Below are 127500 nucleotides of genomic sequence, written 5' to 3'. Positions count from 1 at the left end.
AGTACTCTAACCCCTGACCTTTAACCCTTGACCTCTAATCCTAATACCCTTCTTTAGGGACTACATCATGTGTGGAGGTTAGTACTCTAACCCCTGACCTTTAACCCTTGACCTCTAATCCTAATACCCTTCTTTAGGGACTACATCATGTGTGGAGGTTAGTACTCTAACCCCTGACCTTTAACACTAAACCCTGACCAAAGATTTTTATAACTAAACCAAGATAGACCACAGCTTGTCGTTTCCAATGGGAACAAATTAGTCATAGTGGGCAGAACAAGCAAGGAGGTGGGCAGAGCCAAGCACGCGCCAGCGAGATCCTATTGGCGCGTTCTAGTATACATTCTAGCATATTTCCGTTAGGGAACGCCTACTCTGTGAAGTGCGTGTGTGTAATAACTCAATTCACCTCTGCACTCCTTCTAAACAGCACCATTAAAACCCAATTCACCTCTGCACTCCTTCTAAACAGCACCATTAAAACCCAATTCACCTCTGCACTCCTTCTAAACAGCACCATTTAAAACCCAATTCACCTCTGCACTCCTTCTAAACAGCACCATTTAAAACCCAATTCACCCCTGCACTCCTTCTAAACAGCACCATTTAAAAAAACTTTTGCAATGGGTAAAGTCTACAAACTTAATCCACTCTGTTCATAACATATTCTAGTTTTGGGAACAGAAAACTGTATTGAGATCAAATGTTTAATTGATGAGAGAATGTGCAGAATGTCGGCCAAAGGTGGAGGTGAGGCTGAGTCTCTGTACACTGTCTGGGTGGATAGTGTGTGTGTGAGAGAGTGTGTGTGTGAGTGTGTGTGTGTGTGTGTGTGTGTGTGTGTGAGAGAGTGGGTGTGTGTGTGTACATACTGTATTTGCTGTCACAGGGTTTTCCTGTTGTGAAAGGTTATGTTGCAATATCTGACAACACTGAGTAGGTAGGGTTAGGGTTAGGTAGGGGTAGGGTTAGGTAGGGGTAGGGGTAGGGTTAGGGTTAGGGTTAGGTAGGGGTAGGGTTAGGTAGGGGTAGGGTTAGGGTTAGGGTTAGGGTTAGGGTTAGGGTTAGGTAGTTAGTGTCTGGGCTCGCGTGTACTAATGAGTCCTTCAGTGTCAACAGATCCTGAGTGTCTCTCTCTCTCTACAGGGTCACCTTCAGAACATCCTGAATACATGTCTCTCTCTCTCTGTGTCTACAGGGTCACCTTCAGAACATCCTGAATACATGTCTCTCTCTCTGTGTCTACAGGGTCACCTTCAGAACATCCTGAATACATGTCTCTCTCTCTGTGTCTACAGGGTCACCTTCAGAACATCCTGAATACATGTCTCTCTCTCTCTACAGGGTCACCTTCAGAACATCCTGAATACATGTCTCTCTCTCTACAGGGTCACCTTCAGAACATCCTGAATACATGTCTCTCTCTCTGTGTCTACAGGGTCACCTTCAGAACATCCTGAATACATGTCTCTCTCTGTGTCTACAGGGTCACCTTCAGAACATCCTGAATACATGTCTCTCTCTGTGTGTCTACAGGGTCACCTTCAGAACATCCTGAATACATGTCTCTCTCTCTACAGGGTCACCTTCAGAACATCCTGAATACATGTCTCTCTCTCTGTCTCTACAGGGTCACCTTCAGAACATCCTGAATACATGTCTCTCTCTCTACAGGGTCACCTTCAGAACATCCTGAATACATGTCTCTCTCTCTCTACAGGGTCACCTTCAGAACATCCTGAATACATGTCTCTCTCTCTCTCTACAGGGTCACCTTCAGAACATCCTGAATACATGTCTCTCTCTCTCACAGGGTCACCTTCAGAACATCCTGAATACATGTCTCTCTCTCTCTCTACAGGGTCACCTTCAGAACATCCTGAATACATGTCTCTCTCTCTCTACAGGGTCACCTTCAGAACATCCTGAATACATGTCTCTCTCTCTCTACAGGGTCACCTTCAGAACATCCTGAATACATGTCTCTCTCTCTCTACAGGGTCACCTTCAGAGCATCCTGAATACATGTCTCTCTCTCTCTACAGGGTCACCTTCAGAACATCCTGAATACATGTCTCTCTCTCTGTGTCTACAGGGTCACCTTCAGAACATCCTGAATACATGTCTCTCTCTGTGTCTACAGGGTCACCTTCAGAACATCCTGAATACATGTCTCTCTCTCTGTGTCTACAGGGTCACCTTCAGAACATCCTGAATACATGTCTCTCTCTGTGTCTACATGGTCACCTTCAGAACATCCTGAATACATGTCTCTCTCTCTCTGTGTCTACAGGGTCACCTTCAGAACATCCTGAATACATGTCTCTCTCTCTCTGTCTCTACAGGGTCACCTTTCAGAACATCCTGAATACATGTCTCTCTCTGTGTCTACAGGGTCACCTTCAGAACATCCTGAATACATGTCTCTCTCTCTGTGTCTACAGGGTCACCTTCAGAACATCCTGAATACATGTCTCTCTCTGTGTCTACAGGGTCACCTTCAGAACATCCTGAATACATGTCTCTCTCTCTGTGTCTACAGGGTCACCTTCAGAACATCCTGAATACATGTCTCTCTCTGTGTCTACATGGTCACCTTCAGAACATCCTGAATACATGTCTCTCTCTCTGTGTCTACATGGTCACCTTCAGAACATCCTGAATACATGTCTCTCTCTCTGTGTCTACAGGGTCACCTTCAGAACATCCTGAATACATGTCTCTCTCTGTGTCTACAGGGTCTCCTTCAGAACATCCTGAATACATGTCTCTCTCTGTGTCTACAGGGTCACCTTCAGAACATCCTGAATACATGTCTATCTCTCTCTCTGTGTCTACAGGGTCACCTTCAGAACATCCTGAATACATGTCTCTCTCTCTCTCTCTACAGGGTCACCTTCAGAACATCCTGAATACATGTCTCTCTCTCTCTGTGTCTACAGGGTCACCTTCAGAACATCCTGAATACATGTCTCTCTCTCTCTGTGTCTACAGGGTCACCTTCAGAACATCCTGAATACATGTCTCTCTCTCTCTCTACAGGGTCACCTTCAGAACATCCTGAATACATGTCTCTCTCTCTGTGTCTACATGGTCACCTTCAGAACATCCTGAATACATGTCTCTCTCTCTGTCTCTACAGGGTCACCTTCAGAACATCCTGAATACATGTCTCTCTCTCTCTCTCTACAGGGTCACCTTCAGAACATCCTGAATACATGTCTCTCTCTCTCTGTGTCTACAGGGTCACCTTCAGAACATCCTGAATACATGTCTCTCTCTCTCTCTCTACAGGGTCTCCTTCAGAACATCCTGAATACATGTCTCTCTCTGTGTCTACAGGGTCACCTGCAGAACATCCTGAATACATGTCTCTCTCTCTGTGTCTACAGGGTCACCTTCAGAACATCCTGAATACATGTCTATCTCTCTCTCTGTGTCTACAGGGTCACCTTCAGAACATCCTGAATACATGTCTCTCTCTCTCTCTCTACAGGGTCACCTTCAGAACATCCTGAATACATGTCTCTCTCTCTCTGTGTCTACAGGGTCACCTTCAGAACATCCTGAATACATGTCTCTCTCTCTCTGTGTCTACAGGGTCACCTTCAGAACATCCTGAATACATGTCTCTCTCTCTCTCTCTACAGGGTCACCTTCAGAACATCCTGAATACATGTCTCTCTCTCTGTGTCTACATGGTCACCTTCAGAACATCCTGAATACATGTCTCTCTCTCTGTCTCTACAGGGTCACCTTCAGAACATCCTGAATACATGTCTCTCTCTCTCTCTACAGGGTCACCTTCAGAACATCCTGAATACATGTCTCTCTCTCTCTGTGTCTACAGGGTCACCTTCAGAACATCCTGAATACATGTCTCTCTCTCTCTCTCTACAGGGTCTCCTTCAGAACATCCTGAATACATGTCTCTCTCTGTGTCTACAGGGTCACCTGCAGAACATCCTGAATACATGTCTCTCTCTCTGTGTCTACAGGGTCACCTTCAGAACATCCTGAATACATGTCTCTCTCTCTGTCTACAGGGTCACCTTCAGAACATCCTGAATACATGTCTCTCTCTCTACAGGGTCACCTTCAGAACATCCTGAATACATGTCTCTCTCTGTGTCTACAGGGTCACCTTCAGAACATCCTGAATACATGTCTCTCTCTGTGTCTACAGGGTCACCTTCAGAACATCCTGAATACATGTCTCTCTCTCTCTGTGTCTACAGGGTCACCTTCAGAACATCCTGAATACATGTCTCTCTCTCTGTCTCTACAGGGTCACCTTCAGAACATCCTGAATACATGTCTCTCTCTCTGTGTCTACAGGGTCACCTTCAGAACATCCTGAATACATGTCTCTCTCTGTGTCTACAGGGTCACCTTCAGAACATCCTGAATACATGTCTCTCTCTCTACAGGGTCACCTTCAGAACATCCTGAATACATGTCTCTCTCTGTGTCTACAGGGTCACCTTCAGAACATCCTGAATACATGTCTCTCTCTCTCTGTGTCTACAGGGTCACCTTCAGAACATCCTGAATACATGTCTCTCTCTCTCTGTGTCTACAGGGTCACCTTCAGAACATCCTGAATACATGTCTCTCTCTCTGTCTCTACAGGGTCACCTTCAGAACATCCTGAATACATGTCTCTCTCTCTGTGTCTACAGGGTCACCTTCAGAACATCCTGAATACATGTCTCTCTCTGTGTCTAGAGGGTCACCTTCAGAACATCCTGAATACATGTCTCTCTCTCTGTGTCTACAGGGTCACCTTCAGAACATCCTGAATACATGTCTCTCTCTCTGTGTCTACAGGGTCACCTTCAGAACATCCTGAATACATGTCTCTCTCTCTGTCTCTACAGGGTCACCTTCAGAACATCCTGAATACATGTCTCTCTCTCTGTGTCTACAGGGTCACCTTCAGAACATCCTGAATACATGTCTCTCTCTGTGTCTAGAGGGTCACCTTCAGAACATCCTGAATACATGTCTCTCTCTCTGTGTCTACAGGGTCACCTTCAGAACATCCTGAATACATGTCTCTCTCTCTGTGTCTACAGGGTCACCTTCAGAACATCCTGAATACATGTCTCTCTCTCTGTGTCTACAGGGTCACCTTCAGAACATCCTGAATACATGTCTCTCTCTCTGTGTCTACAGGGTCACCTTCAGAACATCCTGAATACATGTCTCTCTCTGTGTCTACAGGGTCACCTTCAGAACATCCTGAATACATGTCTCTCTCTCTGTGTCTACAGGGTCACCTTCAGAACATCCTGAATACATGTCTCTCTCTGTGTCTACAGGGTCACCTTCAGAACATCCTGAATACATTAGCATATTTTAAATGTACTGATCTTTAGAAACCTTTAGAAATCAACATACATCATTACACAAACCACGTAATGTGTCTGGTGTAATGTGTGTGTGTTGTGTGTAATTAGGGTTAGTATGTGTGTGTGTAATTGGGGTTAGGGTGTGTAATGTGTGTGTAATTGGGGTTAGGGTGTGTAATGTGTGTGTAATTGGGGTTAGGGTGTGTAATGTGTGTGTAATTGGGGTTAGGGTGTGTAATGTGTATAATGTGTTTATGCCAGGTCTGGTATCCAGTGAGAAAGCCAGTCTGTCCTTCCTGGTCTCCTAGAGGGGGTTAGGGTTAGGGTGTGTAATGTGTGTGTAATTGGGGTTAGGGTGTGTAATGTGTGTGTAATTGGGGTTAGGGTGTAGTGTGTGTAATTGGGTTAGTGTAATGTGTGTGTAATTGGGGTTAGGGTGTGTAATGTGTATAATGTGTTTATGCCAGGTCTGGTATCCAGTGAGAAAGCCAGTCTGTCCTTCCTGGTCTCCTAGAGGGGGTTAGGGTTAGGGTGTGTAATGTGTGTGTAATTGGGGTTAGGGTGTGTAATGTGTGTGTAATTGGGGTTAGGGTGTGTAATGTGTGTGTAATTGGGGTTAGGGTGTGTAATGTGTGTGTAATTGGGGTTAGGGTGTGTAATGTGTTTATGCCAGGTCTGGTATCCAGTGAGAAAGCCAGTCTGTCCTTCCTGGTCTCCTAGAGGGGGTTAGGGTTAGGGTGTGTAATGTGTGTGTAATTGGGGTTAGGGTGTGTAATGTGTGTGTAATTGGGGTTAGGGTGTGTAATGTGTGTGTAATTGGGGTTAGGGTGTGTAATGTGTGTGTAATTGGGGTTAGGGTGTGTAATGTGTGTGTAATTGGGGTTAGGGTGTGTAATGTGTGTGTAATTGGGGTTAGGGGTGTGTAATGTGTGTGTAATTGGGGTTAGGGTGTGTAATGTGTGTGTAATTGGGGTTAGGGTGTGTAATGTGTGTGTAATTGGGGTTAGGGTGTGTAATGTGTGTGTAATTGGGTTAGGTGTAATGTGTAATTGGGGTTAGGGTGTGTAATGTGTGTGTAATTGGGGTTAGGGTGTGTAATGTGTGTGTAATTGGGGTTAGGGTGTGTAATGTGTGTGTAATTGGGGTTAGGGTGTGTAATGTGTATAATGTGTTTATGCCAGGTCTGGTATCCAGTGAGAAAGCCAGTCTGTCCTTCCTGGTCTCCTAGAGGGGGTTAGGGTTAGGGTGTGTAATGTGTGTGTAATTGGGGTTAGGGTGTGTAATGTGTGTGTAATTGGGGTTAGGGTGTGTAATGTGTGTGTAATTGGGGTTAGGGTGTGTAATGTGTATAATGTGTTTATGCCAGGTCTGGTATCCAGTGAGAAAGCCAGTCTGTCCTTCCTGGTCTCCGCTCCTAGAGGAGGTAATGTGGCGGTGGTGGCTGTAGGGGGCGCTCCAGAGTCTCTAGACGCCCGGCCAGGAGCTCTCACCCTTCAGGTTCTACACCGCAAGGGATTCATCAAACTGGCACTCAAACACGGGTAGGTCTGAAATACGGGCAGGTTTGAAACACGGGTAGGTGTGAAACACGGGTAGGTTTGAAACACGGGTAGGTGTGAAACACGTCTGAAACACTGGTAAGTATGAAACACAGGTAGGTATGAAACACGGGTAGGTGTGAAACACGGGTAGGTATGAAACACGGGTAGGTGTGAAACACGGGTAGGTGTGAAAACACGTCTGAAACACGGGTAGGTATGAAACACGGGTAGGTGTGAAACACGGGTAGGTGTGAAACACGGGTAGGTGTGAAACACGGGTAGGTGTGAAACACGGGTAGGTATGAAACACGTCTGAAACACAGGTAGGTATGAAACATGGGTAGGTATGAAACACGGGTAGGTATGAAACACGGGTAGGTATGAAACACGGGTAGGTGTGAAACACGGGTAGGTGTGAAACACGGGTAGGTGTGAAACACGGGTAGGTGTGAAACACGGGTAGGTGTGAAACACGGGTAGGTTGAAACACGGGTAGGTGTGAAACACGGGTAGGTGTGAAAACACGTCTGAAACACGGGTAGGTATGAAACACGGGTAGGTATGAAACACGGGTAGGTGTGAAACATGGGTAGGTATGAAACATGGGTAGGTGTGAAACACGGGTAGGTGTGAAACATGGGTAGGTATGAAACACGGGTAGGTGTGAAACACGGGTAGGTATGAAACACGTCTGAAACACAGGTAGGTATGAAACATGGGTAGGTATGAAACACGTCTGAAACACAGGTAGGTATGAAACATGGGTAGGTATGAAACACGGGTAGGTATGAAACACGGGTAGGTGTGAAACACGGGTAGGTGTGAAACACGTCTGAAACACAGTAGTGAATCTAGTAATTCAATAATTATGTGTGGAATGTTAATGTACTGTAGGTGTGTGGTGTTCCTTAGTGTTTATGTAAACTAATGAAATGTTAATGCCCAGCTGGTCCCAATGTAATGTTAATGCCCAGCTGGCCCCAGTGTTTATGGAAACTAATGAAATGTTAATGCCCAACTGGTCCCAAGGTAATGTTAATGCCCAGCTGGTCCCAATGTAATGTTAATGACCAGCTGGTCCCAAGGTAATGTTAATGCCCAGCTGGTCCCAATGTAATGTTAATGCCCAGCTGGTCCCAATGTAATGTTAATGACCAGCTGGCCCCAGTGTTTATGGAAACTAATGTAATGTTAATGCCCAGCTGGTCCCAATGTAATGTTAATGACCAGCTGGCCCCAGTGTTTATGGAAACTAATGTAATGTTAATGCCCAGCTGGTCCCAAGGTAATGTTAATGCCCAGCTGGTCCCAATGTAATGTTAATGACCAGCTGGCCCCAGTGTTTATGGAAACTAATGTAATGTTAATGCCCAGCTGGTCCCAAGGTAATGTTAATGACCAGCTGGTCCCAGTGTTTATGGAAACTAATGTAATGTTAATGCCCAGCTGGTCCCAGGGTAATGTTAATGCCCAGCTGGTCCCAGGGTAATGTTAATGCCCAGCTGGTCCCAATGTAATGTTAATGCCCAGCTGGTCCCAATGTAATGTTAATGCCCAGCTGGTCCCAATGTAATGTTAATGCCCAGCTGGTCCCAATGTAATGTTAATGACCAGCTGGCCCCAGTGTTTATGGAAACTAATGTAATGTTAATGCCCAGCTGGTCCCAAGGTAATGTTAATGACCAGCTGGCCCCAGTGTTTATGGAAACTAATGTAATGTTAATGCCCAGCTGGTCCCAATGTAATGTTAATGACCAGCTGGCCCCAGTGTTTATGGAAACTAATGTAATGTTAATGCCCAGCTGGTCCCAAGGTAATGTTAATGCCCAGCTGGTCCCAATGTAATGTTAATGACCAGCTGGCCCCAGTGTTTATGGAAACTAATGTAATGTTAATGCCCAGCTGGTCCCAGGGTAATGTTAATGCCCAGCTGGTCCCAAGGTAATGTTAATGCCCAGCTGGTCCCAGTGTAATGTTAATGACCAGCTGGTCCCAAGGTAATGTTAATGCCCAGCTGGTCCCAATGTAATGTTAATGCCCAGCTGGTCCCAATGTAATGTTAATGCCCAGCTGGTCCCAATGTAATGTTAATGACCAGCTGGCCCCAGTGTTTATGGAAACTAATGTAATGTTAATGCCCAGCTGGTCCCAAGGTAATGTTAATGACCAGCTGGCCCCAGTGTTTATGGAAACTAATGTAATGTTAATGCCCAGCTGGTCCCAGGGTAATGCTAATGCCCAGCTGGTCCCAAGGTAATGTTAATGCCCAGCTGGTCCCAGTGTAATGTTAATGACCAGCTGGTCCCAAGGTAATGTTAATGCCCAGCTGGTCCCAAGGTAATGTTAATGCCCAGCTGGTCCCAATGTAATGTTAATGACCAGCTGGCCCCAGTGTTTATGGAAACTAATGTAATGTTAATGCCCAGCTGGTCCCAGTGTAATGTTAATGCCCAGCTGGCCCCAGTGTTTATGTAAACCTGTGTAATGTTAATAACCAGCTGGTCCCAGTGTAATGTTAATGCCCAGCTGGTCCCAGTGTAATGTTAATGACCAGCTGGTCCCAAGGTAATGTTAATGCCCAGCTGGTCCCAAGGTAATGTTAATGCCCAGCTGGTCCCAAGGTAATGTTAATGACCAGCTGGCCCCAGTGTTTATGGAAACTAATGTAATGTTAATGCCCAGCTGGTCCCAGTGTAATGTTAATGCCCAGCTGGCCCCAGTGTTTATGTAAACCTGTGTAATGTTAATAACCAGCTGGTCCCAGTGTAATGTTAATGCCCAGCTTGTCCCAAGGTAATGTTAATGCCCAGCTGGTCCCAGTGTAATGTTAATGCCCAGCTGGTCCCAGGGTGATGTTAATGCCCAGCTGGTCCCAAGGTAATGTTAATGCCCAGCTGGTCCCAAGGTAATGTTAATGCCCAGCTGGTCCCAAGGTAATGTTAATGCCCAGCTGGTCCCAAGGTAATGTTAATGCCCAGCTGGTCCCAGTGTAATGTTAATGACCAGCTGGTCCCAAGGTAATGTTAATGCCCAGCTGGTCCCAAGGTAATGTTAATGCCCAGCTGGTCCCAGTGTAATGTTAATGCCCAGCTGGTCCCAGGGTGATGTTAATGCCCAGCTGGTCCCAAGGTAATGTTAATGCCCAGCTGGTCCCAAGGTAATGTTAATGCCCAGCTGGTCCCAAGGTAATGTTAATGCCCAGCTGGTCCCAAGGTAATGTTAATGCCCAGCTGGTCCCAAGGTAATGTTAATGCCCAGCTGGTCCCAAGGTAATGTTAATGCCCAGCTGGCCCCAGTGTTTATGTAAACCTGTGTAATGTTAATAACCAGCTGGTCCCAGTGTTTATGTAAACCAGTTGAACCACTTTAATATGTTATTCTATATCTGTGTGGAATGTTTATGTATGCATGATCAGTGTATATAAAGCCAGGTATATAATGAGTCAGATAAAGCCAGGTATATAATGAGTCAGATAAAGCCAGGTATATAATGAGTCATATAAAGCCAGGTATATAATGAGTCTGATAAAGCCAGGTATATAATGAGTCTGATAAAGCCAGGTATATAATGAGTCTGATAAAGCCAGGTATATAATGAGTCTGATAAAGCCAGGTATATAATGAGTCTGATAAAGCCAGGTATATAATGAGTCTGATAAAGCCAGGTATATAATGAGTCTGATAAAGCCAGGTATATAATGAGTCTGATAAAGCCAGGTATATAATGAGTCTGATAAAGCCAGGTATATAATGAGTCTGATAAAGCCAGGTATATAATGAGTCTGATAAAGCCAGGTATATAATGAGTCTGATAAAGCCTGGTATATAATGAGTCTGATAAAGCCTGGTATATAATGAGTCTGATAAAGCCAGGTATATAATGAGTCAGATGAAGCCAGGTATATAATGAGTCAGATAAAGCCAGGTATATAATGAGTCTGATAAAGCCAGGTATATAATGAGTCTGATAAAGCCAGGTATATCATGAGTCTGATAAAGCCAGGTATATAATGAGTCTGATAAAGCCAGGTATATCATGAGTCTGATAAAGCCAGGTATATCATGAGTCTGATAAAGCCAGGTATATCATGAGTCAGATAAAGGCAGGTATATAATGAGTCTGATAAAGCCAGGTATATAATGAGTCTGATAAAGCCTGGTATATAATGAGTCTGATAAAGCCTGGTATATAATGAGTCTGATAAAGCCTGGTATATAATGAGTCTGATAAAGCCTGGTATATAATGAGTCTGATAAAGCCAGGTATATCATGAGTCAGATAAAGGCAGGTATACAGTGCCTTGAACAAGTATTTGCCCCCTTTCTGATTTTCTCTATTTTTGCATATTTTTGATGCTGAATGTTATCAGATCTTCAACCAAAACCTAATATTAGATAAAGGTTTACAAATACTTAAAAAAAGTATACTTATTTTATTTATTTAATTAATAAAGTTATGCAACACCCAATTCCCCTGTGTGAAAAAGTAATTGCCCCCTTACACTCAGTAACTGGTTGTGCCACCTTTAGCTGCAATGACTGCAACCAAATGCTTGATGGTTTGGATTTGGCCGGCAGGGTAGGGGAGGATTTGGCCGTCCAGGGTAGGGAAGGATTTGGCCGGCAGGGTAGGGGAGGATTTGGCCGGCAGGGTAGGGGAGGATTTGGCCGGCAGGGTAGGGGAGGATTTGGCCGGCAGGGTAGGGGAGGATTTGGCCGGCAGGGTAGGGGAGGATTTGGCCGTCCGGGGTAGGGGAGGGTTTGGCCGTCCGGGGTAGGGGAGGGTTTGGCCGTCCGGGGTAGGGGAGTGTTTGGCCGTCCGGGGTAGGGGAGGATCTTGTCCCATAGCGCACTAGCGACTCCTGTGGTGGGCCGGGCGCAGTGCACGCTGACTCGGTCTCCAGGTGTACAGTGTTTCCTCTGGCACATTGGTGCGGCTGGCTTCCGGGTTAAGCGGGCACTGTGTCAAGAAGCAGTGCGGATCAGCTGGGTTGTGTTTCGGAGGACGCACGGCCCACGACCTCTCCCGAGTCCGTACAGGAGTTGCAGCGACGGGACAAGACTGTAACTACTATCAATTTGATACCATGAAAAAAGGGCAAAAAAATACATTTATGTTTTTACAAAAACAAATACAAAGAAAATACAAAGAAAACAAAATAATAAAGTTAAAGTTGAGAAAATTTGAAAGGGGGCAAATACTTTTTCACGGCACTGTATATAATGTCCTATAGGGCCCAGTTAGTCCCTGTGTTCTCCTTGTTTGATCAGATGACCAACCCTGCCCGTTAGAGTAATATACAGTATAATGTATATAATTAATGTCCTATAGGGCCCAGTTAGTCCCTGTGTTCTCCTTCGGGGAAAACGAGCTGTTTGATCAGATGACCAACCCTGCCCGTTAGAGTAATATACAGTATAATGTATATAATTAATGTCCTATAGGGCCCAGTTAGTCCCTGTGTTCTCCTTCGGGGAAAACGAGCTGTTTGATCAGATGACCAACCCTGCCGGCTCGCCGCTCCGCTGGCTCCAGGACCACTTGCAAAGGCTCATGGGAGTGGCGCTGCCGATGTTCACCGGACGAGGAGTGTTCCAATACAGCTTCGGTCTACTGCCCTACAGACAGCCCATACACACTGTTGGTACGACACACAACCTGCTGCCTTACAGACAGCCCATACACACTGTTGGTACGACACACAACCTGCTGCCCTACAGACAGCCCATACACACTGTTGGTACGACACACAACCTGCTGCCCTACAGACAGCCCATACACACTGTTGGTACGACACACAACCTGCTGCCCTACAGACAGCCCATACACACTGTTGGTACGACACGCAACCTGCTGCCCTACAGACAGCCCATACACACTGTTGGTACGACACGCAACCTGCTGCCCTACAGACAGCCCATACACACTGTTGGTACGACACGCAACCTGCTGCCCTACAGACAGCCCATACACACTGTTGGTACGACACGCAACCTGCTGCCCTACAGACAGCCCATACACACTGTTGGTACGACACACAACCTGCTGCCCTACAGACAGCCCATATACACTGTTGGTACGACACGCAACCTGCTGCCCTACAGACAGCCCATACACACTGTTGGTACGACACACAACCTGCTGCCCTACAGACAGCCCATACACACTGTTGGTACGACACACAACCTGCTGCCCTACAGACAGCCCATACACACTGTTGGTACGACACACAACCTGCTGCCCTACAGACAGCCCATACACACTGTTGGTACGACACACAACCTGCTGCCCTACAGACAGCCCATACACACTGTTGGTACGACACACACTCTCACCTCTCATCTCTCGTTCATCTCTTTCTCACATCTCTCTCTCATCTCTCTCTCTCCAGTGGGTAGGCCTATTCCAGTGGTCCAGACCCCCTCTCCCACTAAGGATGATATAGACTGTCTCCATTCTCTAACCTTCTCCTCTCTGTCTCTCCAGTGGGTAGGCCTATTCCAGTGGTCCAGACCCCCTCTCCCACTAAGGATGATATAGACCGGCTCCATTCTCTCTACCTGGAGGGACTCACTGCTGTGTTTGAAGACAACAAGGACAACTACGGCATTGCACCAGACAAACACCTCCACTTCATCTAGACACTTGTGTGTGCGTGGAGAGTTGTCCACACCTATAATCAGTAGGAAAATAAGCTTTACAGATGAACCCAAAGATGACCTTCTAGGTCAGAGTTCTAGCTGAAGGTTAGGATTCTGTAGGATCCTGTGGGGTTCTATAGAGTTATGTATGGTTCTAGAGGGTCGTGTAGTGTTATGTAGGCTTCTATAGTTATGTATGATTCTAGAGGGTTATGTCGGGTTCTAGAGGGTTCTGTGGGGTTCTGTCGGGTCTTGTAGAGTTCTGTAGAGTCCTGTAGAATTATTTAAGATTCTGTGGAATTCTGTAGATTTTTGTATGGTTCTATAAAGTCCGGGTGAGTCCTGTAGAGTTCTGTAGGATTCTAAGTATGTATGTTAGCTGTGGTCTGGTGGTCCTGTAGAGTTCTAGAGGGTTCTGCTGTGGTCCTGTATGTTAGCTGTAGCTGGGTTCTGGTGGTCCACCATAGTAGCAACATTCTACTTAAAGCAGTTTAGGGTTAGGGTCATTATTAACACAATACTCATTATTAAAACAAAAGAGATCAGACTAATAAAGGAAATAGAGGAAATAACAGAGCAGGTAGATCGTCATGGAAACTGGACTATAGAGGCACATAATAGGTTAGAGGAAAAACAAAAGGAATTGGAGGAACTTATTCAAGAAGTCTAATTTATTACCAAAATAAAGCGAATTGGATGGAAAATTGTGAAAGATAAATGCAGTGTTTCTTGAGTCTTCAACATAGAAATGCTACCAAAAACAATTTACAGAAACTCGTTATAAATGACGGAGTCATCCATGATTCAACAAATTATATTTTGAAAGGGGAAGCAAAATATTTTAAGCATGTTTTCTTTTCAGTCTCCTCCATCTCCACTGAATGATGTTAACTGTAAGGATTTATTTCCTAATAATAATAATAATGTACATTTTAACAAATGTACAGAAAAACCTGTGTGAAGGCCAACTTACAGAGGAGGAACTTCTTGAACCAATTAAATGCTTTGTCTGGAAAAACACCAGGGCTTGATGGTAAACCAGTAGAGGTATATCATATTATGTTATTATATCAGACCTGTTTTGAGCCATTATTAGCTTGTTTTAATTACTCCTATGAAATGGTAGACTTTCAGATACTCAACAAGAATGCCTGATTTATTTACTACTGAAACAGGACCCAGGTGGTAAATATAAAGATCCATTAAAAAAACTGAAGGCCTCTTACACTTCAATGCTGTGATGCGAAAATCCTGGCGAAATGCTAAGCACATACAGTTGAAGTCGGAAGTTTACATATACTTAGGTTGGAGTCATTAAAACTCGTTTTTCAACCACTATTAGCAAACTATAGTTTTGGCAAGTCGTTTAGGACATCTACTTTGTGAATGACACAAGTAATTTTTCCAACAATTGTTTACAGACAGATTATTTCACTGTATCACAATTCCAGTGGGTCAGAAGTTTACATACACTAAGTTGACTGTGCCTTTAAACAGCTTGGAAAATTCCAGAAAATGATGTCATGGCTTTAGAAGCTTCTGATAGGCTAATTGACATAATTTGAGTCAATTGGAGGTGTACCTGTGGATGTATTTCAAGGCCTACCTTCAAACTCAGTGCCTCTTTGCTTGACATCATGGGAAAATCAAAAGAAATCAGCCAAGACCTCAGAAAACAAATTGTAGACCTCCACAAGTCTGGTTCATCATTGGGAGCAAATCAAATCAATCCCAGAACAACAGCAAAGGACCTTGTGAAGATGCTGGAGGAAACAGGTACAGAAATATCTATATCCACAGTAAAACAAGTCCTATATCGACATAACCTGAAAGGCCGCTCAGCAAGGAAGAAGCCACTGCTCCAAAACCACCATAAAAAAGCCAGACTACGGTTTACAACTGCACATGGGGACAAAGATCGTACTTTTTGGAGAAATGTCCTCTGGTCTGATGAAACAAAAATAGAACTGTTTGGCCATAATGACCATCGTTATGTTTGGAGGAAAAAGGGGGGCTTGCAAGCCGAAGAACACCATCCCAACCGTGAAGCACAGGGGTGGCAGCATCATGCTGTGGGGGTGCTTTGGTGCACTTCACAAAATAGATGGCATCATGAGGAAGGAAAATTATGTGGCTATATTGAAGCAACATCTCAAGACATCAGTCAGGAAGTTAAAGCTTGGTCGCAAATGGGTCTTCCAAATGGACAATGACCCCAAGCATACTTCCAAAGTTGTGGCAAAATGGCTTAAGGACAACAAAGTCAAGGTATTGGAGTGGCCATCACAAAGCCCTGACCTCAATCCTATAGAATATTAGTGGGCAGAACTGAAAAAGTGTGTGCGAGCAAGGAGGCCTACAAACCTGACTCAGTTCCACCAGCTCTGTCAGGAGGAATGGGCCAAAATTCACCCAACTTATTGTTGGAGCTTGTGGAAGGCTACCTGAAACGTTTGACCCAAGATAAACAATTTAAAGGCAATGCTACTAAATACTAATTGAGTGTATGTAAACTTCTGACCCACTGGGAATGTGATGAAAGAAATAAAAGCTGAAATAAATCATTCTCTCTACTATTATTCTGACATTTCACATTCTTAAAATAAAGTGGTGATCCTAACTGACCTAAGACAGGGAATTTTTACTAGGATTAAATGTCAGGAATTGTGAAAAACTGAGTAAATGTATTTGGCTAAGGTGTATGTAAACTTCCGACTTCAACTGTATTAAAGCATTAAACACTAAAAGCTTCACTCATACATAAATTATACTTAAACCCAAAATGGTTCTCCAGTAGATTATTAAGAAAGGTTCATCCTTTGATCAAAAATTGCCTTTTTGCCTTCATACAGAACAACTTCTCATTTCCGACTAATTGAAAATGAAACTTTGTTTAAAGTATCACCCTTTCTTAAACAAGCCATGCAAAGCTGGTTACAATTTCAATTTTATCCTCCAGAAAAGATACAACAAATATTATAGTTAAACTCAAATATACTTATTGATAAAGAAACGTTCTCTATGGAAAAAATGTTTAGATAAAAAAAAAATTATATATATATATATTATGAATAGAAATGGTGGAGTTGTCACATATGCAGCTATCGAAAATATATGGGAACATCTGCTCAATCCAAAGTTGCAACCAACTGATCGCAAAAATTATTATACAAACTTCTTGCCAGCAACAGAATGCTATATATATGGGGCAACAATCTCAGCTCTGTAGATTTTGCTGTGAAGAGACAGAATCACTAGATAATTTATTCTGTTATTGCCCCTATGTAGCTTGTTTCTGTTCACAGGTTCAGGAACGGTTAAAAAAATCACAACATTCACTTAAAATGAACCTTACAAATACTGTGATAGTGCCCTACACAGACCACAATGGCGGACGGAAGACAGGGTGGTGTGGCAGGTGGCGGACGGAAGACAGGATGGTGCGGCAGGTGGCGGACGGAAGACAGGGTGGTGTGGCAGGTGGCGGCCGGAAGACAGGGTGGTGCGGCAGGTGGCGGACGGAAGACAGGGTGGTGCGGCAGGTGGCGGACGGAAGACAGGGTGGTGTGGCAGGTGGCGGCCGGAAGACAGGGTGGTGTGGCAGGTGGCGGCCGGAAGACAGGGTGGTGCGGCAGGTGGCGGACGGAAGACAGGATGGTGTGGCAGGTGGCGGACGGAAGACAGGGTGGTGCGGCAGGTGGCGGCCGGAAGACAGGGTGGTGCGGCAGGTGGCGGACGGAAGACAGGGTGGTGCGGCAGGTGGCGGCCGGAAGACAGGGTGGTGCGGCAGGTGGCGGCCGGAAGACAGGGTGGTGCGGCAGGTGGCGGCCGGAAGACAGGGTGGTGTGGCAGGTGGCGGACGGAAGACAGGGTGGTGTGGCAGGTGGCGGCCGGAAGACAGGGTGGTGCGGCAGGTGCCGGACGGAAGACAGGGTGGTGCGGCAGGGCGGACGGAAGACAGGATGGTGTGGCAGGGCGGACGGAAGACAGGGTGGTGTGGCAGGTGGCGGACGGAAGACAGGGTGGTGCGGCAGGTGGCGGACGGAAGACAGGGTGGTGTGGCAGGTGGCGGACGGAAGACAGGGTGGTGCGGCAGGTGGCGGCCGGAAGACAGGGTGGTGCGGCAGGTGGCGGCCGGAAGACAGGGTGGTGCGGCAGGTGGCGGACGGAAGACAGGGTGGTGCGGCAGGTGGCGGACGGAAGACAGGGTGGTGCGGCAGGTGCCGCTTCTCATTCGAATGCTGTAATTTTATCTAAACCATCAGGTGTACGCCGACCCCAGCTAAGTAACTCATGCAAAGAGTTAAAGCGCAATTATGTGTTTTATCTCCAGTACTCTGCCATGATTGTCAGTTATGTAGCTGCTCTACTGATAATCTCAGTGCGTCCTTGCTGGGATGACACAATCAGTCTACTACCGGAGAATATTAACACCAAACACAAACACATTGGTTCACCGTTCCACGGGAGCGGACAGTACACAGCATACCATAATGTTCTGAATAATGGCCAAGTCTATCTCGCTCCTTATTCTACTGAACCGCTTAGGCGCAACAAACACAAGTCCAACATTTATCGGAAACTGTTAAACTACCTGTTCACTACCCTCCTGCTCTCCGGGGATGTGCAACTCAATCCTGGGCCCAACATCACCGAGCCAGCGATACGCACCGGAGTGGAGGGCGGTGGATGGCCTCGTCCAGTGATCGTCGCCGCTGTGGAGGTGGGTGAGTGCTATGGTCCTGTGGTTTCTCTCGACTCACCCGGCTCCAGGATGGATTTTGACTCTTCAAACATACCAAAGTCGCTATATGCGATCCCTGACTCTGCTTCTGGTATGCAAGCTGTTTTAATTAGTTCCCCGCATCCAGTGCAGGCGGGAGGGATTGTTAATTGCGCTACCGAACTGCCCCTAATCAAAACGAAACAAAACGGCCTAAACCCAGCCGTCAGAAAACACAGAAAATTTAAAAAATGTCAATGTGTCAATCACTCTCGAGTCATCTGGGACCCACGAGCTAAGCCCAAGGGACTACTAGGGGGGCACTTGAACATTCGTAGTGTCATTCCAAAAAGTGATCAAATTCAACATCTACTCACAGACTCCAACCTTGACTTTCTCTGCCTCTCAGAGACATGGCTCCATAGAAACTCTCCATCTGCTGCTTTGATTGTGCCTGGCTACAATGTTTTCAGGAGAGACAGGACTGAAGGAAGAGGAGGGGGTGTGATGATTTATATTAAAGAACAAATCCGATGTAAACAAATTGAGTGGTCATGTGATAATGAACTAGAATGTATTGGCCTGAACATTACACTGTCTCCCCAAATGTCTTTTACCCTCATTGGAATGTATAGGCCACCTTCCACCAAAAGTGTGTTTTTTGATCAGTTTAATAGCATGCTTAGGGAATGTGATTTTGGGAAAGAGGTTAGGAAATATATATGGCACATGGAAACCATGGAAACCAAACGAGGGTGGTGTATGGTGATAGGTGGGATGGGCTGAGGGGTGGTGTATGGTGATAGGTGGGATGGGCTGAGAGTGGCTGAGGGGTGGTGTATGGTGATAGGTGGGATGGGCTGAGAGTGGCTGAGGGGTGGTGTATGGTGATAGATGGGATGGGCTGAGAGTGGCTGAGGGGTGGTGTATGGTGATAGGTGGGATGGGCTGAGAGTGGCTGAGGGGTGGTGTATGGTGATAGGTGGGATGGGCTGAGAGTGGCTGAGGGGTGGTGTGTGGTGATAGATGGGATGGGCTGAGAGTGGCTGAGGGGTGGTGTATGGTGATAGATGGGATGGGCTGAGAGTGGCTGAGGGTGGTGTGTGGTGATAGATGGGATGGGCTGAGAGGGCTGAGGGGTGGTGTGTGGTGATAGGTGGGATGGGCTGAGAGTGGCTGAGGGGTGGTGTATGGTGATAGGTGGGATGGGCTGAGAGTGGCTGAGGGGTGGTGTATGGTTAGTTCTGATTGGATAGGTGGGATGGGCTGAGGTGAGGGTGGTGTATGGTGATAGATGGGATGGGCTGAGAGTGGCTGAGGGGTGGTGTATGGTGATAGGTGGGAAGGGCTGAGGGGTGGTGTATGGTGATAGATGGGATGGGCTGAGAGTGGCTGAGGGGTGGTGTATGGTGATAGGTGGGAAGGGCTGAGGGGTGGTGTATGGTGATAGATGGGATGGGCTGAGAGTGGCTGAGGGGTGGTGTATGGTGATAGGTGGGAAGGGCTGAGGGGTGGTGTATGGTGATAGATGGGATGGGCTGAGAGTGGCTGAGGGGTGGGATTAAAGAGCTTATGTTTGGTAATGTATTATTGTTATGTGATTGCTGTATATAAAAGTACCATGTATGTCAAATGTGATATGTCAAATGTATGTATTTGCAGCAAAAAAGCTGTAAAAAGAAAATATATTTGTTCTCTTAATAAATAAAAAATATATATATTTTAAAAAGTTGTCTGGATGTCCTTTGGGTGGTGGACCATTCTTGATACACACAGGAAATTGTTGAGCATGAAAAACCCAGCAGCGTTGCAGTTCTTGTCACCTACTACCATACCCCATTCAAAGGCACTTAAATCTTTTGTCTTGCCCATTCACCCTCTGAATGGCACATGTACACCATCCGTTCTCAAGCCTTAAAAATCCTTCTTTAACCCGTCTCCTCCCCTTCACCTACACTGATTGAAGTGGATTTAACAAGTGACATCAACAAGGGATGATAGGATTCACCTGGTCAGTCTCATGGAAAGAGCAGGTGTTCATAATGTTTTGTACACTGGGTATATCAGTCATGCTATCAGTTAAATAGAATATTAATGTTAATTACTAACAGTCAATTAGCTGCGTTGGAATAAAGGCCTTATATTGTGTTAATTAGTGCTGCGTTGGAATAAAGGCCTTCTATTATGTTAATTAGTGCTGCGTTGGAATAAAGGCCTTCTATTATGTTAATTAGTGCTGCGTTGGAATAAAGGCCTTCTATTATGTTAATTAGTGCTGCGTTGGAATAAAGGCCTTCTATTATGTTAATTAGTGCTGCGTTGGAATAAAGGCCTTCTATTATGTTAATTAGTGCTGCGTTGGAATAAAGGCCTTCTATTATGTTAATTAGTGCTGCGTTGGAATAAAGGCCTTCTATTATGTTAATTAGTGCTGCGTTGGAATAAAGGCCTTCTATTATGTTAATTAGGGCTGCGTTGGAATAAAGGCCTTCTATTATGTTAATTAATGCTGCGTTGGAAATAAAGGCCTTCTATTATGTTAATTAGTGCTGCGTTGGAATAAAGGCCTTCTATTATGTTAATTAGTGCTGCGTTGGAATAAAGGCCTTCTATTATGTTAATTAGTGCTGCGTTGGAATAAAGGCCTTCTATTATGTTAATTAGTGCTGCGTTGGAATAAAGGCCTTCTATTATGTTAATTAGTGCTGCGTTGGAATAAAGGCCTTCTATTATGTTAATTAGTGCTGCGTTGGAATAAAGGCCTTCTAAATAAATAAATAATAAATAAATAATTGGTCATTTAGCAGACGCTCTTATCCAGAGCGACTTACAGGAGCAATTAGGGTTAAGTGCCTTGCTCAAGGGCACATCGACATATTTTTCACCTAGTCGGCTCGGGGATTAGAACCAGCGACCTTTCGGTTACTGGCACAACGCTCTTAACCACTAAGCTACCTGCCTTCTATTATGTTAATTAGTGCTGCGTTGGAATAAAGGCCTTCTATTATGTTAATTAGTGCTGCGTTGGAATAGAGGCCTTCTATTATGTTAATTAGTGCTGCGTTGGAATAAAGGCCTTCTATTATGTTAATTAGTGCTGCGTTGGAATAAAGGCCTTCTATTATGTTAATTAGTGCTGCGTTGGAATAAAGGCCTTCTATTATGTTAATTAGTGCTGCGTTGGAATAAAGGCCTTCTATTATGCGTTGGAATAAAGGCCTTCTATTATGTTAATTAGTGCTGCGTTGGAATAAAGGCATTCTATTATGTTAATTAGTGCTGCGTTGGAATAAAGGCCTTCTATTATGTTAATTAGTGCTGCGTTGGAATAAAGGCCTTATATTATGTTAATTAGTGCTGCGTTGGAATAAAGGCATTCTATTATGTTAATTAGTGCTGCGTTGGAATAAAGGCATTCTATTATGTTAATTAGTGCTGCGTTGGAATAAAGGCCTTCTATTATGTTAATTAGTGCTGCGTTGGAATAAAGGCCTTCTATTATGTTAATTAGTGCTGCGTTGGAATAAAGGCCTTCTATTATGTTAATTAGTGCTGCGTTGGAATAAAGGCCTTCTATTATGTTAATTAGTGCTGCGTTGGAATAGAGGCCTTCTATTATGTTAATTAGTGCTGCGTTGGAATAGAGGCCTTCTATTATGTTAATTAGTGCTGCGTTGGAATAGAGGCCTTCTATTATGTTAATTAGTGCTGCGTTGGAATAAAGGCCTTATATTATGTTAATTAGCGCTGCGTTGGAATAAAGGCCTTCTATTATGTTAATTAGCGCTGCGTTGGAATAGAGGCCTTCTATTATGTTAATTAGTGCTGCGTTTGAATAAAGGCCTTATATTATGTTAATTAGTGCTGCGTTGGAATAAAGGCCTTCTATTATGTTAATTAGTGCTGCGTTGGAATAAAGGCATTCTATTATGTTAATTAGTGCTGCGTTGGAATAAAGGCCTTCTATTATGTTAATTAGTGATGCGTTGGAATAAAGGCATTCTATTATGTTAATTAGTGCTGTGTTGGAATAAAGGCCTTCTATTATGTTAATTAGTGCTGCGTTGGAATAAAGGCCTTATATTATGTTAATTAGTGCTGCGTTGGAATAGAGGCCTTCTATTATGTTAATTAGTGCTGCGTTGGAATAAAGGCCTTCTATTATGTTAATTAGTGCTGCGTTGGAATAAAGGCCTTCTATTATGTTAATTAGTGCTGCGTAAGAATACAGGCCTTCTATTATGTTAATTAGTGCTGCGTTGGAATAAAGGCCTTCTATTATGTTAATTTGTGCTGCGTTGGAATAAAGGCCTTCTATTATGTTAATTAGTGCTGCGTTGGAATAAAGGCCTTCTATTATGTTAATTAGTGCTGCGTTGGAATAAAGGCCTTCTATTATGTTAATTAGTGCTGCGTTGGAATAAAGGCCTTCTATTATGTTAATTTGTGCTGCGTTGGAATAAAGGCCTTATATTATGTTAATTAGTGCTGCGTTGGAATAAAGGCCTTCTATTATGTTAATTAGTGCTGCGTTGGAATAAAGGCCTTCTATTATGTTAATTAGTGCTGTGTTGGAATAAAGGCCTTCTATTATGTTAATTAGTGCTGCATTGGAATAAAGGCCTTATATTATGTTAATTAGTGCTGCGTTGGAATAAAGGCCTTCTATTATGTTAATTAGTGCTGCGTTGGAATAAAGGCCTTATATTATGTTAATTAGTGCTGCGTTGGAATAAAGGCCTTATATTATGTTAATTAGTGCTGCGTTGGAATAAAGGCCTTCTATTATGTTAATTAGTGCTGCGTTGGAATAAAGGCCTTCTATTATGTTAATTAGTGCTGTGTTGGAATAAAGGCCTTCTATTATGTTAATTAGTGCTGCATTGGAATAAAGGCCTTATATTATGTTAATTAGTGCTGCGTTGGAATAAAGGCCTTATATTATGTTAATTAGTGCTGCGTTGGAATAAAGGCCTTCTATTATGTTAATTAGTGCTGCATTGGAATAAAGGCCTTCTATTATGTTAATTAGTGCTGCGTTGGAATAAATGCCTTCTATTATGTTAATTAGTGCTGCGTTGGAATAAAGGCCTTCTATTATGTTAATTAGTGCTGCGTTGGAATAAAGGCCTTCTATTATGTTAATTAGTGCTGCGTTGGAATAAAGGCCTTCTATTATGTTAATTAGTGCTGCGTTGGAATAAAGGCCTTCTATTATGTTAATTAGTGCTGCGTTGGAATAAAGGCCTTCTATTATGTTAATTAGTGCTGTGTTGGAATAAAGGCCTTCTATTATGTTAATTAGTGCTGCGTTGGAATAAAGGCCTTATATTATGTTAATTAGTGCTGCGTTGGAATAGAGGCCTTCTATTATGTTAATTAGTGCTGCGTTGGAATAAAGGCCTTCTATTATGTTAATTAGTGCTGCGTTGGAATAAAGGCCTTCTATTATGTTAATTAGTGCTGCGTTGGAATAAAGGCCTTCTATTATGTTAATTAGTGCTGCGTTGGAATAAAGGCCTTCTATTATGTTAATTAGTGCTGCGTTGGAATAAAGGCCTTCTATTATGTTAATTAGTGCTGCGTTGGAATAAAGGCCTTCTATTATGTTAATTTGTGCTGCGTTGGAATAAAGGCCTTCTATTATGTTAATTAGTGCTGCATTGGAATAAAGGCCTTCTATTATGTTAATTAGTGCTGCGTTGGAATAAAGGACTTCTATTATGTTAATTAGTGCTGCGTTGGAATAAAGGCCTACCTTCCTTCCAGGGACAATATAAACTACAATAACCAGTACACAGACTGTCTTCATCTATAATAACATGAATGGATGGAAGTAATGAAAACATACTGTAGAAGCTGATGAGAGACTTTTAACGGCTACCAATCAAAAGTGGACGTCAGGGACTTGCACTCTTTTAAAAAAGGGTTCCAAAAGGTGTATATATAAAGAGATCATGTGATAGATCATGTGACACTTAGATTGCACACAGGTGGACTTTATTTAACTAATTATGTGACTTCTGAAGGTAATTGGTTGTACCAGATCTTATTTAGGGGCTTCATAGCAAAGGGGGTGAATACATATGCACACACCACTTATCCGTTATTTTTTTTTTTGAATTTCTTGATAAAAGTAATTTTTTAAATTTCACTTCAACAATTTGGACTATTTTGTGTATGTCCATTACATGAAATCCAAATAAAAATCCATTTAAATTGCAGGTTGTAAAGCAACAAAATAGGAAAAACGTCAAGGGGGATGAATCCTTTAGCAAGGTACTGTATGTGCATGTGGGTAGAGTTAAAGTGACTAAGCTAAATAATTAACAGAGTAGCAGCAGCGTAAAAAGGATGGGGTGGGGGGGGCAGTGCAAATAGTCCGGGTAGCCATGATTAGCTGTTCAGGAGTCTTATGGCTTGGGGGTAGAAGCTGTTAAGAAGCCTTTTGGACCTAGACTTGGCACTCCGGTACCGCTTGCCGTGCGGTAGCAGAGAGAACAGTCTATGACTAGGGTGGCTGGAGTCTTTTACAATTTTGAGGGCCTTCCTCTGACACCGCCTGGTATAGAGGTCCTGGACGGCAGGAAGCTTGGCCCCAGTGATGTACTGGGCCGTACGCACTACCCTCTGTAGTGCCTTGCGGTCGGAGGCCAAGCAGTTGCCATACCAGGCGGTGATGCAACCAGTCAGGATGCTATCGATGGTGCAGCTGTAGAACATTTTGAGGATCTGAGGACCCATGCCAAATCTTTTCAGTCTCCTGAGGGGGAATAGGCTTTGTCGTGCCCTCTTCACGACTGTCTTGGTGTGTTTGGACCATGATAGTTTGTTGGTGATGTGGACACCATGGAACTTGAAGCTCTCAACCTGTTCCACTACAGCCCCGTCGATGAGAATGGGGGCGTGCTCAGTCCTCTTTTTTTCCCCCTGTAGTCCACAATCATCTCCTTTGTCTTGATCACGTTGAGGGAGAGGTTGTTATCCTGGCACCACACAGCCAGGTCTCTGACCTCCTCCCTATAGGCTGTCTCATCGTTGTCGGTGATCAGGCCTACCACTGTTGTGTCGTTGGCAAACTTAATGATGGTGTTGGAGTCGTGCCTGGCCATGCAGTCATGGGTGAACAGGGAGTACAGGAGGGGTCCCCGTGTTGAGGATCAGCGTGGCAGATGTGTTGTTACCTACCCTTACCACCTGGGGGCGGCCAGTCAGGAAGTCCAGGATCCAGTTGCAGAGGGAGGTGTTTAGTCCCAGGGTCCTTAGCTTAGTGATGAGCTTTGAGGGCACTATGGTGTTGAACGCTGAGCTGTAGTCAATGAATAGCATTCTCACGTAGGTGTTCCTCTTGTCCAGGTGGGAAAGGGCAGTGTGGAGTGCAATAGAGATTACATCATCTGTGGATCTGTTGGGGCGGTATGCAAATTGGAGTGGGTCTAGGGTTTCTGGGATAATGGTGTTGATGTTAGCCATGACCAGCCTTTCAAAGCACTTCATGGCTACAGACATGAGTGCCACGGGTCGGTAGTCATTTAGTCAGGTTATCTTAATGTCCTTGGGCACAGGGACTATGGTGGTCTGCTTGAAACATGTTGGTATTACAGACTCAGTCAGGGACATGTTGAAAATGTCAGTGAAGACACTTGCCAGTTGGTCATCGCATGCTCGGAGTACACGTCCTGGTAATCCGTCTGGCCCTGCGGCCTTGTGAATGTTGACCTGGTTAAAAGTTTTACTTACATCGGCTACGGAGAGCGTGATCTCATAGTCATCCAGAACACATGCATGCTTCAGTGTTGCTTGCTTCGAAGCGAGCATAGAAGTGATTTAGCTCGTCTGGTAGGCTTGTGTCACTGGGCAGCTCGCTGCTGTGCTTCCCTTTGTAGTCTGTAATAGTTTTCAAGCCCTGCCACATCCGACGAGCGTCAGAGCCGGTGTAGTACGATTCAATCTTAGTCCTGTATTGACTCTTTGCCTGTTTGATGGTTCGTTGGAGGGCATAGCGGGATTTCTTATAAGCGTCCGGGTTAGAGTCCTGCTCCTTGAAAGCGGCAGCTCTACCCTTTAGCTCAGTGTGGCTGTTGCCTGTAATCCATGGCTTCTGGTTGGGGTATGTACGTACGTTCACTGTAGGGACGACGTCATCGCTGCACTTATTGATGAAGCCAGTGACTGATGTGGTGTACTCCTCAATGCTATCGGAAGAATCCCGGAACATATTCCAGTCTGTGTTAGCAAAACAGTCCTGTAGCTTAGCATCTGCGTCATCTGACCACTTTTTTATTAACCGAGTCACTGGTGCTTCCTGCTTTAGTTTTTACTTATAAGCAGGAATCAGGAGGATAGAGTTATGGTCAGATTTGCCAAATGGAGGGTGAGGGAGAGCTTTGTATGCGTCTCTGTGTGTGGAGTAAAGGTGGTCTAGAGTTATTTTTCCTCTGGTTGCACATTTAACATGCTGGTAGAAATGAGGTAAAACGGATTTAAGTTTCCCTGCATTAAAGTCCCCGGCCACTGGGAGCGCTGCCTTAACAAACAGTGAACCATCGTACATTTTAGTCATTTAGCAGACACTCTTATCCAGAGTGTCTTACAGGAGCAATTGGGGTTAAGTGCCTTGCTCAAGGGTACATCAACAGATTTTTCAGCTAGTCAACTTGGGGATTCAACGCTCTTAACCACTAGGCTACCTGCCACCCCATACTCATGCATAAAAAACTAATAATGAAAGAAAAGCATTGTAAGTTTGAATTTGGTACAGTTAGTGTAGGAGAGGTGGAATAATTATTGTTATTGATCAATATTGACAAACCTCCTGGCATTGATGGAAAGCTACTAAGGATGGTAGCTGACTCTATAGCCACTCCTATCTGTCATATATTTAATCTGAGCCTAGAGGAAAGTATTTGTCCTCAGGCCTGGAGGGAAGCCAAAGTCATTCCACCACCCAAGAGTGGTAAAGCAGCCTTTACTGGTTCTAACAGCAGACCTATCAGCTTGCTGCCAGCTCTTAGAAAACTGTTGGGGAAAATTGTGTTTGACCAAATACAATGGTATTTCTCTGTAAACAAATTGACAACATACTTTCAACATGCTTATAGAGAAGGGCACTCAACATGTACTGCACTGACATAAATGACTGATGATTGGTTGAAGGCAATTGATAATAAGAAGATTGTTGGAGTTGTACTGTTAGATTTCAGTGCAGCCTTTGATATTATTGACCATAACCTGTTGTTGAGAACTTATATGTTATGGCTTTTCAACATCTGCCATATCGTGGATTCAGAGCTACAGTATCTATCTAATAGAACTTAGAGGGTTTTCTTTAATGGAAGCTTCTCTAATGTCAAACATGTAGACATTGAGGACACCTGGAGGTAACCCTAACCCTAACCCATTGAGGACACCTGGAGGTGGCAGATCCTGGTGCCTAACACTGCCACCAAAGACTAGTGGGAGAGATACCACACCTCAATTGGACACTTGAGTGCAGCATTCTACTGTCCCCGGCCAAACCGAAGCAGCATTCTACTGTCCCCGGCCGAACCGAAGCAGCTTTCTACTGTCCCCGGCCGAACCGAAGCAGCATTCTACTGTCCCCGGCCAAACCGAAGCAGCTTTCTACTGTCCCCGGCCGAACCGAAGCAGCATTCTACTGTCCCCGGCCAAACCGAAGCAGCATTCTACTGTCCCCGGCCAAACCGAAGCAGCTTTCTACTGTCCCCGGCCGAACCGAAGCAGCATTCTACTGTCCCCGGCCAAACCGAAGCAGCATTCTACTGTCCCCGGCCAAACCGAAGCAGCATTCTACTGTCCCCGGCTAGGAGATGAGGCGGGGATTCTACTGTCCCCGGCTAGGAGATGACGTCACGTGAGACATTAGATCAGTATGTGCAGAGGAAACCGGGACCAGAGGTAAGGGCCTCTGTAGCTCAGCTGGTAGAGCATGGCGCTTGTAACGCCAAGGTAGTGGGTTCGATCCCCGGGACCACCCACACACAAAAATGTATGCACGCATGACTGTAAGTCGCTTTGGATAAAAGCGTCTGCTAAATGGCATATTACATATTATTATATTATATTATACCAGTTACCCATTGGAGATTTTGGGGGGTGTCACAAGATGGATTGGACAAGGGGCTGATCAGGCGAACCTGCATGCAGCGTTGCAAAATAAATGTACATATACATGTTATTCAATCATTATATTATTATTGCACCCACACTGCTCGCGCGCGTCAACGAGCGTCTGCGTAGCCAGGTACTAAAATAGAACTTGGTTCTATTTGTGATGCTTGACGCGCTGCAAGTCCCGCCTCTCCCATCTCCTCATTGGTTTTTAGGAGCATATACCCACGTGGGTGATTGAAAGATGAACTGAGGTCCACACTCCTGTCCAGTTGGTGGTGGTAATGCACCTTAAAGTTGGTTGCCAACCGAAATATAAAGTCCAAAGAAGAAGAAGAAGCCTGAAGGAGGAGAGATTACCTGAAACTAACTCTGTTTACCATTTTATCTGTGGCTTAATTGTCGGAGTAGAGGACCTTGTGCATTTCAGGTAAAATAACAACCCAATGTTTATATCCCTGGACAAATTAGCTAGCAACAGCAAGCTAGCTAGCTAAATTGCCATGAATGTTTAATGCTTTTCTAATGCTTTTCGACCTGTCCCTAAATTAATATAGTTGGTTCAGAATTCATTTTGATATTTCAAACCGCGTGTCCTGATCGCGTCTGGACAAAATCAACATGTGCTCCTTTAGAGGGTTTGTCAGAGTACAGCAGGGCCAAGGGTGGGTCCCATATTGTGTGCAGCACCAGAGTGAGATTGTAGTGCCTTCCCTTAGAATAACCACACTACATGACCCAAAGTATGTGGACACCTGCTCGTCGAACATCTCATTCCAAAATCATGGGCATTAATATGGAGTTGGTTCCCCCTTTGCTGCTATAACAGCCTCCACTCTTCTGGGAAGGCTTTCCACTAGATGTTGGAACATTGCTGCAGGGACTTGGTTCCATTCAGCCACAAGAGCATTAGTGAGGTTGGGCACTGATGTTGGGCGATTATGCCTGGCTCGCAGTCAGCATTCCATATAATTCCAAAGGTGTTCAATGGGGTTGAGGTCAGGGCTCTGTGCAGGCCAGTCAAGTTCTTCCACACCGATCTCGACAAACCATTTCTGTATGGACTTCACTTTGTGCACAGGGGCATTGTCATGCTGAAACAGGAAAGGGCCTTCCCCAAACTGTTGCCACAAAGTTGGACGCACAGAATCGTCTAGAATGTCATTGTATGCTGTAGCATTAAGATTTCCCTTCACTGGAACTAAGGAGCCTAGCCCAAACCATGAAAAACAACCCCAGACCATTATTCATCCACCAAACTTTACAGTTGGCACTATGCATTGGGGCAGGTAGTGTTCTCTTGGCATCCGCCAAACCCAGATTCGTCCGTCGGACTGCCAGATGGTGAAGCTTGATTCATCACTCCAGAGAACGCATTTCCACTGCTCCAGAGTCCAATGGCGGCGAGCTTTACACCACTCCAGCCGACGCTTGGCATTGCGCGTGGTGATCTTAGGCTTGTGTGCGGCTGCTCGGCCATGGAAACCCATTTTATGAAGCTCCCTACGAACCGTTATTGTGCTGACTTGCTTCCAGAGGCAGTTTGGAACTCGGTAGTGAGTGTTGCAACCGAGGATAGCCGATTTTTACGCGCTTCAGCACTCGGCAGTCCCGTTCTGTGAGCTTGTGTGGCCTACCACTTCGCGGCTGAGCCGTTGTTGCTCCTAGACGTTTCCACTTCACAATAACAGCACTTACAGTTGACCCGGGGCAGCTCTAGCAGGGCAGAAATTTTAGGAACTGACTTGTTGGAAAGGTGGCATCCTATGACGGTGTCATGTTGAAAGTCACTGAGCTCTTCAGTAAGGCCATTCTACTGCCAATGTTTGTCTATAGAGATTGCATGGCTGTGCGCTCGGTTTTATACACCGGTCAGCAACGGGTGTGGCTGAAATAGCCGAATCCACTCATTTGAAGGGGTGTCCACATACTTTTGTGTATATATAGTGTATATTGTTGCAGTGCCATATCAGAATAATTCAGTGTGCAGTGGAGTGAGATTTGTAGTGCCATTCACCATATTGTTGCAGTGCCATATCAGAATAATTCACGGTGTGCATTGTGTTGCAGTGTCACTTTTGCCCAATACTTACCTGAGGGAGTAAAGGGGAGGGTAACCTACCTGAGGGAGTAAAGGGGAGGGTAACCTACCTGAGGGAGTAAAGGGGAGGGTAACCTACCTGAGGGGGTAAAGGGGAGGGTAACCTACCTGAGGGGGTAAAGGGGAGGGTAACCTACCTGAGGGAGTAAAGGGGAGGGTAACCTACCTGAGGGAGTAAAGGAGAGGGTAACCTACCTGAGGGAGTAAAGGGGAGGGTAACCTACCTGAGGGAGTAAAGGGGAGGGTAACCTACCTGAGGGAGTAAAGGGGAGGGTAACCTACCTGAGGGAGTAAAGGAGGGTAACCTACCTGAGGGAGTAAAGGGGAGGGTAACCTACCTGAGGGGTAAAGGGGAGGGTAACCTACCTGAGGGAGTAAAGGGGAGGGTAACCTACCTGAGGGGGTAAAGGGGAGGGTAACCTACCTGAGGGAGTAAAGGGAGGGTAACCTACCTGAGGGAGTAAAGGGGAGGGTAACCCACCTGAGGGAGTAAAGGGAGGGTAACCTACCTGAGGGAGTAAAGGGGAGGGTAACCTACCTGAGGGAGTAAAGGGGAGGGTAACCTACCTGAGGGAGTAAAGGGAGGGTAACCTACCTGAGGGAGTAAAGGGGAGGGTAACCTACCTGAGGGAGTAAAGGGGAGGGTAACCTACCTGAGGGAGTAAAGGAGGGTAACCTACCTGAGGGGGAGTAAAGGAGGGTAACCTACCTGAGGGAGTAAAGGGAGGGGTAACCTACCTGAGGGAGTAAAGGGGAGGGTAACCCACCTGAGGGAGTAAAGGGGAGGGTAACCTACCTGAGGGGAGTAAAGGGAGGGTAACCTACCTGAGGGAGTAAAGGGGAGGGTAACCTACCTGAGGGAGTAAAGGGGAGGGTAACCTACCTGAGGGAGTAAAGGGGGAGGTAACCTACCTGAGGGAGTAAAGGGGAGGGTAACCTACCTGAGGGAGTAAAGGGAGGGTAACCTACCTGAGGGAGTAAAGGGGAGGGTAACCTACCTGAGGAGTAAAGGGGAGGGTAACCTACCTGAGGAGTAAAGGGAGGGTAACCTACCTGAGGGAGTAAAGGGAGGGTAACCTACCTGAGGGAGTAAAGGGGAGGGTAACCTACCTGAGGGGGTAAAGGGAGGGTAACCTACCTGAGGGGGTAAAGGAGGGTAACCTACCTGAGGGGAGTAAAGGGAGGGTAACCTACCTGAGGGAGTAAAGGGGAGGGTAACCTACCTGAGGGAGTAAAGGGGAGGGTAACCTACCTGAGGGAGTAAAGGGGAGGGTAACCTACCTGAGGGAGTAAAGGGAGGGTAACCTACCTGAGGGAGTAAAGGGAGGGTAACCTACCTGAGGGAGTAAAGGGAGGGTAACCTACCTGAGGGAGTAAAGGGGAGGGTAACCTACCTGAGGGAGTAAAGGGGAGGGTAACCTACCTGAGGGAGTAAAGGGGAGGGTAACCTACCTGAGGGAGTAAAGGGGAGGGTAACCTACCTGAGGGAGTAAAGGGGAGGGTAACCTACCTGAGGGAGTAAAGGGAGTGGTAACCTACCTGAGGGAGTAAAGGGGAGGGTAACCTACCTGAGGGGGAGTAAAGGAGGGTAACCTACCTGAGGGAGTAAAGGGGAGGGTAACCTACCTGAGGGAGTAAAGGGAGGGTAACCTACCTGAGGGAGTAAAGGGGAGGGTAACCTACCTGAGGGAGTAAAGGGGAGGGTAACCTACCTGAGGGAGTAAAGGGGGAGGGTAACCTACCTGAGGGAGTAAAGGGGAGGGTAACCTACCTGAGGGAGTAAAGGAGGGTAACCTACCTGAGGGGAAGTAACCTACCTGAGGGAGCTAGAGGAGGAAGGGTAACCTACCTGAGGGAGTAAAGGGGGGTAACCTACCTGAGGGAGTAAGGGGGTAACCTACCTGAGGGAGTAAAGGGTAACCTACCTGAGGGAGTAAAGGGGAGGGTAACCTACCTGAGGGGTAAAGGGTAACCTACCTGAGGAGTAAAGGGGAGGGTAACCTACCTGAGGGAGTAAAGGGGAGGTCAACCTACCTGAGGGAGTAAAGGGGAGGGTAACCTACCTGAGGGAGTAAAGGGAGGGTAACCTACCTGAGGGAGTAAAGGGAGGGTAACCTACCTGAGGGAGTAAAGGGGAGGGTAACCTACCTGAGGGAGTAAAGGGGAGGGTAACCTACCTGAGGGAGTAAAGGGGAGGGTAACCTACCTGAGGGGGTAAAGGGGAGGGTAACCTACCTGAGGGAGTAAAGGGAGGGTAACCTACCTGAGGGAGTAAAGGGAGGGTAACCTACCTGAGGGAGTAAAGGGAGGGTAACCTACCTGAGGGAGTAAAGGGGGAGGGTAACCTACCTGAGGGAGTAAATGGGAGGGTAACCTACCTGAGGGAGTAAATGGGAGGGTAACCTACCTGAGGGAGTAAATGGGAGGGTAACCTACCTGAGGGAGTAAAGGGGAGGGTAACCTACCTGAGGGGAGTAAATGGGAGGGTAACCTACCTGAGGGAGTAAAGGGGAGGGTAACCTACCTGAGGGAGTAAAGGGGAGGGTAACCTACCTGAGGGAGTAAAGGGGAGGGTAACCTACCTGAGGGAGTAAAGGGAGGGTAACCTACCTGAGGGAGTAAAGGGGAGGGTAACCTACCTGAGGGAGTAAAGGGAGGGTAACCTACCTGAAGGAGTAAAGGGGAGGGTAACCTACCTGAGGGAGTAAAGGGGAGGGTAACCTACCTGAGGGAGTAAAGGGGAGGGTAACCTACCTGAGGGAGTAAGGGGGAGGGTAACCTACCTGAGGGAGTGAAGGGAGGGTAACCTACCTGAGGGAGTAAAGGGAGGGTAACCCACCTGAGGGAGTAAAGGGGAGGGTAACCTACCTGAGGGGGTATCTACCCTAACCCTAACCCTAACCCTAACCCTAACCCTGAGGGGGTATCTACCCTAACCCTAACCCTAACCCTACCTGAGGGAGTAAAGGGGAGGGTAACCTACCTGAGGGAGTAAAGGGGAGGTAACCTACCTGAGGAGTAAAGGGGAGGGTAACCTACCTGAGGGAGTAAAGGGGAGGGTAACCTACCTGAGGGAGTAAAGGGGAGGGTAACCTACCTGAGGGAGTAAAGGGGAGGGTAACCTACCTGAGGGAGTAAAGGGGAGGGTAACCTACCTGAGGGGGTGTTACGGATACAGGTATCCTGTGTTCTTGTGTGTTTCTCTCCTTCTGCCCTAATCACAGGTGTCCTGTATGTTCCTGATTGGTGGTCGTGGAGGTGTCTGCTGATTGGACCAATCAGTGAACATTCCTGTGCATTGCACCACCTGTTACTCGTTTGTTAAATCACACATTCCATTATATAAAAACCAGTCTTGTGTTTGTTGAGAGAGAGAGATTTTTGCCATATGTGAGTATGGACACGGTGGTGTCCTGTGTGATGTGTACTCACTAAGTTGTTGGTTACCCTATTGGTAACTTTGTTAGAATACATTTCTTTATGTGAGTGTGGATACTGTTGTGTCCTGTGTATTGTGTACCTACTTTGTTGCTGATTACCCTGTTTAGTAGCTTTGTGTGTTTCTGGGAAAAGGGAGTTTAAGCTAGATGCCCTTGGCGTACATTACCCGTAGGAAGAAATCTGTCTATAAACACCAGTTAGACCTGAGCGGACCACCCACTGTATTTTTTGTATGACTAGCAGTAGCCTAGCGGTTCTTCAGGCAGGCTAGATCAGTTTAGGGGTTTTACACTATTGTTTCATTTCTTGGGTCCTGCTCAGCCCCTTTTTCCCAAACCCTTACCGTGTGTTCTGAAATAAACCATGTGTGTTTGACGGTAGTTCATGGTAGTTGTGTCCTATTTGTTCTCACTGTTCCATACTACACTTATAATTTGCATGAATTTATGTTACGGGTCTCATGTCCGTCACCCTAGACGTTTAAAAGCCACGGGGTTCGTAACATAAAGTGGGGGTTCGTCCGGGATCTATCCCATGCTACTCATGTAAATTAGTAAGTGTCTGGTTCAGTGTTGAGCTTGGCACTGTACTACCTGTTTTTTTTGTGTGTTCAGTAGTTGATTGGCTCGTGTTGCTAGTAGGATGGCTACTTTTGAGTTAGGGGGCATTTTGGGAAAACCCTACGTGGGGGTTAATGAGAATTGCCGTAGAGTGGATCTACAGGCTTTGGCTGACCACTTTTCTTTACCCATACCGAGGGGTTTTAGTGAAAGCAGAAGTTAGGGAAGTAGTGTTAGAAATATTATTGAGCGAGCGAGTGCTTGTGTTACCGCCGCCTGGAGTCTGCTTCTCATGTAGGGGATGTGGTTGCTGTTTCTGTAAGCCCATCAGTGTCTGAGAGAACGAGGCTAAGGCTCCAGCCACATTGCCCCGTTATGACCCACTCTCCCCACTGACTGACAGTGATGCCAGGATCGATGTCCGCTCGACGCGGCTCCAAATGGAGGCGGAAGAGCGGGCACAAATCAGGCAAGACAAGCTGGAGATGCGTAAGCTAGAGGCAGAACAGGAGACGCAGTAAGCTAGAGGCAGAACAGGAGACGCGTAAGATGGAACTGGAGATGCGTAGGCTTGATCAAGAACTGGAGATGCGTAGAATGGAACTAGAGGCAGAAACACGAGGTTAGTCTCTGCTAATACTATGCCTGCTAGTGAGCCATCCTCACCAGTTGTGTCATCTGCTACGTTTGATATTAGTAGACAGATCACCTTGGTACCTGTGTTCAGGGAGTCAGAGGTTGATTCCTATTTCAGTGTGTTTGAACGTATAGCGGTAGCATTGAAATGGCCCGAAGAGGTATGGTGCCTATTACTTCAGTGTAAACTGACAGGTAAAGCCCAAGAGGTTCTGGCAGCGCTACCTCTTGAAGACAGTTTGAATTATGAAGTGGTCAAAGCTACTGTTCTTCGTGCCTATGAGCTTGTTCCTGAGGCATATCGACAGAGATTTAGGTCTCATAAAAAGTCTCCTACTCAGACTTACAGTGGGGAAAAAAGGTATTTAGTCAGCCACCAATTGTGCAAGTTCTCCCACTTAAAAAGATGAGAGAGGCCTGTAATTTTCATCATAGGTACACGTCAGCTATGACAGACAAAATGAGAAAAAAAAATCCAGAAAATCACATTGAAGGATTTTTAATGAATTTATTTGCAAATTATGGTGGAAAATAAGTATTTGGTCAATAACAAAAGTTTCTCAATACTTTGTTATATACCCTTTGTTGGCAATGACACAGGTCAAACGTTTTCTGTAAGTCTTCACAAGGTTTTCAACACACTGTTGCTGGTATTTTGGCCCATTCCTCCATGCAGATCTCCTCTAGAGCAGTGATGTTTTGGGGCTGTCGCTGGGCAACACAGACTTTCAACTCCCTCCAAAGATTTTCTATGGGGTTGAGATCTGGAGACTGGCTAGGCCACTCCAGGACCTTGAAATGCTTCTTACGAAGCCACTCCTTCGTTGCCGGGCGGTGTGTTTGGGATCATTGTCATGCTGAAAGACCCAGCCACGTTTCATCTTCAATGCCCTTGCTGATGGAAGGAGGGTTTCACTCAAAAATCTCACGATACATGGCCCCATTCATTCTTTCCTTTACACGGATCAGTCGTCCTGGTCCCTTTGCAGAAAAAACAGCCCCAAAGCATGATGTTTCCAACCCTATGCTTCACAGTAGGTATGGTGTTATTTGGATGCAACTCAGCATTCTTTGTCCTCCAAACATGACGAGTTGAGTTTTTACCAAAAAGTTATATTTTGGTTTCATCTGACCATATGACATTCTCCCAATCCTCTTCTGGATCATCCAAATGCACTTCAGACGGGCCTGGACATGTACTGGCTTAAGCAGGGGGACACGTCTCGCACTGCAGGATTTGAGTCCCTGGCGGCGTAGTGTGTTACTGATGGTTGGCTTTGTTACTTTGGTCCCAGCTCTCTGCAGGTCATTCACTAGGTCCCCCCGTGTGGTTCTGGGATTTTTTGCTCACCCGTTCTTGTGATCATTTTGACCCCACGGGGTGAGATCTTGCGTGGAGCCCCAGATCGAGGGAGATTATCAGTGGTCTTGTATGTCTTCCATTTCCTAATAATTGCTCCCACAATTGATTTCTTCAAACCAAGCTGCTTACCTATTGCAGATTCAGTCTTCCCAGCCTGGTGCAGGTCTACAATTTTGTTTTTGGTGTCCTTTGACAGCTCTTTGATCTTGGCCATTGTGAAGTTTGGAGTGTGACTGTTTGAGGTTGTGGACAGGTGTCTTTTATACTGATAACAAGTTCAAACAGGTGCCATTAATACAGGTAACGAGTGGAGGACAGAGGAGCCTCTTAAAGAAGAAGTTACAGGTCTGTGAGAGCCAGAAATCTTGCTTGTTTGTAGGTGACCAAATACTTATTTTCCACCATAATTTGCAAATAAATTCATTAAAAACCCCTACAATGGGATTTTCTGGATTTTTTTCTCAATTTGTCTGTCATAGTTGACGTTTACCTATGATGAAAATTACAGGCCTCTCTCATCTTTTTAAGTGGGAGAACTTGCACAATTGGTGGCTGACTAAATACTTTTTTTCCCCACTGTATGTGGAGTTTGCTAGAGACAAAGGAAATCTGTTTGACAAATGGCACAGTGCAAGTAAGGTAACTGATTTTAACTCTCTACGGGAGTTAATCTTGTTAGAGGAGTTTAAAAATTGCTTACCGGAACGCATTGTAGTTTATCTGAACGAACAGAAAGTATCCTCACTGTCGGAAGCGTCTGTATTGGCAGACGAGTTTGTGTTGACGATAAGAGCGTGTTTTCGGCTCTGCGGAGAGCAGGGCTGCGGAGTTGCTAACTCTAGTCCTAGTCGACCAGCAGTACATCCAGCACGCCCAAAAGATGTGCGTCACTGTTTCTATTGTCATAAGGTGGGACATTTGGTTAGTGATTGCTTTTTGCTTAAACGCAAGCCGGGGATGACTCAGCACGCCAGGCCGCCAACGGGTGTTGGGCTGATTGATCGGTTGTAAGGCCGAATCAAGACAGAAGCCTCATAGTGAATGTGGTTTGAAAGTCCCTGTCCTAGATCACAGTTATGAACCGTTTATTTTTGAGGGGTTTGTTTCTATATCGGATGACGAGCGTCTCAGCGTCCAGTTAGAATCCTCAGAGATACTGGTGCGGCGCAGTCGTTCATACTAGCTGATGTGTTGCCCTTGTCTAATAATACATATTGTGGTTCCAGTGTGTTAGTACAAGGAATTGAAATGGGTTTCGTCCCAGTGCCATTGCACTTTGTGAACGTACACTCTGAGTTAGTCAGTGGATTGTTCAGAGTTGGCGTACGTCCTATGTTGCCAGTAAAAGGGGTGACATTTATAATGGGCAACGATATTGCCGGAGGAAAGGTAATACCCATATTGGAGGTATTGGATAAAAGTGACCAGTCTCTCTCTGAGGAGCTGGCACAGGGTTATCCAGATGTGTTCCCGCTTGTGCTGTCACACGTGCTCAAGCACCGACAAGTGGGTGAAGTGATAGATTTGTCAGACACGATTCTATTCAGAGAGTGTGACCCAGAGGATAGTTCGGGTGCTACCTCTGGTAAGCTGGTGCAGTCTGACCAACAGCCCAGAGAGAAGGAAGAAGGATGTGGAACTTGTTGCGGAGGCAATACAGTTACCAGTTACTCGTGAGCAGCTGATCGCTAACCAACAGGTTGACATTAGCCTGGCTAAATGTTTTTCTGGTGTTGTCTCAGAGGAGGAGCTAAAGAAGAAAAACATGGCATACTTCATTGATGGTAATCTCTCATGCGTAAATGGACATCCCATGTTGACGCTTTGGCGGAGATTGGAATGCTGTTTACCAAATAGTGATTCCTACAGCCTTTCGACAAAATGTTTTATCCCTCGCTCATGATCACCAGTGGTCCGGACATCTGGGAGTCACCAAGACTTATGATCGTGTTTTGCGACATTTCTTTTGGCCTGGCTTAAAACAAGATGTGGCTCAGTTCTGTCGGACTTGCCACACCTGTCAAGTAGTTGGGAAACCGAGACCAGGTTATTTCCCCGCGCCTCTTTGTCCCATACCGGCCATAGGTGAACCCTTCGAACATGTGATGGTTGATTGTGTTGGACCATTACCAAAAACAAAATCTGGTAACCAGTTTATGTTGACAATTATGTGTGTGGCCGCCAGGTACCCAGAGGCCATTCCTCTGCGAAGAGGGGTTGGATAATGTGTTGGCAGATGCTTTGTCTCGTGTTTGATGATCTAGGTTTTTTTTTGTTATCCCGATAGGATGATTTGTGAATTTGGGTGTTGTGATAGTACGTGTGTCGCAAACCATGGTGGTTTGCTCTTTTAAGGGTGGGAGTGTTACGGATACAGGTATCCTGTGTTCTTGTGTGTTTCTCTCCTTCTGCCCTAATCACAGGTGTCCTGTATGTTCCTGATTGGTGGTCGTGGAGGTGTCTGCTGATTGGACCAATCAGTGAACATTCCTGTGCATTGCACCACCTGTTACTCGTTTGTTAAATCACACATTCCATTATATAAAAACCAGTCTTGTGTTTGTTGAGAGAGAGAGATTTTTGCCATATGTGAGTATGGACACGGTGGTGTCCTGTGTGATGTGTACTCACTAAGTTGTTGGTTACCCTATTGGTAACTTTGTTAGAATACATTTCTTTATGTGAGTGTGGATACTGTTGTGTCCTGTGTATTGTGTACCTACTTTATTGCTGATTACCCTGTTTAGTAGCTTTGTGTGTTTCTGGGAAAAGGGGAGTTTAAGCTAGATGCCCTTGGGCGTACATTACCCGTAGGAAGAAATCTGTCTATAAACACCAGTTAGACCTGAGCGGACCACCCACTGTATTTTTGTATGACTAGCAGTAGCCTAGCGGTTCTTTAGGCAGGCTAGATCAGTTTAGGGGGTTTTACACTATTGTTTCATTTCTTGGGTCCTGCTCAGCCCTTTTTCCCAAACCCTTACCGTGTGTTCTGAAATAAACCATGTGTGTTTGACGGTAGTTCATGGTAGTTGTGTCCTATTTGTTCTCACTGTTCCATACTACACTTATAATTTGCATGAATTTATGTTACGGGTCTCATGTCCGTCACCCTAGACGTTTAAAAGCCACGGGGTTCGTAACAGGGGGTAAAGGGGAGGGTAACCTACCTGAGGGAGTAAAGGGGAGGGTAACCTACCTGAGGGAGTAAAGGGGAGGGTAACCTACCTGAGGGAGTAAAGGGGAGGGTAACCTACCTGAGGGAGTAAAGGGGAGGGTAACCTACCTGAGGAGTAAAGGGAGGGTAACCTACCTGAGGGAGTAAAGGGGAGGGTAACCTACCTGAGGGAGTAAAGGGGAGGGTAACCTACCTGAGGGAGTAAAGGGGAGGGTAACCTACCTGAGGGGGTATCTACCCTAACCCTAACCCTAACCCTAACCCTGAGGGGGTATCTACCCTAACCCTAACCCTAACCCTACCTGAGGGAGTAAAGGGGAGGGTAACCTACCTGAGGGAGTAAAGGGGAGGGTAACCTACCTGAGGGAGTAAAGGGGAGGGTAACCTACCTGAGGGAGTAAAGGGGAGGGTAACCTACCTGAGGGAGTAAAGGGGAGGGTAACCTACCTGAGGGAGTAAAGGGGAGGGTAACCTACCTGAGGGGGTAAAGGGGAGGGTAACCTACCTGAGGGAGTAAAGGGGAGGGTAACCTACCTGAGGGGGTAAAGGGAGGTAACCTACCTGAGGGAGTAAAGGGGAGGGTAACCTACCTGAGGGGGTAAAGGGGAGGGTAACCTACCTGAGGGAGTAAAGGGAGAGTAACCTACCTGAGGGAGTAAAGGGGAGGGTAACCTACCTGAGGGAGTAAAGGGGAGGGTAACCTACCTGAGGGAGTAAAGGGGAGGGTAACCTACCTGAGGGAGTAAAGGGGAGGGTAACCTACCTGAGGGAGTAAAGGGGAGGGTAACCTACCTGAGGGGGTAAAGGGGAGGGTAACCTACCTGAGGGGAGTAAAGGGGAGGGTAACCTACCTGAGGGGGTATCTACCCTAACCCTAACCCTAACCCTAACCCTACCTGAGGGGGTATCTACCCTAACCCTAACCCTAACCCTACCTGAGGGAGTAAAGGGGAGGGTAACCTACCTGAGGGAGTAAAGGGGAGGGTAACCTACCTGAGGGAGTAAAGGGGAGGGTAACCTACCTGAGGGAGTAAAGGGGAGGGTAACCTACCTGAGGGGGTATCTACCCTAACCCTAACCCTAACCCTAACCCTAACCCTGAGGGGGTATCTACCCTAACCCTAACCCTAACCCTACCTGAGGGAGTAAAGGGGAGGGTAACCTACCTGAGGGGAAAGAGGGAGGGTAACCTACCTGAGGGAGTAAAGGGGAGGGTAACCTACCTGAGGGAGTAAAGGGGAGGGTAACCTACCTGAGGGAGTAAAGGGGAGGGTAACCCTACCTGAGGGAGTAAAGGGGAGGGTAACCTACCTGAGGGAGTAAAGGGGAGGGTAACCTACCTGAGGGAGTAAAGGGGAGGGTAACCAACCCTGAGGAGTAAAGGGGAGGGTAACCTACCTGAGGGAGTAAAGGGGAGGGTAACCTACCTGAGGGAGTAAAGGGGAGGGTAACCTACCTGAGGGAGTAAAGGGGAGGGTAACCTACCTGAGGGAGTAAAGGGGAGGGTAACCTACCTGAGGGAGTAAAGGGGAGGGTAACCTACCTGAGGGAGTAAAGGGGAGGGTAACCTACCTGAGGGAGTAAAGGGGAGGGTAACCTACCTGAGGGAGTAAAGGGGAGGGTAACCTACCTGAGGGAGTAAAGGGGAGGGTAACCTACCTGAGGGAGTAAAGGGGAGGGTAACCTACCTGAGGGAGTAAAGGGGAGGGTAACCTACCTGAGGGAGTAAAGGGGAGGGTAACCTACCTGAGGGAGTAAAGGGGAGGGTAACCTACCTGAGGGAGTAAAGGGGAGGGTAACCTACCTGAGGGAGTAAAGGGGAGGGTAACCTACCTGAGGGAGTAAAGGGGAGGGTAACCTACCTGAGGGAGTAAAGGGGAGGGTAACCTACCTGAGGGAGTAAAGGGGAGGGTAACCTACCTGAGGGAGTAAAGGGTAACCTACCTGAGGGAGTAAAGGGGAGGGTAACCTACCTGAGGGAGTAAAGGGGAGGGTAACCTACCTGAGGGAGTAAAGGGGAGGGTAACCTACCTGAGGAGTAAAGGGGAGGGTAACCTACCTGAGGGAGTAAAGGGGGGGGTAACCTACCTGAGGGAGTAAAGGGGAGGGTAACCTACCTGAGGGAGTAAAGGGGAGGGTAACCTACCTGAGGGGTAAAGAGGGTAACCTACCTGAGGGAGTAAAGGGGAGGGTAACCTACCTGAGGGAGTAAAGGGGAGGGTAACCTACCTGAGGGAGTAAAGGGGAGGGTAACCTACCTGAGGGGGTATCTACCCTAACCCTAACCCTAACCCTATCCCTACCTGAGGGGGTATCTACCCTAACCCTAACCCTAACCCTACCTGAGGGAGTAAAGGGGAGGGTAACCTACCTGAGGGAGTAAAGGGGAGGGTAACCTACCTGAGGGGGTATCTACCCTAACCCTAACCCTAACCCTAACCGTACCTGAGGGGGTATCTACCCTAACCCTAACCCTAACCCTACCTGAGGGAGTAAAGGGGAGGGTAACCTACCTGAGGGAGTAAAGGGGAGGGTAACCTACCTGAGGGAGTAAAGGGGAGGGTAACCTACCTGAGGGAGTAAAGGGGAGGGTAACCTACCTGAGGGGGTATCTACCCTAACCCTAACCCTAACCCTAACCCTAACCCTGAGGGGGGTATCTACCCTAACCCACCTAACCCTAACCTACCTGAGGGAGTAAAGGGGAGGGTAACCTACCTGAGGGAGTAAAGGGGAGGGTAACCTACCTGAGGGAGTAAAGGGGAGGGTAACCTACCTGAGGGAGTAAAGGGGAGGGTAACCTACCTGAGGGAGTAAAGGGGAGGGTAACCTACCTGAGGGAGTAAAGGGGAGGGTAACCTACCTGAGGGAGTAAAGGGAGGGTAACCTACCTGAGGGAGTAAAGGGAGGGTAACCTACCTGAGGGAGTAAAGGGGAGGGTAACCTACCTGAGGGGGTAAAGGGGAGGGTAACCTACCTGAGGGAGTAAAGGGGAGGGTAACCTACCTGAGGGAGTAAAGGGGAGGGTAACCTACCTGAGGGAGTAAAGGGGAGGGTAACCTACCTGAGGGGGTAAAGGGGAGGGTAACCTACCTGAGGGAGTAAAGGGGAGGGTAACCTACCTGAGGGAGTAAAGGGGAGGGTAACCTACCTGAGGGAGTAAAGGGAGGGTAACCTACCTGAGGGAGTAAAGGGAGGGTAACCTACCTGAGGGAGTAAAGGGGAGGGTAACCTACCTGAGGGAGTAAAGGGGAGGGTAACCTACCTGAGGGGAGTAAAGGGAGGGTAACCTACCTGAGGGGAGTAAAGGGAGGGTAACCTACCTGAGGGAGTAAAGGGAGGGTAACCTACCTGAGGGAGTAAAGGGGAGGGTAACCTACCTGAGGGAGTAAAGGGGAGGGTAACCTACCTGAGGGGAGTAAAGGGAGGGTAACCTACCTGAGGGAGTAACTACCTGACCTAACCCACCCTAACCCTACCTGAGGGTATCTACCCTAACCACTACCTGAGGGAGTAAAGGGGAGGGTAACCTACCTGAGGGAGTAAAGGGAGGGTAACCTACCTGAGGGAGTAAAGGGGAGGGTAACCTACCTGAGGGAGTAAAGGGGAGGGTAACCTACCTGAGGGGGTATCTACCCTAACCCTAACCCTAACCCTAACCCTAACCCTGAGGGGGTATCTACCCTAACCCTAACCCTAACCCTACCTGAGGGAGTAAAGGGGAGGGTAACCTACCTGAGGGAGTAAAGGGGAGGGTAACCTACCTGAGGGAGTAAAGGGGAGGGTAACCTACCTGAGGGAGTAAAGGGAGGGTAACCTACCTGAGGGAGTAAAGGGGAGGGTAACCTACCTGAGGGAGTAAAGGGGAGGGTAACCTACCTGAGGGAGTAAAGGGGAGGGTAACCTACCTGAGGGAGTAAAGGGGAGGGTAACCTACCTGAGGGAGTAAAGGGGAGGGTAACCTACCTGAGGGAGTAAAGGGGAGGGTAACCTACCTGAGGGGAGTAAAGGGGAGGGTAACCTACCTGAGGGAGTAAAGGGGAGGGTAACCTACCTGAGGGAGTAAAGGGGAGGGTAACCTACCTGAGGGGGTAAAGGGGAGGGTAACCTACCTGAGGGAGTAAAGGGGAGGGTAACCTACCTGAGGGAGTAAAGGGAGGGTAACCTACCTGAGGGAGTAAAGGGGAGGGTAACCTACCTGAGGGGGTAAAGGGGAGGGTAACCTACCTGAGGGGAGTAAAGGGGAGGGTAACCTACCTGAGGGGAGTAAAGGGGAGGGTAACCTACCTGAGGGAGTAAAGGGGAGGGTAACCTACCTGAGGGAGTAAAGGGGAGGGTAACCTACCTGAGGGGGTAAAGGGGAGGGTAACCTACCTGAGGGGGTAAAGGGGAGGGTAACCTACCTGAGGGAGTAAAGGGGAGGGTAACCTACCTGAGGGAGTAAAGGGGAGGGTAACCTACCTGAGGGGGTATCTACCCTAACCCTAACCCTAACCCTAACCCTACCTGAGGGGTATCTACCCTAACCCTAACCTACCTGAGGGAGTAAAGGGGAGGAACCTACCTGAGGGAGTAAAGGGGAGGGTAACCTACCTGAGGGAGTAAAGGGAGGGTAACCTACCTGAGGGAGTAAAGGGGAGGGTAACCTACCTGAGGGAGTAAAGGGGAGGGTAACCTACCTGAGGGAGTAAAGGGAGGGTAACCTACCTGAGGGAGTAAAGGGGAGGGTAACCTACCTGAGGGAGTAAAGGGGAGGGTAACCTACCTGAGGGGTAAAGGGGAGGGTAACCTACCTGAGGGAGTAAAGGGAGGGTAACCTACCTGAGGGAGTAAAGGGGAGGGTAACCTACCTGAGGGAGTAAAGGGGAGGGTAACCTACCTGAGGGAGTAAAGGGAGGGTAACCTACCTGAGGAGTAAAGGGGAGTGGTAACCTACCTGAGGGAGTAAAGGGAGGGTAACCTACCTGAGGGAGTAAAGGGGAGGGTAACCTACCTGAGGGAGTAAAGGGAGGGTAACCTACCTGAGGGAGTAAAGGGGAGGGTAACCTACCTGAGGGAGTAAAGGGAGGGTAACCTACCTGAGGGAGTAAAGGGGAGGGTAACCTACCTGAGGGGAGTAAAGGGGAGGTAACCTACCTGAGGGAGTAAAGGGAGGGTAACCTACCTGAGGGGGTAAAGGGGAGGGTAACCTACCTGAGGGGGGAGGTAACCTACCTGAGGGGGTAAAGGGAGGGTAACCTACCTGAGGGAGTAAAGGGGAGGGTAACCTACCTGAGGGGTATCTACCCTAACCCTAACCCTAACCCTAACCCACTACCTGAGGGGGTATCTACCCTAACCCCTAACCCTAACCCTACCTGAGGGAGTAAAGGGGAGGGTAACCTACCTGAGGGAGTAAAGGGAGGGTAACCTACCTGAGGGAGTAAAGGGGAGGGTAACCTACCTGAGGGAGTAAAGGGGAGGGTAACCTACCTGAGGGGTATCTACCCTAACCTAACTAACCTAACCCTAACCCTGAGGGGGTATCTACCCTAACCCTAACCTAACCCTACCTGAGGGAGTAAAGGGGAGGGTAACCTACCTGAGGGAGTAAAGGGAGGGTAACCTACCTGAGGGAGTAAAGGGAGGGTAACCCTACCTGAGGGAGTAAAGGGGAGGGTAACCTACCTGAGGGAGTAAAGGGAGGGTAACCTACCTGAGGGAGTAAAGGGGGAGTAACCCTACCTGAGGGAGTAAAGGGGAGGGTAACCAACCTGAGGGAGTAAAGGGGAGGGTAACCTACCTGAGGGAGTAAAGGGGAGGGTAACCTACCTGAGGGGGTAAAGGGGAGGGTAACCTACCTGAGGGAGTAAAGGGGAGGGTAACCTACCTGAGGGAGTAAAGGGGAGGGTAACCTACCTGAGGGAGTAAAGGGTAACCTACCTGAGGGAGTAAAGGGGAGGGTAACCTACCTGAGGGGGTAAAGGGGAGGGTAACCTACCTGAGGGAGTAAAGGGAGGGTAACCTACCTGAGGGAGTAAAGGGGAGGGTAACCTACCTGAGGATAAAGGGGAGGGTAACCTACCTGAGGGAGTAAAGGGGAGGGTAACCTACCTGAGGGAGTAAAGGGGAGGGTAACCTACCTGAGGGAGTAAAGGGGAGGGTAACCTACCTGAGGGGGTAAAGGGGAGGGTAACCTACCTGAGGGGAGTAAAGGAGGGTAACCTACCTGAGGGAGTAAAGGGGAGGGTAACCTACCTGAGGGAGTAAAAGGGGAGGGTAACCTACCTGAGGGAGTAAAGGGGAGGGTAACCTACCTGAGGGGGTAAAGGGGAGGTAACCTACCTGAGGGGTAAAGGGGAGGGTAACCTACCTGAGGGAGTAAAGGGGAGGGTAACCTACCTGAGGGAGTAAAGGGGAGGGTAACCTACCTGAGGGAGTAAAGGGTAACCTACCTGAGGGAGTAAAGGGGAGGGTAACCTACCTGAGGGAGTAAAGGGGAGGGTAACCTACCTGAGGGAGTAAAGGGGAGGGTAACCTACCTGAGGGAGTAAAGGGGAGGGTAACCTACCTGAGGGAGTAAAGGGGAGGGTAACCTACCTGAGGGGGTATCTACCCCTAACCCTAACCTAACCCTAACCCCTACCTGAGGGGTTTAACCCTACCTGAGGGAGTAAAGGGGAGGGTAACCTACCTGAGGGAGTAAAGGGGAGGGTAACCTACCTGAGGGTATCTCACCCAACCGAGTAACCTAACCCTACCTGAGGGAGTAAAGGGGAGGGTAACCTACCTGAGGAGTAAAGGGGAGGGTAACCTACCTGAGGGAGTAAAGGGGAGGGTAACCTACCTGAGCGGGTATCTACCCTAACCCTAACCCTAACCCTAACCCTAACCCTGAGGGGGTATCTACCCTAACCCTAACCCTAACCCTACCTGAGGGAGTAAAGGGGAGGGTAACCTACCTGAGGGGAGTAAAGGGGAGGGTAACCTACCTGAGGAGTAAAGGGAGGGTAACCTACCTGAGGGAGTAAAGGGGAGGTAACCTACCTGAGGGAGTAAAGGGGAGGGTAACCTAACCTGAGGAGTAAAGGGGAGGGTAACCTACCTGAGGGAGTAAAGGGAGGGTAACCTACCTGAGGGAGTAAAGGGGAGGGTAACCTACCTGAGGGGGTAAAGGGAGGGTAACCTACCTGAGGGGTAAAGGGGAGGGTAACCTACCTGAGGGAGTAAAGGGGAGGGTAACCTACCTGAGGGAGTAAAGGGAGGGTAACCTACCTGAGAGAGTAAAGGGGAGGGTAACCTACCTGAGGGAGTAAAGGGAGGGTAACCTACCTGAGGGGTAAAGGGGAGGGTAACCTACCTGAGGGAGTAAAGGGGAGGGTAACCTACCTGAGGGAGTAAAGGGGAGGGTAACCTACCTGAGGGAGTAAAGGGAGGGTAACCTACCTGAGGGAGTAAAGGGGAGGGTAACCCACCTGAGGGGAGTAAAGGGGAGGGTAACCTACCTGAGGGGAGTAAAGGGGAGGGTAACCTACCTGAGGGAGTAAAGGGGAGGGTAACCTACCTGAGGGAGTAAAGGGAGGGTAACCTACCTGAGGGGTAAAGGGAGGGTAACCTACCTGAGGGGGTAAAGGGGAGGGTAACCTACCTGAGGGAGTAAAGGGAGGGTAACCTACCTGAGGGAGTAAAGGGAGGGTAACCTACCTGAGGGAGTAAAGGGGAGGGTAACCTACCTGAGGGAGTAAAGGGGAGGGTAACCTACCTGAGGGAGTAAAGGGAGGGTAACCTACCTGAGGGAGTAAAGGGGAGGGGTAACCTACCTGAGGGAGTAAAGGGGAGGGTAACCTACCTGAGGGAGTAAAGGGGAGGGTAACCTACCTGAGGGGAGTAAAGGGGAGGGTAACCTACCTGAGGGAGTAAAGGGGAGGGTAACCTACCTGAGGGGGTATCTACCCTAACCCTAACCCTAACCCTAACCCTGAGGGGAGTATCTACCCTAACCTAACCTAACCCTACCTGAGGGAGTAAAGGGGAGGGTAACCTACCTGAGGGAGTAAAGGGAGGGTAACCTACCTGAGGGAGTAAAGGGGAGGGTAACCTACCTGAGGGAGTAAAGGGGAGGGTAACCTACCTGAGGGAGTAAAGGGAGGGTAACCTACCTGAGGGAGTAAAGGGAGGGTAACCTACCTGAGGGAGTAAAGGGGAGGTAACCTACGAGGGAGTAAAGGGGAGGGTAACCTACCTGAGGGGGTAAAGGGAGGGTAACCTACCTGAGGGAGTAAAGGGTAACCTACCTGAGGGAGTAAAGGGGAGGGTAACCTACCTGAGGGAGTAAAGGGGAGGGTAACCTACCTGAGGGGGTAAAGGGGAGGGTAACCTACCTGAGGGAGTAAAGGGGAGGGTAACCTACCTGAGGGAGTAAAGGGGAGGGTAACCTACCTGAGGGAGTAAAGGGGAGGGTAACCTACCTGAGGGAGTAAAGGGGAGGGTAACCTACCTGAGGGGGTAAAGGGGAGGGTAACCTACCTGAGGGAGTAAAGGGGAGGGTAACCTACCTGAGGGAGTAAAGGGGAGGGTAACCTACCTGAGGGAGGAGAGGGTAACCTACCTGAGGGAGTAAAGGGGAGGGTAACCTACCTGAGGGAGTAAAGGGAGGGTAACCTACCTGAGGGAGTAAAGGGGGGGTAACCTACCTGAGGGAGTAAAGGGAGGGTAACCTACCTGAGGGAGTAAAGGGGAGGGTAACCTACCTGAGGGAGTAAAGGGGAGGGTAACCTACCTGAGGGAGTAAAGGGTGGGAGTAAGGTAACCTACCTGAGGGAGTAAAGGGGAGGGTAACCTACCTGAGGGAGTAAAGGGGAGGGTAACCTACCTGAGGGAGTAAAGGGTAACCTACCTGAGGGAGTAAAGGGGAGGGTAACCTACCTGAGGGAGTAAAGGGGAGGGTAACCTACCTGAGGGAGTAAAGGGGAGGGTAACCTACCTGAGGGAGTAAAGGGGAGGGTAACCTACCTGAGGGAGTAAAGGGAGGGTAACCTACCTGAGGGAGTAAAGGGGAGGGTAACCTACCTGAGGGAGTAAAGGGGAGGAACCTACCTGAGGGAGTAAAGGGGAGGGTAACCTACCTGAGGGAGTAAAGGGGAGGGTAACCTACCTGAGGGAGTAAAGGGGAGGGTAACCTACCTGAGGGAGTAAAGGGGAGGGTAACCTACCTGAGGGAGTAAAGGGGAGGGTAACCTACCTGAGGGAGTAAAGGGGAGGGTAACCTACCTGAGGGGAGTAAAGGGAGGGTAACCTACCTGAGGGAGTAAAGGGGAGGGTAACCTACCTGAGGGAGTAAAGGGGAGGGTAACCTACCTGAGGGAGTAAAGGGGAGGGGGTAACCTACCTGAGGGAGTAAAGGGGAGGGTAACCTACCTGAGGGAGTAAAGGGGAGGGTAACCTACCTGAGGGAGTAAAGGGGAGGGTAACCTACCTGAGGGAGTAAAGGGAGGGTAACCTACCTGAGGGAGTAAAGGGGAGGGTAACCTACCTGAGGGAGTAAAGGGGAGGGTAACCTACCTGAGGGAGTAAAGGGTAACCTACCTGAGGGGGTAAAGGGGAGGGTAACCTACCTGAGGGAGTAAAGGGGAGGGTAACCTACCTGAGGGAGTAAAGGGGAGGGTAACCTACCTGAAGGAGTAAAGGGGAGGGTAACCTACCTGAGGGAGTAAAGGGGAGGGTAACCTACCTGAGGGAGTAAAGGGGAGGGTAACCTACCTGAGGGAGTAAAGGGGAGGGTAACCTACCTGAGGGAGTAAAGGGGAGGGTAACCTACCTGAGGGAGTAAAGGGGAGGGTAACCTACCTGAGGGAGTAAAGGGGAGGGTAACCTACCTGAGAGAGTAAAGGGGAGGGTAACCTACCTGAGGGAGTAAAGGGGAGGGTAACCTACCTGAGGGAGTAAAGGGGAGGGTAACCTACCTGAGGGAGTAAAGGGGAGGGTAACCTACCTGAGGGGGTATCTACCCTAACCCTAACCCTAACCCTACCTGAGGGGAGGCTCTATTGACACAGTCCGGGAAAATGTACAGTCTGCTGTTGGGAAATGGGGTCCAATCCATGTTAACCCATGAATTTAAAATAAAACTTACCTTGAGCATACTTACCTGTCCTGGTCTACTGTGTTGGGGTTGTGTGCTGGAGAACATTCCATCCTGTGTTGGGTTAGGGTTAGTTAAAAGGGGTTTTCACTAAAGTGTGACCCATACCCATAACATGATGCAGCCACCACCATGCTTGAAAATATGAAGAGTGGTACTCCGTGATGTGTTGTGTTGAAATTTCTGCAAACATAACGCTTTGTATTCAGCACATAACGTTCATTTATTTGCCACATTTTTTGCAGTTTTACTTTAGTGCCTTATAGAGCCCCACAGAGGAGGTGTCAAAATACCCATAAAACCTAGCAGTCAAACAAGGAAATGGTTCCAATCGTTTTTCCACCATTCATTTGTCCCATATGGAATTTTAGAATCACTTAAAATAAGGGCTGTGTTTCGTGTAGGCTTACCCTGGCGTGACGTTTTGATAACCATGTACATCTCTCTCAGACAAGGTGACTTTTAACAATATATTATGCTCTATTTACTCTCAGATTCTAAAATGCTAATTAGCATCAAAGTCAACATCATGCAAGACTACAAATCCCTGCAAGCCCCTGCATCTCTAGCTGAAACCTTTACTAAACAGGTATTGTGTCAATTTAAATTGCACAAGACAGTAGACAGAATTGTAAATGTAAAGACATTTAGCAAATGTATTAATTACTAACATTAGATAGTTAATCCAGAGAGTCTTACCTTTGGCTTGATTAGGCAGTCTCGTCCAGATCACAATGGTATTTGTAGTTCTTTATGATAACCAGGCGAATATGTTGATAAAAGTCACCTTGTCCTGTTATCAAAACGTCATGCCAAGGTAAACCTACACAAAACACAGCCCTTATTTTAAGCGTTTCTAAAATCCCCTTATGGGAAACACTATTGGAACCATTTCCCTGTTCGACCGCTAGGTTTTATGGGTATTATGACTCATACTGTGGTACTCTCTTGCAAACCGGATGCATGTTTTGGAATATTTTTATTCTGTACAGGCTCCCTTCTTTTCACGCTGTCATTTAGGTTAGTATTGTGGAGTAACTACAATGTTGTTGATCCATCCTTAGTTTTCTCCTATCACAGTTATTAAACTCTGTAACTGTTTTAAAGTCACCATTGGCCTCATGGTGAAATATCTGAGCGGTTTCCTTCCTCTCCGGCAACTGAGTTAGGAAGGACGCCTGTATCTTTGTAGTGACTGGGTCTATTGATACACCATCAAGTGTAATTAATAACCTCACCATGCACAAAGGGATATTCAACGTCTGCTTTTCTTTTTTCTACCAATGGGTGCCCTTCTTTGTGATTCATTGGAAAACCTCCCTGGTCTTTGTGGTTGAATCTGTGTTTGAAATTCACTGTTCGACTGAGGGACCTTACAGATAATTGTACAGTATGTGTGGGGGTACAGAGATGAGGTAGTCATTCAAAAATCATGTTAAACACTATTGCACACAGTGAGTCCATGTATATTATTATGTAACTTGTTAAGCACATTTTTACTCCTGAACTTATTTAGGCTTGCCATAACAAAGGGGTTGAATACTTATTGACTCAAGGCTTTTCATTTTTAATTAATTTGTAAAACATTCTTAAAACATAATTCCACTTATGGGGTATTGTGTGTAGACCAGTGACACAACATCTACATTTAATCCATTTTAAGTTCAGGCTGTAGCACAACAAAATGTGGAAAAAGTCAAGGGGTGTGAATACTGTCTGAAGGCACTGTAGGTATAAATCTTTTACTATGAAAGAACATACCCTTGTACTTGTCTCAGGTGTTCCCTGCAAAACGAAGGAGAGGTGACGCGACACATTGCTGGTTCTTTTGGGGTTTGGGATACAGTGATTGCCTATCCAATTCTGTAAAGGAAACAGAAAACAAAAACATATTAGGTAGGCTAGGTATCAGCAGCATAATTTTACAACATCAGTAACTTCAAGTAGGGTTACCTCATCTCATCCACTGTCAGGGATGTGGCCTCAGCTGCCATCTTGTAACCTCATCTCATCCACTGTCAGGGATGTGGCCTCAGCTGCCATCTTGTAACCTCATATCATCCACTGTCAGGGATGTGGCCTCAGCTGCCATCTTGTAACCTCATCTCATCCACTGTCAGGGATGTGGCCTCAGCTGCCATCTTGTAACCTCATCTCATCCACTGTCAGGGATGTGGCCTCAGCTGCCATCTTGTAACCTCATATCATCCACTGTCAGGGATGTGGCCTCAGCTGCCATCTTGTAACCTCATCTCATCCACTGTCAGGGATGTGGCCTCAGCTGCCATCTTGTAACCTCATCACATCCACTGTCAGGGATGTGGCCTCAGCTGCCATCTTGTAACCTCATCACATCCACTGTCAGGGATGTGGCCTCAGCTGCTAGAGGCACCATCTCAGACCCCTTTTCTCCATTCCCTGGTCAGAAGACTCCCCCAGCTGTACCATCTCAGACCCCTTTTCTCCATTCCCTGGTCAGAAGACTCCCCCAGCTGTACCATCTCAGACCCCTTTTCTCCATTCCCTGGTCAGAAGACTCCCCCAGCTGTACCATCTCAGACCCCTTTTCTCCATTCCCTGGTCTAAAGACTCCCCCAGCTGTACCATCTCAGACCCCTTTTCCCCATTCCCTGGTCAGAAGACTCCCCCAGCTGTACCATCTCAGACCCCTTTTCCCCATTCCCTGGTCAAAAGACTCCCCCAGCTTGCTTCTTTGGCGTTGTCTCGATTGTCTTGCCATTTCTAGGACAAAAATAGAGAATGCAATAAAATATGAGAATTCCATTATGAATTGGATTGACAAGCAATAAAGCACAAGAGCCTTTGATATGGTCTATCATGAATAACACACGGCTATGGGGTATTCTTAGGGTTAGGGTTAGGGTTAGGGGTAGGGGTAGGGTTAGTGGTATGGTTAGGGTTAGGGTTAGGGTTAGGGTTAGGGTTAGGGGTATGGTTAGGGTTAGGGTTAGGGTTAGGGTTAGGGGTAGGGTTAGGGGTATGGTTAGGGTTAGGGTTAGGGTTAGGGGTATTCTTAGCCACAACGTGAAAAAGAAAACCTTTTTTATCTGCAGTTTCTCTGCTTGATGTTGTAGCTATATGAGCCAGGTTACAATTCCCAACAAGTGGGTTAAACCTATTGGCGCTATGTATAGGCTGTTTGCCTTTCACGTCTGTGACCCGGATTCACTGCCCTACCCATGGTTCGCTACATTGGTGTCAGAAGTGGGCCCCGTGTAGCTCAGTTGGTAGAGCATGGCGCTTGCAACGCCAGGGTTGTGGGTTCATTTCCCACGGGGGGCCAGTATAATAAAATGTATGCACTCACTAACTGTATGTCGCTAAATGACTAAAATGTAAATGTAAAGTGGGATGGTGGCTGTGAGGCCATCTGAACGCACAGCCAAAAGTGTGAGGGGGCTGAGTAGGATGTGCATTATAGGGATCCTTACAGAAAAACATGATTTCACATGTGGAGAATCACACAACTTGGCCAACACCCCAACCGTTACACCAAGAGGTCCGAACCTCTTGACGAGGTCGCTAGGTGTTGGGTTAAAGTCGCTACATTACCCCCCCCCCCCTCGTATGGGAGAGCGTGTCCCAACGCCCTTCTACACCAAGTCCCCCACGTGTACATGCCTCTTCGATGGCCTCACAGGCCCCATCCCACTTCTGACACCAATTTAGCGAATGGCGAGGCAGGGAAGCAAACCCGTGAAAGGGAAACACCCTATGCATTGCGCCAATAGGGTTAACCCACTTGGTGGAAATTGTAATTGACACAATATCATGAATAAATCACTAGTTAAACTAAAAGACGATTGATTGATGACACTTTATTTGAAGCCAACAACAGGTATATGTATGAAGGAATGCACCAATACAATAATAATACTGCTACTCCTGTTACTAGGAAGATACATTTCGACACATTGACCTTCATTAAAAAACTCCTTACTTGGTGGGCGAAACAACGAAAAAAGGCCACCTGCTGGAGGGCGACAGTAGTACTTTGATCTGGCCAGCAGGGATCGCCAGGGAGCCATAAACACCAGGCTCCAAGGAGGCGGAACTTCCGGGTTTATGCAAGTTGTCAACAGTTTGCTAAAGATAAATAAACATGTAGCAAGATATTGTGAGAGCAGAACGCTACCCCTCTTTTTCCTGCAGAGAGAGAGACGGGGAGGGAGAGTGAAGACCGAAAGACTGACAGAGGCCGCCGCGGAAAGCAGAAGTAGCTAGTTAGTTAACTAGCTAGGTAGCTAGCTAGAATGTTTAGCTACTGTAGCTAGCTAGTGTTGTGAGAAGTGTCAGTCCCAGGCCAGCTAACAACGGGCTGATGTGTGTGATAACTCCAGCCTGCTCTCCCTCTACTGATGCCTGTCTCTGTCTTGGCTGGGGCTCCATGGAAGAGCTGCTAGTACAGGGCGGAACAGGAACGTGACTGCAGCCGACTCTCCTCACCCCTGCCAAGCCCTCTGCCCTGAGCCAGGTACGGTCGCTGCTCATCTCTCCGGTCCAACGGGATATTGTAACTGTGGGGTGAGCCTGGGAACGGGAGCTACGGCCGACAGAGCAAGCGGCGATGGGGCGAGGAGTACTTTTCCAACTCTTTCTACAACTTTTATAAGTCTGATTTATAAAGTTGACATTTATTTTTCCCTACATCCAATAGTGTCTGTTCGGCTGTAACTCAGAGGCTACCATCTCTAGATGTTCCACAGACACGGTTGGAACCCTGCATACTGCTAGAGGTTCCAGAACCCTGCTAGAGGTTCCAGAACCCTGCATACTGCTGCTGCTAGAGGTTCCAGAACCCTACTAGAGGTTCCAGAACCCTGCATACTGCTGCTGCTAGAGGTTCCAGAACCCTACTAGAGGTTCCAGAACCCTGCATACTGCTGCTGCTCGAGGTTCCAGAACCCTGCATACTGCTGCTGCTCGAGGTTCCAGAACCCTGTTAGAGTTTCCAGAACAAGGTACGTCATCTTTCGCCTGAAACAAACTTCATCGAGAAGAAAAAATACTTCTAAGAAAGTTGTGCATCTGAAGAGCTCTGAGAAGGGATTGAAATTAACGGAACGTGTTGATGGGTCCGGCTCGTGCTGCATAGAGGCTTCGTTGTGCGTTATGACTGATGACGTCACTGAGCGGAATTATTTTCAAGCACGTAGCTGAGTGATTGTTGAACCGATAAGTGTCAAACCCTAACCCTTTAGGGTTAGCAGTAGGTTAGTACAACACTACACTGGTCTAACAGGAATACTCAGGGTTATATCTGTCCTATGAAGACCTTAACAACTGTTCGTATGATACACAGACAGTACATTTTAGTCATTTAGCATCATACTGGCCCCCGTGGGAAACGAACCCACAACCCTGGCGTTGCAAGCGCCATGCTCTACCAACTGAGCTACAGGGGACTACAGTAACAACTGTTCTAGTTATAATACAGACTGTAGAGTTACCAACTGTTCTAGTTATAATACAGACTGTAGAGTTACCAACTGTTCTAGTTATAATACAGACTGTAGAGTTACCAACTGTTCTAGTTATAATACACAGACTGTAGAGTTACCAACTGTTCTAGTTATAATACACAGACTGTAGAGTTAACAACTGTTCTAGTTATAATACAGACTGTAGAGTTACCAACTGTTCTAGTTATAATACAGACTGTAGAGTTACCAACTGTTCTAGTTATAATACACAGACTGTAGAGTTACCAACTGTTCTAGTTATAATACACAGACTGTAGAGTTACCAACTGTTCTAGTTATAATACACAGACTGTAGAGTTACCAACTGTTCTAGTTATAATACACAGACTGTAGAGTTAACAACTGTTCTAGTTATAATACACAGACTGTAGAGTTACCAACTGTTCTAGTTATAATACAGACTGTAGAGTTAAGAACTGTTCTAGTTATAATACACAGACTGTAGAGTTAACAACTGTTCTAGTTATAATACACAGACTGTAGAGTTACCAACTGTTCTAGTTATAATACACAGACTGTAGAGTTACCAACTGTTCTAGTTATAATACACAGACTGTAGAGTTAACAACTGTTCTAGTTATAATACAGACTGTAGAGTTACCAACTGTTCTAGTTATAATACAGACTGTAGAGTTACCAACTGTTCTAGTTATAATACAGACTGTAGAGTTACCAACTGTTCTAGTTATAATACAGACTGTAGAGTTAACAACTGTTCTAGTTATAATACAGACTGTAGAGTTACCAACTGTTCTAGTTATAATACAGACTGTAGAGTTACCAACTGTTCTAGTTATAATACAGACTGTAGAGTTACCAACTGTTCTAGTTATAATACACAGACTGTAGAGTTAACAACTGTTCTAGTTATAATACAGACTGTAGAGTTACCAACTGTTCTAGTTATAATACACAGACTGTAGAGTTACCAACTGTTCTAGTTATAATACAGACTGTAGAGTTACCAACTGTTCTAGTTATAATACAGACTGTAGAGTTACCAACTGTTCTAGTTATAATACACAGACTGTAGAGTTAACAACTGTTCTAGTTATAATACAGACTGTAGAGTTACCAACTGTTCTAGTTATAATACAGACTGTAGAGTTACCAACTGTTCTAGTTATAATACAGACTGTAGAGTTAACAACTGTTCTAGTTATAATACAGACTGTAGAGTTACCAACTGTTCTAGTTATAATACAGACTGTAGAGTTACCAACTGTTCTAGTTATAATACACAGACTGTAGAGTTAACAACTGTTCTAGTTATAATACACAGACTGTAGAGTTAACAACTGTTCTAGTTATAATACAGACTGTAGAGTTACCAACTGTTCTAGTTATAATACACAGACTGTAGAGTTACCAACTGTTCTAGTTATAATACACAGACTGTAGAGTTAACAACTGTTCTAGTTATAATACACAGACTGTAGAGTTACCAACTGTTCTAGTTATAATACACAGACTGTAGAGTTACCAACTGTTCTAGTTATAATACACAGACTGTAGAGTTACCAACTGTTCTAGTTATAATACAGACTGTAGAGTTAACAACTGTTCTAGTTATAATACAGACTGTAGAGTTACCAACTGTTCTAGTTATAATACACAGACTGTAGAGTTAACAACTGTTCTAGTTATAATACACAGACTGTAGAGTTACCAACTGTTCTAGTTATAATACACAGACTGTAGAGTTACCAACTGTTCTAGTTATAATACACAGACTGTAGAGTTAACAACTGTTCTAGTTATAATACACAGACTGTAGAGTTACCAACTGTTCTAGTTATAATACACAGACTGTAGAGTTAACAACTGTTCTAGTTATAATACACAGACTGTAGAGTTACCAACTGTTCTAGTTATAATACAGACTGTAGAGTTAACAACTGTTCTAGTTATAATACAGACTGTAGAGTTAACAACTGTTCTAGTTATAATACACAGACTGTAGAGTTACCAACTGTTCTAGTTATAATACAGACTGTAGAGTTAACAACTGTTCTAGTTATAATACAGACTGTAGAGTTACCAACTGTTCTAGTTATAATACACAGACTGTAGAGTTACCAACTGTTCTAGTTATAATACAGACTGTAGAGTTACCAACTGTTCTAGTTATAATACAGACTGTAGAGTTACCAACTGTTCTAGTTATAATACACAGACTGTAGAGTTAACAACTGTTCTAGTTATAATACACAGACTGTAGAGTTACCAACTGTTCTAGTTATAATACAGACTGTAGAGTTACCAACTGTTCTAGTTATAATACAGACTGTAGAGTTACCAACTGTTCTAGTTATAATACACAGACTGTAGAGTTACCAACTGTTCTAGTTATAATACAGACTGTAGAGTTAACAACTGTTCTAGTTATAATACAGACTGTAGAGTTACCAACTGTTCTAGTTATAATACACAGACTGTAGAGTTACCAACTGTTTTAGTTATAATACAGACTGTAGAGTTAACAACTGTTCTAGTTATAATACAGACTGTAGAGTTACCAACTGTTCTAGTTATAATACAGACTGTAGAGTTACCAACTGTTCTAGTTATAATACAGACTGTAGAGTTACCAACTGTTCTAGTTATAATACAGACTGTAGAGTTACCAACTGTTCTAGTTATAATACACAGACTGTAGAGTTACCAACTGTTCTAGTTATAATACAGACTGTAGAGTTACCAACTGTTCTAGTTATAATACAGACTGTAGAGTTAACAACTGTTCTAGTTATAATACACAGACTGTAGAGTTAACAACTGTTCTAGTTATAATACACAGACTGTAGAGTTACCAACTGTTCTAGTTATAATACACAGACTGTAGAGTTACCAACTGTTCTAGTTATAATACACAGACTGTAGAGTTACCAACTGTTCTAGTTATAATACAGACTGTAGAGTTAACAACTGTTCTAGTTATAATACAGACTGTAGAGTTACCAACTGTTCTAGTTATAATACACAGACTGTAGAGTTAACAACTGTTCTAGTTATAATACACAGACTGTAGAGTTACCAACTGTTCTAGTTATAATACACAGACTGTAGAGTTACCAACTGTTCTAGTTATAATACACAGACTGTAGAGTTAACAACTGTTCTAGTTATAATACACAGACTGTAGAGTTACCAACTGTTCTAGTTATAATACACAGACTGTAGAGTTAACAACTGTTCTAGTTATAATACACAGACTGTAGAGTTACCAACTGTTCTAGTTATAATACAGACTGTAGAGTTAACAACTGTTCTAGTTATAATACAGACTGTAGAGTTAACAACTGTTCTAGTTATAATACACAGACTGTAGAGTTACCAACTGTTCTAGTTATAATACAGACTGTAGAGTTAACAACTGTTCTAGTTATAATACAGACTGTAGAGTTACCAACTGTTCTAGTTATAATACACAGACTGTAGAGTTACCAACTGTTCTAGTTATAATACAGACTGTAGAGTTACCAACTGTTCTAGTTATAATACAGACTGTAGAGTTACCAATAATACACAGACTGTAGAGTTAACAACTGTTCTAGTTATAATACACAGACTGTAGAGTTACCAACTGTTCTAGTTATAATACAGACTGTAGAGTTACCAACTGTTCTAGTTATAATACAGACTGTAGAGTTACCAACTGTTCTAGTTATAATACAGACTGTAGAGTTACCAACTGTTCTAGTTATAATACACGACTGTAGAGTTACCAACTGTTCTAGTTATAATACAGACTGTAGAGTTAACAACTGTTCTAGTTATAATAATATAATGTTGTATCAATACCCATGATTAGTATTAATTATATATTATAAATACAATTTCCCCCCGTTTTCGTCCACTCCAAGACAACTTCAAACTTGGCCCATTTTTTTCCTTCATATTCTTTTAGCGTTCCATTTGCAATCATCTTTTAAAATTTGACCGTTTGAGCCATTCTGCAAATGAGGGTGACTGCTCCTCTTCCCAATGCCTTAGTTAGGGTTAGGGTTATTTAAATTATTTTCCAATATTCTTCCAACTTAGGACACTTGACCAACATATGAACAAGCCCAGCATCATCTGATTTACATCTCCAACATTTGCTATTTAGAGGGAGTCCAGTAAGTTCTATTAAATTATATTCTACTGAACCATTTGTTTTTTTAAACTCTGCACTTTTAAAAACAGTTTCTCCACACCTTTTCCATTCAATTTCTTGTATAATAATCTTAAAATCTTTACCCCATTTCTCTCTTAAGGGGAAGGTGTCCTCCCCCTTGTTATCTAGTGTAAGAATGTATACACCCTAGATGCCAGGTGGTTGTTGGAATGGACATCCTTTATGAAACTTTCCAATTTGTTAAAATCATGTTTAAATGTAATTGTTCTATCTGCAGACTGGACTGCCTGTACAATCTGAATTATTCTAAAATGGTTGGTAAAGCCAGTCTTATCCCTTCAGTTCATTCAGACCCACAATTTTACCATCTTTATACAAATCAGACATGATCTGTCACATGATCTCAGTATATATACACACCTGTTCTGAAAGGCCCCAGAGTCCGCAACACCACTAAGCAAGGGCCACCACCAAGCAAGCGGCACCATGAAGACCAAGGAGCTCTCCAAACAGGTCAGGGACAAAGTTGTGGAGAAGTACAGATCAGGGTTGGGTTATAAAAAAATATCCGAAACTTTGAACATCCCACGGAGCACCATTTAAATCCATTATAAAAAATGGAAAGAATATGGCACCACAACAAACCTGCCAAGAGAGGGCCGCACACCAAAACTCACAGACCAGGCAAGGATGGCATTAATCAGAGAGCCAACAAAGAGACCAAAGATAACCCTGAAGGAGCTGCAAAGCTCCACAGCGGAGATTGGAGTATCTGTCCATAGGACCACTTTAAGCTGTACACTCCACAGAGCTGGATTTTATGGAAGAGTGGCCAGAAAAAAGCCATTGCTTAAAGAAAAAAATAAGCAAACACGTTTGGTGTTCGCCAAAAGGCATGTGGGAGACTCCCCAAACATATGGAAGAAGGTACTCTGGTCAGATGAGACTATAATTGAGCTTTTTGGCCATCAAGGAAAATGTCTGGCGCAAGTGCATGGTGGTGGCAGCATCATGCTGTGGGGATGTTTTTCATCGGCAGGGACTGGGAAACTGGTCAGAATTGAAGGAATGATGGATGGCACTAAATACAGGGAAATTCTTGAGGGAAACCTGTTTCAGTCTTCCAGAGATTTGAGAGCGATACGCCATCCCATCTGGTTTGGGCTTAGTGGGACTATAATTTGTTTTTCGACAGGACAATGACCCAACACACCTCCAGGCTGTGTAAGGGCTATTTTACCAAGAAGGAGAGTGATGGAGTGCTGCATCAGATGACCTGGCCTCCACAATCACCCAACCTCAAACAAATTGAGATGGTTTGGGATGAGTCGGACCGCAGAGTGAAGGAAAAGCAGCCAACAAGTGCTCAGCATATGTGGGAACTCCTTCAAGACCTTTGGAAAAGCATTCCAGGTGAAGATGGTTGAGAGAATGCCAAGAGTGTGCAAAGCTGTAATCAAGGCAAAGGGTGGCTATTTGAAGAATCTCAAATATAAAATATATTTTGATTTTTGTTTCACTTTTTTGGTTACTACATGATTTCATATGTGTTATTTCATAGTGTTGATGTCTTCACTATTATTTTACAATGTAGAAAATACTAAAAATAAGGAAAAACCCTTGAATGAGTAGGTGTGTCCAAACTTTTGACCGGTAGTGTATATCATGACATCCTTATGAACTGTAACTCAGTATATATTTATAATTCTTAAAGAATCAATGTACCCATCTTATAAACAAAGGACCAAACCCAAATATTTCCATTGTATAGAATAAATATTTCCACTCTACTTGATCAAATGCACCATATTATAACATGTCCTTGCATTAACGATTTGAAATTAAACCGACCTGGTCAGTAAATGGATGAATAACTTTTCTGTTTGCTAATTATTTAGAAACGATCTTAAAATCAACATTCAGTGAAGCGATTGGTCAGTTACAGCACTGAGACAGCCTTCCCTGTGTCAGCAGTAGTTCCATTCCCAATACCGTGATTTAAAAAAATATTATACAGTTTAAGCAGTATTGTTGAAAGTATAGTTACAAACTGCTTATACAATTCTGAGGTATAACCATCACTTCTCAGTGCCTTTCATTTTGGTAGCTCTAGAATGGCATCATGGATTTCCTGTATTGGGACTTAAGCTCATCGTGCAACTTTGATAACTTAACTTTGATAACTTAACTTCAGTACCAGAAGTCTTTGATTTATACAAATGTTGGTAGAAATTAAATAATTATTTGTTGATTTCAACTGGTTCAGTTAATACAGTACCAGAATAATTATTTATGGAAGGGATATAATTTATAATACAGTACCAGAATAATTCTTTATGGAAGGGATATAGTTTATAATACAGTACCAGAATAATTATTTATGGAAGGGATATAGTTTATAATACAGTACCAGAATAATTATTTATGGAAGGGATATAGTTTATAATACAGTACCCCCCCCCCCCCCCCCAAAAAAAATTGTAAAGTGGTTATCCCACTGGCTATAGGGTGAATGCACCAATTTGTGAGTCGCTCTGGATAAGAGCGTCTGCTAAATGACGTAAATGTGCCCTTGAGCAAGGCACTTAACCCTAATTGCTCCTGTAAGTCGCTCTGGATAAGAGCGTCTGCTAAATGACTAAAATGTAAAATGTAAATTATTTATGGAAGGGATATAGTTTATAATACAGTACCAGAATAATTCTTTATGGAAGGGATATAGTTTGACAGTGGGATATAGTTAAATTAATTCAGTTAAATTAATTAATTAGTTCATTAAAATGCAAATACATTTCTAACATTTTTGACACGTGTTTTTCTGGATTTTTTGTTGTTATTCTGTCTCTCACTCTTCAACTAAACCTACCATTAAAATTATAGACTGATCATTTCTTTGTCAGTGGGAAAACGTACAAAATCAGCAGGGGATCAAATACTTTTTTCCCTCACTGTAGTTAGTAAATAAATAGAAAGTAGCCTAGCCATTATTACAGAGTGAAAACAGGCCCAATGACCATGATTTATGACCCCCCCAAAAATATATACAGTGGGGGAAAAAAGTATTTAGTCAGCCACCAATTGTGCAAGTTCTCCCACTTAAAAAGATGAGAGAGGCCTGTAATTTTCATCATAGGTACATGTCAACTATGACAGACAAAATGAGAAGAAAAAAATTCCAGAAAATCACATTGTAGGATTTTTAATGAATGTATTTGCAAATTATATGGTAGAAAATAAGTATTTGGTCAATAACAAAAGTTTCTCAATACTTTATTATATACCCTTTGTTGGCAATGTAAGTAAGTCTTCACAAGGTTTTCACACACTGTTGCTGGTATTTTGGCCCATTCCTCCATGCAGATCTCCTCTAGAGCAGTGATGTTTTGGGGCAGTCGCTGGGCAACACGGACTTTCAACTCCCTCCAAAGATTTTCTATGGGGTTGAGATCTGGAGACTGGCTAGGTGGTCTTGTATGTCTTCCATTATCAGTGGTCTTGTATGTCTTCCATTTCCTAATAATTGCTCCCACAGTTGATTTCTTCAAACCAAGCTGCTTATTTGGTCACCTACAAACAAGCAAGAATTCTGGCTCTCACAGACCTGTAACTTCTTCTTTAAGAGGCTCCTCTGTCCTCCACTCGTTACCTGTATTAATGGCACCTGTTTGAACTTGTTATCAGTATAAAAGACACCTGTCCACAACCTCAAACAGTCACACTCCAAACTCCACTATGGCCAAGACCAAAGAGCTGTCAAAGGACACCAGAAACAAAATTGTAGACCTGCACCAGGCTGGGAAGACTGAATCTGCAATAGGTAAGCAGCTTGGTTTGAAGAAATCAACTGTGGGAGCAATTATTAGGAAATGGAAGACATACAAGACCACTGATAATCTCCCTCGATCTGGGGCTCCACGCAAGATCTCACCCCGTGGGGTCAAAATGATCACAAGAACGGTGAGCAAAAATCCCAGAACCACACGGGGGGACCTAGTGAATGACCTGCAGAGAGCTGGAACCAAAGTAACAAAGCCTACCATCAGTAAAACACTACGCCGCCAGGGACTCAAATCCTGCAGTGCCAGACGTGTCCCCCTGCTTAAGCCAGTACATGTCCAGGCCCGTCTGAAGTTTGCTAGAGTGCATTTGGATGATCCAGAAGAGGATTGGGAGAATGTCATATGGTCAGATGAAACCAAAATATAACTTTTTGGTAAAAACTCAACTCGTCGTGTTTGGAGGACAAAGAATGCTGAGATGCATCCAAAGAACATCAAACCTACTGTGAAGCATGGGGGTGGAAAAATCATGCTTGTTTTCTGCAAAGGGACCAGGACGACTGATCCATGTAAAGGAAAGAATGAATGGGGCCATGTATCGTGAGATTTTGAGTGAAAACCTCCTTCCATCAGCAAGGGCATTGAAGATGAAACGTGGCTGGGTCTTTCAGCATGACAATGATCCCAAACACACCACCCGGGCAACGAAGGAGTGGCTTCGTAAGAAGCATTTCAAGGTCCTGGAGTGGCCTAGCCAGTCTCCAGATCTCAACCCCATAGAAAATCTTTGGAGGGAGTTGAAAGTCTGTGTTGCCCAGCGACAGCCCCAAAACATCACTACTCTAGAGGAGATCTGCATGGAGGAATGGGCCAAAATAACAGCAACAGTGTGTGAAAACCTTGTGAAGACTTACAGAAAACGTTTGACCTGTGTCATTGCCAACAAAGGGTATATAACAAAGTATTGAGAAACTTTTGTTATTGACCAAATACTTATTTTCCACTATAATTGCATTAAAAATCCTACAATGTGATTTTCTGGAGAGAAAAAAATCTCATTTTGTCTGTCATAGTTGACGTGTCCCTATGATGAAAATTACAGGCCTCTCTCATCTTTTTAAGTGGGAGAACTTGCACAATTGGTGGCTGACTAAATACTTTTTTTCCCCACTGTAAGTGGTGAGGGACTCCTGAGTCTTCTCAAGCTCAGTAACCTGAGCGCCCATGTCAGTTGCTGACATTTCCAAGTCTGTAACCCGTACTCCATGGGCTTTCACAACAAGTTCTGCAAAAGGTTCATTGAATTTACTTATTTAGTGCCGCTGCGACTGCTCTCAACCATCTTCACCTGGAATGCTTTTCCAAAAGTCTTGAAGGAGTTCCCACATATGCTGAGCACTTGTTGGCTGCTTTTCCTTCACTCTGCGGTCCGACTCATCCCAAACCATCTCAATTTGTTTGAGGTTGGGTGATTGTGGAGGCCAGGTCATCTGATGCAGCACTCCATCACTCTCCTTCTTGGTAAAATAGCCCTTACACAGCCTGGAGGTGTGTTGGGTCATTGTCCTGTCGAAAAACAAATTATAGTCCCACTAAGCCCAAACCAGATGGGATGGCGTATCGCTCTCAAATCTCTGGAAGACTGAAACAGGTTTCCCTCAAGAATTTCCCTGTATTTAGTGCCATCCATCATTCCTTCAATTCTGACCAGTTTCCCAGTCCCTGCCGATGAAAAACATCCCCACAGCATGATGCTGCCACCACCATGCACTTGCGCCAGACATTTTCCTTGATGGCCAAAAAGCTCAATTATAGTCTCATCTGACCAGAGTACCTTCTTCCATATGTTTGGGGAGTCTCCCACATGCCTTTTGGCGAACACCAAACGTGTTTGCTTATTTTTTTCTTTAAGCAATGGCTTTTTTCTGGCCACTCTTCCATAAAATCCAGCTCTGTGGAGTGTACAGCTTAAAGTGGTCCTATGGACAGATACTCCAATCTCCGCTGTGAGCTTTGCAGCTCCTTCCAGGGTTATCTTTGGTCTCTTTGTTGGCTCTCTGATTAATGCCATCCTTGCCTGGTCTGTGAGTTTTGGTGTGCGGCCCTCTCTTGGCAGGTTTGTTGTGGTGCCATATTCTTTCCATTTTTTTATAATGGATTTAATGGTGCTCCGTGGGATGTTCAAAGTTTCGGATATTTTTTTATAACCCAACCCTGATCTGTACTTCTCCACAACTTTGTCCCTGACCTGTTTGGAGAGCTCCTTGGTCTTCATGGTGCCGCTTGCTTGGTGGTGGCCCTTGCTTAGTGGTGTTGCGGACTCTGGGGCCTTTCAGAACAGGTGTGTATATATACTGAGATCATGTGACAGATCATGTCTGATTTGTATAAAGATGGTAAAATTATGGGTCTGAATGAACTGAAGGATAAGACTGGCTTTACCAACCATTTTAGAATAATTCAGATTGTACAGGCAGTCCAGTCTGCAGATAGAACAATTACATTTAAACATGATTTTAACAAATTGGAAAGTTTCATAAAGGATGTCCATTCCAACAACCACCTGGCATCTAGGGTGTATACATTCTTACACTAGATAACAAGGGGAGGACACCTTCCCTTAAGAGAGAAATGGGGTAAAGATTTTAAGATTATTATACAAGAAATTGAATGGAAAAAGGTGTGGAGAAACTGTTTTTAAAAGTGCAGAGTTTAAAAAACAAATGGTTCAGTAGAATATAATTTAATAGAACTTACTGGACTCCCTCTAAATAGCAAATGTTGGAGATGTAAATCAGATGATGCTGGGCTTGTTCATATGTTGGTCAAGTGTCCTAAGTTGGAAGAATATTGGAAAATAATTTAAATAACCCTAACCCTAACTAAGGCATTGGGAAGAGGAGCAGTCACCCTCATTTGCAGAATGGCTCAAACGGTCAAATTTTAAAAGATGATTGCAAATGGAACGCTAAAAGAATATGAAGGAAAAAAATGGGCCAAGTTTGAAGTTGTCTTGGAGTGGACGAAAACGGGGGAAAATTGTATTTATAATATATAATTAATACTAATCATGGGTATTGATACAACATTATATTATTATAACTAGAACAGTTGTTAACTCTACAGTCTGTATTATAACTAGAACAGTTGGTAACTCTACAGTCTGTGTATTATAACTAGAACAGTTGGTAACTCTACAGTCTGTATTATAACTAGAACAGTTGTTAACTCTACAGTCTGTATTATAACTAGAACAGTTGTTAACTCTACAGTCTGTGTATTATAACTAGAACAGTTGGTAACTCTACAGTCTGTGTATTATAACTAGAACAGTTGGTAACTCTACAGTCTGTGTATTATAACTAGAACAGTTGGTAACTCTACAGTCTGTATTATAACTAGAACAGTTGGTAACTCTACAGTCTGTATTATAACTAGAACAGTTGGTAACTCTACAGTCTGTGTATTATAACTAGAACAGTTGGTAACTCTACAGTCTGTATTATAACTAGAACAGTTGTTAACTCTACAGTCTGTATTATAACTAGAACAGTTGGTAACTCTACAGTCTGTGCATTATAACTAGAACAGTTGGTAACTCTACAGTCTGTGTATTATAACTAGAACAGTTGGTAACTCTACAGTCTGTATTATAACTAGAACAGTTGGTAACTCTACAGTCTGTATTATAACTAGAACAGTTGTTAACTCTACAGTCTGTGTATTATAACTAGAACAGTTGTTAACTCTACAGTCTGTGTATTATAACTAGAACAGTTGGTAACTCTACAGTCTGTATTATAACTAGAACAGTTGGTAACTCTACAGTCTGTATTATAACTAGAACAGTTGGTAACTCTACAGTCTGTATTATAACTAGAACAGTTGGTAACTCTACAGTCTGTATTATAACTAGAACAGTTGGTATCTCTACAGTCTGTATTATAACTAGAACAGTTGGTAACTCTACAGTCTGTATTATAACTAGAACAGTTGTTAACTCTACAGTCTGTGTATTATAACTAGAACAGTTGTTAACTCTACAGTCTGTGTATTATAACTAGAACAGTTGGTAACTCTACAGTCTGTATTATAACTAGAACAGTTGTTAACTCTACAGTCTGTGTATTATAACTAGAACAGTTGGTAACTCTACAGTCTGTGTATTATAACTAGAACAGTTGGTAACTCTACAGTCTGTGTATTATAACTAGAACAGTTGGTAACTCTACAGTCTGTATTATAACTAGAACAGTTGGTAACTCTACAGTCTGTGTATTATAACTAGAACAGTTGTTAACTCTACAGTCTGTGTATTATAACTAGAACAGTTGGTAACTCTACAGTCTGTATTATAACAAGAACAGTTGGTAACTCTACAGTCTGTATTATAACTAGAACAGTTGTTAACTCTACAGTCTGTATTATAACTAGAACAGTTGGTAACTCTACAGTCTGTATTATAACTAGAACAGTTGGTAACTCTACAGTCTGTATTATAACTAGAACAGTTGGTAACTCTACAGTCTGTGTATTATAACTAGAACAGTTGTTAACTCTACAGTCTGTATTATAACTAGAACAGTTGGTAACTCTACAGTCTGTGTATTATAACTAGAACAGTTGGTAACTCTACAGTCTGTGTATTATAACTAGAACAGTTGTTAACTCTACAGTCTGTGTATTATAACTAGAACAGTTGGTAACTCTACAGTCTGTATTATAACTAGAACAGTTGGTAACTCTACAGTCTGTATTATAACTAGAACAGTTGGTAACTCTACAGTCTGTGTATTATAACTAGAACAGTTGGTAACTCTACAGTCTGTGTATTATAACTAGAACAGTTGTTAACTCTACAGTCTGTATTATAACTAGAACAGTTGTTAACTCTACAGTCTGTGTATTATAACTAGAACAGTTGTTAACTCTACAGTCTGTATTATAACTAGAACAGTTGGTAACTCTACAGTCTGTATTATAACTAGAACAGTTGTTAACTCTACAGTCTGTATTATAACTAGAACAGTTGGTAACTCTACAGTCTGTATTATAACTAGAACAGTTGGTAACTCTACAGTCTGTGTATTATAACTAGAACAGTTGGTAACTCTACAGTCTGTGTATTATAACTAGAACAGTTGGTAACTCTACAGTCTGTATTATAACTAGAACAGTTGGTAACTCTACAGTCTGTGTATTATAACTAGAACAGTTGTTAACTCTACAGTCTGTGTATTATAACTAGAACAGTTGTTAACTCTACAGTCTGTATTATAACTAGAACAGTTGGTAACTCTACAGTCTGTATTATAACTAGAACAGTTGGTAACTCTACAGTCTGTATTATAACTAGAACAGTTGTTAACTCTACAGTCTGTATTATAACTAGAACAGTTGTTAACTCTACAGTCTGTGTATTATAACTAGAACAGTTGGTAACTCTACAGTCTGTGTATTATAACTAGAACAGTTGGTAACTCTACAGTCTGTGTATTATAACTAGAACAGTTGTTAACTCTACAGTCTGTGTATTATAACTAGAACAGTTGGTAACTCTACAGTCTGTGTATTATAACTAGAACAGTTAACTCTACAGTCTGTATTATAACTAGAACAGTTGGTAACTCTACAGTCTGTGTATTATAACTAGAACAGTTGGTAACTCTACAGTCTGTGTATTATAACTAGAACAGTTGTTAACTCTACAGTCTGTGTATTATAACTAGAACAGTTGGTAACTCTACAGTCTGTATTATAACTAGAACAGTTGGTAACTCTACAGTCTGTATTATAACTAGAACAGTTGGTAACTCTACAGTCTGTGTATTATAACTAGAACAGTTGGTAACTCTACAGTCTGTGTATTATAACTAGAACAGTTGTTAACTCTACAGTCTGTATTATAACTAGAACAGTTGTTAACTCTACAGTCTGTGTATTATAACTAGAACAGTTGCTTAACTCTACAGTCTGTATTATAACTAGAACAGTTGGTAACTCTACAGTCTGTATTATAACTAGAACAGTTGTTAACTCTACAGTCTGTATTATAACTAGAACAGTTGGTAACTCTACAGTCTGTATTATAACTAGAACAGTTGGTAACTCTACAGTCTGTGTATTATAACTAGAACGGTTGGTAACTCTACAGTCTGTGTATATAACTAGAACAGTTGGTAACTCTACAGTCTGTATTATAACTAGAACAGTTGGTAACTCTACAGTCTGTGTATTATAACTAGAACAGTTGTTAACTCTACAGTCTGTGTATTATAACTAGAACAGTTGTTAACTCTACAGTCTGTATTATAACTAGAACAGTTGGTAACTCTACAGTCTGTATTATAACTAGAACAGTTGGTAACTCTACAGTCTGTGTATTATAACTAGAACAGTTGGTAACTCTACAGTCTGTGTATTATAACTAGAACAGTTGTTAACTCTACAGTCTGTGTATTATAACTAGAACAGTTGTTAACTCTACAGTCTGTGTATTATAACTAGAACAGTTGTTAACTCTACAGTCTGTGTATTATAACTAGAACAGTTGTTAACTCTACAGTCTGTATTATAACTAGAACAGTTGTTAACTCTACAGTCTGTGTATTATAACTAGAACAGTTGGTAACTCTACAGTCTGTGTATTATAACTAGAACAGTTGGTAACTCTACAGTCTGTATTATAACTAGAACAGTTGTTAACTCTACAGTCTGTGTATTATAACTAGAACAGTTGTTAACTCTACAGTCTGTGTATTATAACTAGAACAGTTGGTAACTCTACAGTCTGTATTATAACTAGAACAGTTGTTAACTCTACAGTCTGTGTATTTTAAATAGGGCTGTTGTTAACTCTACAGTCTGTGTATTTTAAATAGGGCTGCTGTTAACTCTACAGTCTGTGTATTTTAAATAGGGCTGTTGCGGTGACTGTATTACCGCCGCGCTGGAGGTTACGAGTCATGAAGACAGTCAAATTCCACGTGACCGGTTATTCACGGTAATTAGGCTTCTCCAAGCTCTGATGCTGCTGATGGTCATTAGTAGCCTACCAAACTTGCTAACTGCCTGGTACTCAGCACTCTATTGTCCCTCTAATCACTCTGACATCAATGCAAATGTAATCGGAAATCTTCAGGAGCTCATGTTGAGCAACATTTCTACAGCGCAAGAAAACGATGGCGAATCTGCTCATTATTGCAAAGCATTATGACCTTAAAGCTGCACATGCTGATTTGAAAGCAGTAGTCAAATAGTTAGTCTATAATGCTTTGATGGAGGAGGAAATCCTTCCTGAGAGGGAGGATGATGAAAGGGGTCCTATGGGTGGTAGAGGACACCCCATAGAGATAGATATGGTAGAGGACACCCCATAGAGATAGATATGGTAGAGGACACCCCATAGAGATAGATATGGTAGAGGACACCCCATAGAGATAGATATGGTAGAGGACACCCCATAGAGATAGATATGGTAGAGGACACCCCATAGAGATAGATATGGTAGAGGACACCCCATAGAGATAGATATGGTAGAGGACACCCCATAGAGATAGAGATGGGGGGAACAAGTATGTGATACACTGCCGATTTTGCAGGTTTTCCTACTTACAAAGCATGTAGAGGTCTGTAATTTTTATCATAGGTACACTTCAACTGTGAGAGACGTATGACCGGTTGGCTCCCGATGGTAGTATGGCAGGCCATCTTGGGGTCAACAAGACGTATGACCGGTTGGCTCCCGATGGTAGTATGGCAGGCCATCTTGGGGTCAACAAGACGTATGACCGGTTGGCTCCCGATGGTAGTATGGCAGGCCATCTTGGGGTCAACAAGACGTATGACCGGTTGGCTCCCGATGGTAGTATGGGAGGCCATCTTGGGGTCAACAAGACGTATGACCGGTTGGCTCCCGATGGTAGTGTGGCAGGCCATCTTGGGGTCAACAAGACGTATGACCGTTGGCTCCCGATGGTAGTATGGCAGGCCATCTTGGGGTCAACAAGACGTATGACCGGTTGGCTCCCGATGGTAGTATGGCAGGCCATCTTGTGCTCAACAAGACGTATGACCGGTTGGCTCCCGATGGTAGTATGGCAGGCCATCTTGGGCTCAACAAGACGTATGACCGTATCTTGTGTAACTTCTTCTGGCCTGGTCTGAAACAGGATGTTGTGTCTTGCTGTAAATCCTGTCGCATTTGCCAGCGGACAGGTAAACCGAACCAAGCTGTACTGGTTGCACCTTTATAGCCTATTCCTGCTTTTGACGAACCTTTCAGCAGGGTTCTGGTGGATTGTATTTAGGTCCTTTGCCCAAAGCAAAGAGTGGTAACCAGTTTCTCTTAACCATCATGTGCGCTGACACTTGTTTCCCTGTGGCCATTCCACTGAGGAAAATCACGGCTCTGGTGAAATTATTTTCAACTTTTGGACTTCCGCAGGTAGTGCAATCGGACCAAGGTTTCGAATTTCATGAAAAAAGAACTTCCAGCAAGTGCTACAACAGTTGGGTGTAACCCATTTACCAATCTAGTGCCTACCACCCAGAGTCTCAAGTGCTCTTAAGAGACTTCATCAGACTTTGAAGTCTATGTTGAGAGTTTACTGCTTTGAGTTTGAGAAGGACTGGGATGAAGGGGTCTTGTGCTGTTTGCAGCGCGGGAGGTTGTTCAGGAATCTCTCGGTTTTAGTCCGAATGAGCTCGTATGTGGACATCATGTCAGAGGTCCTTTGAGCTTGCTGAGAGAGAGGTTGTTGCAGGGCTACACCTTAAACAGAAAAACAAATCTGTTGGAGCACGTTAGCGCTTTTCGATACAGATTGCACCGCACCTGTGAGTTTGTCAGTGAGAATCTGAAAGTTTGATACATCGAAAGGCACTTTCGATGTGGGTGACCCAGTCTTGGTTTTGTTGCTCGTTCTGAGGTCACCGTTGCAAGCTCGCTTTTCAGGCCCTTACGCCATAGTGTAAAAAGTTGGTAATTGGGATTACATTGCCACACCGAAGCACAGGTTGAAACCATACTTCACCTGCTACGATGGTGCGGAGAAGTCGGTGGAAACCGGTAGAGATGTCCTGCCTGTAGCCACTGCTGTCACCATTGACTATAGTCTTCCTCAAAAGCACGAGGAAAGCCCAATGTACCCTGTGCCTGTGGGACAGCTGAGTAACTCAGAGATTCTAGAAAACCTTGATGTCTTTTTGGCATACTTTTGTCAGTCCTGATGGTTTGTTTTCCTACCTTCGTCTCCCGTTCGGGTTACGAAATTATGGAGCCCCGACTGTCAGGAGGCTTTTGAGAAGACAAAACCCCTTTTGGTCTCTGCACCGGTGCTAGCTGCTCTGAATTTCCGTAGTCCATTTGCTTTGTATACCAATACCAGCGATGTAGGAACCGGGGCTTAGCTCCTGCAGAAAGATGATAACTATGTTGAGCACCCTTTTTTCATTTTTTTCTTTTTTACGTCATTTAGCAGACGCTCTTATCCAGAGCGACTTACAGTTAGTGCATACATTATTCTTTTTTATTTTCATACTGGCCCCCCGTGGGAATCGAACCCACAACCCTGGCGTTGCAAACGCCATGCTCTACCAACTGAGCTACCTCCCTGCCGGCCATTCCCTCCCCTACCCTGGACGACGCTGGGCCAATTGTGCGCCGCCCCATTGGTCTCCCGGTTGCGGCCGGCTACAGCAGAGCCTGGATTCGAACCAGGATCTCTAGTGGCACAGCTAGCACTGTGATGCAGTGCCTTAGACCACTGCGCCACTCGGGAGGTTACTACCCCTGTGGGGTAGTTTTCAAAGAAATTGGCCTCGTATCAAAAACATTTGATTGACTATCGAGAAGGAGATGCTCACTTTGGTACTGGCTCTTCAGCACTTCAAGGCTTATGTATCGGTCACTACACTTCTGGTGGTCTATACCAATCATATAACCCTCTCATTTTCCTGCAAAAGACGGGGTCCACGAACTGCCGACTCCTTCGCTGGAGTCTCATATTACAGGAGTTTCCCCTTGAAATCAGACATGTCCGTGGTAAGGACAACTTGGTTGCTGATTATCTTTCAAGGGTGGGCAGTCAATACGTTTTGTGTTTAGCCAGTGTATAGCCCTGGCTCACAATTTACCTTTTGCCGTTTTGGAGATGAGTTTTGTTTTGGTTGCGCTCATTCCAAGGGGATTAGAGTTATAGAAACGTTCATGATTTTACCTGTTTCTCAAAACTTGTGAGTTAAGGTTATTTATGCCCGTAATAAAGCCCTTTTGTGGGGAGAAACTCATTCGATTGTCTAGGCCTGGCTCCCCAGTGGGTGGGCCTATGCACTCCCAGGCCCACCCGTGGCTGCATCCCTGCCCAGTCACGTGAAATCCATAGATTAGGGCCTAATGAATTTATTTCAATTGACTGATTTCCTGATATGAACTTTAACTCTTTGAAATTGTTGCATGTTGCGTTTTTATATTTTTTTATTTATTCTAAGACATAATTATGTAGTAGTGTTGGCTGTAAACTGTCAGCACTAGGCTGGGTTATATCTGTCAGCACTAGGCTGGGTTATATCTGTCAGCACTAGGCTGGGTTATATCTGTCAGCACTAGGCTGGGTTATATTTGTCAGCACTAGGCTGGGTTATATCTGTCAGCACTAGGCTGGGTTATATCTGTCAGCACTAGGCTGGGTTAGATCTGTCAGCACTAGGCTGGGTTATATCTGTCAGCACTAGGCTGGGTTATATCTGTCAGCACTAGGCCGGGTTATATCTGTTAGCACTAGGCCGGGTTATATCTGTCAGCACTAGGCTGGGTTATATCTGTCAGCACTAGGCTGGGTTATATCTGTCAGCACTAGGCCGGGTTATATCTGTCAGCACTAGGCCGGGTTATATCTGTCAGCACTAGGCTGGGTTATATCTGTCAGCACTAGGCCGGGTTATATCTGTCAGCACTAGGCCGGGTTATATCTGTCAGCACTAGGCCGGGTTATATCTGTCAGCACTAGGCTGGGTTATATCTGTCAGCACTAGGCTGGGTTATATCTGTCAGCACTAGGCCGGGTTATATCTGTCAGCACTAGGCTGGGTTATATCTGTCAGCACTAGGCTGGGTTATATCTGTCAGCACTAGGCCGGGTTATATCTGTCAGCACTAGGCTGGGTTATATCTGTCAGCACTAGGCTGGGTTATATCTGTCAGCACTAGGCTGGGTTATATCTGTCAGCACTAGGCTGGGTTATATCTGTCAGCACTAGGCTGGGTTATATCTGTCAGCACTAGGCTGGGTTATATCTGTCAGCACTAGGCTGGGTTATATCTGTCAGCACTAGGCTGGGTTATATCTGTCAGCACTAGGCCGGGTTATATCTGTCAGCACTAGGCCGGGTTATATCTGTCAGCACTAGGCCGGGTTATATCTGTCAGCACTAGGCCGGGTTATATCTGTCAGCACTAGGCTGGGTTATATCTGTCAGCACTAGGCTGGGTTATATCTGTCAGCACTAGGCTGGGTTATATCTGTCAGCACTAGGCTGGGTTATATCTGTCAGCACTAGGCTGGGTTATATCTGTCAGCACTAGGCCGGGTTATATCTGTCAGCACTAGGCCGGGTTATATCTGTTAGCACTAGGCTGGGTTATATCTGTCAGCACTAGGCTGGGTTATATCTGTCAGCACTAGGCCGGGTTATATCTGTCAGCACTAGGCCGAGGTTATATCTGTCAGCACTAGGCTGGGTTATATCTGTCAGCACTAGGCTGGGTTATATCTGTCAGCACTAGGCTGGGTTATATCTGTCAGCACTAGGCTGGGTTATATCTGTCAGCACTAGGCCGGGTTATATCTGTCAGCACTAGGCCGGGTTATATCTGTCAGCACTAGGCTGGGTTATATCTGTCAGCACTAGGCTGGGTTATATCTGTCAGCACTAGGCCGGGTTATATCTGTCAGCACTAGGCTGGGTTATATCTGTCAGCACTAGGCTGGGTTATATCTGTCAGCACTAGGCTGGGTTATATCTGTCTGTCCTGTTTGTGTCTGTGGACCGTTTAGCTGCTACCTCTCCGACACCTAGCCCTACTGACACATCCAGCACTCACTATGTCTCTCTGTCTCTGTCTCTCTCTCTCTGTCTCTGTGTCTCTCTCTGTCTCTGTATTGTCTATTGTCTCTGTCTCTCTGTCTCTGTCTCTCTCTGTATCTCTCTGTCTCTGTCTCTCTCTGTCTCTGTCTGTCTACCTCTGTCTCTCTCTCTCTGTCTCTGTCTCTCTCTGTCTCTCTCTCTCTCTCTCTCTGTCTCTCTCGGTCTCTGTCTCTCTCTGTCTCTCTCTGTCTCTCTCTCTCTGTCTCTGTCTCTCTCTGTCTCTCTCTTTCTCTGTCTCTGTCTCTGTCTCTCTCGGTCTCTGTCTCTCTCTGTCCCTCTCTGTCTCTCTGTCTCTGTCTCTGTGTGTTTAGATGAGTGGGGGTAAGAAGAGGAGTGGCTTCCAGATTACCAGTGTGACGTCAGACTACACCGGGAGCTCTGGGGAAGCCCCACCCCCTGCCCAGGCCTCTAGCCAATCAAATCCCTCCCCTCAGTCCTCCAGCCAATCCACTGCTTCCTCCCAGCTTGGCCCCTTCCACCAGCAGGGAAGCTCCTCCCAGCCGACGACTCCCCTCTCTCTGAGGAAATACAACTCCCAAGATGCCGCGGGGCAGGGCTCCAGGTTCCGAGTTGTCCGATTGGGCCAGGGCCACGGAGAACCCTATCACCGGGGGCGATGGACCTGCACTGACTTCCTGGAACGAGAGGAAGGGTTGGGGCTTAGACGGGTGATGGACAGCATGAGACACGCCCACTCTCTGGAGTCGCTTGAGGGGATTGGTCTAGAGAGGGGAGGGGCTGGAGGCGGGCTGCTGGGGCACGTGCGCGCTCTCAGGACGGGACACCTTGTGCACTCTCAGGGTACCTCCCACTTGCTGGCCCAGCCAATAGGGTCTGATGGGGAGGGGTTTGGAGGGCTGAAGCCCCTCCTCCTCCACAGCGGCCCATCCTCCCCCACACACCTGGACAGACTCCACTTACGATTGGTCGACTCCACGCCCCCACTGCCCAGCCCCCGCCCACGGAACATCCCCCCCCCTCTACGCCTGGATGTGGACTCTACCGGGAGGGTGAGTACACAACATACTTTCCTACATTCCCAAGCAGAGGTTTTTTGATAGCGTTCACTCTCTTACACACGCTAACTGTTTCTTCCTCTTTATCTCTCACTCTCTCCCTCTCTAGTCTCTGTTGAGAGTGTCTAATTCCCAGCCCAGCTCCCCTGGCCCCCCCCTACAGGATAGAGATGGTATGTTCCCGCCCAGTCTGACTCCCATCCAGACTCCTTCGGCCTGGTCCATGTTCGGCTCCGGGGGGGGCTTCCATCTGCCGGGGGACGACAGGTATTGTGTTCTGTGTGTTAGATCCCTCTCTAGGACAGTGAGTGGATTTGACCTCAGTCATGTTTCTGTTGGGTGGGAGAGCTGTGTTTCTTTATTCTAGATACAGAGAGAGCTAATCAGCATACTCCGAGTGAGTGGGCGGCTGAGAATGCCACAGGCGTTGTCATTGGGCGGGGTTTGGAATGAGGTTGTGCCTGTGTGAGCCAATGAGCGTGCAGGACTGTGTGGGAGAGGCAGAATGGTCCCTCGTGAGAATCTAAATCCACAGACAAAGCCTGCTCTCATCTGGGGTTGACTGACTGGCTGGGGCTGGGTTAGAGTTGGGTCTCATCTGGCTCTGTGGGGTTATGGTAGTTGGCTAGGGCTGGGTTAGAGTTGGGTCTCATCTGGCTCTGTGGGGTTATGGTAGTTGGCTAGGGCTGGGTTAGAGTTGGGTCTCATCTGGCTCTGTGGGGTTATGGTAGTTGGCTAGGGCTGGGTTAGAATTGGGTCTCATCTGGCTCTGTGGGGTTATGGTAGTTGGCTAGGGCTGGGTTAGAATTGGGTCTCATCTGGCTCTGTGGGGTTATGGTAGTTGGCTAGGGCTGGGTTAGAATTGGGTATCATCTGGCTCTGTGGGGTTATGGTAGCTGGCTGGGACTGGGTTAGAGTTGGGTCTCATCTGGCTCTGTGGGGTTATGGTAGCTGGCTGGGGCTGGGTTAGAATTGGGGCTCATCTGGCTCTGTGGGGTTATGGTTGCTGGCTGGCTGGGGCTGGGTTAGAGTTAGGTCTCATCTAGCTCTGTGGGGTTATGGTAGCTGGCTGGGGCTGGGTTAGAGTTAGGTCTCATCTAGCTCTGTGGGGTTATGGTAGTTGGCTAGGGCTGGGTTAGAGTTGGGTCTCATCTGGCTCTGTGGGGTTATGGTAGTTGGCTAGGGCTGGGTTAGAGTTGGGTCTCATCTGGCTCTGTGGGGTTATGGTAGTTGGCTAGGGCTGGGTTAGAATTGGGTCTCATCTGGCTCTGTGGGGTTATGGTAGTTGGCTAGGGCTGGGTTAGAATTGGGTCTCATCTGGCTCTGTGGGGTTATGGTAGCTGGCTGGGGCTGGGTTAGAATTGGGGCTCATCTGGCTCTGTGGGGTTATGGTTGCTGGCTGGCTGGGGCTGGGTTAGAGTTAGGTCTCATCTAGCTCTGTGGGGTTATGGTAGCTGGCTGGGGCTGGGTTAGAGTTAGGTCTCATCTAGCTCTGTGGGGTTATGGTAGTTGGCTAGGGCTGGGTTAGAGTTAGGTCTCATCTGGCTCTGTGGGGTTATGGTAGCTGGCTGGCTGGGGCTGGGTTAGAGTTGGGTCTAATCTGGCTCTGTGGGGTTATGGTAGCTGGCAGGGGCTGGGTCAGAGTTAGGTCTCATCTAGCTCTGTGGGGTTATGGTAGTTGGCTGGGACTGGGCTAGAGTTGGGTCTCATCTGGCTCTGTGGGGTTATGGTAGCTGGCTGGGACTGGGCTAGAGTTGGGTCTCATCTGGCTCTGTGGGGTTATGGTAGCTGGCTGGGGCTGGGTTAGAGTTGGGTCTCATCTGGCTCTGTGGGGTTATGGTAGCTGGAAGGGGCTGGGTTAGAGTTGGGTCTCATCTGGCTCTGTGGGGTTATGGTAGCTGGCTGGGGCTGGGTTAGAATTGGTGCTCATCTGGCTCTGTGGGGTTATGGTTGCTGGCTGGCTGGGGCTGGGTTAGAGTTAGGTCTCATCTAGCTCTGTGGGGTTATGGTAGCTGGCTGGGGCTGGGTTAGAGTTGGGTCTCATCTGGCTCTGCGGGGTTATGGTAGCTGGCAGGGGCTGGGTTATAGTTAGGTCTCATCTGGCTCTGTGGGGTTACGGTTGCTGGCTGGCTGGGGATGGGTTAGAGTTAGGTCTCATCTGGCTCTGTGGGGTTATGGTAGCTGGCAGGTGCTTGGTTAGAGTTGGGTCTCATCTGGCTCTGTGGGGTTATGGTAGCTGGCAGGGGCTGGGTTAGAGTTGGGTCTCATCTGGCTCTGTGGGGTTATGGTAGCTGGCAGGGGCTGGGTTAGAGTTGGGGCTCATCTGGCTCTGTGGGGTTATGGTAGCTGGCTGGGGCTGGGTTAGAGTTGGGTCTCATCTGGCTCTGTGGGGTTATGGTAGCTGGCAGGGGCTGGGTTAGAGTTAGGTCTCATCTGGCTCTGTGGGGTTATGGTAGCTGGCTGGCTGGGGCTGGGTTAGAGTTGGGTCTCATCTGGCTCTGTGGGGTTATGGTAGCTGGCAGGGGCTGGGTTAGAGTTGGGTCTAATCTGGCTCTGTGGGGTTATGGTAGCTGGCAGGGGCTGGGTTAGAGTTGGGGCTCATCTGGCTCTGTGGGGTTATGGTAGCTGGCTGGGGCTGGGTTAGAGTTGGGTCTCATCTGGCTCTGTGGGGTTATGATTGCTGGCTGGCTGGGGATGGGTTAGAGTTAGGTCTCATCTGGCTCTGTGGGGTTATGGTAGCTGGCTGGGGCTGGGTTAGAGTTGGGGCTCATCTGGCTCTGTGGGGTTATGGTAGCTGGCTGGGGCTGGGTTAGAGTTGGGTCTCATCTGGCTCTGTGGGGTTATGGTAGCTGGCAGGGGCTGGGTTAGAGTTGGGGCTCATCTGGCTCTGTGGGGTTATGGTAGCTGGCTGGGGCTGGGTTAGAATTGGTGCTCATCTGGCTCTGTGGGGTTATGGTTGCTGGCTGGCTGGGGCTGGGTTAGAGTTGGGTCTCATCTGGCTCTGTGGGGTTATGGTTGCTGGCTGGCTGGGGCTGGGTTAGAGTTGGGTCTCATCTGGCTCTGTGGGGTTATGGTTGCTGGCTGGCTGGGGCTGGGTTAGAGTTGGGTCTCATCTGGCTCTGTGGGGTTATGGTAGCTGGCTGGGGCTGGGTTAGAATTGGGGCTCATCTGGCTCTGTGGGGTTATGGTAGCTGGCTGGGGCTGGGTTAGAGTTGGGTCTCATCTGGCTCTGTGGGGTTATGGTAGCTGGCAGGGGCTGGGTTAGGAGTTGGGTCTCATCTGGCTCTGTGGGGTTATGGTAGCTGGCTAGGGCTGGGTTAGAATTGGGGCTCATCTGGCTCTGTGGGGTTATGGTTGCTGGCTGGCTGGGGCTGGGTTAGAGTTAGGTCTCATCTAGCTCTGTGGGGTTATGGTAGCTGGCTGGCTGGGGCTGGGTTAAAGTTGGGTCTCATCTGGCTCTGTGGGGTTATGGTAGCTGGCAGGGGCTGGGTTAGAGTTAGGTCTCATCTGGCTCTGTGGGGTTATGGTAGCTGGCTGGGACTGGGCTAGAGTTGGGTCTCATCTGGCTCTGTGGGGTTATGGTAGCTGGCAGGGGCTGGGTTAGAGTTAGGTCTCATCTGGCTCTGTGGGGTTATGGTAGCTGGCAGGGGCTGGGTTAGAGTTGTCTCATCTGGCTCTGTGGGGTTATGGTAGCTGGCTGGGGCTGGGTTAGAGTTGGGTCTCATCTGGCTCTGTGGGGTTATGGTAGCTGGCTGGGGCTGGGTTAGAGTTGGGTCTCATCTGGCTCTGTGGGGTTATGGTTGCTGGCAGGCTAGGGCTGGGTTAGAGTTAGGTCTCATCTGGCTCTGTGGGGTTATGGTAGCTGGCAGGGGCTGGGTTAGAGTTGGGGCTCATCTGGCTCTGTGGGGTTATGGTAGCTGGCTGGGACTGGGTTAGAGTTGGGTCTCATCTGGCTCTGTGGGGTTATGGTAGCTGGCTGGGGCTGGGTTATAGTTAGGTCTCATCTGGCTCTGTGGGGTTATGGTAGCTGGCTGGAGCTGGGTTAGAGTTAGGTCTCATCTGGCTCTGTGTGGTTATGGTAGCTGGCTGGGGCTGGGTTAGAGTTGGGTCTCATCTGAGTCTGTGGGGTTATGGTTGCTGGCTGGCTGGGGCTGGGTTAGAGTTAGGTCTCATCTGGCTCTGTGGGGTTATGGTAGCTGGCTGGGGCTGGGTTAGAATTGGGGCTCATCTGGCTCTGTGGGGTTATGGCTGCTGGCTGGCTGGGGCTGGGTTAGTTAGGTCTCATCTAGCTCTGTGTGGTTATGGTAGCTGGCTGGGGCTGGGTTAGAGTTGGGTCTCATCTGGCTCTGTGGGGTTATGGTAGCTGGCTGGATCTGGGTTAGAATTGGGGCTCACCTGGCTCTGTGGGGTTATGGTTGCTGGCTGGCTGGGGCTGGGTTAGAGTTAGGTCTCATCTAGCTCTGTGGGGTTATGGTAGCTGGCTGGGGCTGGGTTAGAGTTGGGTCTCATCTGGCTCTGTGGGGTTATGGTAGCTGGCAGGGGCTGGGTTAGAGTTGGGTCTCATCTGGCTCTGTGGGGTTATGGTTGCTGGCTGGCTGGGGCTGGGTTAGAGTTGGGTCTCATCTGGCTCTGTGGGGTTATGGTAGCTGGCTGGGGCTGGGTTAGAGTTGGGTCTCATCTGGCTCTGTGGGGTTATGGTAGCTGGCAGGGGCTGGGTTAGAGTTGGGTCTCATCTGAGTCTGTGGGGTTATGGTTGCTGGCTGGCTGGGGCTGGGTTAGAGTTGGGTCTCATCTGGCTCTGTGGGGTTATGGTAGCTGGCTGGGGCTGGGTTAGAGTTGGGTCTCATCTGGCTCTGTGGGGTTATGGTAGCTGGCAGGGGCTGGGTTAGAGTTGGGTCTCATCTGAGTCTGTGGGGTTATGGTTGCTGGCTGGCTGGGGCTGGGTTAGAGTTAGGTCTCATCTGGCTCTGTGGGGTTATGGTAGCTGGCTGGGGCTGGTTAGAATTGGGGCTCATCTGGCTCTGTGGGGTTATGGCTGCTGGCTGGCTGGGGCTGGAGTTAGTTAGGTCTCATCTAGCTCTGTGTGGTTATGGTAGCTGGCTGGGGCTGGGTTAGAGTTGGGTCTCATCTATTGCTCTGTGGGGTTATGGTAGCTGGCTGGATCTGGGTTAGAATTGGGGCTCATCTGGCTCTGTGGGGTTATGGTTGCTGGCTGGCTGGGGCTGGGTTAGAGTTAGGTCTCATCTAGCTCTGTGGGGTTATGGTAGCTGGCTGGGGCTGGGTTAGAGTTGGGTCTCATCTGGCTCTGTGGGGTTATGGTAGCTGGCTGGATCTGGGTTAGAATTGGGGCTCATCTGGCTCTGTGGGGTTATGGTTGCTGGCTGGCTGGGGCTGGGTTAGAGTTAGGTCTCATCTAGCTCTGTGGGGTTATGGTAGCTGGCTGGCTGGGGCTGGGTTAGAGTTGGGTCTCATCTGGCTCTGTTGGGTTATGGTAGCTGGCTGGGGCTGGGTTAGAGTTGGGTCTCATCTGGCTCTGTGGGGTTATGGTAGCTGGCTGGGGCTGGGTTAGAGTTGGGTCATATCTGGCTCTGTGGGGTTATGGTAGCTGGCAGGGGCTGGGTTAGATTTGTCTCATCTGGCTCTGTGGGGTTATGGTAGTTGGCTAGGGCTGGGTTAGAGTTAGGTCTCATCTGGCTCTGCGGGGTTATGGTAGCTGGCTGGGGCTGGGTTAGAGTTGGGTCTCATTTTGCTCTGTGGGGTTATGGTAGCTGGCAGGGGCTGGGTTAGGGTTGGGTCTCATCTGGCTCTGTGGGGTTGTGGTTGCTGGCTGGCTGGGGCTGGGTTAGAGTTAGGTCTCATCTGGCTCTGTGGGGTTATGGTAGCTGGCAGGGGCTGGGTTAGAGTTAGGTCTCATCTGGCTCTGTGGGGTTATGGTAGTTGGCTAGGGCTGGGTTAGAGTTGGGTCTCATCTGGCTCTGTGGGGTTATGGTAGCTGGAAGGGGCTGGGTTAGAGTTGGGTCTCATCTGGCTCTGTGGGGTTATGGTAGCTGGCTGGGGCTGGGTTAGAATTGGTGCTCATCTGGCTCTGTGGGTTATGGTTGCTGGCTGGCTGGGGCTGGGTTAGAGTTAGGTCTCATCTAGCTCTGTGGGGTTATGGTAGCTGGCTGGGGCTGGGTTAGAGTTGGGTCTCATCTGGCTCTGCGGGGGTTATGGTAGCTGGCAGGGGCTGGGTTATAGTTAGGTCTCATCTGGCTCTGTGGGGTTACGGTTGCTGGCTGGCTGGGGATGGGTTAGAGTTAGGTCTCATCTGGCTCTGTGGGGTTATGGTAGCTGGCAGGTGCTTGGTTAGAGTTGGGTCTCATCTGGCTCTGTGGGGTTATGGTAGCTGGCAGGGGATGGGTTAGAGTTGGGTCTCATCTGGCTCTGTGGGGTTATGGTAGCTGGCAGGGGCTGGGTTAGAGTTGGGGCTCATCTGGCTCTGTGGGGTTATGGTAGCTGGCTGGGGCTGGGTTAGAGTTGGGTCTCATCTGGCTCTGTGGGGTTATGGTAGCTGGCAGGGGGCTGGGTTAGAGTTAGGTCTCATCTGGCTCTGTGGGGTTATGGTAGCTGGCTGGCTGGGGCTGGGTTAGAGTTGGGTCTCATCTGGCTCTGTGGGGTTATGGTAGCTGGCAGGGGCTGGGTTAGAGTTGGGTCTAATCTGGCTCTGTGGGGTTATGGTAGCTGGCAGGGGCTGGGTTAGAGTTGGGGCTCATCTGGCTCTGTGGGGTTATGGTAGCTGGCTGGGGCTGGGTTAGGAGTTGGGTCTCATCTGGCTCTGTGGGGTTATGATTGCTGGCTGGCTGGGGATGGGTTAGAGTTAGGTCTCATCTGGCTCTGTGGGGTTATGGTAGCTGGCAGGTGCTTGGTTAGAGTTGGGTCTCATCTGGCTCTGTGGGGTTATGGTAGCTGCTCAGGGGCTGGGTTAGAGTTGGGTCTCATCTGGCTCTGTGGGGTTATGGTAGCTGGCAGGGGCTGGGTTAGAGTTGGGGCTCATCTGGCTCTGTGGGGTTATGGTAGCTGGCTGGGGCTGGGTTAGAGTTGGGTCTCATCTGGCTCTGTGGGGTTATGGTAGCTGGCAGGGGCTGGGTTAGAGTTAGGTCTCATCTGGCTCTGTGGGGTTATGGTAGCTGGCTGGCTGGGGCTGGGTTAGAGTTGGGTCTCATCTGGCTCTGTGGGGTTATGGTAGCTGGCAGGGGCTGGGTTAGAGTTGGGTCTAATCTGGCTCTGTGGGGTTATGGTAGCTGGCAGGGGCTGGGTTAGAGTTGGGGCTCATCTGGCTCTGTGGGGTTGTGGTAGCTGGCTGGGGCTGGGTTAGAGTTGGGTCTCATCTGGCTCTGTGGGGTTATGGTAGCTGGCAGGGGCTGGGTTAGAGTTGGGGCTCATCTGGCTCTGTGGGGTTATGGTAGCTGGCTGGGGCTGGGTTAGAATTGGTGCTCATCTGGCTCTGTGGGGTTATGGTTGCTGGCTGGCTGGGGCTGGGTTAGAGTTGGGTCTCATCTGGCTCTGTGGGGTTATGGTTGCTGGCTGGCTGGGGCTGGGTTAGAGTTGGGTCTCATCTGGCTCTGTGGGGTTATGGTTGCTGGCTGGCTGGGGCTGGGTTAGAGTTGGGTCTCATCTGGCTCTGTGGGGTTATGGTAGCTGGCTGGGGCTGGGTTAGAGTTGGGTCTCATCTGGCTCTGTGGGGTTATGGTAGCTGGCAGGGGCTGGGTTAGAGTTGGGTCTCATCTGAGTCTGTGGGGTTATGGTTGCTGGCTGGCTGGGGCTGGGTTAGAGTTAGGTCTCATCTGGCTCTGTGGGGTTATGGTAGCTGGCTGGGGCTGGAGTTAGAATTGGGGCTCATCTGGCTCTGTGGGGTTATGGTAGCTGGCTGGGGCTGGGTTAGAGTTGGGTCTCATCTGGCTCTGTGGGGTTATGGTAGCTGGCAGGGGCTGGGTTAGAGTTGGGTCTCATCTGGCTCTGTGGGGTTATGGTAGCTGGCTAGGGCTGGGTTAGAATTGGGGCTCATCTGGCTCTGTGGGGTTATGGTTGCTGGCTGGCTGGGGCTGGGTTAGAGTTAGGTTTCATCTAGCTCTGTGGGGTTATGGTAGCTGGCTGGCTGGGGCTGGGTTAAAGTTGGGTCTCATCTGGCTCTGTGGGGTTATGGTAGCTGGCAGGGGCTGGGTTAGGAGTTAGGTCTCATCTGGCTCTGTGGGGTTATGGTAGCTGGCTGGGACTGGGCTAGAGTTGGGTCTCATCTGGCTCTGTGGGGTTATGGTAGCTGGCAGGGGCTGGGTTAGAGTTAGGTCTCATCTGGCTCTGTGGGGTTATGGTAGCTGGCAGGGGCTGGGTTAGGAGTTGTCTCATCTGGCTCTGTGGGGTTATGGTAGCTGGCTGGGGCTGGGTTAGAGTTGGGTCTCATCTGGCTCTGTGGGGTTATGGTAGCTGGCTGGGGCTGGGTTAGAGTTGGGTCTCATCTGGCTCTGTGGGGTTATGGTTGCTGGCAGGCTGGGGCTGGGTTAGAGTTAGGTCTCATCTGGCTCTGTGGGGTTATGGTAGCTGGCAGGGGCTGGGTTAGAGTTGGGTCTCATCTGGCTCTGTGGGGTTATGGTAGCTGGCAGGGGCTGGGTTAGAGTTAGGTCTCATCTGGCTCTGTGGGGTTATGGTAGTTGGCTAGGGCTGGGTTAGAGTTGGGTCTCATCTGGCTCTGTGGGGTTATGGTAGCTGGCAGGGGCTGGGTTAGAGTTGGGGCTCATCTGGCTCTGTGGGGTTATGGTAGCTGGCTGGGACTGGGTTAGAGTTGGGTCTCATCTGGCTCTGTGGGGTTATGGTAGCTGGCTGGGGCTGGGTTATAGTTAGGTCTCATCTGGCTCTGTGGGGTTATGGTAGCTGGCTGGAGCTGGGTTAGAGTTAGGTCTCATCTGGCTCTGTGTGGTTATGGTAGCTGGCTGGGGCTGGAGTTAGAGTTGGGTCTCATCTGAGTCTGTGGGGTTATGGTTGCTGGCTGGCTGGGGCTGGGTTAGAGTTAGGTCTCATCTGGCTCTGTGGGGTTATGGTAGCTGGCTGGAGCTGGGTTAGAATTGGGGCTCATCTGGCTCTGTGGGGTTATGGCTGCTGGCTGGCTGGGGCTGGGTTAGTTAGGTCTCATCTAGCTCTGTGTGGTTATGGTAGCTGGCTGGGGCTGGGTTAGAGTTGGGTCTCATCTGGCTCTGTGGGGTTATGGTAGCTGGCTGGATCTGGGTTAGAATTGGGGCTCATCTGGCTCTGTGGGGTTATGGTTGCTGGCTGGCTGGGGCTGGGTTAGAGTTAGGTCTCATCTAGCTCTGTGGGGTTATGGTAGCTGGCTGGGGCTGGGTTAGAGTTGGGTCTCATCTAGCTCTGTGGGGTTATGGTAGCTGGCTGGGGCTGGGTTAGAGTTGGGTCTCATCTGGCTCTGTGGGGTTATGGTTGCTGGCTGGCTGGGGCTGGGTTAGAGTTGGGTCTCATCTGGCTCTGTGGGGGTTATGGTAGCTGGCTGGGGCTGGGTTAGAGTTGGGTCTCATCTGGCTCTGTGGGGTTATGGTAGCTGGCAGGGGCTGGGTTAGAGTTGGGGCTCATCTGGCTCTGTGGGGTTATGGTAGCTGGCTGGGGCTGGGTTAGAGTTGGGTCTCATCTGGCTCTGTGGGGTTATGGTAGCTGGCAGGGGCTGGGTTAGAGTTGGGTCTAATCTGGCTCTGTGGGGTTATGGTTGCTGGCTGGCTGGGGCTGGGTTAGAGTTGGGTCTCATCTGGCTCTGTGGGGTTATGGTAGCTGGCTGGGGCTGGGTTAGAGTTGGGTCTCATCTGGCTCTGTGGGGTTATGGTAGCTGGCAGGGGCTGGGTTAGAGTTGGGTCTCATCTGAGTCTGTGGGGTTATGGTTGCTGGCTGGCTGGGGCTGGGTTAGAGTTAGGTCTCATCTGGCTCTGTGGGGTTATGGTAGCTGGCTGGGGCTGGGTTAGAATTGGGGCTCATCTGGCTCTGTGGGGTTATGGTAGCTGGCTGGGGCTGGGTTAGAGTTGGGTCTCATCTGGCTCTGTGGGGTTATGGTAGCTGGCAGGGGCTGGGTTAGAGTTGGGTCTCATCTGGCTCTGTGGGGTTATGGTAGCTGGCTAGGGCTGGGTTAGAATTGGGGCTCATCTGGCTCTGTGGGGTTATGGTTGCTGGCTGGCTGGGGCTGGGTTAGAGTTAGGTTTCATCTAGCTCTGTGGGGTTATGGTAGCTGGCTGGCTGGGGCTGGGTTAAAGTTGGGTCTCATCTGGCTCTGTGGGGTTATGGTAGCTGGCAGGGGCTGGGTTAGAGTTAGGTCTCATCTGGCTCTGTGGGGTTATGGTAGCTGGCTGGGACTGGGCTAGAGTTGGGTCTCATCTGGCTCTGTGGGGTTATGGTAGCTGGCAGGGGCTGGGTTAGAGTTAGGTCTCATCTGGCTCTGTGGGGTTATGGTAGCTGGCAGGGGGCTGGGTTAGAGTTGTCTCATCTGGCTCTGTGGGGTTATGGTAGCTGGCTGGGGCTGGGTTAGAGTTGGGTCTCATCTGGCTCTGTGGGGTTATGGTAGCTGGCTGGGGCTGGGTTAGAGTTGGGTCTCATCTGGCTCTGTGGGGTTATAGTTGCTGGCAGGCTGGGGCTGGGTTAGAGTTAGGTCTCATCTGACTCTGTGGGGTTATGGTAGCTGGCAGGGGCTGGGTTAGAGTTGGGTCTCATCTTGCTCTGTGGGGTTATGGTAGCTGGCAGGGGCTGGGTTAGAGTTAGGTCTCATCTGGCTCTGTGGGGTTATGGTAGTTGGCTAGGGCTGGGTTAGAGTTGGGTCTCATCTGGCTCTGTGGGGTTATGGTAGCTGGCAGGGGCTGGGTTAGAGTTGGGGCTCATCTGGCTCTGTGGGGTTATGGTAGCTGGCTGGGACTGGGTTAGAGTTGGGTCTCATCTGGCTCTGTGGGGTTATGGTAGCTGGCTGGGGCTGGGTTATAGTTAGGTCTCATCTGGCTCTGTGGGGTTATGGTAGCTGGCTGGAGCTGGGTTAGAGTTAGGTCTCATCTGGCTCTGTGTGGTTATGGTAGCTGGCTGGGGCTGGGTTAGAGTTGGGTCTCATCTGAGTCTGTGGGGTTATGGTTGCTGGCTGGCTGGGGCTGGGTTAGAGTTAGGTCTCATCTGGCTCTGTGGGGTTATGGTAGCTGGCTGGAGCTGGGTTAGAATTGGGGCTCATCTGGCTCTGTGGGGGTTATGGCTGCTGGCTGGCTGGGGCTGGGTTAGTTAGGTCTCATCTAGCTCTGTGTGGTTATGGTAGCTGGCTGGGGCTGGGTTAGAGTTGGGTCTCATCTGGCTCTGTGGGGTTATGGTAGCTGGCTGGATCTGGGTTAGAATTGGGGCTCATCTGGCTCTGTGGGGTTATGGTTGCTGGCTGGCTGGGGCTGGGTTAGAGTTAGGTCTCATCTAGCTCTGTGGGGTTATGGTAGCTGGCTGGGGCTGGTTAGAGTTGGGTCTCATCTGGCTCTGTGGGGTTATGGTAGCTGGCAGGGGCTGGGTTAGAGTTGGGTCTCATCTGGCTCTGTGGGGTTATGGTTGCTGGCTGGCTGGGGCTGGGTTAGAGTTGGGTCTCATCTAGCTCTGTGGGGTTATGGTAGCTGGCTGGGGCTGGGTTAGAGTTGGGTCTCATCTGGCTCTGTGGGGTTATGGTTGCTGGCTGGCTGGGGCTGGGTTAGAGTTGGGTCTCATCTGGCTCTGTGGGGTTATGGTAGCTGGCTGGGGCTGGGTTAGAGTTGGGTCTCATCTGGCTCTGTGGGGTTATGGTAGCTGGCAGGGGCTGGGTTAGAGTTGGGTCTCATCTGAGTCTGTGGGGTTATGGTTGCTGGCTGGCTGGGGCTGGGTTAGAGTTAGGTCTCATCTGGCTCTGTGGGGTTATGGTAGCTGGCTGGGGCTGGGTTAGAATTGGGGCTCATCTGGCTCTGTGGGGTTATGGCTGCTGGCTGGCTGGGGCTGGGTTAGAGTTAGGTCTCATCTGGCTCTGTGGGGTTATGGTAGCTGGCTGGGGCTGGGTTAGAATTGGGGCTCATCTGGCTCTGTGGGGTTATGGCTGCTGGCTGGCTGGGGCTGGGTTAGTTAGGTCTCATCTAGCTCTGTGTGGTTATGGTAGCTGGCTGGGGCTGGGTTAGAGTTGGGTCTCATCTATTGCTCTGTGGGGTTATGGTAGCTGGCTGGATCTGGGTTAGAATTGGGGCTCATCTGGCTCTGTGGGGTTATGGTTGCTGGCTGGCTGGGGCTGGGTTAGAGTTAGGTCTCATCTAGCTCTGTGGGGTTATGGTAGCTGGCTGGGGCTGGGTTAGAGTTGGGTCTCATCTGGCTCTGTGGGGTTATGGTAGCTGGCTGGATCTGGGTTAGAATTGGGGCTCATCTGGCTCTGTGGGGTTATGGTTGCTGGCTGGCTGGGGCTGGAGTTAGAGTTAGGTCTCATCTAGCTCTGTGGGGTTATGGTAGCTGGCTGGCTGGGGCTGGGTTAGAGTTGGGTCTCATCTGGCTCTGTGGGGTTATGGTAGCTGGCTGGGGCTGGGTTAGAGTTGGGTCTCATCTGGCTCTGTGGGGTTATGGTAGCTGGCTGGGGCTGGGTTAGGGGTTGGGTCATATCTGGCTCTGTGGGGTTATGGTAGCTGGCAGGGGCTGGGTTAGATTTGTCTCATCTGGCTCTGTGGGGTTATGGTAGTTGGCTAGGGCTGGGTTAGAGTTAGGTCTCACCTGGCTCTGCGGGGTTATGGTAGCTGGCTGGGGCTGGGTTAGAGTTGGGTCTCATTTGGCTCTGTGGGGTTATGGTAGCTGGCAGGGGCTGGGTTAGGGTTGGGTCTCATCTGGCTCTGTGGGGTTGTGGTTGCTGGCTGGCTGGGGCTGGGTTAGAGTTAGGTCTCATCTGGCTCTGTGGGGTTATGGTAGCTGGCAGGGGCTGGGTTAGAGTTAGGTCTCATCTGGCTCTGTGGGGTTATGGTAGTTGGCTAGGGCTGGGTTAGAGTTGGGTCTCATCTGGCTCTGTGGGGTTATGGTAGCTGGCAGGGGCTGGGTTAGAGTTGGGTCTCATCTGGCTCTGTGGGGTTATGGTAGCTGGCTGGGACTGGGTTAGAGTTGGGTCTCATCTGGCTCTGTGGGGTTATGGTAGCTGGCTGGGGCTGGGATATAGTTAGGTCTCATCTGGCTCTGTGGGGTTATGGTAGCTGGCTGGAGCTGGGTTAGAGTTAGGTCTCATCTGGCTCTGTGGGGTTATGGTAGTTGGCTAGGGCTGGGTTAGAGTTAGGTCTCATCTGGCTCTGTGGGGTTATGGTAGCTGGCTGGGGCTGGGTTAGAGTTGGGTCTCATTTGGCTCTGTGGGGTTATGGTAGCTGGCAGGGGCTGGGTTAGAGTTGGGTCTCATCTGGCTCTGTGGGGTTATGGTTGCTGGCTGGCTGGGGCTGGGTTAGAGTTAGGTCTCATCTGGCTTTGTGGGGTTATGGTAGCTGGCAGGGGCTGGGTTAGAGTTGGGTCTCACCTGGCTCTGTGGGGTTATGGTAGCTGGCAGGGGCTGGGTTAGAGTTAGGTCTAATCTGGCTCTGTGGGGTTATGGTAGTTGGCTAGGGCTGGGTTATAGTTGGGTTTCATCTGGCTCTGTGGGGTTATGGTAGCTGGCAGGGGCTGGGATAGAGTTGGGTCTCATCTGGCTCTGTGGGGTTATGGTAGCTGGCTGGGACTGGCCTAGAGTTGGGTCTCATCTGGCTCTGTGGGGTTATGGTAGCTGGCTGGGTTAGAGTTAGGTCTCATCTGGCTCTGTGGGGTTATGGTAGCTGGCTGGGGATGGGTTAGAGTTAGGTCTCATCTGGCTCTGTGGGGTTATGGTAGCTGGCAGGGGCTGGGTTAGAGTTAGGTCTCATCTGGCTCTGTGGGGTTATGGTAGCTGGCAGGGGCTGGGTTAGAGTTAGGTCTCATCTGGCTCTGTGGGGTTATGGTAGCTGGCTGGGACTGGGCTAGAGTTTGGTCTCATCTGGCTCTGTGAGCACACACACACTTCCCTCGCCTTAAAAGCAGACTCCGCCCTGCGGAAAGTAAAAGGAGGATTAGCCAATGAGACACGTGGATAGAATCAGGAAGTAATCTGCATAATCTAAATCCACAGACAAAGCCTGCTCTCATCTGGGATCGACTGGCTGGCTGGGGCTGGGTTAGAGTTGCGTCTCTTCTGGCTCTGTGGGGTTAGGGGATAGGGTAGCCGGCTCTATGCTGTGTGATTTGGCAAAGACTGTGGGCAAATTTGAAGGCACCCTATTTCCTGGCCTATATAAGACACACTATTTCCTGGCCTATATACTGCACCCTATTTCCTGGCCTATATAAGGCACCCTATTTCCTGGCCTATATACTGCACCCTATTTCCTGGCCTATATAAGGCACCCTATTTCCTGGCCTATATACTGCACCCTATTTCTTGGCCTATATACTGCACCCTTTTCCTGGCCTATATAAGGCACCCTATTTCCTGGCCTATATACTGCACCCTATTTCCTGGCCTATATACTGCACCCTATTTCCTGGCCTATATACTGCACCCTATTTCTTGGCCTATATACTGCACCCTATTTCCTGGCCTATATAAGGCACCCTATTTCCTGGCCTATATAAGGCACCCTATTTCCTGGCCTATATAAGGCACCCTATTTCCTGGCCTATATACTGCACCCTATTTCTTGGCCTATATAAGGCACCCTATTTCCTGGCCTATATACTGCACCCTATTTCCTGGCCTATATAAGGCACCCTATTTCCTGGCCTATATACTGCACCCTATTTCCTGGCCTATATACTGCACCCTATTTCTTGGCCTATATAAGGCACCCTATTTCCTGGCCTATATAAGGCACCCGATTTCTTGGCCTATATAAGGCACCCTATTTCCTGGCCTATATAAGGCACCCTATTTCCTGGCCTATATAAGGCACCCTATTTCTTGGCCTATATAAGGCACCCTATTTCCTGGCCTATATAAGGCACCCTATTTCCTGGCCTATATACTGCACCCTATTTCTTGGCCTATATACTGCACCCTATTTCCTGGCCTATATACTGCACCCTATTTCCTGGCCTATATACTGCACCCTATTTCTTGGCCTATATACTACACCCTATTTCCTGGCCTATATAAGGCACCCTATTTCCTGGCCTATATACTGCACCCTATTTCTTGGCCTATATAAGACACCCTATTTCCTGGCCTATATAAGGCACCCGATTTCCTGGCCTATATAAGGCACCCTATTTCTTGGCCTATATAAGGCACCCTATTTCTTGGCCTATATAAGACACCCTATTTCCTGGCCTATATACTGCACCCTATTTCTTGGCCTATATAAGGCACCCTATTTCCTGGCCTATATAAGGCACCCTATTTCTTGGCCTATATAAGGCACCCTATTTCTTGGCCTATATAAGACACCCTATTTCCTGGCCTATATAAGGCACCCTATTTCCTGGCCTATATAAGGCACCCGATTTCCTGGCCTATATAAGGCACCCTATTTCCTGGCCTATATACTGCACCCCATTTCCTGGCCTATATACTGCACCCCATTTCCTGGCCTATATACTGCTATATTTCCTGGCCTATATAAGGCACCGTATTTCCTGGCCTATATAAGGCACCCTATTTCCTGGCCTATATACTGCACCCTATTTCCTGGCCTATATAAGGCACCCTATTTCTTGGCCTATATAAGACACCCTATTTCCTGGCCTATATAAGACACCCTATTTCCTGGCCTATATAAGGCACCCTATTTCCTGGCCTATATAAGACACCCTATTTCCTGGCCTATATAAGGCACCCTATTTCCTGGCCTATATAAGGCACCCGATTTCCTGGCCTATATAAGGCACCCTATTTCCTGGCCTATATACTGCACCCCATTTCCTGGCCTATATAAGGCACCCCATTTCCTGGCCTATATAAGGCACCCTATTTCCTGGCCTATATAAGACACCCTATTTCCTGGCCTATATACTGCACCCTATTTCCTGGCCTATATAAGGCACCCTATTTCTTGGCCTATATAAGACACCTATTTCCTGGCCTATATAAGACACCCTATTTCCTGGCCTATATAAGGCACCCTATTTCCTGGCCTATATAGGCACCCGATTTCCTGGCCTATATAAGGCACCCTATTTCCCTGGCCTATATACTGCACCCTATTTCCTGGCCTATATCTGCACCTATTTCTGGCCTCATATAAGGCACCCTATTTCCTAGCCTATATAAGACACCCTATTTCCTGGCCTATATAAGGCACCTATTTCCCTGGCCTATATAAGGCACCCGATTTCCTGGCCTATATAAGGCACCCTATTTCCTGGCCTATATACTGCACCCCATTTCCTGGCCTATATAGGCACCCCATTTCCTGGCCTATAAAGGCACCCTATTTCCTGGCCTATATAAGACACCCTATTTCCTGGCCTATATGCTACCCTATTTCCTGGCCTATAAAGGCACCCTATTTCTTGGCCTATATAAGGCACCCTATTTCCTGGCCTATATAAGGCACCCGATTTCCTGGCCTATATAAGGCACCTATTTCCTGGCCTATACTACTGCACCCTATTTCCTGGCCTATATACTGCACCCCATTTCCTGGCCTATATAAGGCACCCGATTTCCTGGCCTATATAAGGCACCCTATTTCCTGGCCTATATAAGACACCCTATTTCCTGGCCTATATACTGCACCCTATTTCCTGGCCTATATAAGGCACCCTATTTCCTGGCCTATATAAGACACCCTATTTCCTGGCCTATATAAGGCACCCTATTTCCTGGCCTATATAAGGCACCCGATTTCCTGGCCTATATAAGGCACCCTATTTCCTGGCCTATATACTGCACCCCATTTCCTGGCCTATATAAGGCACCCCATTTCCTGGCCTATATAAGGCACCCTATTTCCTGGCCTATATAAGACACCCTATTTCCTGGCCTATATACGCACCCTATTTCTGGCCTATATAAGGCACCCTATTTCTTGGCCTATATAAGACACCCTATTTCCTGGCCTATATAAGACACCCTATTTCCTGGCCTATATAAGGCACCCTATTTCCTGGCCTATATAAGGCACCCGATTTCCTGGCCTATATAAGGCACCCTATTTCCTGGCCTATATACTGCACCCTATTTCCTGGCCTATATACTGCACCCCATTTCCTGGCCTATATAAGGCACCCGATTTCCTGGCCTATATAAGGCACCCTATTTCCTGGCCTATATAAGACACCCTATTTCCTGGCCTATATACTGCACCCTATTTCCTGGCCTATATAAGGCACCCTATTTTTGGCCTATATAAGACACCCTATTTCCTGGCCTATATAAGACACCCTATTTCCTGGCCTATATAAGGCACCCTATTTCCTGGCCTATATAAGGCACCCGATTTCCTGGCCTATATAAGGCACCCTATTTCCTGGCCTATATACTGCACCCTATTTCCTGGCCTATATACTGCACCCTATTTCTTGGCCTATATACTACACCCTATTTCCTGGCCTATATAAGGCACCCTATTTCCTGGCCTATATACTGCACCCTATTTCTTGGCCTATATAAGACACCCTATTTCCTGGCCTATATAAGGCACCCGATTTCTTGGCCTATATAAGGCACCCGATTTCTTGGCCTATATAAGGCACCCTATTTCTTGGCTCTATAAGACACCCTATTTCCCCGGCCTATATACTGCACCCTTTTCTTGGCCTATATAAGGCACCCCTATTTCTTGGCCTATATAAGGCACCCTATTTCTTGGCCTATATAAGACACCCTATTTCCTGGCCTATATAAGACACCCTATTTCCCTGGCCTATAAGGCACCCTATTTCTTGGCCTATATAAGACACCCTATTTCCTGGCCTATATAAGGCACCCTATTTCCTGGCCTATATAAGGCACCCTATTTCCTGGCCTATATAAGGCACCCGATTTCCTGGCCTATATAAGGCACCCTATTTCTTGGCCTATATAAGACACCCTATTTCCTGGCCTATATAAGGCACCCTATTTCTTGGCCTATATAAGGCACCCTATTTCCTGGCCTATATAAGGCACACTATTTCCTGGCCTATATACTGCACCCTATTTCCTGGCCTATATACTGCACCCCATTTCCTGGCCTATATACTGCACCCCATTTCCTGGCCTATATACTGCACCCTATTTCCTGGCCTATATAAGGCACCCTATTTCCTGGCCTATATAAGGCACCCTATTTCCTGGCCTATATACTGCACCCTATTTCCTGGCCTATATAAGGCACCCTATTTCTTGGCCTATATAAGACACCCTATTTCCTGGCCTATATAAGACACCCTATTTCCTGGCCTATATAAGGCACCCTATTTCCTGGCCTATATAAGACACCCTATTTCCTGGCCTATATAAGGCACCCTATTTCCTGGCCTATATACTGCACCCTATTTCCTGGCCTATATACTGCACCCTATTTCCTGGCCTATATAAGGCACCCTATTTCCTGGCCTATATACTGCACTCTATTTCCTGGCCTATATAAGGCACCCTATTTCTTGGCCTATATAAGACACCCTATTTCCTGGCCTATATAAGGCACCCTATTTCCTGGCCTATATACTGCACCCTATTTCCTGGCCTATATACTGCACCCTATTTCCTGGCCTATATACTGCACCCTATTTCCTGGCCTATATAAGACACCCTATTTCCTGGCCTATATGAGGCACCCTATTTCCTGGCCTATATACTGCACCCTATTTCCTGGCCTATATACTGCACCCTATTTCTTGGCCTATATAAGGCACCCTATTTCCTGGCCTATATAAGGCACCCTATTTCCTGGCCTATATACTGCACCCTATTTCCTGGCCTATATACTGCACTATGTAGGGAATAGGGTGCCATTTTAGACTGATGTTTTTGCTGCAGTGGAATATATGTCTGATTTATGTTATAATATGTTAGATTGTTTGAGGTGTTTAGGAACATACATTAATGTGAACCATGTGCCACCACATGACACTGAACCTAGACACACACACACACACACACACACACTATTCTAAACTGTTTATTGTGTTGTGTTTGCAGTGGGTCTAGCAGCAGCATGATCGCAATAGACAACAAGATCGAGCAAGCCATGGTAGGTCTCTGTTGTTTAACAACCTTAACCTTATTCTGATGTTAGGGTTAGGGTTAGGGTTAAAGCCATGGTAGGTCTCTGTTGTTTAACAACCTTAACCTTATTCTGATATAATCTATTGTGATATACAGGTCTCTGTTGTTTAACAACCTTATTCTGATATCATGTATTGTGATATACAGGTCTCTGTTGTTTAACAACCTTATTCTGATATCATGTATTGTGATATACAGGTCTCTGTTGTTTAACAACCTTATTCTGATATCATGTATTGTGATATACAGGTCTCTGTTGTGTAATAACCTTATTCTGATATCATGTATTGTGATATACAGGTCTCTGTTGTGTAATAACCTTATTCTGATATCATGTATTGTGATATACAGGTCTCTGTTGTTTAACAACCTTAACCTTAGTGGTATATGGCCAATATACCACGGCAAAGGGCTGTTCTTATGCACAACTCAATGCAGAGTATTCAGCCCTTAGCTGTGGTATATTGGCCATATACCACACCCCCTGTGTTGCCTTATTACTATTATAAACTGGTTATCAATGTAATTAGACCAGTAAAAATATGTTTTGATATACCATGGCTGTCAGCCAATCGGCATTCAGAGCTCGAACCACCCAGTTTATAATGTGTTCTATATAGTTATATATTGTTATGTATTGTGTTATATATTGTGATATACAGTATATTGGGTTATATAGTGATCGTTATATATTGTGATATACAGTATATTGTGTTATACAGTGATAGTTATATATTGTGATATACAGTATATTGTGTTATATAGTGATCGTTATATATTGTGATATACAGTATATTGTGTTATATAGTGATCGTTATATATTGTGATATACAGTATATTGTGTTATACAGTGATAGTTATATATTGTGATATACAGTATATTGTGTTATATAGTGATCGTTATATATTGTGATATACAGTATATTGTGTTATATAGTGATCGTTATATATTGTGATATACAGTATATTGTGTTATATAGTGATCATTATATATTGTGATATACAGTATATTGTGTTATATATTGTGATATACAGTATATTGTGTTATATATTGTGTTATATAGTGATCGTTATATATTGTGATATACAGTATATTGTGTTATACAGTGATCGTTATATTGTGATATACAGTATATTGTGTTATATAGTGATCGTTATATATTGTGATATACAGTATATTGTGTTATATAGTGATCGTTATATATTGTGATATACAGTATATTGTGTTATATAGTGATTGTTATATATTGTGATATACAGTATATTGTGTTATATAGTGATTGTTATATATTGTGATATACAGTATATTGTGTTATATATTGTGTTATATAGTGATTGTTATATATTGTGATATACAGTATATTGTGTTATATAGTGATTGTTATATATTGTGATATACAGTATATTGTGTTATATAGTGATTGTTATACAGGTAAAAGTCAGTAAATTAGAATATTTTGAAAAACTTGATTTATTTCAGTAATTGCATTCAAAAGGTGTAACTTGTACATTATATTTATTCATTGCACACAGACTGATGCATTCAAATGTTTATTTCATTTAATTTTGATGATTTGAAGTGGCAACAAATGAAAATCCAAAATTCCGTGTGTCACAAAATTAGAATATTACTTAAGGCTAATACAAAAAAGGGATTTTTTAGAAATGTTGGCCAACTGAAAAGTATGAAAATGAAAAATATGAGCATGTACAATACTCAATACTTGGTTGGAGCTCCTTTTGCCTCAATTACTGCATTAATGCGGCGTGGCATGGAGTCGATGAGTTTCTGGCACTGCTCAGGTGTTATGAGAGCCCAGGTTGCTCTGATAGTGGCCTTCAACTCTTCTGCGTTGTTGGGTCTGGCATTCTGCATCTTCCTTTTCACAATACCCCACAGATTTTCTATGGGGCTAAGGTCAGGGGAGTTGGCTGGCCAATTTAGAACAGAAATACCATGGTCCGTAAACCAGGCACGGGTAGATTTTGCACTGTGTGCAGGCGCCAAGTCCTGTTGGAACCTGAAATCTCCATCTCCATAGAGCAGGTCAGCAGCAGGAAGCATGAAGTGCTCTAAAACTTGCTGGTAGACGGCTGCGTTGACCCTGGATCTCAGGGAAACAGAGTGGACCGACACCAGCAGATGACATGGCACCCCAAACCATCACTGATGGTGGAAACTTTACACTAGACTTCAGGCAACGTGGATCCTGTGCCTCTCCTGTCTTCCTCCAGACTCTGGGACCTCGATTTCCAAAGGAAATGCAAAATTTGCTTTCGTCCAGAAAACATGACTTTAGACCACTCAGCAGCAGTCCAGCTCTTTTTTTCCTTAGCCCAGGTGAGACGCTTTCGCGCTGTTTCTTGGTCAACAGTGGCTTGACACGAGGTATGCGGCAGTTGAAACCCATGTCTTTCAAGCGTCTCTTGGTGGTGGATCTTGAAGCCCTGACTCCAGCAGCTGTCCACTCCTTGTGAATCTCCCCCACATTTTTGAATGTTTTTTTCTCACAATCTTGACTAGGGCGCGGTGATCCCTATCGCTTGTACACTTTTTTCTGACCACAGTTTTTCCTTCCCTTTGCCTCTCTATTAATGTGTTTGGACACAGAGCTCTGAGAACAGCCAGCCTCTTCTGCAATAACCTTTGTGTCTTTCCCTCCTTGTGCAATGTGTCGATGGTCGCCTTTTGGACAGCTGTCAAATCTGAAGTCTTCCCCATGTTTGTGTAGGCTTCAGAACTGGACTGAGAGACCATTTAAAGCCCTTTGCAGGTGTTTTGAGTTAATCAGCTGATTAGTTTGTGGCACCAGGTGTCTTCAAAATGTAACCCTTACACAATATTCTAATTTTGTGACACACGGAATTTTGGATTTTCATTTGTTGCCACTTCAAATCATCAAAATTAAATGAAATAAACATTTGAATGCATCAGTCTGTGTGCAATGAATAAATATAATGTACAAGTTACACCTTTTGAATGCAATTACTGAAATAAATCAAGTTTTTCAGAATATTCTAATTTACTGACTTTTACCTGTATATTGTGATATACAGTATATTGTGTTATACAGTGATCGTTATATTGTGATATACAGTATATTGTGTTATATAGTGATCGTTATATATTGTGATATACAGTATATTGTGTTATATAGTGATCGTTATATATTGTGATATACAGTATATTGTGTTATATAGTGATTGTTATATATTGTGATATACAGTATATTGTGTTATATAGTGATTGTTATATATTGTGATATACAGTATATTGTGTTATATATTGTGTTATATAGTGATCGTTATATATTGTGATATACAGTATATTGTGTTATATAGTGATCGTTATATATTGTGATATACAGTATATTGTGTTATATAGTGGTCGTTATATATTGTGATATACAGTATATTGTGTTATATAGTGATATACAGTATATTGTGATAGTTATATATTGTGATATACAGTATATTGTGTTATACACTGAGTGTACAAAACATTAGGAACACCTTCCTAATATTGAGTTGCACCACCTTTTTTCCCTCAGAACTGCCTCAATTCGTCTGGGCATGGACTCTACAAGGTGTCGAAAGCGTTCCACAGGGATGCTGGCCCATATTGCCTACAATGCTTCCCACAGTTGTGTCAAGTTGGCTGGGTATCCTTTGGGTGGTGGACCATTCTTGATACACTGTGAGCCTTTCATCTACTACCATACCCCGTAGTAGGGTTAGGGTTAGGGTTAGGGTTAGTCTTGCCCATTCACCCTCTGAATGGGTTAGGGTTAGGGTTAGGGTTAGTCTTGCCCATTCACCCTCTGAATGGGTTAGGGTTAGGGTTAGGGTTAGTCTTGCCCATTCACCCTCTGAATGGGTTAGGGTTAGGGTTAGGGTTAGTCTTGCCCATTCACCCTCTGAATGGGTTAGGTTAGGGTTAGGGTTAGTCTTGCCCATTCACCCTCTGAATGGGTTAGGTTAGGGTTAGTTCTTGCCCATTCACCCTCTGAATGGGTTAGGGTTAGGGGTTAGTCTTGCCCATTCACCCTCTGAATGGGTTAGGTTAGGGTTAGGTTTGGTCTTGCCCATTCACCCTCTGAATGGGTTAGGGTTAGGGTTAGTCTTGCCCATTCACCCTCTGAATGGGTTAGGGTTAGGGTTAGTCTTGCCCATTCACCCTCTGAATGGGTTAGGGTTAGGGTTAGTCTTGCCCATTCACCCTCTGAATGGGTTAGGGTTAGGGTTAGGGTTAGTCTTGCCCATTCACCCTCTGAATGGGTTAGGGTTAGGGTTAGTCTTGCCCATTCACCCTCTGAATGGGTTAGGGTTAGGGTTAGTCTTGCCCATTCACCCTCTGAATGGGTTAGGGTTAGGGTTAGGGTTAGTCTTGCCCATTCACTCTCTGAATGGGTTAGGGTTAGGGTTAGGGTTAGTCTTGCCCATTCACCCTCTGAATGGCACATGTACACCATCCATGTCTCAAGGCTTAAAAATCATTCTTGAACCCGTCTCCTCCCCTTCATCTACACTGAAGTGGATTTAACAGGTGGCATCAATAAGGGATCATAGCTTTCACCTGGATTCACCTGGTCAGTCTGTCATGGAAAGAGCAGGTGTTCTTAATGTTTTGTCCACTCAGTGTAGATTGTTTTCTATATTTCAGGACCTTGTAAAGACCCACCTGATGCTGGCGGTCAGAGAGGAAGTGGAGTCGCTATGGGAACAGATTAAAGAACTATCAGAAAGGAACGCCCAGCTGGAGAGAGAGAACTATATCCTCAGGACTCTGAGAGACAGAGACTGACACACCAACAGCATGTTAAACTCCTGTAATGATCTCTCTGTTGTTCAAATCATTAAGACCTGTAACATGACTGATGATGAAGAGTGATTCTCTCTAACTGCAGAAAACAATAATAAATAACTTACTAAAGAGCTGCCTGACTACCTAGATCTCTCTCTCTCACACACACACACACACACACACACACACACACACACACACACACACACACACACACACACACACACAGGCAGCGTTGTCGGGGGTAACCGGCTGAGCTGGGTCAGAATGTGGATTGGAACACTAAGAGGATGGGAAGGAAAGGATCAGGTATGTTAATGACCTCACCTCTATACACACCTCACCTCTATACACACCTCACCTCTATACACACCTCACCTCTATACACACCTCACCTCTATACACACCTCACCTCTATACACACCTCACCTCTATACACACCTCACCTCTATACACACCTCACCTCACCTCTATACACACCTCACCTCTATACACACCTCACCTCTATATAGACACCTCTATACACACCTCACCTCTATACACACCTCACCTCTATACACACCTCACCCTCTATATAGACACTCTATACACACACCTCTATACACACCTACTCTATACACACCTCTATATAGACACCTCTATACACACCACACCTCTATACACACCTCACCTCTATACACACCTCTATATAGACACCTCTATACACACCACACCTCTATACACACCTCACCTCTATACACACCTCACCTCTATACACACCTCACCTCTATACACACCTCACCTCTATACACACCACACCTCTATACACACCTCACTCTATAAGACACCTCTATACACACCTCACCTCTATACACACCTCACCTCTATACACACCTCTATACACACCACACCTCTGTACACACCTCACCTCTATATAGACACCTCTATACACACCTCTATACACACCTCTATACACACCTCACCTCTATATAGACACCTCTATACACACCTCACCTCTATACACACCTCACCTCTATACACACCACACCTCTATACACACCTCACCTCTATATAGACACCTCTATACACACCACACCTCTATATAGACACCTCACCTCTATACACACCTCACCTCTATACACACCTCACCTCTATACACACCTCACCTCTATACACACCTCACCTCTATATACACCTCACCTCTATACACACCACACCTCTACACACCTCACCTCTATACACACCACACCTCTATACACACCTCACCTCTATATACACCACATCTCTATACACACCTCATCTCTATATAGACACCTCTATACACACAACACCTCTATATAGACACCTCTATACACACCACACCTCTATACACACCACACCTCTATACACACCTCACCTCTATACACACCTCACCTCTATATAGACACCTCTATACACACCTCACCTCTATACACACCTCACCTCTATACACACCTCACCTCTATATAGACACCTCTATACACACCACACCTCTATACACACACCTCTATACACACCTCACCTCTATACACACCTCACCTCTATACACACCTCACCTCTATATAGACACCTCTATACACACCTCACCTCTATATAGACACCTCTATACACACCACACCTCTATATAGACACCTCTATACACACCTCACCTCTATACACACCTCACCTCTATATAGACACCTCTATACACACCTCACCTCTATACACACCTCACCTCTATACACACCTCACCTCTATACACACCTCACCTCTATACACACCTCACCTCTATACACACCACACCTCTATATAGACACCTCTATACACACCTCACCTCTATATAGACACCTCTATACACACCTCACCTCTATATAGACACCTCTATACACACCTCACCTCTATATAGACACCTCTATACACACCTCACCTCTATACACACCTCACCTCTATACACACCTCACCTCTATACACACCTCACCTCTATACACACCTCACCTCTATATAGACACCTCTATACACACCTCACCTCTATACACACCTCACCTCTATACACACCTCACCTCTATACACACCTCACCTCTATATAGACACCTCTATACACACCTCACCTCTATACACACCACACCTCTATACACACCTCACCTCTATACACACCACACCTCTATACACACCTCACCTCTATACACACCACACCTCTATACACACCTCACCTCTATACACACCTCACCTCTATACACACCACCTCTATACACACCACACCTCTATATAGACACCTCTATACACACCTCACCTCTATATAGACACCTCTATACACACCTCACCTCTATACACACCTCACCTCTATACACACCTCACCTCTATACACACCTCACCTCTATACACACCTCACCTCTATATAGACACCTCTATACACACCTCACCTCTATACACACCTCACCTCTATATAGACACCTCTATACACACCTCACCTCTATACACACCTCACCTCTATATAGACACCTCTATACACACCTCACCTCTATATAGACACCTCTATACACACCTCACCTCTATACACACCTCACCTCTATACACACCACACCTCTATACACACCTCACCTCTATATAGACACCTCTATACACACCTCACCTCTATACACACCTCACCTCTATATAGACACCTCTATACACACCTCACCTCTATACACACCTCACCTCTATACACACCTCACCTCTATATAGACACCTCTATACACACCTCACCTCTATACACACCTCACCTCTATACACACCACACCTAACCTCTATATAGACACCTCTATACACACCTCACCTCTATACACACCTCACCTCTATACACACACCTCTATACACACCTCACCTCTATACACACCTCACCTCTATACACACCTCACCTCTATACACACCTCACCTCTATACACACCTCACCTCTATATAGACACCTCTATACACACCTCACCTCTATACACACCTCACCTCTATACACACACCTCTATACACACCTCACCTCTATACACACCTCACCTCTATACACACCTCACCTCTATATAGACACCTCTATACACACCTCACCTCTATACACACCTCACCTCTATATAGACACCTCTATACACACCTCACCTCTATATAGACACCTCTATACACACCTCACCTCTATATAGACACCTCTATACACACAACACCTCTATATAGACACCTCTATACACACCACACCTCTATACACACCACACCTCTATACACACCTCACCTCTATACACACCTCACCTCTATACACACCTCACCTCTATACACACCTCACCTCTATATAGACACCTCTATACACACCTCACCTCTATACACACCTCACCTCTATACACACCTCACCTCTATACACACCTCACCTCTATACACACCACCTCTATACACACCTCACCTCTATACACACCACACCTCTATACACACCTCACCTCTATACACACCTCACCTCTATACACACCTCACCTCTATACACACCTCACCTCTATACACACCTCACCTCTATACACACCTCACCTCTATACACACCACACCTCTATACACACCTCACCTCTATACACACCTCACCTCTATACACACCACACCTCTATACACACCACACCTCTATACACACCTCACCTCTATATAGACACCTCTATACACACCTCACCTCTATATAGACACCTCTATACACACCTCACCTCTATACACACCTCACCTCTATATAGACACCTCTATACACACCTCACCTCTATACACACCACACCTCTATACACACCTCACCTCTATACACACCTCACCTCTATATAGACACCTCTATACACACCTCACCTCTATACACACCTCACCTCTATACACACCTCACCTCTATACACACTCACCTCTATACACACCTCACCTCTATACACACCTCTATACACACCTCACCTCTATACACACCTCACCTCTATATAGACACCTCTATACACACCTCACCTCTATACACACCTCACCTCTATACACACCTCACCTCTATACACACCTCACCTCTATACACACCTCACCTCTATATAGACACCTCTATACACACCTCACCTCTATACACACCTCACCTCTATACACACCTCACCTCTATATAGACACCTCTATACACACCTCACCTCTATATAGACACCTCTATACACACCTCACCTCTATACACACCCACCTCTATATAGACACTCTATACACACCTCACCTCTATACACACCTCACCTCTATACACACCCCACCTCTATACACACCCCACCTCTATATAGACACCTCTATACACACCTCACCTCTATACACACCTCACCTCTATACACTCACCTCTATACACACCACCTCTATACACACCTCACCTCTATAGACACCTCTATACACACCTCACCTCTATACACACCTCAGCCTCTATATAGACACCTCTATACACACCTCACCTCTATACACACCTCACCTCTATATAGACACCTCTATACACACCTCACCTCTATACACACCTCACCTCTATACACACCTCACCTCTATAGACACCTCTATACACACCTCACCTCTATACACACCTCACCTCTATATAGACACCTCTATACACACCTCACCTCTATACACACCTCACCTCTATACACACCTCACCTCTATATAGACACCTCTATACACATCCTCTATACACACCTCACCTCTATACACACCACACCTCTATACACACCTCACCTCTATATAGACACCTCTATACACACCTCACCTCTATATAGACACCTCTATACACACCTCACCTCTATATAGACACCTCTATACACACCTCACCTCTATATAGACACCTCTATACACACCTCACCTCTATACACACCACACCTCTATACACACCACACCTCTATACACACCTCACCTCTATATAGACACCTCTATACACATACTCTATACACACCACACCTCTATACACACCACACCTCTATACACACCTCTATACACACCTCACCTCTATACACACCTCACCTCTATACACACCTCACCTCTATACAGACACCTCTATACACACCTCACCTCTATACACACCACCTCTATACACACCTCACCTCTATACACACCTCACCTCTATACACACCTCACACTCTATACACACACCTCACCTCTATACACACCTCACCTCTATATAGACACCTCTATACACACCTCACCTCTCTATACACACCAACCTCTATACACACCTCACCTCTATACACACCTCACCTCTATACACACCTCACCTCTATACACACCTCACCTCTATACACACCCCACCTCTATACACACCACACCTCTATACACACCTCCCTCTATACACACCACACCTCTATATAACACACCTCTATACACACCCACCTCTATACACACCTCTAACACTCACTTATACACACCTCACCTCTATACACACCTCACCTCTATACACACTCTCACCTCTATACACACCTCACCTCTATACACACCTCACCTCTATACACACCACACCTCTATACACTACCTCACCTCTATACACACACCTCACCTCTATATAGACACCTCTATACACTATACACACCTCACCTCTATATAGACACCTCTATACACAACTCACCTCTATACACACCTCACCTCTATACACACCTCACCTCTATACACACCCCACCTCTATATAGACACCTCTATACACACCTCACCTCTATACACACCTCACCTCTATATAGACACCTCTATACACATCTCACCTCTATACACACCTCACCTCTATACACACCTCACCTCTATAGACACCTCTATACACACCTCACCTCTATACACACCTCACCTCTATATAGACACCTCTATACACACCTCACCTCTATACACACCTCACCTCTATATAGAACCTCTATACACACCTCACCTCTATACACACCTCACCTCTATATAGACACCTCTATACACATCTCACCTCTATACACACCTCACCTCTATACACACCTCACCTCTATAGACACCTCTATACACACCTCACCTCTATACACACCTCACCTCTATATAGACACCTCTATACACACCTCACCTCTATACACACCTCACCTCTATACACACCTCACCTCTATATAGACACCTCTATACACACCTCACCTCTATACACACCTCACCTCTATATAGACACCTCTATACACACCTCACCTCTATACACACCTCACCTCTATATACACCACCTCTATATAGACACCTCTATACACACCTCACCTCTATACACACCCTCACCTCTATACACACCCTCACCTCTATACACACCTCACCTCTATATAGACACCTCTATAACACTACCTCTATACACACCTCACCTTTATATAGACACCTCTATCCACACCACACCTCTATACACACCTCACCTCTATATAGACACCTCTATACACACCTCACCTCTATATAGACACCTCTATACACACCTCACCTCTATATACACCTCACCTCTATATAGACACCTCTATACACACCTCACCTCTATACACACCACACCTCTATACACACCTCACCTATACACACCTCACCTCTATACACAACTCACCTCTATACACACCTCACCTCTATACACACCACACCTCTATACACACCACACCTCTATATAGACACCTCTATACACACCTCACCTCTATATAGACACCTCTATACACACCTCACCTCTATATAGACACCTCTATACACACCTCACCTCTATACACACCTCACCTCTATATAGACACCTCACCTCTATATAGACACCTCTATACACACCTCACCTCCATATAGACACCTCTATACACACCTCACCTCTATACACACCTCACCTCTATACACACCTCACCTCTATATAGACACCTCTATACACACCTCACCTCTATACACACCTCACCTCTATACACACCTCAACTCTATACACACCTCACCTCTATACACACCTCACCTCTATACACACCTCACCTCTATATAGACACCTCTATACACACCACACCTCTATACACACCTCACCTCTATATAGACACCTCTATACACATCTCACCTCTATACACACCTCACCTCTATACACACCTCACCTCTATAGACACCTCTATACACACCTCACCTCTATACACACCTCACCTCTATATAGACACCTCTATACACACCTCACCTCTATACACCCTCACCTCTATACACACCTCACCTCTATACACACCCTCACCTCTATATAGACACTTCTATACACACCTCACCTCTATACACACCTCACCTCTATGCACACACTCTATACACATCTCACCTCTATACACACCTCACCTCTATACACACCTCACCTCTATAGACACCTCTATACACACCTCACCTCTATACACACCTCACCTCTATATAGACACCTCTATACACACCTCACCTCTATACACACCTCACCTCTATATAGACACCTCTATACACACCTCACCTCTATACACACCTCACCTCTATATAGACACCTCTATACACATCTCACCTCTATACACACCTCACCTCTATACACACCTCACCTCTATAGACACCTCTATACACACCTCACCTCTATATAGACACCTCTATACACACCTCACCTCTATACACACCTCACCTCTATACACACCTCACCTCTATATAGACACCTCTATACACACCTCACCTCTATACACACCTCACCTCTATATAGACACCTCTATACACACCTCACCTCTATACACACCTCACCTCTATATAGACACCTCTATACACACCTCACCTCTATACACACCTCACCTCTATACACACCTCACCTCTATACACACCTCACCTCTATACACACCTCACCTCTATATAGACACCTCTATACACACCTCACCTTTATATAGACACCTCTATCCACACCACACCTCTATACACACCTCACCTCTATATAGACACCTCTATACACACCTCACCTCTATATAGACACCTCTATACACACCTCACCTCTATATAGACACCTCACCTCTATATAGACACCTCTATACACACCTCACCTCTATACACACCACACCTCTATACACACCTCACCTCTATACACACCTCACCTCTATACACACCTCACCTCTATACACACCTCACCTCTATACACACCACACCTCTATACACACCACACCTCTATATAGACACCTCTATACACACCTCACCTCTATATACACCTCACCTCTATATAGACACCTCTATACACACCTCACCTCTATACACACCTCACCTCTATACACACCTCACCTCTATATAGACACCTCTATACACACCACACCTCTATATAGACACCTCTATACACACCTCACCTCTATACACACCTCACCTCTATATAGACACCTCTATACACACCTCACCTCTATATAGACACCTCTATACACACCTCACCTCTATACACACATCACCTCTATACACACCTCAACTCTATACACACCTCACCTCTATACACACCTCACCTCTATACACACCTCACCTCTATATAGACACCTCTATACACACCTCACCTCTATACACACCTCACCTCTATATACACCCACCTCTATACACACCACCTCTATACACACCTCACCTTATACACACCTCACCTCTATATAGACACCTCTATACACACCTCACCTCTATACACACCCCTCTATACACACCACACCTCTATATAGACACCTCTATACACACCTCACCTCTATACACACCTCACCTCTATACACACCTCACCTCTATACACACCACACCTAACCTCTATATAGACACCTCTATACACACCTCACCTCTATACACACCTCTATACACACCTCACCTCTATACACACCTCACCTCTATACACACCTCACCTCTATATAGACACCTCTATACACACCACACCTCTATATAGACACCTCTATACACACCTCACCTCTATACACACCTCACCTCTATACACACCTCACCTCTATACACACTCACCTCTATACACACCTCACCTCTATACACACCTCACCTTTATACACACCTCACCTCTATACACCCACCTCTATATAGACACCTCTATACACACCTCACCTCTATATACACACCTCTATACACACCTCACCTCTATACACACCTCACCTCTATATACACACCTCTATACACACCCACCTCTATATCACACCTCACCTCTATATACACCTCACCTCTATACACACCTCACCTCTATACACACCTCACCTCTATATAGACACCTCTATACACACCTCACCTCTATACACACCTCATACACACCTCTATACACACTCTCACCTCTATACACACCCACCTCTATACACACCTCACTCTATACACACCACACCTCTATATAGACACCTCTATACACACCTCACCTCTATACACACCTCACCTCTATATAGACACCTCTATACACACCTCACCTCTATACACACCTCACCTCTATACACACCTCACCTCTATACACACCTCACCTCTATATAGACACCTCTATACACACCTCACCTCTATACACACCTCACCTCTATACACACCTCACCTCTATATAGACACCTCTATACACACCTCACCTCTATACACACCTCACCTCTATACACACCTCACCTCTATACACACCTCACCTCTATATAGACACCTCTATACACACCTCACCTCTATACACACCTCACCTCTATACACACCTCACCTCTATACACACCACACCTCTATACACACCTCACCTCTATACACACCTGACCTCTATATAGACACACCTCTATACACTCCTCACCCTATACACACCCACCTCTATAGACACCTCTATACACACCTCACCTCTATACACACCTCACCTCTATACACACCCTATACACACACCTCTATACACACCTCACCTCTATATAGACACCTCTATACACACCCACCTCTATACACACCTCACCTCTATACACACCACCTCTATACACACACCTCACCTCTATACACACCTCTACCTCTCTATATACACCTCACCTCTATATAGACACCTCTATACACACCTCACATCTATACACACCACACCTCTTACAACCTCTATACACACCTCACCTCTATACACACCACACCTAACCTCTATATACACACCTCTATACACACCTCACCTCTATACACACCTCACCTTTATACACACCTCACCTCTACCCACACGTCTATACACACCACACCTCTATATACACACCTCTATACACACCTCACCTCTATATTAGACACTCTATACACACCTACCTCTATACACACCACACCTCTACCCACACCCACCTCTATACACACCTCACCTCTATACACACCTCACCTTTATACACACCTCACCTCTATACACACCTCACCTCTATACACACCACACCTCTATACACACCACACCTCTATATAGACACCTCTATACACACCACACCTCTACACACACCTCAGCTCTATACACACCTCACCTCTATATAGACACCTCTATACACACCTCTATACACACCTCACCTCTATAACACCACACACCTCACCTCTATATACACCCCACCTCTATACACACTCTCACCTCTATACACACCTCACCTCTATACACACCTCACCTCTATATAGACACCTCTATACACATCTCACCTCTATCCACACTCCCCACCTCTATACACACCTCACCTCTATACAGACACCTCTATACACACCTCACCTCTATACACACCACACCTCTATACACACCACACCTCTATACACACCTCACCTCTATACACACCTCACCTCTATACACACCTCACCTCTATACACACCTCACCTCTATATAGACACCTCTATACACACCTCACCTCTATATAGACACCTCTATACACACTACCTCTAACCTCTATACACACCACCTCTATATAGACACCTCTATACACCTCCTCTATACACACCTCACCTCTATGCACACCTCACCTCTATAGACACACCTCTATACACCTAGACACCCTACACACCTCACCTCTATACACCTCACCTCTATACACACCTCACCCTATACACACCTCACCTCTATACACACCTCACCCCTCTATATAGACACCTCTATACACACCTCACCTCTATACACACCTCACCTCTATATAGACACCTCTATACACACTCTCACCTCTATACACACCTCACCTCTATACATACCCTCACCTCTATAACACCTCTATACACACCTCACCTCTATACACACCTCACCTCTATATAGACACCTCTATACACACCTCACCTCTATACACACCACACCTCTATACACACCACACCTCTACCCACACCTCTATACACACCTCACCTCTATATAGACACCACACACTCACCTCTATATACACCCACCTCTATACACACCTCACCCTCTATACACACTCACCTCTATACACACCTCTATACACACCTCACCTCTATACACACCTCACCTTTATACACACCTCACCTCTACCCACACGTCTATACACACCACACCTCTATATAGACACCTTTATACACACCTCACCTCTATACACACCTCACCTCTATATAGACACCTCTATACACACCTCACCTCTATACACACCTCACCTCTATACACACCTCACCTCTATACACACCTCACCTCTATATATACACCTCTATACACACCTCACCTCTATATAACCCACTCTATACACACTCACCTCTATACACACCTCACCTCTATATAGACACCTCTATACACACCTCACCTCTATACACACCTCACCTCTATACACACCTCACCTCTATACACACCTCACCTCTATATACACACACCTCTATACACACCACACCTCTATATAGACACCTTTATACACACCACACCTCTATATAGACACCTCTATACACACCTCACCTCTATACACACCACACCTCTATACACACCACACCTCTACCCACACATCTATACACACCTCACCTCTATACACACCTCACCTTTATACACACCTCACCTCTATACACACCACACCTCTATATAGACACCTTTATACACACCACACATCTATTTAGACACCTCTATACACACCTCACCTCTATATAGACACTCTATACACACCTCATCTCTATTGACACCTCATACACACCTCACCTCTATACACACCTCACTCTATCACACCTCACCTCTATACCACTCTATACACACCTCACCTCTATACACACCACCATACAACCCTACCTCTATACACACCTCACCTCTATATAGACACCATACACACCCACCTCTATATAGACACCTCTATACACCCTCACCTCTATACACACTCACCTCTATACACACCTCACCTCTATACACACACTATACACACCCACCTCTATATAGTCACCTCTATACACACACACCTCTATACACACCTCACCTCTATACACACCTCACTTCTATATAGACACCTCTATACTCACCTCTATATAGACACCTCTATACACACCTTCACCTCTATACACACCTCACCTCTATACACACCTCACCTCTATACACACCCACCTCTATATAGACACCTCTATACACACCCACTCTATACACACCACCTTATAACACTCACCTCTATACACACCTCATCTCTATACACACCCACTCTATACATACTCACCTCTATACACACACCTCTATACACACCTCACCTCTATACACACCTCACCTCTATATAGACACTCTATACACACCTCACCTCTATATAGACACTTCTATACACACCTCACCTCTATACACACCTCACTTATACACACAACCTCTATACACACCTCACCTATACACACACTCTAACACCTATATACACCTCACCTCTATACACACCCCCTAACACTCCAATTCTATACACACCTCTACCTCTATACACACCACACCTCTATAAACACCACTTACACCTCTATACACACCACACTTATATAGACACTCTATACACACCTCACCTCTATATAGACACCTCTATACACACCTCACTCTATACACACCTCTCTCCTCTATACACACCACACTCTATATACACTCCTCTATACACACCTCACCTCTACTATAGACACCTCATACACCCCCTCTATACACTCATTCTATACACACCCTCACCTCTATACACACTCTCACACTCTATACACACCTCACTCTATATAGACACCTCTATACACACCTCACCTCATACACACCACCCTCTATACACACCTCTATACACACCACCTCTATACACACCTCACCTCTATACAACACCTCTATACACACCCACCTCTATACACACCCCTCTATACACACCTCACCTCTATACACACCTCACCATACACACTCACCTCATACAACTCACTCTATACACACCTCACTCTATACACACCCACATCTATACACCTCTCCTCTATACACACCATACTCTATATAGACACCTCTATACACACCTCACTTCTATACACACTCATTCTATATAGACACTCTATACACACCTCACATCTATATAGACACCTCTATACACACCTCACATATAGACACCTATACACACCACCTCTATATAGACACACTCCTATACACACCTCACCTCTATATAGACACCTCTATCACACCTCAACTCTATATACACCTCACCTCTATACACACTTACCTCTATAAGACCTCACCTCTATACACACCTCATCTATATAGACACTCTATACACTCCTCTCCTCTATACACATCACCTCTATACACACCACACCTCTATACACACCACTCTATAACACTCATCTTACACACCTCACCTCTATACACACCTCATCTATAGACACACTTTATACACACCCATCTATACACACCTATTCCTCTATACACACCACACCTCTATACACACCCACTCTATACACACCTCCCTCTATACACACATCACCTCTATATAGACACTTCTATACACACCCACCTCCCCACCTCTATATACACTCACCTCTATACACACCTCCTCTATACACATCACCTTATACACACCTACCTCTATATACACTTACCTCTATACACCTCACCTCTATATAGACACTTCTATACACACATCACCTCTATATGACACTCTATACACACCTATCACCTCTCTATACACACTCCATCTATACACACTCCCCTATACACACCTCACCTCTAACACACCTCACTTCTATACACACCTCACCTCTATATACACTCTATACACCCCCTCTATACACACTACACCCTATATACACCCTATACACTCTCACCTAATACAACACACTCACCCCTATACACACCCACACTACATACACACTCACCATATACACTCATACAACACTATACACCCCCCTTATATAGACACCTCTATACACACCTCACTTATACACCACCTCTAACACACCTCACCTCTATAAGACACTTCTATACACACCTCATATCTATATAACACACTCACCTCTATACACACCTACACACTCTATACACACCACACCCTATACACACCCCACCTTATAACACACACTATACACACCCACTTATACACACCCCTATACACACACACTCTATATAGACACCCTATATCCTCACCTCTATATAGACAACTCTATACCCTCACCTCTATACACACCACTCACTATACCCATCTCATACACATCACCTCTATACACACCTCACCTATACACACCTCACTCTATACACACTATACACGCCACACCATCTCATACACACCGCATCTCTATACACACCACATTCTATACACACCACTCTATACAAACCTCAATCTATATAGACACCTATCCCCTCACCTCTATACACACCAACTCTATACACATCTTTCTATACACCTCACTCTATACACACCTCACCTCTCTAAACACTGCACCTCTATACACACCCCTCTATAGACACTCTATACTCCTCATACTTCTATACACACCCACTCATACACACTGCCACAATCTATACACACCACACATCTATACACACCACACTCTATATAGACACTCTATACACACCTCACCTCTATAGAGACATCTATACACACCTCATTCTATACACACCTCCCTCTATAGACATCTCACCTCTATATAGACACCTCTATACACACACTCACCTCTATACACACCTCACCTCTATACACACCTCATCTCTATACACACCACACCTCTATACACACCACACCTCCTACACACTGGTGCTTTCTCTATTCATCTTAATTCCTCATCCCCAGCATCTGAGGGAAGGGACCTTGAACCTTTACTTCCATAACAGTTGACAAGGAGGCGAGGGAGAGAGGATGGAAGGAATCAAGGAAAGATTAATTGAGATAAACCCATTGATTAAGACATGTTAGGATACTTGATAGACCCATTGATTAAGACGTGAGAGATACTTGATAGACCCATTGATTAAGACGTGTTAGGATACTTGATAGACCCATTGATTAAGACGTGTTAGGATACTTGATAGACCCATTTGATTAAGATGTGTTGGGATACTTGATAGACCCATTGATTAAGACTTGTTAGGATACTTGATAGACCCATTGATAAGACGTAGTTAGGATACTTGTGAAAGACCCATTGATTAAGACGTGTTAGGATACTTGATATACCCATTGATTAAGACGTGTTAGGATACTTGATAGACCCATTGATTAAGACGTGTTAGGATACTTGAAAGACCCATTGATTAAGACGTGTTAGGATACTTGATAGACCCATTGATTAAGACGGTTAGGATACTTGTTGTAGGCCAGACGTTGTCTGTCACATCCAGAAGTGGACCGATGGTGATGATAGACCAGACCATGGTTTGAAATATCTATACCCCATCTCCATCAACTACATCACTCTGCCCAGACCACTAGCTCCCCATCTCCAGATCAACTACATCACCCTGCCCCAGACCCACTAACTCCATCTCCATCAACTACATCACTCCTGCCCAGACCTACTAGCTCCCATCTCCAGATCAACTTCCCATCACCCTGAAGCCTATTACCACTAGCTCCCCATCTCCATCAACTACATCACCTGCCCAGACCACTAGCGGGTCCCAATCTCAGATCAACTTACATCACCCTGCTTAGACCCACTAGCTCCCCATCTCCAGATCAACTACATCACCCTGCCCAGATCCACTAGCTCCCCATCCTCCATCAACTACTATCACCTGCCCAGACCCACTAGCTCCCCATCTCCAGATCAACTACATCACCCCTGCTCTAGACCCACTAACTCCCCATCCCATCAACTACATCACCCTGCCCAGACCCACTAGCTCCCCCATCTCCAGATCAACTACATCACCCTGCCCAGACCACTAGCTCCCCATCTCCATAACACATCACCCTGCTTTAGACCACTAGCTCCCAATCTCAAGATCGAACTCATCACCCTGCTGGACCTTACTAGCTCCCATCTCCAGATCACTACATCACCCTGCCCAGACCCACTAGCTCCCCATCTCCATCAACTACATCACCCTGCCCAGACCCACTAGCTCCCCATCTCCAGATCAACTACATCCACCCTGCCCAGACCCACTAGCTCCCCATCTCCATCAACTACATCACCCCTGCCCAGACCCACTAGCTCCCCATCTCCAGATCAACTACATCACCTGCCCAGACCCACTAGCTCCCATCTCCAGATCAACTACATCACTGCCCAGACCCACTAGCTCCCCTCTCGAGATCAACTCATCACCCCTGCTTAGACCACTAGCTCCATCTCCATCAACTGACATCACCCTGCCCAGACCCACTAGCATCTCCAGATCAACTACATCACCCTACCCAGACCCACTAGCTCCCCATCTCCATCAACTACATCCACCCTGCCCAGACCCACTAGCTCCATCTCCGAGATCAACACATCACTACTGCCCAGACCCACTAGTTCCCATCTCCAGATCAACCACATCACCCTGCCCAGATTTACTAGCTCCCCATCTCCAGATCAACTACATCACCCTGCCCAGACCCACTAGCTCCCCCATCTCCATCAACTTCATCACCCTGCCCAGACCCATTTTCAGCAACCATCTCCAGATCAACTACATCACCCTGCCCAGACCCACTAGCTCCCCGATCTCCATCAACTTACATCCACCCTGCCCAGACCCACTAGCTCCCCATCTCCATCAACTACATCACCCTGCCCAGACCACTAGCCCCATCTCCATCAACTACACTCACCCTTCCCAGACCCACTAAGCTCTCCCCATCTTCATCAACTACATCACCCTGCCCAGACCCACTAGCTTCCCATCTCCATCAACTTCATCACCTCTTGAGACCCACTAGCTCCTCATCAACTACATCACCCTGCCCAGACCCAATAGCTTCCATCTCCATCAACTACATCACCCCCAGACCCACTAGCCCCCCATCTCCAACAACTAACATCACCCCTACCCAGACCCACTAGCTCCCCATCTCCAGATCAACTACATCACCCTGCCCCAGACCCACTAGCTCCCCATCTCCAGATCAACTACATCACCCTGCCCAGACCCACTAGCTCCCCATCTCCATCAACTACATCACCCTGCCCAGACCTACTTAGCCCCATCTCTATCTTTCACACTCTTTACCCCCCAGACCCACTAGCTCCCCATCTCCAGATCAACTCATCACCCTGCCCAGACCCACTAGCTCCCCATCTCCAGATCAACTACATCACCCTGCCCAGACCCACTAGCTCCCCATCTCCATCAACTACATCACCCTGCCCAGACCCACTAGCTTCCCAGTTCTCCATCAATTCACTCACCCTCTCAGACCCACTAGCGCTTCCCATCCTCCATCAACTACATCACCCCTGCCCAGACACCCACTAGCTCCCCATCTCCCAGATCAACCTTTACATCACCCTGCCCAGACCCACTAGCGCTTCATCTCCATCAACTACATCACCCTGCCCAGACCCACTAGGCTCCCCATCTCCATCAACTTCACATCACCTGCTTAGACCCACTAGCTCCCCATCTCCAGATCAACTCACATCACCCTGCCCAGACCCACTAGCTCCCCATCTCCATCAACTACATCACCCTGCCCAGACCCACTAGCTCCCCCATCTCCAGATCAACTACATCACCCTGCCCAGACCCACTAGCTCCCATCTCCATCAACTTCATCACCCTGCCCCAGACCACTAGCTCCATCTCCATCAACTACATCACCCTGCCCCAGACCCACTAGCTCCCCATCTCCATCAACTACATCACCTGCCCCAGACCCACTAGCTCTCCCCATCTCCATCAATTTCATCACCCTGCCCAGACCCACTAGCTCCCCATCTCATCAATACATCACCTGCCCCAGACCCACTAGCTCCCCAGTCTCCAGATCAACTCACATCGCCTGCCCAGAACCACTAGTCCATCTCCAGATCAACTATCATCACCCTACCAGACCCACTAGTTCCCATCTCCAGATCAACTTCATCACCACCTGCCCAGACCCACTAGCTCCATCTCCAGATCAACTACATCACCCTGCCCAGACCCACTAGCTCCCCATCACTCCAGATCAACTACATCACCTGCCCAGACCCACTAGCTCCCCATCTCCATCAACTACATCACCCTGACCAGACCCACTAGCTCATCTCCAGATTCTAATTACATCACCTGCCCAGACCCACTAGGTCCCCACCTTCTCAGATCAACTACATCACCCTGCCCAGACCCACTAGCTCCCCATCTCCAGATCAACCACATACCTTTCCCAGACCCACCAGCTCTCATCCAATACATCACCACACCTGCCCAGACCCACTAGCTCCCCATCTCTAGAATCAGCTATCACCCTGCCCAGACCCACTAGCGCCCCCCATCTCCAGATCAACTACATCACCCTGCCCGATTCACTAGCCCCCCCCATCTCCATCAACTACATCACCCTGCCCAGACCCACTAGCTCCCCATCTCCATCAACCTACATCACCCTGCCCAGACCACTAGCTCCCCATCTCCAGATCAACTACATCACCTGCCCAGACCACTGGCTCCCATCTCCAGATCAAGCTTACATCACCCTGCCCAGACCCACTAGCTCCCATCTCCAGATCATCTACATCACCATGCCCAGACCCACTAGCTCCCCATCTCCATCAACTACATCACCCTGCCCAGACCACTAGCCCCCCAGCATCACTCTGCCCCAGACCCACTGGCCCCACACCCTCAGATCACTCTTGAGACCCACTAGTCTCCCCAGCATCACTTACTTGCGAGTAGCACTAGCTCCCCATCTCCAGATCAACTATCATCACTCTGCCCCAGACCCACTAGCTCTCCCCTATCTCCAGATCAACTACACATCACCCCCAGACCCACTAGCTCTCCATCTCAGAAATCAATCACTGCCGAAACTACTAGCTCCCCCCACCATCACTCTGCCCAGACTCACTAGCTCCCCCCACCATCACTCTGCCCAGACTCACTAGCCCCCACCATCACTCTTCAGACTCACTAGCCCCCCCCGCATCACTCGCTTAGGGTACTAGCTCCCCAGCACTCATCTGCCCGAGCCTACCAGCTTTCCCCCCAGCATCATATTCCCAGACCCCACTAGCTCCCCCGCATCACTCTTCCGAGACCTATTACCTTCAAGCATCACTCTTCCCAGAGCCACTAGCTCCCCCAGCATCATCTTGCTCAGAGCCACTAGCTCCCCCAGCATCACTCTTCCCGAGACCCATTTGATCTCAGATCATCTGCCCAGAGCTCACTAGCTCCCCAGCATCACCCATGCCGGACCCACTAGCCCCTCTATATCCATCAACTACATCACTGCCCAGACCCACTAGCTCCCCAATCTCCATCAACTACATCACGCCTGCCCAGACCCACTTTGATTCCCATCTCCAGATCAACTACATCACCCTGCCCCAGACCACTAGCTCCCCATCTCCCAGATCAACTCATCACCCTGCCCAGACCCACTAGCTCCCCATCTCCATCAACTACATCACCTGCCCCAGACCCACTAGTTCCCATCTGATCTTCATACACCCTGCCCAGACCCACTAGCTCACCTCTCCAGATCAACTATCATCACCCTGCCCAGACCCACTAGCTCCCCATCTCCATCAACTACATCACCCTGCTCCAGACCACTAGCTCCCCTCTCCAGATCAACTTCATCACCCTGCCCAGACCCCACTAGCTCCCCATCTCCAGATCAACTCATCACCCTGCCCAGACCCACTAGCTCCCCCAGCATCACTCTGCCCAGACCACACTAGCCTCCCACCCCCAGCATCACTCTGTTAGACCCACTAGCTCCCCCAGCATCACTCTGCCTAGAGCCACTAGCTCTCCCCATCTCCAGATCAACTACATCACCCTGCCCAGACCTGCCCAATTTCCCCAATTCCAGATCAACTACATCACTCTTGCTCGAGACCCACTAGCTCCCCACCATCACCTCTGCCCCAGACTCACTTAGCCCCCACCATCACTCTGCCCAGACTACTATTACCCCCCAGCATCACTCTGCCCAGACCACTACTACCCCAGCATCACTGATAGAGTCACTAGTCCCCCCAGCATCACTCTTTCTCCCAGAGTATTAGCCCACTGTTGTATAATACATTCTATAACATTAGTTTATACTGGATTAAGTATACATTTCTCGTTAACTGTATAATTTAGTTATTTATGCTCCAACTTTCCTATGTAAAATGTGTTTCTAAGATATTGTCAGTTGGATATGCGTGCAAGGTTTTGCTATACAGTATCTTCCTATCATATGAACATCCTTTTCTGACTCAAATAAGATTCCTCAAGGTTGCTCTGATGTCCAAAAATCAAATAGTTTATCTGTGATTGTTTGGGCTTGCCTGGCTTGTAACCAATAGAAAGACTAAAACTGCAAAACCATCACCACTGTCATAGCCAAAGGCATTATCATACTGACTACAGAGGTAACAGCCCTCCTGTGGTGGAGCCATGATATTAGCGGCTACAGTTCTTCAGTTACTGCATGAGCATAAGCTCGGTCCCATTAAACATATATTACATGATGTGGTGATTATCTACTATCTAAAATAGGAAAGCAGGCTATAGATCCGTCCGTTCATCCATCCAACATAAATACATTCGAGAAATGAACGGAGCTGGGGCATTCCATTTTCAATTTCGTTCATTTGTTCCATCACCGTCCTTCATTGACCGAGGCTCGCTATCTTGCTTGTTATTTGGAGTGAGTTAGCGAGTGAATTCTCCAGCTAAGAAGCTAATAAAACGATTAGTACCGTAAATTCATCGTAACTATCCTTGTTTATCCGCGAGGTTCGCTTCTCTGTAGACAGACTGATCGAAGCTGAGATGAACCAATTTGAACAGTAAGTTGTCTGTCATGATGCTGGCTTGGGTCCCATTCTGTATTGTAGTTAGCTACTCATTCAGATGCTAGCTTTGATTTAATTAGTTGATTTAGCAGCTACCCCCACAGTCGCAATTGTAACGTTAGCTCGCAGCTACCACAGTCACAATTAGCTAACGTTAGCTAGCAGCTACCACAGTCACCAATTAGCTAACGTTAGCTAAGCTACCACAGTCACCACTTGTTAACGTTAGCTAAAGCACCACAGTCACACTTAGTTAACGTTAGCTAGAAGCTACCACAGTCCTTACTCACTTGGCGTTAACGTTAGCTAGAAGCTACCCACAGTCGCCACTTAGCTAGCATTCAGCTAGAAGCTACCTACTAGTTCCACTTGGCTACACGTGAGCTAGAAGCTATCCACAGTCACTCGCCAACTGTTAGCTAGAAGAATCCACACGTCTCCACTTACTAGCATTAGCTAGAAGCTGCACCCACAGTCTCCCCCATTTCGCTACACGTTAGCTCATTACAGTCTCTATTTACACGTTAGCTAGCAGCTACCACAGTCTCCACTTGCTAACGTTACTGAAGCTACCACATCTCCACTTGGCAACGTTGGCTTGAAGCTACCCACAGTCTTCACTGGCATTTAGCTAGATTCCCACAGTCTCCACTTGGCTCACGTTAGCTAGGAAGCGTGCACAGCGTCTTTTAACGTTGGCTAAAGCTACCACAGTCGCACTGGCTACAACAAGTTACAGCTCCCACACAAACTACAGTCTCCACTTAATTCGTTAGCTAGCAGCTACCCACAGTCACCACTTGGCTAACGTTAGCTTTAGCAGGGGGGGCATGGGCGATGCGGCGGGTGCAGCTGGTCGGCCGGGGTAGTGGTGGCCGAATTTAGGCTTGCATGGCTAGCGTAAGCAAAATGCTTGTCCAAATTCTCGATTATTGTGATTTATCCGGTGGTGTTCGTGTTTCCTATGTGGCACTCAAGTTTGCGATTGGAGGTGCTCTTACTCCATGGACTTTAGTGTCCCTAAACATTTTTGGAGTTAGTGCTACAGGATGCAAATTTTATGTTTGGTCTAGCCTTTGCTTTCTGTTCGTTGTATATTGGTCTCAATCTCTCTGGAAAAGTTGCATATCGCGGGGAATGTTCGACGCTACGCAGCATGCCACAGGATGCTGAAGGCAAGTCAGTGAAACCAGGGGCTAATTGTTCATAGTTCTAATTTTTTTGAACAGCATGCTTAGTTTAAGATTGAGAGGAAAGACTTTGGGCAACACCAGGCATCTCTATTGAAGCAATGAGGTTTATTATCCATCCAGGATACTAACAAATAATTAGAGTACTGTTTCATAAAGTGTTTTAGGGAGCGTCGACAGTGATGATGGGTGGGTCGCTTGACTGCGGACCCATTTCATGCCTACATCCTGACTGATGGCAGTCCATTCTACATCATGCTTTTGAGTTTGTCAATCAGGGATTTTTGTTTGTCCACGCGCTCTTGAGGATTGACCATGTTCTCACGGGATTGACAAGGTCTGGGAGTTTCAGCTGACTCCAAAATGTCAGCTGTTTTGTTCCTGATGAGGAATTGTTAATGACTGCAGCAACTCTGTAATTATAGGAATGTGATAGAACCATAAAACTACAATACAAGTTGAAGAATAAAAACGAGGCTTAATATTTTCATATCTATGCTACATGGGAAACAGATGTGAAACTAGACATCAAAGAATATGTCCCCATCTTGTGTGTCTGTGTAGGATGATATAGCAACAGACTATTTGGGTCTTAAAAAGGAAAGACACAGAAAACATTTACTAGGCAGGCTTAGGGTTAGGGCTTTCTGTTATAGAGAAATGTTGCCTAAATATGGGTTAGAGACAGCTGGCTCATTTAGGCGTAGTAAAGGTAAATGCTGATTGGGTTAGGGGTTAGGGTCATTGCGATTTTCAGACGATGGCAAAGGCTGACCACTAGATTGGTCTGCTACTTATTTAAATCAGAGATTTATAATCCCTCTGGGAAATATTCAAATATTTAAGAGGTAGTTGACTTCAACCATTGAGATAACAAAATTCTCGTGACAGTTCCCGAGCCACTCTAGTTATCACTTGCCTTATAACAGCCTACTATGCCAAAAAGGCACACACACCAACACTGTTCTTGGATGGTTGGGAGAAGCGTTTCTCGGAGGATGTGCTGGTACCATTCTTATTCATGGCGTCTCTAGGCAAATTACAGAGTGAGCCCACTCCTTGGCTTGAGAAGCCACCTACATGAATGGTCTCAGATGCTTTACTGTTGGCATGACACAGGACTGATGGTAGCGCTTTCACTGGTTTTCCGGACAAGGTGTCTGACGCCTCAAATAATCGGGAGGGATTCATCAGAGAAATGACTTTACTCAGTTCCTGCAGCCCACCCTTGTACTTTTTTGTAGAATATTTGAATGTCCTTCTGATGCTTCTGATAGTGGCTTTGTTGCTCCTTGACACCAGCCATCCTCAAATTGAGCTGCAGCCACAGGTAAATGTACCTACACTCTGCTCTTTGCCACATCTTTATAACTTCAAACTGGTGGTGCCTCATCTCAGAAGTGAACTAACTTTCTTAGGAGACGTCCACACTGCTGACTTTTAAGCCAGTTTCTTCTCTTTTTCTGCTAAATAATTGTCTTCTTGGTGTGCCTGGATGATCCGGCTACAGTGGTTGATTTAGGTGCACTACTTGGCACATCTCTTGCCTGTGAGTTTTTTTGTAAAGAATGATGACTGCATTGTTTCTTGTAAACATGGTTAAGAGATAAGAATAATGATTTAAGCACCTTCTTTAAAGCTCTAGTCTGTTATTCTAACTTAACTCAAAGGACAGATGATCTCAGTTTTGTCCTCGCTAACACTTCACCAAAGAACGAATCACTTCGACATGATGTCAGCTGTCCTTTTGGTTGTGGCTGAAATGCAGAAATGTTTTTGGGGATTAAGTTACCTTGTATGTGGACTTGCAATGAGACTGTAATTCATCTGATCACTTTTCATTACATTTATATTTTAGTCGGCTTAGCAGACCGCTCATTCAGAGCGCATTTCTTCTAAAGCGGTGAGTCATTTAGCAGACGCCTGTATCCAGAGCGAGCTTTCCAGTTAGTGAGAGCGATTAGCAGACGCTCCATCTGGATACTTTATGCATATATGGCATATTTTTATACTGAACTTCCATGTCTCCTGGAGATATGTAAACGCACTGTAAAATCTGAGGGGGCAGATTTTGAAGTGTATATTAGTTTTTAAAACTTTTTTGACACACTGTACAAAATTACCCATGCGATGGCTTTCACATGGCATTTTATATAGGAATTATACCAACTACAAAGTTTTGAATGCTGATCAATTGCCTTGCAATACAAAGTATCGCATACAAACATACCAAACAGAAATACTTATTTTAATTACATTAGCACCAGAGTTTGAATTAGTCAATTTCAGCTTTTCTGATAAAGCTCTGTAGGTATTCTGTTTTCTAACTCACTCTCAAGGCCTGCTCACTTCTGACTCAGTTTCCCACTGTCAGCTAGCTGCATCTCTGTCAGGGCTAGCTTGTATTCCCACACAGACATGCATCTCTGTCGGGCTATTGTATCTCTGCTGACAGCTGCACTTCCTGTCAGCTAGCTTATTTCACGGGGCTAGCTGCATTCAGCTGTACTTCCTGCTAGGGCAGCTGTATTCTGCCAGTTGAAGCACCTGTAGCTGCATTCTGCCGGGGCTAGCTGCACTAGCTGTATCTCTGTTTTTGGGCCATGTAATTCTGCTGTCAGGGGCTAGCTGCATTCTCTAGTGCCTGGGCTAGCTGCACTTCTGCCAGCGCAGCTGCATTCTGTCAAAGCAGCTTACCTCTGTCTAGCTAGCTACCTCATGCATAGTCATCTCTGTCAGCTAGCTGCATTCTGTCTGGGGCTAGCTGCATCTCTGTCGGGGCTAGCTGTATCTCTGTCGGGCATAGCTGTATCTCTGTCAGGGGCTAGCTGTAACCAGCTGACTTCACAAGGCTGGATCTCTGTCAGCTAGCTGTATCTCATTGAATAGCTGTATTCTGTTAAATAGCCACTTGTTAGCGGCTAACTTGTCGGGGCTAGCTGTATCTAGCTGTATCTCTGTCTGGGGCTAGCTGTATTCTGTCAGCTGGCTAGATTCTGCTAAAGGCTAGCTGTATCTGTTGGCCTCTTGGCCTAATAGCTGGCCTCTGTCGGGCCAGCTGTATTCTGCTGAAGCAGCTGTATTCCTGTCAGGGCTAGCTGCATCTCTGTCTGGGGCTAGCTGTATCTCTGTCAGGGGCTAGCTGTATCTAGCTGTATCTCTGCCAGGGGCTAGCTGCATTCTGGGTTGTGGGGCTAGCTGCATTCTGTCTGGGGCCATAGCTGCACTGTCAGGGGCTAGCTGTATCTCTGTCGGGGCTAGCTAGATCTCTGTCTGGGGTATGTAGAATATCTGGCCAGGGGCTAGCCGCATTCTGTCGGGGCTAGCTGTATCTTCTGTTGTGCTAGCTGTATCTCTGTCGGGGCTAGCTGTATCTTCGCCCCAGTAAAGGCTATCTCTACAGGGCTAGCTGTGACTTGCCGGGGCTAGCTGTATCTCTGTCTGGGGCTAGCTGTATCTCTGTCTGGGGCCAGCTGTATTCTGTCGGGGCTATTGTATTCACAAAGAAGCGACTTGGTCTAGCTAGCTGCATCTGTCGGAAGAAGGCACTTACACAGGGGCTAGTTGTGTATTCTGTTGTGGGGCTAGCTGTATCCACTGCTTTATGTATTTTTCCTCTTCCACATCAGGTCTCAGAATAATACACGCACAGCACTCTTGCAATGAAGATCATGAACACTCCTTGAACAGACCTATAGTTTCTGTAAGTCCCCTAACTCCTACAAAATAGTTTTGATTAACGGGCTTTTGTAAATATTTCAGCTCATTATATTCTTTTCCAGTTTTGAAAACTGTGTAATAATGAACTTCCTGATGACAATCAAATTGACATGCTGGCCTGTTTTATTTATATCAATGACTTCAGACAGGTTTGCGCTTCGCCCATGCAGTGGCCTTTGAAAGCAAACTTATTGATAATAACACTTTTAAGGCAAGAGGTTCAAAAGCCGGTTAGGTTAGTTTGCAAAATACAAAACAGAAGTTGTTTGGTCCCCACATTCTTTTCAGTAGTTAAAGTTCTAGCGATAATACAGATACAACATAATCAATCACACATAGACAGAGGGCTAATAAGTAAAGTAATAATATGTACTTTAACACGCTGCTGCTGTAGAATGATAGTCAACAAGGATTGAGCCAATCAGAATTCCAGGTGTCTCTCTTCTGTCTTTGGAGGTCTGATAATCTGCGGTGTGGCCAACCTCAGAGGTGTTTGACTGGCTCTGAGGTCTGATAACTGGTGCAGGTGGCCAACCCTTAGAGGTGCTGACTGGCCTGGGAGGTCTGATAACCAGAAAATAACTTGAGGAAGGATCAGCCTGGAGGCCTGATGAACTGTAGGCTAACTCCTTAGAGGTAGTTTTAATACTTTTACATGAAATTCTTCCTTTGGCTCTCTTTATCTCTACTTCTAGTGGCAATTGAATATTTGCGATATGTGCCTCTGATGTTGAAAATATCATGGCTGAATCATAATAACACCAGGCAAACATGATATTATATTTAGGCTGGCTTACTGAGATGTTTTTAAAAATCAGATTAACAGCATTTTCATGGTATGTCATCTTCCTCTCAGTCTGAAGATCAGATTGACCACAGCCATAGGGAAGCGATGGGTTGGGGGAAATATCAGGTCTTAGAGCTGACGATATAAGATTGTCCAGAGTTGACGCTGCTATAAATAGTTGACTGCAAATATAATATTAATCACCCTAGTGTACCTGATGTTCACATCAAACAAAACCTGTGTTTGGCTGTAGTTGATGCCAACGTTC

At 46.4% G+C, this 127500-nt stretch overlaps 2 protein-coding genes across 2 annotated transcripts in view; both read left to right on the top strand.

Moving 5' to 3' along the window:
* Window positions 1–14557, top strand: part of LOC121557768 (2-acylglycerol O-acyltransferase 2-A) — a 35529-nt gene extending 20972 nt beyond the window's left edge. Inside the window, exons 4-6 of the mRNA XM_045214492.1 lie at window positions 6721–6895; window positions 12341–12540; window positions 13383–14557. Coding sequence (XP_045070427.1) covers window positions 6721–6895; window positions 12341–12540; window positions 13383–13537 — 530 coding nt within the window. The 3' untranslated portion in view covers window positions 13538–14557. The remainder of the gene's footprint in view (window positions 1–6720; window positions 6896–12340; window positions 12541–13382) is intronic.
* Window positions 14558–53859: 39302 nt separating this feature from the next.
* On the top strand, window positions 53860–100525 carry LOC121557771 (TSC22 domain family protein 1). The gene is made up of 6 exons (XM_045214495.1): window positions 53860–54285; window positions 54469–54772; window positions 75652–76350; window positions 76466–76623; window positions 95501–95552; window positions 100251–100525. Exons 3-6 carry the CDS (start codon window positions 75652–75654, stop codon window positions 100389–100391), a joined length of 1050 nt encoding a protein of 349 aa, XP_045070430.1. The 5' UTR covers window positions 53860–54285; window positions 54469–54772; the 3' UTR covers window positions 100392–100525.
* The last annotated feature ends 26975 nt before the right edge of the window (window positions 100526–127500 follow it).

This window comes from Coregonus clupeaformis, unplaced genomic scaffold (genome assembly GCF_020615455.1).
Source record: "Coregonus clupeaformis isolate EN_2021a unplaced genomic scaffold, ASM2061545v1 scaf0269, whole genome shotgun sequence".
Classification (NCBI taxonomy): domain Eukaryota; kingdom Metazoa; phylum Chordata; class Actinopteri; order Salmoniformes; family Salmonidae; genus Coregonus; species Coregonus clupeaformis.
This window is presented reverse-complemented; position numbering and strand designations above follow the sequence as displayed.

Excerpts from the sequence above, each read along its gene's own strand:
- LOC121557771 (XM_045214495.1), top strand. The coding sequence starts at position 75,652 with ATGAGTGGGGGTAAGAAGAGGAGTGGCTTCCAGATTACCAGTGTGACG. Across the intron at positions 76,351-76,465 it reads ATGTGGACTCTACCGGGAGG|TCTCTGTTGAGAGTGTCTAA; the intron begins GTGAGTACACAA and ends CTCCCTCTCTAG. Across the intron at positions 76,624-95,500 it reads CATCTGCCGGGGGACGACAG|TGGGTCTAGCAGCAGCATGA; the intron begins GTATTGTGTTCT and ends TTGTGTTTGCAG.